The following is a 110,414-nucleotide window of genomic DNA, read 5'->3' as shown; positions in this document are numbered from 1 at the left end:
CTACTCTGATAGCCCGCTAGCTCTCACCATCTTCGAAGGTGTGTGAGGTCTTGGGTTTGAGATCGTGAGGGAATTGATGTCGTGTTTTATAAGTTTTTTTCTTAGTGCTTGAAGCTTCCATATTCATTGCACTAGCTAATATTGAAGGAACGCATGTATTGTAAAATGTCTCTCTTCATGGGAGAAACCATAATACAAAGCCTTTTGGAGGGGGACCAGCTCCATGTAAATCCGGTCCTCAACTGTTGTCAATAGATTAATTTCTCTCTCTTTTGAAGTATTGTTCATACTATCTAACTAGGTGTTATGCTTTTTGTTGCTCTCTCTCCACCCAAGCACTCTTGTTATTCTCATTAGGAATCTATTCTAATGAAATGCTCACTATGTTCATGTTATTTTCCGCTACACACAAGTTACTAGACCATTAAACGTTACATTGGTATCAGAGCACAAGGTTTCTCTTTTCTTGCTCAAGAAGGGAGATCCTCAAGCTAGCTATAAATGGTTGGTATTATTAATTGCATGTGAGTAAGTAGAATAGGGATTTTTCAGCCTTGCAATGTGCCTACCTTTGTGCAATTAACGGGGCATTACCATTGAGAGCTATGGTCTTAATAGTGGAGTCCTACGGGGCTTGCCTACGGCTTAACCACTATTGAGCTATTAGAATCTTGATAGGAGCCGGTACTATTTTGGTGTTGAACAACCCTCTCTTCTATTCCTTGCAATTAATGCTATTCGAGCCACGGGTACAGTAGCTTGAGTGCTTTTTCTAAAGGGGTAAAGAGGAGTAGAAACTAGGGCTTGAAGTGCCAAAGTACACCTAAAAAGTTTACACCTAAAAGTTGTTAGAATGGCTGACAATAGTAAAGAGAGTGAAATTAATGTTGATAACTTTGATTTTGCTAATGAGCAGGCTACTAATGATTCCCCTATGCTTGTTAACTACCTTGTTTCTAGGCTTCAACAAGCCATGGGCAAGCCATGGGCAATCCATCCTTCCAAAGTGAAGTGCAACAGCAGCTTTGTGCTCACGGGATTCTCCAAGCTCCCCACCATGACGAAAGAACACCTAGGAAGCCTCCTTGTGAGACTTCCAAAAGAGGTCTCTCTCCGATTCGGGAAGAAGAAGAGGATCCCTATGAAGAGCTCAAAATTTTCTTCTTGATGACACATCTCCTTCTCAAAGGAGAACTCAAGAGCCCCCACCGAAGGAACGAGAAAGAAGTGAGTCTCTCGCCACCTCAGTGGAGATGGCTCCACGAAGACGGTGGGCTAAGCGCTCTCCATCACCACCAAAACGGAGAAGACCATCACACTCTTCTCCACACCATACTTCAAAGACGGATGACAAAAAGCAAGAGAAGAAAAAGGTGAGAAAGAGGCATCCCCTTCCTCTTATGAAAGTAATGGTGAAGACAAAGAATATCAAGGCAAGAAAAAGGCGAGAAAGAGGCCACCCTCTTCTCCATCTTCCCCAAATTCTTCATCTTGTGAAGAAAGTGATGGTGCAACCTTTGAACCATCAAAAAGAAGAGGCCATAGGAAATCCTATGCCACGTGGAAGAGGTCGTCTAAGCTGAAGAAGTTCAAAGAGGGAGGGAAGAGCATCTCTTTCCTTACCTATGATGGCACCTTTGGTGCTACGGACAAAGTCTTGGCCTTTATCCAACAATTCGATGTGGCGTTTGGAGATAAGGGCTTCATGGAGTCCTCTAAGCTATGCCATGTAGCTATGCACTTTCAACCCCATACAATGGTGACCTAGCCTACGGGCCAACGGTGAAGCTCCACAAACATGGAAAGCTTTAAGGGCTTCCATTAATGAAGCAATTTTTGGCCACCGATGCCAAAGACAAAGTACTCACCGAATGACGAAGCTTGAAGCTCTCTCCTTACGAATCCATTCACAAATATGTAGACAAGTTTTGGGACCTACAACTCAAATCCATTGTCTTAAAAAAGTTGGATTTTGGAGAGCAAAAGCAACAATTTTGTGCGGGCTTAACTGAACAAATGGCGGAGTATGTCAACTCCCAAAGGCCACACACCACATCGTCGGTTATACACCATAGTATGGTGGCTTCTCGAATCAATTTCCAAACAGGGGCTAAGAGAAATTCTAAGCCCACGGAAAACAAGGGTTCCAACGAGCCTAAGGGGAAGGACAATGTCCAAAAGTCTCCTACAGGCAACTCCAAAACAGCTAAAGAGAAAGGAGTTTACAAAGGCAAAAATAAACTCTCTCTTGAAGAGATTGAGCATTATCGTAAGGATAACCATTGTTTCAAGTGTGGCAAGCAAGGGCATGCGTACCGCGCTTGTCCCCAAAAGAACACCCGCCATGAGCCTCCTAGAGCTACCTTGGTTGAAATCCAAGAGGAGGAAACTCACCACAAAGGATTTCCTTTATGCCATGCTTGGGGAAAGGTAAGAGAAAATGATGCTTTTATTCTCTTTGACCCTGGTTCTACTCACAATTTCATATCCACAGAGTTGGCCACCAAGCTAGGCATACAAGCTTATGAGATGGGAGATGTCCTACCCGCAGATGGTGCTTTCAAGGGGCAAGAAGCTTCAATCACTCCCTTAATCGAGAAATTGAAGCTCCATGTCCAAAGCTATGTGGACAAAGAGGACTTCTTTATCTCTCCTCTCAAGCACAAGGATGGAATCCTAGGGGCACCATGGTTTGATCGCATGGCTGCCAATGTTAAATTGCCTAAAAGAAAAATCTACTTTAGGTTCGGGGAAAAAGATATGTACATAGATGCCAAGAAAATGGGTAACACCATACCCATTGTACATACACATAAGTCAAAAAAGAGCTCTATTTCCGTGTACATGATTTTTGTTAAAGATTCTCAAAATGAACCTAATATTTTAGCAAAAGAAAATAAACACACTCATAAGGAATTAGAGTTATCCAATTTTCTCAAGGGGTTTCAAGATTTCTTTATTGACGACATCCCTTGTGAGCTACCTCCTAAACGACGCAATGATGACCATACAATTGAACTTCTTCCAAGAAGTTCACCGCCTAACAAGCCTCCTTATAGAGTTTCTCAAGCTCAACAAGAGGAGATTATGCGGCAAGTACATGAGTTAGTCGAGAAGGGCATGGTTAGGCCTAGCTCATCTCCATTTTCTTCTCCTATGCTACTAGTGCAAAAGAAAGATGGCACATATCGTATGTGTCTCAACTATAGAGCACTAAATAGGATCACTATCAAGAATAGGTTTCCCGTTCCACAGGTAGAAGACCTATTTGACAAGCTACAAGGGTCCACCTACTTCAGTAGGATTGACCTAAAAAGTGGCTATCATCAAATAAGGATAGTTGATCAAGACATTGTAAACACCGTATTTTGCACTACGTTTGGTCTTTACGAATATATTGTCATGCCTTTTGGCTTGACCAATGTACCAACCACATTCAACCACTTGATGGAGAAGCTATTCAAGCCTCACTAAACCTTTACGGGAGTGTTCTTTGATGATATCATCATCTACTCTAATTCATTAGACGAACACAAGCAACACCTCCAGGTAATATTTCAAGTTCTAAGAGAGAATAAACTTTATGTTAATCGAAAGAAAAGTGAATTTTTCTTACAAGAGATTCAGTATTTAGGTCACATTATCTCTCAAGATGGCATCCAAATGGATCCATCAAAATTAGAGGTAATAAAAGGATGTCCTAAACCAAGGAATCTTCATGAACTAAGAAGCTTTATAGGTATGTGTGCATACTATAGACGCTTCATAGAAAAGTTCTCACTAATGGAAGGATCATTACATGACCTAACAAAGAAAAACGTTAGGTATACATGGTCTACCAACGAGAACAATGATTTTGAAAAGCTTAAAGAAAAGCTTATCTCTCAACCTCTGCTTACACTACCAGATCTCTCAAAGCCATTTGAGGTCCAATGTGATGCTTGTGGTGATTGCCTTGGAGCTGTTTTGCTCCAAGAAGGGCACACTATAGGCTATGAAAGTCGAAGGCTTGACCCTGTTGAGAAAGCTCTAGGCATATATGAAAAGGAACTCTTCGTAGTTCTACATTCCTTAGACTCATGGAAACACTCTTTATTAGGGACTCCTTTCATTCTGTGAATGGATCATCAAAGTCTTAAGTACTTCATGACGTAGACCAAGCTCTCTGACAAACAAATGAGGTGGGAAAATTTCCTTTCGCAATTTCATTTTCATATTTCTCACATTGCTGGCAAGCATAATCAAGTAGCTGATGCACTCTCAAGACGGTCGAGAGTGAATGCGGTTTCCATAGCAACTCACAATGATCTATCTTCTATGATAGATGAGTATGCTATTGATCACGATTTTAGAGATGTGATTTCAGCCCTTGCACTAGGGAAGAAAGAGGAATCATTTACTTTACAAGATGGTTATCTTCTCTATGGCAATAGACTATGTGTTACTAACTCACTCCATGAGAAAGTAATGTAAGTATCTCATGCTTCTCCTTATGCGGGGCATAGAGGGATTCAGTTTACCCTAAAGGGGATTGAAACATATTTCTATTGGCCTACCATGAAATCAAACATACAAGAGTTTGTTTCTAAATGTATGGTATGCCAAAAGACAAAGTTTGATAGAGGAAAGAAACCTGGATTTCTTTAACCTTTTCCAATCCCTAATTCACCGTGGGAGAGCATATCCATGGATTTTATTGCCTAAGTCTATCCATGGGAATACGGGAATATGGACGATAGTAGACAGGTTCAGTAAACAAGCTCATTTTATACCTGTCAAAAAGACTATCAAAGCCCATCAAATGGCAACCCTCTTCATTTCACAAATCTTCAAGTACCATGGCTTGCCAATGTCCATAGTGTCGGATAGAGATCCTAGAATGACCAGTAATTTCTGGAAGGGTCTCTTTGAGAATTTAGGAACAAGGCTAAATTTCTCTACGGCCTATCACCGGTAAACAGATGGCCAAAGTGAAATAGCTAACCTAACCTTTCTCGATCTACTAAAATCCTATGTAACGGAAGTAGATCAAAGATCCCAATGGGAGAAGTACTTACCCTTAGTGGAGTATGCCTACAATAACATTGTACATACTTCCATGGGAAAAGCACCTTTCGAGGTAATTGAGGGAAGATCAAAAAGTCCCCTGCTACTTAAGGTACACGGGAAGATCTTCGCTGCAGATGAGTATAGCCGAGACCTACAAGAATCTTTCCAAAGATTAAGAATGCTATCTCTATCTCACAGCAAAGGCAAAAGGATGCTGCTGACAACAACAGAAGAGCCCAAGCCTTTATGGAAAATGATTGGGTCTTATTAAAATTTCCCAAGGCTCAATTAAGGCACACGACGGGCAAGAATCCTACGAGACACCAAAAGTACTATGCTAAGTTAGCAAAAAGGTACTATGGTCCCTTCCAGATTCATATCAATGAGATGGCCTATCAACTCAAGTTGCCCAGCCACTGGCTCATACACAATCCTTTTCATGTGAGCCTATTAAAGCCTTACAAAGGAGATCCACCTCAAGAACCTACTATTGAAGACCCACCGGAGATCGAGGACCAAGAAGAGGTGATGCAGCCGGAGTCCATTCTATGAAGACAAGGTACTAAGAGGCGGTAAGACTATCCGATGATATCTTATTAAGTTTAAAAATTATCCTTTTGAAGATGCTATATGGATGCACGGCATACAATTAAAGGATAACCTAAACCTTGTCAATGCTTACAATGCTTCCTAAGAGTAAGCAAATGTACAAATGTTAAAAATGAACAAAGTTTTTGTCTTATAAGACTCTCTATTTCTTTATTGTGCACAAAAATGAAGTAGTATGCATGCTTAGATCAAGTTTGCGGAGACAACCTCTCCCAAACACCAAGTAGAGCTTGTCACTCTACTATGGAAGAATGATAGGACTAATGTGCAGACATGCTTGCGGCAGCTTAGGCTCTCAAGCACCAAATGGACTAGCCATTCATTCTGGAATGATGTCATAGGGTAACATAGGGATCCTCTACTCGCTAGCAAAAGGACTAATGAATATGCTTTATCTTATCTACCCCATAGTCGAGGACGACTATGATTTCAAGAGAGAGGTAATGTTAAACTGATCATTTAATATGGGTAAGTGCCAGTGGAGAAAAAGCTAGAATATTGGTTAAGCTGGCAGACCCGCCACAATAGGGATCCAAAGGAGGGAAAAAAGTAATCCAAAGGGGGGGCCATCTGCAAAAGAGCTATGTGCAACAATGGGCTCCAAAGACCTTAGGGTTCAGCCCATTAAGACTTCCAAAATGCTAAGGTTCCAAAATTCAAAGGTTGTCCAAAGGTCAAAATCCTAGGGAAATTGGATGCTTTGTGTGTGACCCAAAAGTCTTCTCAAGGCCTACAAAGGAGAGGGCGAGCCCAAGAAGTAGGGGATGAGAGAGAAACTCACACACACACACACAAGCTTCCTTGGTACACAAGGGGAAAGAGGGACACATGTTAGCTCCCTAGGCCAGATGCCCACAAGGTGCACTCAAATCCTATTGGATGGCCATGGATGTGGATCAATGATAATTAGGCTAGAGAAAATCTAGTTTATTTAATTTAAAAACACTTAATAAAAGAACCAATAGGAATTAATCTCTCTAGAAGACTATTGGACAGTCTCCTAAGGGGTCCAATGAGCATTCAATAGCCCAATGGCCTGCCTGATTCCTATTGGCGTGGAGGCAAATGGGTCCAATGAGAGTTTAGTTGAATTAATTAATTACCTAAAGCTCTCACAAAAGGGAAATGGGGACACATGTCAGAAGACTATCACTTATGCTGCTTAATTTCCAATGGCTTAGCTTGGGGAGGTCAAATAGGGCTGCAGCATGAGCAATTAGCAAGGGGGGTCGACCAAGAGAGAGAGGGGGGGCTGATTTTCTCAAGGCATTATTCACTTACACACTCACACAATCTCATGTGTGGAGCAAGAATACTCTCTCTCTCTCTTCTCAAGCTTTAATGGAAAGCTTACCACCTACTCCAAGCTTGTGAGAAGGGAGGCCTACACCAACAACTCTTGGATTTATGATGCAAATCCAACCAAGAGCCAAGCTTCAATGCATGCTCATCTCCTCTATCATGCTAATTACTAAGCTAAGCTATGCTAATATGAGTGATTATGTGGGGAGATGTACATCTTTCTCATAAGACTACTCCTTCTTCCTCTCAATCTACTCTCATACCCCGCTAGCTCTCACCATAGTCGAAGGTGTGTGAGGTCTTGGGTCTGAGACCGTGAGGGAATTGATGTCGTGTTTTATAAGTGTTTTTCTTAGTTCTTGAAGCTTCCAACTTCATTGCACTAGCTAATATTGAAGGAACACAAAGAATTGTATTGTAAAATGTCTCTCTTCATGGGGGGGGGGGGGGGGACCGGCTCCATGTAAATCCAGTCCTCAACTATTGTCAATAGCTTAATTTCTCTCTCTTTTTAAGTATTGTTCATGCTATCTAACTAGGTGTTATGCTTTTTGTTTCTCTCTCTCCACCCAAGCACTCTTGTTATTCTCATTAGGAATCTATTCTAATGAAATGCGCATTATGTTCATGTTATTTTCCGCTACGCACAAGTTACTAGACCATTAAATGTTACATATCTTAACCACTAGTAAGTGGTCCAGAACCACTTTCAAAGTGCTTGCAAGTGGAATAGAAAACCTCCAGAAGGCCTTTGCAAGTGGTTCAAAACCTCTTTCAAGTGGTTCTGTACCACTTGCTTGTGGCTACCAATTTACATAATGCAAATGGTTGTCAACCACTTGCACGTGGTCCACAGTTCACAAGTGGTATAGCTTGCACTTCTTCCCACTAACTGGTCATATTTATGTTCTACAAAAGCCCTTAGAAAAACTACTAAAACAATTTAAAATCAACTTATAATAAGACATCTTACAAGGCACACAGCAAAATGGTTGATTGAATAGCAAATCATGTTTCTACATTAGAAATCGGTATTGAATTCCGCAATACAATGTCGATTTTTTCCCCATCTTACAAAACAAAAGAAGTCCTCATCGTGAGTTACACTATCAAACTCATCATGGGTATTTACATAAATGAAAATAGGTACACAACTCTTAAGATTTCTGTTGAGACCGGAGATCAGAAGGCGGCCTTTTATAAGGTGTTTTTGGAGGTGGTGGAGGTAGAACTTTGCCTTTGCCGCTTGATAATTTTTCCCTCATAGATTCAACTTTTTGAAGAGTCTACCACCCTCTTCTTGTAGCATCCAGTTTACAAGCAGTGATCAAATCCGATCGATTATCTGTTTTCTTCCACTCATAGACAAGTGGTAGAACTTCATGATGCATAAACCTCTCCCATTGGTCTTCCATCTGGTCCTCTAGAGAAGGCAAGATAGCATAGGAGTCTTCGTCGTTCAAGACACACCTAGGATATTTGTCATCTAGCAGGAGGGTGTTATCTTTGTTGAATTGTGGAAACTCATTCCAAAAAGTGCCCAAGACTAGAAAGAGCATATGTTCCCCTTGCTTGCCAAGACATGAGCTTCTACTGCATGCCTCCTTTGCAATCCACCATTCAAGCACCTGCAGGCCTGAGGCAAACACAATTCTAACCTCTTTTCTAGGTCTTGGTAAGGGCTTGTGTTCCAGACATACACTTCAACAATCTGGCTAGCCCCAAGAACAAACCATTCTGCAAAATGATGCACATAGTGGTTCAAATTGTTGTCCTACTTCACCTTTCAAAAGTGTAGCATGTCCATGTTAGGCGGGCTTGGTCCCTCTCTCATGTCGTGAGTGAAAATAAGCAGATCATTAATAGTAATGATCAAGGTAGGCCTATTATCCTCCAAAAGGTGAGGGACACAAAACTGAGTTACTAGGGGTGTCTCCCGATCAAAGTGCCCCAGGTCTTCTTGAGCACAATGCCGGTGCCCAATATTATCCAATCACTTGTATTTTTACTACAGCCCCCAAAAAACCACACCCAGTAAATTGTAGCGAAGATTGACACCATGAGACAAAAGATATATCTTACATTCAAAATAAGTAAATAGCACAAAAAGCACATGGAACTTAAAGTTTTCAATGTGCACGGGTTTTGGGGGGGTCTTGATTAGTACTTTTCTTTGGATCTGGATGATGCACTCCTTCCTCTTGTTGTCGCTTGCGTTTCTTCCTCAAGGTATTTGCAATTACTAGTAATGTCTCCACATCCTCTGCGCCCTCCACTTTATCCTCTGAGATCACAATAAGGTTAAGTGGACAAAATCCAAAATCTACTCGAACAAAAATGAAACACTACATATATGCACTTCATTACCTTCCTGGTTGTTGGTTGAGAGCTTGATGAAGTCATGTCGAATGATTTCCTTGCCATGGTTCTCTACCACAAAGGGTTCAACGTCGGGGTCCTCCACTCTATCCCCACTTTTTACAACAGCCTTGCCATGCTGAAAACCCTCAAATAGCTCTATGTTGTTCTCATCAAGTTCAAACAATTTTGTATTGTTCTCGTTAAGCTCAAGCAGACGAGAAATTTTGTCAGCATTGGTTTCTATGAAGAAAAAAATCATGTTAAGGGACTTCTCTCATGACAAGTGGATTTAAGCTGAGTATAGTGAACCCACCCTCTGGCTCTGTGAACTCAATTCCAAGTGTAGAGCACTTAGCAATTTTTGGAATCTTTACTGTGGACAATGGGTGAGTGCACTCTACCATAGTGCCGCATAGAATTGCAAAGCAAAATGGGTGATATTTGTGTTGACATTCCAGCAAGAAGAACCCTGCCATGTGGTTAGCTGAGAGGGGTTTCCCACATGCAACACAATCACCCCCAATACACACAAATGGTTTCAAAACAGAGGCTTTAGTCGGCGGTGAAGGGACGATGATGCCTCTACCCTTTTCCTGGATATATTGGATGGCTGTATCCATGAATGCTCTTCGAGACGTCAAGGCTTCTAATTCAAATTTCAAAGCCATATTCCTTTGCTGCCAACCATAGCATAAACAACAGCGGAGAGTAAGATCATTCATGCTTGAATGGACTTAAGTGCACAAGCTTGAATGCTTGGCAAATCTTATCAAAATTCTTTCTAGTCATTTCTTAGCGCTTTCTAACAACTTGTTTAGCACTATATAACCACCTATTGAGCACATTGAGCACTTTCTAACCACCTGGTCATCACTTTCTAAGCACCTAGCTACCACTTTCAAAGCACCTTCAGAGAACTTTCAAAGCATTTGGTTACCACTTTCTTGGCACCAAAAAGCATTTCAAATCACTTTCTGACCACCTGTTGATCAACAGTAAGCACTTCAAAGAACTTTCTTCAGAGCACTTTCAAAGTACCTGGTTACCACTTTCTTGGAACCAAAAAGAATTTCAAATCACTTTCTGACCACCTATTGATCAATAGTAAGCACTTCAAAGCACTTTCTTACCACCTAGACACCACTTTTACTCATTGTGAGCAGTTAAAATGCTTTAGATTGTAGATTGGTTATTTGAAAGCACTTTGAAGTACTTTTTAAGCACCATTCAGTATTGTGGAGCACTTTCTAACCACCTAGTTACCACTTTATTTGCACCATAAAGCATTTCAAATCACTTTCTGGACCACCTATTAAGCAACATTGAGCACTTCAAAGCACTTTCTTACCACCTAGTCAACACATAGTGCTCCTTGTGAGGAGTTTAAGTGGTTCAAAGTTCTGATTGCTTCCTTGAATCCCTATTCAAATGATCAACAATTTTGTGTCCGCAGACTGACTTTGCAAATTTGGCCACAATTTTCAATCCAATGATCCAAATCTTACCAAATATGATTTGTGGGCTTAATATAATATGCTAAAACTAGTGGTATGCTCGGTTTGTCAAAAAAGTTGAAAAATGGGACAAAAATAAATGATCGCGATTATTTACTTCTAGCAAGTTTTTGCATCTTTTTGGTCAACTGAGCATATACACTTGTTTATCACATCAATATAAGCGTATGAGTCAAGTTTCACTGAGTTTGAAAAAAAAAATCCAATTTACACTCAAGTTCTCAACAATCAGTATAGATTTCAGTTTTTATCACTGCTTTGGTCAATTTGGTGATCCAAATTCTATGGGCCTTTACAAAAGATGTTTGTACACATGCATAGAGTCTCTAGTATCAACCTTGGTCAATGAGCACTTTTTTCAACTTTTTCACTGGACAGTCTTTTTATGATCTATTTTAAGCCTCTGAGTCAAGTCAAAACTTAATTTGGCCTAAAATTTCAAGAAAAAGTAAATAATCTGAGTTTTTGCAAACTCTTGAAATTTTGCCTCAAATGCGTCCTTAACACTAGGTTGGTAATGGGACACTTTTATGTCCTGGGACACTTTTATGTCCTGTTAAGTGACCGTTTTCTTTGAATTATTTCAAGAGTTTCAAAATGGATTTTGAGGTGCTATCTGTCTAGAAAGTTGTCTCATGAGCTGAAAAAAACTCGACATTTTTTTGGAATATCAATTCCATCTTTAACCTTGTCCTTGCACAACATTTCACAACCTAAACTGTGTGAAAAAACGGGTCCTATTTTTGGCTTTTTTTAACTTTTTGCAACTATACCACTCTAGAATTCATGTTTGTGAGGTCTATAATGCTAGAGAACTATCTTTAGTAGTCCTCAACATGTCCTGATGCTTCTTGGGAGAAATAAATGTTAAAAGTGTAAGTTATGACCAAATTACAAAAATTGTCAAATCCTGTTTTTTAGCCAATTTTAGCTCTTCTATGATTTTTTTGGTGGCTTTCATGATATCGAAATGCAATTTTTATTTTCTATGTCGCATATTGTAACATAAAGCTAATATTCCTTGTGTTTTGAGGCACCTAATACCCTATTTTGCATAGTAATCAACGATGGTTGATTTTTTCAATTATAGAAGAAAGCGAAACATTTTAGTATATCAAGTATAGCTTTTTCAATATTGTTAGTTTCTTGTGACAACTACATGCATTTTGTAGGTAGTAACCATATCTAGGCATAAGGATCAAATTTGGCTAGATATTGAATAGTTTCTATGGGATTCTACAACTCATAATGTTGAACCCTGTTTTTTCATGTTTGTTGTATTTAGCACTTCATCTTTGTCCCCAAGATTCCCCTTGGTAAGAGCTGTATTATTCTTTTGACATGCTCCATGGCTCCTTATGAACCTAAAGGACAATAGGGAACTAAGAAAAGATGCATATATTATTTGTATTGAGCGTGGCTATAGAAACTTTGATGATAGGTTTGCAGAATGGTAAAAATTCAACTTTTTTGTACCTATTTCTTTTGGCAAAACAAAAAATAGTGAGTGAGAAGCAATCATATGTTCAGATCACCAACCCATTGAAGTTAACTAGGGAATTTATCTCAAGTCCTACAAAAATCCCTAATCTTATTTTTATGCAACAAAACGTAAGAAATGACTGTTTTGATGAAAATGTACTAGTCCATCAACTTTGGAGGCTTGGTGTGACCAAAAGATGAAAAATTTTACAAGTTTCTTATTTTTTCCATGTGTAGTAGGCCTTGAACTATAACCTGATGAAAGGATTTTACAAAATGAGTGGATCTACTATGGTTTTGGAGGTTTTTTTCAAAACCCTGAAGGGACACTTTTATGTCCTGTTAGGTTACCAACCTAGTGCTAAGCTTATCCACTGGTTCATACAACTTTTAAAGCATAATCTCCAGTCAGATTCAGTGGTGGACAGTCTTCTGGTGCTATTTCTAGCCGTAGACCAGAAATTCTGTAACTTCACATAAACAACTCAGAATTGATTCTTTTGGAGAGAGCAATGTTCTGAGATCCACCTCGGATTTTACTTACCTTACTCTTAGGTTCTACTGCAATGGGGTTGTGGAAAGTGTCCATAAACACTCGTTTTCTTGTTTTTTATGGTTTTCTGAGTCTTGATCTTGAGACTTGTCTCATCCATCAATCATTCTCAAAATCCTAATCTAATCCTACAATCCTAAAAGGTACTTAGCAAGTACAACCTACTTCTAAGCTACCTCTACACAGCAAAAGACGACAATCTTAAGCTATGCGGTTTTAAAAAGAAGGTTTTGACTCTAGGTGATCCTAGAGGAAGTTAAAGGATAACTTCACAAGACACTCATGTTTTTCCCTAGTTTAGGTCTCTTCTTTTCCCGGCAGCGGCGCCAAATGTGGGAGGGTGTCTAACCTCACTCCTATCTTATTGCAGACATAGCGAGAACCACGAATATAATTATCAATCCATGGGACGAAGCTTACTCAACTAGTGCATAGAGGCTACAAGAGATTGTCAATCTCTTAGAAAACAACAAACAACTCGCATCTAACTCAAGCTACACTCAAATGACAGAAATCACCAAAAGCTAATCGCTCATCAGCAAACAAATCATATCCATTACAGCATCAAATATCATCCAAACGTTACAAAACTTCTAGGACATGTTTATAAGACCTAAGCACACATGTTTATGGTCTCAAATCTCACTTTAGGTCAAGTGCAAAAATTGTGATTATTAACAGCAGTGAGTTTTTGACCTCGTCATTTTCGACCCAAAATGTATCTAAATGCTTAGCAATCATGCCCTAATACCCCACCTATACTTAGTTTATGATTATGAAGCTTTAATTCGTACTTATGATGAAATTAGGCCGCGGATCAGCGACGCCAAAAGCTACGGATTACCATGAAATACTTACGTCAATGTGTAGAGCTCTTACCTGCGGTTGCAACGCAACAAATTGCATTGCAATGTGACAATCGTGAAGGGAGTAGGAAGCGAGAGAAGGAGAGAAGTGAGCGCCATTAGCTCATGTTTTGTTTCTATTATCCAAAAACTTACAAAAATTGGCTTTTATACCTTAGCCAAGGTTTTTCTAGTCAAAACTAATAATCTGGGAGCTCTAACGAAAGACAGGTTGATACAATCTGGAAGCTTGTAGTCGTGGCTCATTAATTACACTGTTTATCTAGAAAAATAGGAGTTACAACATTCTTGATTCATCAAAATAATAAGTGTTTTTATAATAAGAGCTCCAAAAACTGTTATCCGAGTTATCTGAGTTAGCTTGTTGCTAACATCACTAGTCGAGTATATTATAGTATACAAACATTACTAGAACAAGTACAAATTCAGTGCCCATACACAAGAAGTACCAGTACAAGTAGCACCAGTATCAACAGTTCAGTATAAAACCTCACCAGTTACAGTACCAGTATATCACACTAGTAGTAGTTGTACCAGTTCAGTACAATCCAATTACAGTGTCGGTACAGTATATACACACGTAGCATCAGCACCAGTACATTTGTAACACCAGTATCAGTCTGTATAATATAGTACTAGTATCAGTCTAGTATAATATAGTACCAGTATTAGGAGCAATCCACAAGTGGCATCAGTACCAGAACTGGCTCCAGTATCAGTAGCCCTAGTGTCAATATGCATAAATTAACACACTATCCCTAGCAAAGTGTGTGTATGTGTGTGTGTTCAAAACCATACAATACCAGTACCAGTTTTACAAGTAGCACCAGTACCAGTCCAGTATAATATTTTACCCAAACATCACCAGTTATAGTACTAGTTATTATAAGACACCAAGGACTCCCTAGGGCAACTCGCCCCAATAAATAATGCCCAAGGACATTTACACACTATCCTTATACTATCCTAGCCGAGCAACAGGTCCACCTATTTTTTTACACCAACACTAGTATCCCATGTACCCAAGTAGCATCAGTACCAGTTCATTATAAACCAGTACCAATACCAGTATCAGTACAGCACTAGTACACAAGTGGCACTAGTACTAGTACACAAAATAGCACCGTTCTAGTCTTTTATAGTAAACAAACAGTCTAAGTACCATAACCTGTTCATTACCAGCACACAATTATCACTAGTACCAGTCTCATAAGTAGCCCCAGTATCAGTTCAGTATACTACTATACACAAACAGTCCAGTCCTAGGATCAATATATCACACAAGTGGCAGCAGTATCAATTCAGTACAATGAAGTAATAGTACCAGTACCTTTACTAGTTGTGTATATTATAGTATCACGACCAGTACGAGTTCAGCACTAGTATACTAGTGTCTACAGTACCCATACCCAAGTAGCTTCGGTCTAGTATATTATAGTACACAAACTGTATTAGTACCAGTACTAATTCAGTACCAGTACACGATCTTTGGTGACTAAGCCCAAAAACAATTTAGTCGGAGTAGCAAGTGTATAAACAAGGGATGCGCCACAATTGCCATATCCATAATGTAATTTGCAACCACATATTGCTATATGAGCAGCTTTAACCAAAATTTCTATAATTCACAACCCATTCTGACCATAACAATATTCTACCACTATCATCATCACCAACCAGTCATTTAGTGCATTTAATTAGTTTCCTATCATAACAATATAATACTAGTACCAGTTTTACAAGTAGCATCAATACTACCAGTCCAGTATAATATTGTACCCAAACAGCACCAGTTACAGTACTAGTTATTATAAGACACCAAGGACTCCCTAGGGCAACTCGCCCCAGTAAATAATGCCCAAGGACATTTACATACTATCCTTATACTATCCTAGCCGAGCAATAGGTCCACCCTTTTTTTTACACCAGTACCAGTATCCCTAATACCCAAGTAGCATCAGTACCATTTTAGTATAAACCAGTACCAATACCGGTATCAGTACAGCACTAGTACACGTAAACAAAATAGCACCAGTCTAGTCTTTTATAGTAAGCAAGCAGTCTAAGTACCATAACCTGTTCATTACCAGCACACAATTAGCACCAATACCAGTCTCATAAGTAGCCCCAGTATCAGTTCGGTATACTATTGTACACAAACAGTCCAATCCTAGGATCAGTATAACACACAAGTGGCATCATTATCAATTCAGTACAATAAAGTAATAGTACCAGTACCAGTACTAGTTGTGTATATTACAGTACCACTACCAGTACTAGTTCAGTGCTAGTATACTAGTGTCTATAGTACTCGTACCCAATTAGCTTCAGTCTTGTATATTATAGTACACAAACCATATTAGTGCCAGTACTAATTCAGTATCAGTACACAATTAGCAGAGCATCTTTAGTGACTAAGCCCAAAAACCATTTAGTCGAAATAGCAAGTGTATAAACAAGGGATGCGCCACAATTTCTATATCCATAATGTAATTCGCAAACATACTGCTATATAAGCAGCTTTTACCAAAATTTCTATAATTCACAACCCATTCTGACCATAACAATATTCTGCCACCGTCATCATAACCAATCAGTCATTCAATGCATTTAATTAGTTTCCTAGAACCAGAGTCGCAATTGTTGAGTAATAATACTATACCAATACATAGTTAGCACCAGTACCAGTCTCACAAGCATCCCTCGTACTAGTAAATACACAAAAAGTATCAGTCCCTTGAACAGTATATCACACAAGTGGCAGCAGTATCAGTTCAGTGCAATAAAATACCAGTTTCAATACAGAATAGCACCAGGATCCCAGTGAACCTAGTATCAGTACATAAGTAGCATCGGTTCATATGTAGTATCATTTTAGTGCAATAAAGTACAAGTACCCGCGTAGTTCCTTTTTGCTTCAGTAAAGTACCAATACATGTTCCGTGGAGTACCAGTACTCAAGTAACACCAGTATCAGTACATAAGTAGTATCAGTGCAAGTCTAGTATAAGAAGTACATGTACTAGTACCAGTACATAGGTAGCATCAGTACCAATACCAACTCTAGTACCAGTACACAAGTAGTATCAGTATCAGTATAGTGATTTTGACACTTTATCCTAGCTGTGTGTGTTTAAGAAAGATTACCTAACAATAGTTTGATTTCACAAACTATTGAACCATACAATGGAGACCAATCAACATGTAAATAATCAAACCTTATGTATACATTAGATAACAAGTAGATAAAGTTAAGACTACAATTGACATTTAAACTAGATACTGACATATGTTTTTATCCAAGAATCATATACAAGGGTCATCTATCACTAATCAAAAAAACCAAATAGTGGGAGATCTTCAGTTACTGTTGCAGTTTCCGTTGTAATCCCAAGGAAAGAATCTCTTACCTATTACCATCCAAGAAACACAAGCCTATCAGAACTGGCACTACTTGGGAAGACAGGTGTCAACGACTCCCTCCCCTTGTTATTGATGTCAAAAATTACAACAAAAACTAACACCATAACATAGATCAAATATTAAGTTTAAAGAATGAGCCATTAATTTATGCTAATGTTTTCATCATTTAATTCCAAAAAAAAATTGGACAGCATCTCCTTTGTATTTTGAATCAATTTTCAAAAGTCCAACCCACTGCCATCTCATCCGAGACCCTCACGTGAGGATTAAGGCTCTATTTAAAAACATTGGAGTATATTCAAAGTAAAGCACTAACACTAAATTCAACAGTTATGCATCTATTCAACAAGGAGAAAAGTGTTGAAAAAGGCCAACATCAACTGCAAGAACACATTAGTAATAAGAAGTTTGCACCAGGTAGTAACATCTTGCTCAAGATCTTTCATTAACCAAATGACTAATGTAGTTATCAACCCACAAAGATGCCAGTGCCAATGGATCCCCAAATCAGGTCTACCAAAACCATGTTGCGAGGTGGATGTTTAAGTTGGTCAGCATGCTATTTATATATAGATTGTATTTTCAAAAAATTCAATCATTCTCACTTCTTCCAAGATCCTTACCATAGGTATAAGCATATCTATATAATTAATTGCACTCAAAAGATCAATAATACCTCAATCTAGTAAGTGAAAAATCAAAATGAACCCAATCTACGTAAACCAGATCTAAGTATCGCACTGCAATCCATGGGGGTAACCCAATGGAAGTTGTATGCCTACTATGTATGTAATAAGTTAAGAGCCATACTCATGTTGTATAAGCTATGCACATCTGCATATCCTATTATTACAATATTATCAATGTGGATTTGATTTGTCGTACTAGGTGAAATGATCGCCAGATCCCAAAAGAGCTGAAAAGGTAAGACAATTAGAGAAATCTCATACATATGCAAGTATATTCTACTGGCAAACAATGGTACACATGTAAGTGTGAGTAATGTATGTTAACCCATGATGCAAGGAGTAAAATTGTAGATGGAAATCTGATGCGTTTCATCTGATGAGTAGATGTATCATTTAATGGCAATCTGATGAGTTACTTCAAGTAAAAAACCATCAAGCCAAACCTCAAGTCAACATGCTAAGGTTAACAATTATGCATAGTAATTACAATCAATCCACACGTTTTTCAAGTTTTCCAAGTTTTCGATGAGGTTCATTACTAATGCACTGTATACAAAAACCAAGAAACGATTATGCCCAGATTCGGTTTTTTTGTAAGTGTGCACGTGCCCAAAAAAAAAGTGCTAAAAAGTGAATCATATTTTGGTTATCTTTTAAGATTATTTATGCTTACTCGCCAACACTTCGTTGCATTTTGAAGATATTGTCAAAACTTCCAGTAATAATTGCCCTCTTTGGAGATCCCTACTTGAGGTATAAGGCACAGAATAACCTGTATATATGTCTAAAAATGTTTATACCATTGAGTTTATTCAAGCCATGTACTCAAGCACAGCTGCAACCAAAAAATCCTCTAAGAAAATGTTTAGGCTTATGTACAAAATTTAGAGTATGTCAAAAACCTTGAAAACAATCAAAAGACTAAGCCATTACAATATCAAAAAAGTGTACTGAGTAGGTGCAACTGCACCTACCTGGATTGTGTTACTCTCCGATGCAACATACATAGGGTTGGTGACGAAGGTCAGAAGAACCCAAGATCTCAGTTCTGCGAGATCGCCAAATAAAGCATATGTCTGTAACTAGAGCAACACCATGGCGACGGATGTATTCCTTCAATTATACATTTACAAGTGATTTCATCTTTCAATAGCCAGAGAGTTGATGGAGCCCACACTTATTGCCATCCAACAAAAAGTTGCAAAAATTTGTGTCCCCATGATAGTCAACTAAACCATACATTCCAAGATATGTAAAACATTCTGTGTGTGTGTGTGTGTGTGTGTGTGTGTGTGTGTGTGTGTGTGTGTGTGTGTGTGTGTGTGTGTGTGTGTGTGTACTCCCGTGTACAAGATAGAGAGAGAGAGAGAGAGAGAGAGAGAAAGAGAATTGGTATAGTACCTTAGGAGTCAGATCCTGTGATGTGTATTCATGATATGCAACCAGGAACAACGATATGGCAAGTGAGCAGAGGGAGTCTACATGCCACAATGCCCTTGTGTGTGTGTGTGTGTGTGTGTGTGTGTGTGTGTGTGTGTGTGTGTGTGTGTGTGTGTGTGTGTGTGTGTGTGTGTGTGTGTGTGTGTGTGTGTGTGTGTGTGTGTGTGTGTGTGTGTGTGTGTGTGTGTGTGTGTGTGTGTGTGTGTGTGTGTGTGTGTGTGTGTGTGTGCGCGCGCACGCACGCGCGGGCACGTGAGTGCACACGCGCGTGCAAGTTTTCTTGCAGGAAAGAACAAGACCTGGAAGGGCTAGTGGATACACAGAGAAATACAGCGAGTTCTTATAAAAAACCTCGATTCCAAAAGTAGAGGGGTCGTCTTGAAGCGCACACGCCCCATCTCAAGTTAAGCAAACTTCTAAGTGTAGTCTCTTTAGAGGTTCTAGGGTTTTGCAAGCACGGTTTGTGTAAGAGAGAGCTAGATCTATCTATACATGAAGTTGAAGGGAGGGAGGAGGGACGATACATATCCTGAAAAGTGTGTGTCGCGGCAAGGGCATGCCATCTTCAAGGATGTGTCGCAAATAGTTGCAGACTACAACCACAAAAAGGTTCATACGAGCGAGAGAAAGAGAGATAAGAGAGAAAAAACAGTGGAGTTTTTTATGTTGGGGGAATGGGATTTTTCTATTTTTTCAAATTTCTAACTGGCATTTAAGGGATCATAACATACCCACACATGGTTAGGTATGAAGCAAGTTATTGGGACATCATTTAAAGTATGTGTAGGTGGGGTGGATAGGTCACATACCTGGCATCAAAATATCTGGCTAGATCCAACTTAAAGATACATCACATTTTTCAGGTCACCCAGCTACCATTATGTCTCTATATGTGTGTTGATTTTTAGGTAGAAATGATCAACCCATTGGGGACATAGCTAAACTTTTAAAGCAAGCGTTATCATTGAGCAATTCTGCGAGATTAAAACAAACCATCATTGAGCTTATGATACTGAGTATGAGCAGATGCTTGAGCCTGATTGCCAATGTTTGTGACCTATAGCCAATGGAGGGTAAAAATAAACTCTTTTATCTAGAAACCAATGTGCAGTGGGTTAGAAACCAATGTGCAGTGGGTTAGAAACCTTCACAACTTTTATGTTCCCATATCTAACCAAAACACAGGGCCTATCAAAGCTATCCATGACAAAGATCAATAACCCATGCAAAAGCGACAGTATCAAGCCAATCTCCAAGCATTTTTTATGAGCAATAAGCACCAATACTATTCTCGACAGCCAAGTTAAGCGACAACAACCCTAAGAAAGCTAATGAACAGTTAACGTACAGCGACCAGAAGGCAAGTTTTTTTATAGAGTTTAAACGGAAGTAGTCAGTAGGCCATACCCCGAAACCACCTATAAGGAAACCTCAAAAAATATTTAGAACAGTAATTACACAGAGTCGACCGTAACACGAAACCCAGTAGTGGGGTCAAAGCCTTGCAAAAATACCAATGAACATTTAAACAGGTTATGTTCCACTACGTGGAATCCATACGAGGTGCCATACCATCAAACTGATAAAGCAACATAGTAACATTGTCCTAAAAAAGTAGGTGTGCAGTGAAAAAACTTAAGAACAGAGTAACCAACCTGTGTTACTTGTGTTGTTGAGCGGAAGAATCGGACTATCATGAAGATGGATCGTGCGACATGCTTCTTTGCCCCGGATTTACTGGGCAGAGGCATGCAACAGGGCAGAACCGTTCTCCTACCCATGCTTTGCAGGACATGACTCCTTATCAGGCTTACTACAGGCGCAAGCCCTCAATCTCACTCTTTCGAGTTTTTGGGTGTCCGGAATCCTATTTTATGCAAGCAAAAAAAAACCCACAAAGCTAAGTGAGGGGCAGAGATGCGCCCTCGTTACTGTGTAGTGCATAGATCGTAATGAGTGGAGAGATCCCCAGCTGAGACAGCGAGGCCACCTACGATGCGATATGAAGAAACCACCATAGCGCCTTCATGGCCAGGTTTACCCAAGGCAGTAAACCATCTTTTTACACTATCACTTATGTTTTACAAGGGCCATGTCCCATGGAGGATACCCTAAATAGTGCATCTTAGGAAGCATGTTTTAGTAGAATCCAAGGTGTCAAATATGCTAGGGATTCTTTAAGGGTAAGTAATACTCTCTGTGTGTGTGTGTGTGTGTGTGTGTGTGTGTGTGTGTGTGTGTGTGTGTGTGTGTGTGTGTGTGTGTGTGTGTGTGTGTGTGTGTGTGTGTGTGTGTACCCGCCCTGTCCCAGGCACCAAACACAATGAGCCGATAGTAGGCCCATTGTGAATGGACCTACTACCTTATTAGAGAAATGAGATTTTTATGGTTAAAATGTAACCCAGGCCAGTCATGATGAGTAAGAGATTGTAGAATTTTATTGAATATTTTGTTCGTTTCTACTAAATCCATAAGGCAATACTTTTTTATTAGTACCTTTATATCCTCCCAGGCAAGGAGATAGTTGGAGGAAGAGTAGATGATCAAATACAACATGCTGATACAAGTGCTAAGGGCTGCTTTGTGAGGCCTATTACTATTCCTTTTAATGAGCTCCAAAGGTGGTAGTTTCAAAAGATCTCTTTTCCAAACAAATTTTTGGTCATATCCTCCTACACAAGGAATCTGAAGGAATAGAAAAGTTAAGGAATTGTACCAAAGTACAAAAATCCCCATTGGGTGTTGTGAACTCGTGTAAAGAATTTGGTTCAATTTTTAGGAAGTTAGGATATATATGGCAAATATCCTCAAGGAAGGCCTTATTGTTAATGCTTAGTAAGTCATCCATATATCTGTAAGTGTGTCCAAACAGTGGAAGTTTGTTATTCCTACTTTCCATGGCTTTGAGAAACCATTTGTACTCGAAGAAGGCCAAGTAAATATTACACATTAGTGGAGAGCAGGAGAACCCCATAGGGATGCCCAGGCATTGGTTAAAACAATGGCCTCCAAAGAGGATAGTACAGTTATCAAGTAGCCATGAAATGTAGAGACAAAGCTTCTCTTTGTTGAAGTGCAAGGGATGTACGGAGTAAGTCTTTTTTATCCATCTAGGTTTTTTGGAAAGTGATATGTAGAAAAGACTCTTCTTTCTAGCATTGGAAAAAGGAATTTTAATAACCTTTGCTAAAACGCTTTTAAGGCCAAGATCACCTTCTAGGGGAATGTTTTCATAACACAAAGTGATATCTGCTAAAAAAATATGGAAGATTAGTTTAGGGAGGTTAAGAGAGACCTTCGTAGAGTTTTTTGTTATCGAGAAGGGGTTGTACTTTATTTGTAAAACGTCGTGGCAGATTTTCTGTTTAGAGACACAAATTAGCTCAAACTCAGCTAATATTAGGTCAAGGCATAGAGTGATAGCCTTGGTGATATCAGTAAAGATACCATTAAAAGCATCAGATATCCATCCAAATTTATTTTTATGTATTTTATAGGTGGGAAAAAGTATTGTTAGTTTAGTGTCCTGTAGAATATAACCTAAATTCTCCAAGTGTCTCGAGATGTTACTGGTAACTGTTTGTAAGTGTTGGGGTATAAAGCCCAATGTGGTCGCCCAGGTAAGTGGGCGGGCCGCCAGGTATGTACACATATTCTTTTATTAAAACCTAATAAGAACTCACTATGCTCTACACATTACAGTAGAGCGAGTTCACCATATCGTCATGCTCTTCTTCTCGCACTCTCTCTCGCGTCGCACTTCTGCTCGTACTCCTTCAACTGGTATCAGAGCTCAGATCGAGGCTCGGGGCAGCACTGCAGGAGGCTAGAGTCACCAGCTCATATTGGAGTGAAATTCGACAGGCAAAGACACGGCCCCAAATCTTGTGGGACTACCCGTAGGGCTTGGTGTGCTCAGAATTTTGTTCTGAGGTCATCTCGGTCACCGTTCGGCTTCGACAAAGGTCTGCGCAGGCCATTTTCGACTACGTGGTCTCGACGGGTGCAGATCCGACTCTGCAACTTTGGGGTTTTTGGCCTACGACTGCAGGTGTTGAGGATATCAACACTCCCAGAGTGTTGATTTGTGGCTGTCTACACATCGAAGGACGGCTCACAGTTCTTGGAGGCGTGTCACATACGACACGGGCGCATCTACACACAGACTATAGGCGACATCCACTAGTTCATCAGGTAGCTTGTGTTTGCTGCTTGATATTCCAGATTTCATCCTGACATTGCAGGTACTTCCACATGGGATGTATTGTCAGAGATGATGTATGTCTGTTGAGGGTTTGCTGGCTGTGAGTCACGCAGCAAACAACCGCCGCAGCGGTTACAGCATACAGTGGGAAATTTGTGGATGTATGACTTTGTGGGAAGTCTATGTACTGTCATATTTACTGCAGCCTTTGTTGAGGGTCGAGTGAGGTTTTATTGAGCTAGGGGATTCTCGAATGTTGAGATCCTTTCGGTGATACAGGTCTTGGAGCGATCCCTCGAGCACCCTTAGATAGGCAGCTAGGATGTATTGACTGTGAGTTAGACAGTTGGGATTGCATCTTTGCTTTACTGCCGTTGAGGCATTGTCGCAATCTATGTTTATAGGACAGTGACAGGACAGTGAGAGACAGTACAGGTGCAGGACAGGTTTACCCGCAGCTTACAGTGTCAGAGAGACAGTGGTTTTTTGAGCTGTTTTTTGGTCTGTTTTTAGTACACCAGAGCCATTTTACAAAGGACACTCTGCCAAAATTTCAGCAGAATCTGAAGCTTCCTTGGTTCATTTGACAAGTTGATATTGCTTCAGAGGTCAGTTTACAGGGGAAACTCTGCCGAATTTTTCCCAGGAAAGTAAACTACTGTGAAGCGTAGCTATGGCTGGATCACAGGACACTGCTCTTTACAATATCAAGAAGCTGGATGGAACCAATTTCCCATTGTGGAAGAAGCAGATTTGGCACGTGTTGGTACAAAAGAAGCAGATAAAACCTATAAAGCTCAAGGGGATAAAACCAGAAGATATGGACGAAGATGAATGGAGCGAAATGGATGAATTGGCACTTTCTACCATTATGCTGACATTGGCAGAAAGCGTTTACTTCAATGTAGCAGACGAGATGTCGGCTTATCAAGCATGGATAAAGCTGAGTGATCTTTATGAGAAGCAGAGTGCAGCTTCACAGGTATACTGGCTTAAGAAGCTTGTTGACTTGAAGATGAAAGAAGGGACACCTATGTCCAATCATCTGAATGAATTCAACACAATCTATAGTCAGTTGTCAGCTCAAGGTGTCAAGTTTGATGAACCTGTTAGAGCGATGTTCCTGTTGATCACATTGCCGGAAAGTTGGGACACTTTTCGCACAGCTTTGAGTAATTCTGCACCTCCAGATGGTTTGAACATAGCAGGTGTAGAAGGAAGTCTGCTTACTGAAGAAACCAATAGAAAGACAATGGACAAAGGCAAAGGAACAGCCTTAGTTGTCAGGGGAAGGACCAAAGAAAAGTACAAAGGTGGAAAGAGGAATCAATCTCGTAGCAAGTCCCACAGTGCTAAAGGCAAGAGTGACATAGAATGCTACCATTGTGGCAAGAAGGGTCACATGAAAAGAGACTGCAAACAATGGAAAGCAGAAAAAGGCAAAGAGAAAGCTGAAGACCATGGTGAGAAGAACAAGTCATCAGTGAAGATTCAAGAAATAAATGCGACAAACACTGTTGCAGAGGATGACAGTCTAGTGTCAGGAGACATCTACTTCTTGAAGAATACAATGAAATCAGCTCTTCTTACATCATCTGATGGAAATGCACTGAGTGATAGGATTATAGACTCAAGAGCATCACTTCATGTGTCTCCAAACAAGGAGTGGTTTACTTCTTATGTGACCACTAAAGATCATGTTCGGCTAGGCAATGTGCAGACATGTGAGATCTTAGGTGTTGGAGATGTTCAATTGAAGTTTCAGAATGGCTCTTCTTTCACGCTGAAGAATGTGAGACATGTTCCCGCAATTACAAAGAGCTTGATCAGCACAGGTTTACTTGATGATGCTGGCTACGTCACCGCTTTTGGACAGAACATGTGGAAGATATCCAAGGGTTCTATGACAGTAGCACATGGAGTAAAGTCTGGAGGACTTTACATGATTTATGTATCAAATGTCTCTAAAAATGTAATCAATGTAACCGAGCAGCCGAACGTTTCTTTGTGGCATAGCCGGTTAGGACATATGTCCAAGAAGGGAATGGAAATCTTGTCTCGTTCTAGTTATTTGCCTGGCTTTTCATTTAATGATTTTTAATTCTGTGAACATTGTCTATATGGTAAGCAAACACAGCAGCCACATAAGCATAGAAGCAGTAGAAGAGATACACAGTTGGCACTTGTTCATAGTGATTTGTGTGGACCTATGCCTAACCTATCTCTAGGGGGAGCTTCTTACTTTATGACATTTATAGATGATTACTCGAGGAAAGTATGGGTTTACTTTCTCAAGCACAAGGATGAAGCGTTTAGTGTTTTCAAAACGTTTGTGACACTTGTGGAGAATCAGAGTGGCAAGAAGCTTAAATGCTTACGCACTGCCAATGGTGGAGAGTATGTTTCAAAGGCCTTTAAGGACTTTTGTGAGTCAAAAGGTATAAAACGTGAACTTACTGCTCCTTACAATCCTCCTCAAAATGGTGTTGCTGAGAGGATGAATAGGACCATACAAGAGAAGGTCAAAAGTATGTTTTCTAATGCACAGCTACCAAATGGGTTTTGGGCTGAAGTTGTATCAATAGCTGTTCATCTTGTAAATAGATCTCCTAGCAAGGTTTTGCAGAAGGATTCAGTGCCAGAGATGGTATGGTCAGGCAAGGTGCCCTCATACAAGCATCTCAGAGTCTTTGGCTGTGAGGCATATACTCACGTTCCAAAGGAATTTAGGAACAAACTTGAGCCAAAGAGTAGAAAGTGCATCTTTCTAGGCTATGGTAATTCTGGTGAGATGGGGTACAGACTTTGGGATCCCGAATCCAGAAAGGTTGTCCGCAGCAATGATGTTCACTTTAATGAATCCAAATATCATTCTAAACCAGAGAGGGTTGAGGAGATTAGAAGAGTTGTCTTCCAAGAAGATGGACCTGCACGTGCAAGACAAAATGTCAAGGCTCAAGAGGAGCAAGGACAGGATAGAGTGGAACCACAGGTTGTGGCTGAGCCTGAGCCACCTATTGTGCGTAGATCTGGACGTGTCACGCGACCTCCTGATAGATTTGTTCCATCTATGAACTATGTCATGTTGACTGATTGCAATGAGCCTTCATGTTACAAGGAAGCAGTGCAAATGAAGGACTCCGGGAATTGGGAATTGGCCATGCAGTCAGAGATGACAGCTCTGCATAAAAACCAGACATGGAAGCTAGTTAAATTACCACGGGGCAAAAAGGCTCTACCCTGTAAATGGGTTTACAGGGATAAGATCACCGCTCATGATAGTCAGCCAAAGTACAAAGCAAGGCTTGTTGCCAAGGGCTTTAAGCAAGAACAAGGCATTGACTTTGATGAAGTCTTCTCTCCGGTGGTCAAGATGACTACATTGAGATGCTTTCTTGCATTGGTTGCCATATTAGATTTGGTGTTGCACCAAATGGATGTCAAGACAGCGTTCTTGCATGGTGATTTAGATGTGGAAATTTACATGCAGCAGCCAGAAGGGTTTGTTGAGAAAGGCAAGGAAGATTGGGTATGCCAGTTGTTAAAGAGTCTTTATGGATTAAAACAATCACCGAGGGCATGGTACCATAAATTCCACAAGTTTATGCTTTCTCAAGGCTACAAACGTAGTGAGTTCGATCACTGTCTATATACAAAGAAGGCTAAGGATGGTAGTTGGCTGATCCTTATTTTGTATGTGGATGACATGTTGATTGCTGGCAAGCACTTGGAAGAAATTTCAGCTTTGAAGTCAAAGATGGCAAAATCGTTTGACATGAAAGACATGGGTGAGGCAAGTCATATACTTGGTATGCGCATTGAGAGAGACAGATCAAAGAAGTTGATTTGGTTATCTCAAACAGAGTATATTGACAAGTTTTTGCAACGTTTCAATATGGAGAAGGGAAAGGCACTGAGTGTTCCATTGCCACCATATGTGAAACTTAGCAAACAAGATTGTCCTGTGTCTAAGGAAGAACAAGCTGAAATGGATAAGATTCCATATGCGTCTGCAGTGGGTAGTTTGATGTATGCAATGATTGCTACTCGCCCAGACATTGCATTTGCAGTGGGAGTAGTAAGTCGATACATGTCAAACCCAGGCAAGAAACATTGGGAGGCAGTGAAAGGAATATTGAGATACCTGAAAGCTACAAAGAGTATGCGTATATGCTATGGGAGTCAGGAGCTAAGTGTAAAGGGTTTTACAGACTCAGATTATGCAGGTGACTTAGACAACCGAAGGTCTACATCAGGGTATGTCTTTACATTGGCTGGTGGAGCAGTATCATGGCGTTCTAGATTACAAGATTGTGTTACTCAGTCTACTACAGAGGCTGAATATGTTGCAGCATCAGAGGCATGCAAAGAATCAATTTGGCTTAATCGACTAGTAACAGATTTGGGAATCAAAGAAGAGATGCCTGTGTTATATTGTGATAGTCAAAGTGCTATACAATTGGCTCGCAATCCAGTTTATCACTCAAAGACAAAGCATGTGGATGTGAAGTATCATTTCATCAGGGAAATGCTCGAGGATAAGCAACTTCAGCTTATCAAAGTTCACACCACAGAAAATCCTGTTGATCTACTTACAAAAGGACTTCCCTCAGAGAGCTTTGCGCATTTTCGCAAGCAGTTAGGTGTAGGGTAGTACATCACTTCTCTACATCTCTTGTATATTAGCTTGTATAGTAGCTTCTCTCACACTTAAAGTACCACATTGGACTTTAAGTGGGAGGTTGTTGGGGTATAAAGCCGAATGTGGTCGCCCAGGTAAGTGGGCGGGCCGCCAGGTATGTACACATATTCTTTTATTAAAACCTAATAAGAACTCACTATACTCTACACATTACAGTAGAGCGAGTTCACCATATCGCCGTGCTCTTCTTCTCGCACTCTCTCTCGCGTCGCACTTCCGCTCGTACTGCTTCAGTAAGGAAGTGCTAATTCTAATGGATTCCTTCCCAAAAACCCGAAATTGAGCAACTTTACAAGCTAGGTTTATGCATATAAGAGTAGGAAAATTAGAGCTTTTATCCAGCCCGACTATGAACCGATTATTAGCCATTTTGTGGTAATCAAGAGCAAGTTAAGTGTTAACCAAGAGTTATCCGTGGATAACCATTTTCTAGGAATTTGTGAGATTTTGTGAAAGAAACATTCCTCCACAATTTTTCTTATGTCTAGTAGGATTGTCTTCTTCACTTGGAGAGAACTGACAAGGTCAGTTAGACAGCTAAGTAAAGCTGATAGAGCAAGATAAGGGTTTTTGGGAAAGTTAGGTATGTGATTGAGTCCATTGGCCAAGGTTCTTCGTATTCTGACATTTTCAATGATGCTAAGATCACAAGTACAAACATGCATACTATATGTATCAAAGTTTTTGCAAAATGTGGTAAACTGATTATATGTACATTCGGGAACCGATTCATGGAAGAAACTCATTACTGTAGACCAAGTCTTTTATGGGTTGTTGATATAACTAACCAATGAGTACATTATCCAGCACTTTGTGATTGCCAAAAAGTAAGTCGAAGCACTCACAAAAAAGAGATTTAGGTTGTATCCAATCAAGAAGTACATTATGGAAGAGACAGTGCACGTAGATAGAGCCTTGGCCTAGAGCTACTTTGTTGAGAAACTTTCGTCTGCAAGGGCTCGTAGCAACCTGCAAGTTCACCAAGGATACATATCAAGAAAATTCCTGATAGGGGAGTTTCTTCCTCTTCCCCTAGTGTAGCTACGAGACTTCCCCCGGTTAGAGGAAGAGCTAGGTGTCAAAAAGGAAGTGAAAGAGTTGGGAGTAGTAAGAGAATTGGGTCTTTTCAGAGCAGGGGAATCATCCTCATCAATACATTGCTTAAGTTAGTGATGATCTTTACACCCTTGTAGTTAGCATAAGTGGTTAGGTAGATTCCGGGTTCATTAGATTTTAGTGCCTTCAAAATATCCAACATTAGTCCATGAAAGATGTTAAAGGAAATCTGAGCAATTACAATCTGTTTAGCTCGACCGCCCAACCAAGAGAAAATAAGGGAGAGGTGAAAATCCACGGGCTTTTCAGGGAAGAGTAGGTCAAGATGGTTGAGAATAAACCAAATGGCATAATCAAACCACATGATACTAGATTCGCAAGAGGCTTTAGGGTCAAGAAATCTGTAAGCACATTGAACATAGGGCCGAAAAACATTCCAAATGGATTCTGTGTAGAAATACAGGTTGCTTTTGGCAAACTCCATGTTCTCTTTTGTACGTATTAGGAGGCCAGTATTGGAAGGGCATTTAGAATGGTCAATGAGATTGAGTTTGAAGGGGGCTTTGATGAGTTCTCCTTTGTCAAGGAATTGTCCTCCTTTTAAGATATTGAGTCTGCAGTCTTCGACGGTAGAGGTGGGGAGGTTGGCAAGGTAAACCCAAGTTTCACTTAAAATAGGTGCTAAGAAAGCTTTGTTGGGTAGGACCCAAAGCTGATGGTCCACCCCAAAAGACTCGATTTCAATCTGTCTAACAGGTAAGAAAGGAAACACTTTAGAGATTTTAGGCACCATTTCCAAGAGGTTAGAGTCATTGAGGGAGCAAAGATTACTCTGAAATTCTTTGATGGCTTCTAGAGTCGCACTATCCCTACAAAAGATACCACCACTTTGAGGGGTAGTCGGGGTACTAATAAAGGATGGATTGAGGCCACATAGCTTCTTCAAAAAGTTAGATAGATTAGTCCCAGAAGAAGAGAATAGGGCAAGCTCTTGTTGGTATTGTATAGAGAGTATGGGAAGTTGGGCTAAGTACTGTGAAATCAAATTCACCCCTTCCTTGGAGTCCTTGTCTAAGGTAGCCAAAACTTTGACCCAATCATTAAAAGATAACATATGTAAGATAGACATTTTCTTGTCTGAGGTAAGAGCCGAGTCATTATTAGTTGAGATGCATCCAAGCTGTTAATACATCTGAGGACAAGAGACGTGGCCACAGAAAGGGGCTCAGAGGTCAATTCCAATCCTTGTGAGAGAGCAAGGGTCTGCGATATATCAAAAAAGTTTAGTGAGGTTCTGACTACTTTTTGTAGTAAGTAATAAAATCCTTGGTCTTCCTAGCAAGGAAAGGTCAGGTTTTAACTGCCAAGGCATTATTTGGTCTATGGTCTTTAAGGTACAACTTATTCTGCTCAAGAATCTTTGTATGATTCTCAGGGCTGTGTTTTACACTCATTCGGACTGTCATTCTAAAAGGTTTCTGGTCTTGAAATGAAATATATAAATGTAAATATGATCAAATACTGTAGATTGGGCCTACAAACCTTAAACCGGCAAAGTCAAAAGACTATAATAGCCATGAGCTGGAGACCAGAAAAATAGTCTATGAAGGACCACCTAACACCAGTCAACCAATCAAGGGATTATAGATTGTGGGTCCATCTTAGAACTAAGTTTCAGATTTAGTTTCCAAAGCCAGCATCCCTCTCTTTCCATAAAATGGAAAAACCTTATGTTTAGGATGTGTGTATAGCTGTTTTATCATAAATAATAAGACATAATTGAACTTTCTACATTCAAAAGACAGCTGGCTTTAGAATAAAGGAACTGATAATTACAAAACAACTCAGTCTTAGAATTATCTTTGTATAATGTTTGAAAGAATGAAGCCCCATTCCAATATACAAATAGAAGAACTTCCCTTGCAATAAGTGTATGTCTAATCTTGTGTTGGACAACTTGTAACAGCCAAAAAAAACTTTCCAAGATAAGATAGAGTCCTTACCTGCATCCATCCAAACAAGACAACAAATATGTTAGCCTTGGATGTGTTTTACAGGTATCAATGGACTATACCAATTGTTATCCATGTCCATCTTACAAACTTTTTTTTAGCTTACAAGCTAAGTCCATAGTACTTATGTAGAAAATGATTTTCTTTTTTATAAAAAATCCCAAAGTTTCTAGCACAAAAATATCATTTTGAATAGAAGGTCATCACCCCTTCTAATCCAAGTGTCTGAATCCCCCATTAGTTTATTAAGTTAGATTAATGAAACACCACCATATGAAGTTATAAGAGAAGTTTTTAGAAAATTCCATTTATAGTTCTAAAAAGCATCAAGCTTGTTTATGTTTGTTTTAAGTCAGATACAGTTTAAGCCATCATGTTACATGGAATCCAAATCATCCCCAAATTTGTTTATTACTTACCTTACACATCTCTTTGGCAAACCAAGTGGCAAGGAGCCCTTGCTGAAACAAGCCAGACCTCGAGTCCAACCATAAAGTTTAAAGGAATTATGTTTTACGTATCCAATTCTACTTATCATTTGTGATTGTAAAAAATTTTGGAATAGCTTAATAAGACGACCAGTAGTACACCCAGTAACTGTAAGTATTTGGGCCAAAAAAAACCACCTAATATCCGTATGCAGCTGGGTCAAGCCACGATTTACCATAAAAAGAACCGCACTCGCCTATATTGTGCCATTGAGCAATCCTTTGTGTGGGTTTATGCATTGGCATTGAGATGGCCATCTTCAAGTAAGACTCAAGCCTCATCTATAATTTCTATTGAAAATGCACTAAGATACTCAGACAACCTTTTTCACTTCAAAATTTCGTAGGCTAGAATAATTGGTTTTTGAAATTCTCTTTTTCCACATCAATTTTACAAGAATTTTTTTGGTAAACATTCTTTTAAGCCAATATTTCTTTGTTATTTACTATTCAATTCCAGTTTCAAGGATCCAACAATCATATGTTTTGTGTCTACAAAACTGTTTTTGAAACTTGATTTAAATGAATTATGACAATTGCACTTAATAAGGTATGCAACTGACAAGGGACCCAATGTAGAGAACTAGGGTTTTTCTTGAAAGAAATGTTTTAAGGAGGTTGTAAACCATGATGAAAATATGTAGAGCTCTTGGTTAGTCAACCTACGGACTATGAAGACTAATAACTTCACAATAATCCTTTGTTCAAAGCTTGAATTTGCCTTCAAAGCTCTATGGAGAGTGAGAAGTTACGTGCTAATTATGATGATTCACACACAAGCTCGACGTATGTAGAGGGATGCATGATTGTTGCAAAGTCTTTAAAGATCACATATACTTATCACTTGCCTTAGGTTGATGACACAATTCTTGCGAGACACTCGAGCCATGGTATAAAATATATTTATACATGAATGTAAAGCTCCCAAAAAAACCTAGGTTTAGTGTAATCCTATCTAAAAATTTTAAACTTTATCTTTAAATTTTAAATATAAGGGTGAGAAAACCTACAAAAGGTTTGGAAATTTAGTGCTAAAATCTTCAAATATGGTCAATTTTTCCCATATGTAGGTTTTTCAAGCTTTTGGAAAAATGTTTTTTCGAGCAATGCCTGAATGTCTTGTCCATTTACCAACCCTTGTGATTGATTATATGCTTCAAGTAAAGTAAAGAGAGGGAACTTTCAGGTTGAGGTTCAATCATCCCCTTTATATCATCATTTTTTCTTTTCAATTGAAAAATCTTAACATGACCTACCTCGCCACTGTCCTTCTCTCACAAGATGAATTTTGACCAGAGTATCTCATCTAGTTCATCATTTTTTGGAGGATGTTCTTGAATTGGCACTGTTAGAGGAGATCCCTTTGATGGTGTTAATAAACTTATATGAGCGGTAGTTTTCCATGAGATGAAAGCTTAAGTTTTTAAACCATATTATTGATCTTAGCCTAAATTTAAAATGGCTCATAATATTGACGACCTAGCTTTGTATAATACTTTCAATGGACAATTTGCTCTATTTGTGAGTTCTTGTGTTGTATAAGCAAAGCACTAAGAACTTGACCAAAATCTACTCAATTTTCTAGAAAGATAAAAGGCACAACGATGTTTATCTAGTAGCTAATTCTTGTGTTGAGATTAGTTTATGGCGTCTTTTACCTTTTGAAAGGAAGTCTATAAATCATGCACATACTCATCTAAAAAAAAACGTTTATTGGTATTTTTGCAAGGCTTTGACCCCACTACTGGGTTTCATGTTACGGTTGACTCTGCGTAATTACTGTTCTAAAGATTTTTTGAGGTTTCCTTATAGGTGGTTTTGGGGTATGGCCTAATGGCTGCTGCCATTTAAACTCTGTAAAAAAACTTGCCTTCTAGCTGTTGTACGTTAACTGTTCACTGGCTTTCTTAGGGTTGTTGTCGCTTAACTTGGCTGTCGGGAATAACCGCATATACTATTGGTGCTTACTGTTCATAAAAAATGCTTGGAGATTGGCTTGATACTTTCGCTTTTGCATGGGTTATTGATCTTTGTCATGGATAGCCTTGATAGGCCCTGTGTTTTGGTTAGATATGGGAACATAATAGTTGTGGAGGTTTCTAACCCACTGCGCACTGGTATTGAAAGTTTTTTAAGAGGAGTTGAGCCCGATTGCACTCTGTTGCTGTACTTGGTCACTTGTGTATTGTTGGGTTGGTGATTGACTTGGTACTATCACTTAAAGCATGATATATTGCCTGATAAAAGACCACCGCTTGGGTTGGTTATGTGAATATAAAGGGGTGGAACTACTGCGCACTGCTGTTGTATGTTTTTTGGAAGAGATTTTAGTAGCCTAAACCATAACATCAAAAAGCATTGGCCGCTGACCTTTTTGAAAAAATAGCATTCATTTTAAACTCAAGGGCTATATCATTTGCAAATGAGAAGAAAACAATTTCTCAGTCATCAAGAATTTTCAAGAAAAAAGTATTCCAAGCTTCTTATCTAAGCCGCTTTACAACTATCGTTATAATCCGCTGTATGTGGCATCTAAATCTACGCGTGCTCACCGTAAAAATTCGAAAAGAAAAAGACCACAAAGCCTTCTTCCAAAGAATGATAAACAAACAAAATTGCACGTGATGAATTTTGTATCTGGCAACATCAAAGTTGTATACATAGTATTGGAACAGCCCAATTAGAAAATTGAAATGTATAGAATAAAATTACATAAAATATACAAAACATTGTAAAGAAAAGAATTTCTGTCAATTCATAACTCGCACGAACTGCAATGCAATTTTGGAGAACTTTACACATCACAATTAATAGCAACAAAAAATTTAGCCGAGCTTAAAATGTATGCCTTCTTTTAGTCACAAATTTCTTCTTGTGCCTGTCATTTAATAAAGCATTCACTGTTCTCATCGCGCACATTTTAGTAACATGACCTTGAAGTTTTTAGTTAAACTCTCACGAGTTTAGCTTCTGCGTGTGCCTTCAGGAAATTTGACAACCAAGAGAAATCTAAATGCCCACCAACTAAATCCTAAGGCAGAGATCCGGAAGAGGAAGACGGCACTAAAGAAAGCAAAAAGCAGCACCCCCTCCCTCCCTCTTCTAAGTGATCAAAAGAATTGATTTGATTATTTTCATACTTGCGTTTCCCTCAAATTTCTGCCACAACACATTGGTTAAGCATCAATTCCTATCTGAGCCAACCGAAACTCACTCGGTGGTAAGCGTGCATCGTTGCAAAGAAACCAAAGATGGCATCAACATATCCAAGTATAATTAAATTGGTGCACAGAAACCTGACTTCACAATTTCTATGCATATGCATAAGAAATGTTTGACTAGAATCTGATGGCCCCCAACCAGATCTCAACTCATTGCCTAAATTGGTGCACAAACATGCAACAAAGTCCTAACGTCCTCAGAAAAAAAAAAAAAAAACCTAGAATAGCAATTACCCAACAAGGATATCTGATATTGCAAGACTAGAACCAACACCTTCCACACACAAGCATCTGTGATTTCAAGAGATAAAAAGACAAGTCTTCTCTAAGAAGAATTATACTAATGTGCACAACAAAGCTCAGTCAAGTAAAACCTTGTGGCAAATAATAGAGTACATCAAAGAATACTAAAGCATTCATCAATCAGTATACAAGGCTGATCTATTTTATCCAATAGACACCAAAAAAAACCCAACATAAGAACTGCAGGAAGAGAAGCACATGGTGTTTTACAAAAATCAAAATACAACCGAAGTAGTGAAGTTAAGGGCACCCTGAGGCATCAACAGATGTTATGAAAAGCCCAAAATTCCCCCAATATAAAACCACTACAGCGATCCAAGGAAACCATTGCCACTAGGCTGCACTTGGGTGGAAACATCTGCAAAACCAATTCTGGCAATCCAGTAGAAAAAAAGATTTTAGGTCACTTGTTACATGCAATTCAACCAGGAAGCACAATTCAACGAGGGGTTAACTTACAGAGCTTTCATGGCTTCCAGGCTGGGTTTTTGATGCATCTTGCTCTGGCCTTAGAGGAGAGTCCTGAATGCGCAGAGCTGCACCAGTCTTCTTTTCATCACGCGCCTTATCAAAAATAACTGTAAACCCTTCCCCAGCCGAAGGATTGTTCACATCCCAATCACCAAATTTGGGAAGAGGAGCAGCATACCTCTCAGGCTGCTAATATGCAAACGAGCAGTTATAAATAACAAAGAATTGGGTTAAGAACATTACAAAAGATAACAATATACCTACACGATTTCTGCTGGGAGTACCAGGTGCTCCCCCATCTGACTTTCTATCAACTGCAGGCGAAGCTGAACCAGGCTTTCTGCCAAGACGGCCTCCATAAGCTTGAGGATGCATAGGTGATACCCCTGACCCAACGCTTGCTCTATCATAATTTGCCCCATTCTCAGTTTGATAGAAGGCATCCTCGTCACCCCTGCTTGAGTTTCGACCATGCCCAGCTTGGTTGCTCAATCCAAATTCTGAATCCTCCCTGCTGGCTCTTCTTTGATGTCGAGGAGGCGGCCTTGGTATTGATTCAAGTGAGGCCCCAGAATTTACACTATTAACATCAGAGCCTTTTCCAAAAAATGCTTCATTCTCCATTGGATCATTCGGATTTATTATCTTTCCTCCCTTCCCAGCACGAGCATTGTCAAAAACAACAGTGTATGGCATATGGTCATTTGGATCCCAGTTTCCAAATTTGGGAATGTGGCTGGGCCTTTGCTGTTTTCAACCACAAACACACATCACACCTCTCTCTCTCTCTCTCTCTCTCTCTCTCTCTCTCTCTCTCTCTCTCTCTCTCTCTCTCTAATGAGGGTAAAAGTGCCCAGGGAACTAGGTGGAGAGTCGAGAGGAGGATGTATCCACAGATGCCTCTGAATGATAGGCACCTCAGAGCTGTCAAGCAAAGAGTCCTCCAAGTAAGTGGTAAGAGGGCAGCTTAAATGTTACCCAAGACCGCCAAGCAACCAGGAAGAAACTGAGCCTGCAAGGAGGAGGATGGGCGAGAAGAAACATATGTAAACACCAGAGAGAGCTGCATCAGCACCACAAGACGGAGACGAGCTGAGGAAAAGAGGAATCGGCAGGTTGCGTGGTGTCAAGCAACTGGTCGGAGGAACACATAACAATGTCGGGGAGGCCAAATTCATTAAGACTCTACCAGATGACTGAACGGGTGGAGAGAAGACAGCCTGCCAAGCAGCCGACGACAACGCCAAACGACCAACCTGGAGAAGCTCCTTGAGGGAGAAACAGGCACACTGCTAAGCCACTCAAGCACGCACAACACACAGACACCACAAGCAAACACACAGACACACTAGAACCTATACACACAGACAAACATTCCTCACGCGCACACCGAGATACACCAACATGCCAGCAAACAAGCACATACACAGACTCCAGCACAACATCGAAGCTTAAGCCAAACAAAAGGAAATACGCGCATACGGACACACGCACGCGCACGCACACAAAGAAACCGGCCCGTAGCCTTACTGAAGGGCGGTAAACTTTGGCTTTCACCTGATGTTTAACTTTACCTATACTTTACAACACAAAGTAACTTCCGGAATAAACTTGTAACTGGAATTCACCACTTCAAAACATTACACGGCTTGGTAGCTAGAGTGCTCCCAAGTAGACAGTGACACCTGTTGGCCCCAAGATTGGCACCCCTTTTGGTGTTTCTTTATTCCAATAAAACTAGGAGAAAAAGTTGTAATCTTCGACGAGCTGTCCTGCTTTTATCAGGTTAAAATTGCCTACTCTAGCCCAATTCGGAAATCTAATGACAGTAGACGGCTTCACAAACAAAATCCCCATGTAATAGATGACTTTCCACGTGCATTAGAGCACCTTTGCAAACCTGACGAGAAAATACAGCACACTGAATTCCCTGTTTTTAGCCTCTAAAATGCACAGAACACCTGTTTGACAGTTCCCTAGCTTCCCCGAAGCTTTTGGGACCTTTAGGCATCAAAAAGAGTCAGACCCAAACCTGCAAAAAATTACAAGAAGCTGTAATTCTATGTTTTGGGCTCCGTTTTGCATGCCGAACGCACTTGTAGGTAGCCCTTGAGTTCCCGCACAGGTAGAGCTACTTGCCCTTTGATTCACACTTGAAAGTGATTTAGTCTAGCTTAAATTAGTAGTTAGGTGTCTACCGGATCACGAGCCAGTTCTTGTCTTCATTGCATCTTTCGCTGCCACCTTTGCATGGGAGTGGAGAGCGAAGCAAGGTTTAGCGTGGGCAAGGCGGCAAGGCAAACCCGAAAAAGGCAGGGCACCAACGAACTGCAGGATCAACATAGGGAGAAACGCCCGAACAAGTGCCAGAGTCTGCAGTACCAAGTGGGGAAGCTGGTGTGGGAGGCAAGGGCACGAAAGCATCTTCCTTTATGCAAAGACAGTTGTCCCGACGGGCTCAGCGTTGAGGAAGGTAGGGCCGAATCTTAGGAATCGAGTAGGAGGCGGAAAAGGGGAGGGAGGAGGCCAGGAACCAAATCTGTGCAAAGGCCGGCGGCAGTGCGACAAAAGCTGGCAGGGACAGTGCTGCAGGTCAAAGATGTTGTTAAGCCAGGACAGCGTTGCAAAGGGGAGGGGAGCCAGACCACGGAAGAGGGGAGGAGAACCAGGTAACGAGAAAGCAGGCTGCGGGAGAGGCAGGGACATGTGATGGGGCAGGATCACAAGGTGTAACCGCCCATAAAAGGTTGCAAACATGTCACATAACTGGTGCTAACAAGCTTACAAGAGATCGTAAGCCTATCCCACAACTGGTACTGACAAGCTCACAAAAGAGCAAAGGAATGGCCAAATTTGCGAGGCCACACTACCACCGAGGAAGGAGAGAACATGGAGATGGGAGAAGTCCACACTCCAACAAAACCTCATCGAACTATTGTCATTGTCGGCTAAGGGTCCGGCACCACATGCTCCACCTCTAAACTTCATTCAAGGAAGTCGGATGATCAAACAAGAAGTGGTTCTTGGGATAGAAGTATTCCCCTTTGCCTGTCAAAGCCAACTCCAATACATGCACTAGAACATGCATCTGAATTGCTGCATACCAGATGAGCAAGAGACTACTGAATCCGGAACTGGAACTTCCATCCTTACATGAACAAGGGCATCCTCTCCTTCAAGAAGGAAAGAGATCCACCTTTGCCATCCATAATCCAAAATTTGGTACAAAAGTGCAACCGAATCATGAACGTGCTACCCATTGGATAGGTAGCTCCGTCAAAAGACGTGCATTTGCAAAAGGCACAGCAAATCTGCCAAGCCGTCTCCTTGAAGAAAACACAGTCATAGAAACTTGCTCCAAAAGTGATGAAGAAGATCCTACTGATGTCCGAACACTTCTCTTTGAAGGAGAAGCTAGAAATGAATAGCTCCCCCTCTAGATCCAACAGCCGCATGCTTGCTCCCCTTGCCGGAAAGCAAGACAACATGACTCCATATGGGAAAACCAAAGCAATCCAACATTGCAACGCATCCTGAAACCTCCATCGGGTTCCCCTCGGTAAAGAGAGGTCAAGGTAAACAAGGGTAAAGGCGGGGAAGTCGTAGACGAGGATTCATAGCCTCCACATACCCAAATCCATAGTTTTTTTCTCACCCGTGAGGAAAGTCAACCGGGCTTCTGGGCACGTCCGCGAGAGGATGACGTGAGAAACGTTTTTCCTCACTTGGCAGGGATTTTTACACGTCGGCATTTTTTTGCCCCAAATGTGAGCTTAGGTCATTATGAGTAAGGGCGCCTGTGAGAATCTGAACATGCACACCCAATTGTAGCCCTGTGCTCCCTCAAGCTTCACATTGAGTGCCTCACCTCCTCTCTTCACCCACGAGCCGCTTCAATCCTACCTACTAGACTAATCATTTGAGTCTAAAATCTTATGGTTTTGGAGGCTCCATACTTTGCCATCTCTTGCTTTGCTCTAGTATCTATTGACCTTTGTCCAATGTTTTAATTGCAAGTTGTCATATATATAGACTATTTTTTAGGGTGCCGTATGGTATTTTAGGTATGGAATCTCCGTGGGATCTGAATCGGGCTTATTTCGGGTTTTCATACCTAGTAACAGGGAACGGGAGGAACGGGGGGTAACCGTATTGAAATGGAATTTCAGTCGGTTCTGGGCGCCGAAACGGTTTCGGGAACGGAAAAACGTTCCGTAACCGGAACGTAATAGCGGAACGGGCGGCGGGAACGGCCGGGCAGAATAGCCAGCAAAATTCAAAAAAAAAATAGCCAATTTTCTATTTTTAATTTTCAGCAGTTGCAGAGCGCGAGAGAGAGTGAGAGAGGTGGTCGTTCGGAGGAGGTTTCAAACCTATCAAGACTCACACAAGGCGCGCACGGCGGAGGGGGGGTCCTTTTTTTTGTTTAAGCTATTAATATGGCTGAAGCGGAACGGGCAGCCATCAATATGGCTCAACCCTCAAGCGCCATCAATATGGCACAACTTCCAAGCTTCATTGGGGGGGAAGGTGGATATCCTTCCCATCCTCTCCTAGATAATCCAAACCCTCAAGTTTTCAAGAGTAGAAAACAGGCGCCCCCATGGCATAATTTAGGTTCACCGTTCCGGCCCCCATTCTCGTTCTTCCGGGGGCCCCCGTTCCGAAAACGTTTTGGAGCCCCCTGTTCCCGTTCCAAGTTCTTGTCCCGTGTAACTATGCCAGAGAAACAGGGAATGGGCGGAATGGGCCCCTCCCGTTCCCGAAACGCGTTCCCAAAGTGGTCGGGGAGCCGTAACGGATACACGGGCGGAACACCGTTCCCCAAAAAATCTGTCACCGGAACAGTTGGCGGAACGACCGGAACGGGCAGCCAGAACGGCGATTTTCAAAAAAAAAAAGCCGTTGGACAGTTTTGAAATTTATGACTGTTGGGATTTTTTGAGCACTTTTGAATGGTTTTTGGGGGGGGGGGGGGAGGGAGGGGGAGGAGAGGGGGTCTTCTCCTCTCCTATATAATCCAAGGGCCTCAAGGCAATGAGGCATATCTATTATCTCCCTCAACTTTCAAGCCTCAAGGGCCAAGGCATGGCAAGGCACTCTGTCTCCCTCCCTTGGGCCTCAAGGCTCAAGCTTGAGGCTTGCCGCTCCACCTCTCCCTCAAGCTCTCCATCTCTCCATCTCTCTCGAGTCTCGAATCATGATTCACTCATTCATCACCTCTCTCCCTCTCCCTCGGGCCTCAAGGCTCAAGCTTGAGAGTCAAGACTCCACCTCTCCCTCACTCTCCGCCGCTCCATCATCCCCTCTCTCTCTCTCTCTCTCTCTCTCTCTCTCTCTCTCTCTCTCTCTCTCTCTCTCTCTCTCTCTCTCTCTCTCTCTCTCTCTCTCTCTCTCTCAAGATTCCTTCCTCTCTCGAGTCTCATCACTTATGGTGCAAGCTTCCGCATCAAGTGAACGTGACCCCTTGGGTGCCAAGTGAAACCGGCCCGTGGGGTGGTAGGCTTTGGCTTTCACCCGAAATTCTTTACTTTAGACACACACAGAGAGAACGTGCAAAGGAAACCTACGACGGGAATTAACACTTAAGCACACACACGGCTCGGAAGCTAGAATGCTCTGAGCAAACGCCGACAAAGGTAGGCCCCAAAATTGGTGCCCCTTTCGGAATTTCTTTATACTCTGAGAGGGCAAATTACAAAGTAGAGTCCAAGGAATCCTTTACCTGTATCCCGCTAGATACCACCTGTTTTGGCCAAATTTCGGCAACATAACGGCCCCAAAACTTGCACGAAACCAATTCCCCTACTGGAACTCACTTCCATTGGCATAAACCCTCTGATTCCTGCCCAAAAAACAGTAAATTCAGCACGTTGTATTTATTGGTTTTTGCCTTGTTTTCAGCCCCAAACAGTACCCTTACTGTCCTCTGCCAGTGGGGCGCGATTCCCAATGGTTCTGACGCCCGTATGACTGAAAAACAGGCAATTTAAGCGCATACACAGCATTGAAAACGCACCTGTACGGTGAGGTTATGACCCTCACCGGTGCCTGCTTTGGAGTAGCAGTTAGCTACCCTTGTTCCTGCTCAAGGAGGTTCTTGCCTCAGCACAAAAGCATGAAACCACACAGCTGTACATCAGTCAAATGAAGAGCCCTCTTGTGGGGCATCACATAACTGCACGCAGGGGAGAGAGAGAGAGCAGTGTGTAGTGTGCAGGGCATCACTCCTAGCACCACACTGTACATGAGAGGGAAAGAAAGCACTCCGTAGCTCTTAACCTGTGACAAATGCAAAATGAGGCCTCCCTCAGCTAGAAATTCAACGCCCTTTTTTCTGAATGAAGCAAGTACACAAGAAAGTGCCACTTGGCACACTTACAAGCATTTGCCCGTTTCGGGGTTGCCGCCTAAAAATCTCCCGACTGGTTGCCCAGTTGACTTCGCAGCAGAGTTGTAAAGTGTTCCCCTGGTCATACCGAAGGTAATGATGCGAACACATTTCACGGCCCAAAATAGCAGTTCCCTAATTTTTTGGAGATGCTTCCGTTGGGCTCCCACTGGTCATTTGACCATCTATCCTCATTGGGACCGCATCCAAAAGTGATATGTGGCCCAACTGTAGGATACTTTCTGTTGGTAGTCCCACCTTGACTTTATGCCTTTATTGAGTTCACGTCCTAGTATCCACCAACTTGCTAAGTGTGACGAGGGGACCTACATGACCTTGCACTGAGCCTAGACATCCTCTTACTATACGAATTCCAATGCCGACCAACTTCCCGTCTGCGGGTGAAACTACCGTTCACATTGGCCATACAATGTCCGACCATTTGCAACTTCAAAAAGAGGGTCTCAGAAATAAAACAAAAATCATTGGAAAGAAACCAACAACTAAGGTTAGCAGTTGCCACGTCCTCATGACATAGTTAACAGCTGCCACGTCCTCGTGACACCAAGAAGAAGAAGGACGAAGCATCATGATGGGATGAAGTGCATTCTCGAGTGTTGGGGAAGTCCGGTGGTGCACGTGCATGGAAGTGCAAACTATGTTGCTTCGAACGGCAATCCGGCACAGCCAAAGTCCGTGCTCATCTCCTTAAGCTAGAGGGACAACAAGTAGCAATATGCAAGGCCGTCAACGAGCAATTGTTGAAGGTATTTGAAGCCAAGGGTGCTGCCATCAAAGCCAACAAAGAAGAGAAATAAGCAGCAAGGCCTAAGTGTCCCGCAATCGACCCAAACAACTTGGTTTTTCCCTCTTCTACACCTTCTTCATCGGTTGGTGGTGATAGTAATGCAGCAACGACAGAGACGGCGGTGACATCATTTCGATCGACATTTTCAATGCCTAATACTACTCCAATCTCCACTCCCAAATCTCACCAACGCCCTACATACCACTTGGGATCCAAAAAGGAAGGAGGATGTGGATGCAAGTGTTGCCCGCTTTTCCTATCACGATCACATCCCCTTCATAAAAGCTCGGTAAGACTTACTATCATTTTCATACAATCAATCAACTCGATTCTCATTCTCATCTAAATAGTAAATACTAATACCTCTTGTGTGCAATGTCTAGGTCGGAGTACTTCAAGACCATGTGCACGAGGATTGAAAAGTATGGGGCACGCTACGTGCCACCCTCTTTTGAGGCCCTCCATACTACTCTACTCGATAGAGAGAAGGCCGTTGTGGAGATGGCAACCCTCAACATGAAGAGGCAATGGACGAAGTATGGCGTGACGCTCATTGCGGATGGATAGAGCGACACTAGGAGGAGGTCCATCCATGACATTGTTGCCTATTCCAAAGGGGAGATGTATTTTGTCCACTCCCATGACGCCACGGAGACGGGAAAATCAGAAGATGTCCCTTGCGGGTGAGTGGGCCTCCGCCGTAGAGACCATTGGGTCGGACCTTGCGATAGGTCTAGTTACTGATGGGGAGGCATCAAACAGGGCAGCCGGAGCTATTTTGGAAGGCGCTTATCCTCACATCACAGTGTTCCTTTTGCATGGCACATTGCCTTAACAACCTCTTCAAGGATTTCGGCAAACTACCTTGGATAGAGCCTCTCATTGCATCCACGTCCAAGGTGGTTGCTTTTATCAACAACCACAACATACTTCGAGCCGAGTTCTTGAAGCGGTCGGGGGGTAAAGTGCTTCTAAAGTATTGTGAGACACGCTTTGCCTACAACTATCCAATGGTAAGCCGCTTTGTAGAGTGTCAAAGTGCAGTGCGGCAGCTCTTCATCAGTACAGCGTTTGCTGAGACTTACCATGCAAGTACAGTCACAGGGATCATTTGTCATGGAAGGTGGAGGATCCTAAGTTCTGGAAGTGTAACCGACTTGGACACTCCAAGTCGAGAATCTACCGCGCCAGCACCAAATAACCACTTCAAAACAGTTCACAGTTCACAATTTATTCGACACTGGCCCGGCGGAGTTCCGTACCTAGAGATATTGGCCCCAAAGACTAGCGCCCCTTTCGGTTTTTTTTTTTGTATTAATCTGAGTTTTTCACTTATTATTTTTAAGTGACTTTTGTTGGGAACTAGGTAGGGCAAATTTACCAAGCATGTATATAAGAAACCTAGCGCTCGCACTTTCTGGCAAAAGAGGCTGCAAGAACCAGTGTGTTCACAGGCAACTTCTCAGCAGGACCCCAAGATCCCTAGCGTTTTTGCACCACAACAAATGGGCTAGCGTTTTTGGATCAAGAACCCAGATCAGCCAGCGTTTTTGCATCAGCATCAGCCTGGCGATAGAACCACAACAGATCAGCCCCAGCGTTAACAGATTTCCACCGCAGGATGACATTCAACCCTAGCGTTTTTGCATCTACCTAAGACCATCAGCGTTTTTGCAGATCTTCGCGACAAAACCTCAGTTAGCATCAGCGTTTTCAGTTTTCAACAGTCAGTACCCGCAGTAGAACCCCGGAACCTCGCAGATCTCTCACCTTCCCGCAGTAGAAACCCTGAACCTCGCAGATCTCTCACCTTCCCGCAGTAGATCCTCGCCGCACGGTCAGATCCATCGAAGTTTGCAGTTTCAGCCTGGAAAACGCAGATTTCACCATCTGCATTTTCAGCACGTCATCGTCGTCGACGTAGAGTCAGAATTCAGCAGATAAAGATTTGCAGATTTCAGCCCTTAGCATTTTCACATTTCAGCCCGTCTCGTCGTCGTCGACATCGTCGGCAAGTCCAAGCATTGTAGAGATTTGTGCAATCAATAGTAGACCACTCTCGCCATAGAGAGTGGGGCCCTTGGAGGAGGGTTTGACAACTTTCCGGTGTCATATTCTCTTCTCTCTCTATCTCTCAGTCTCAGCACCTTCATTCACAGTGTTCACCACTTTGTTTGTGTACATTGCACTCTCTCACTAAAGGAACGGAAGGCTCTCCCTTTCGTAAGTAAAAGGAACCCTTGAGCACAGTTCAGAGCACTCATCTGGAGCAAAGTTCAACATTCACTTCCGCTGCACCTTACACTGGTATCAGAGCTCTGGCAGTGTTCTGTATCACTCAAGGAAAGACCACAAGAATTTTTTTGCTTGTTGCGGCGCACGTCACCCAAGTCCACTTGGGCGTATCGATTCCTAATCGTGTTTTTGAAGAGTGACAGGAAACCCAGAAAGAAGGGCTTGTCCAGCCTCCCCTTGTTTCTCTTTTCACTCATTGAGAGCGGACCGTGCACTTAGCGGCCGGCCAATCGACGTGAGGTGGGAAAAAGCAACCTTGGTGTGAGCGCAAGGCCACCAAGGGGTGCGCCCGTGGAAAAGAGAAGAACTCGGGTGAAGAGAAGATCCTTCTCTAACACATATTGCAAGCGAAAGAAGAGCCTCAAGAACTCGAGAACCTCAGGACCCTCAAGAACCCAAGAACCAAGAACCACAAGAACCCAAGTTCCTCGAGAACTTAAGAACCGAGGACTTCAGTGGATGGTCATCACCCGAAGCGGAATGGATACTTCGCATGGAGGTGGTGAGCATGGGAGTGGCGAAGATGAGTTTTTCCCACCAGGAGGTTTTTCCGACCCTTCCCCTTCCCCATCTACGACACAAATTGCACTAACTCCTATGGAGGCTTTCGACAAGATGATGATGGACAGGAAGTTAGAAAGCGAAGCAAGAATAGCTGCCATAGAGCGCAAATATGAAAAAAGAATGGCAACCATAGCACGTGAGCACGAGCAAGCACGCTTGGAAGCCAAAGAAAGACAAGCCAAATTGAATCGTGAGCGCGAAGAAAGACAAGCAGAATTTGATCGCGAGAACAAAGCAAGAGCAGTAGAATTTGATCGCGAGAACAAAGCAAGAAAAGAAAAGAGCGATCAACACATGAAAGAGTTCTTGGGACTCTTTTCTATTGTACAAGCGCAGTTTGAACAGAATCAGAAGCAGGAGACTCTCTCAGTCTCTTCTTCTCCAAAGCATGACACACATGAAGATTTGCATGATGATAAGCATGATGATTTGAATGATAATGATGAGCATGATGAATTGGATGACAATGATAAGCATGATGATTTGCATGATCAAGATGTGGTTTCTCACGAGCATGATGATTTGTATGATCATCGTTCACAAGGATGATGGGTTAGTTGATGCTTTTTCTAGTGAAGCTAACCTCATTGCAGATTCGATCAATCACGAAGAACCGATCTTGGCTCTCGAGTCGAGGTCTACAGAACCCCCTCAGAAAGAACCGATCTTGGCCCTCGAGCCTAGGTCTCAAGAACCCCCACAGGAAGTATTATGTGTTCGAATGATTAGTCAGCATGCATTGTTCGAGTGTTTCATTCGTGATCGTTTCTTGTATTTTAGTCAGTGTCTTTATGTGATCCCTTTTCATAGGCATGACATATTGTTCATTGAGCACAATTCACTCATGATTGAGCACTGATGTATGGGATTTCTCATGAAAAGCTGAAAAGTATGCCCCCCCATTCCATGTCTCTTCCTTGGTACGACACAGTCGTAGAAAGAGCACAAGAAAGATTGAGCATCAAGCATAGGCATTTCCATTGTGTTTTGCCATAGTTGATTGACTTAGATCAGAAAGTCACGATTCGACCCCATGTTTGCGTGTGTTTGATGAACGGTGTGGCACTCCGTCTCTATGTTCATCTTGATTGCATGCAGAGTTTTTTCGAAGGAATAGAAATTTTCCAATCACTTTACATGGAATGGGTATGTTCATGGTTTTGTTGTAAGGTGCAGCGGAATGAATGTTGAACTTTGCTCAAGATGAGTGCTCCGAACTGTGCTCAAGGTTTCCTTTTACTTACGGAAGGGAGAGCCTTCCGTTTCTTTAGTGAGAGAGTGCAATGGACACAAACAAAGTGATGAACACTGTGAATGAAGGTATATGAGACTGAGAGATAGAGAGAGAAGAATACGACACCAGAATGTTGTCAAACCCTCCTCCAAAGGCCCCTCTCTATGGCGAGAGCAGTCTACTATTGATTGCACAATCTGGTACAATGCTTGGACTTGCCAACGATGTCGACGATGATGAGGACGACGACGAGACGGGCTGAAATCTGAAAATGCAATGGCTGAAATCTGCAATTCTTTATCTACTGAATTCTGACTCTATGTCGATAACGATGTCGATGGCGACGATGCGACGACGATGAGCTGCGTTTTCCGGGCTGAAATTGTGAACGACGCTGAATCGGACCGTGCGGTGAGGATCCGCTGCGGGAAGGTGAGATCTGCGAGGTTCGGGGGTTCTACTGCGGAGTTTGACTGCTGAAACTGAAAACGCTGGTCCTTCTTGATGCCTTGTCGCGACGGAACTGCAAAAACGCTGAGGTCCAGGCTGATCCAAAAACGCTAGGCTGATTTCTGTCTACTGCAAGAAATCTGCTAACGCCAGGGCTGATCTGTTCATGCAAACTACTAACGCTAGGGTTGATCTGTCTTCTGCTGTCGCCAAGAATCTGCAATTGCAATTTGATTGCTGAAACTGAAAACGCTGGTCCTTCTTGATGCCTTGTCGCAACGGAACTGCAAAAACGCTGAGGTCCAGGCTGATCCAAAAACGCTAGGCTGATTTTTGTCTGCTGCGGGAAATCTGCTAACGCTAGGGCTGATCTGCTGATGCAAACTGCTAATGCTAGGGTTGATCTGTCTTCGGATGTCGCCAAGAATCTGCAATTGCAAAAACGCTGGCTTATCTAATGCAAAAACGCTAGGCCTTTTGGTGAGAGAAAACGCCAGAGTTGTCGCGGGGGGGAGTCTTGCTGAGAACTTGCCTGATGAACACGAGGTTCCTGCTGCCTCTTCTGCCCATAAGTGCTAGCGCTAGGTTTCTTATATACAAACTAATGAAATATGTCCTACCTACTTTCCAACAAAAGTCGCTTCACAATAATAAGTAAAAAATGTCAAAAATAGGGAAAATAGGTTTAATGCACTGGAAAATGCTCCTGATGGATTCTGATGGTAATGCTGATGATCGTGCTGTGTGCAACCAAAGGATATGTCACGTGACACATCCCAACCATATGTGTCCGTGGACAAGCTACACCACAGCACGGTTCAATCAGTTCAATCAAGTCTAGATTAGCAGTGATCTGGCACTTTTGTGAGTCTATTCGTAGACCGTGCATGCCCAGTCACTTAGCATAGATGCATATCCTCCGGTTGCACACAGCATGATCATCGGAATTCCCATCAGAATCCATTAGCATCAGTTAGGGGAATTTTCCAGTGCCTTTAGCCTATTTTCCTATTTATTGGTATTTTCACTTATTATTTTTAAGTGACTTTCCAACAAAAGTAGGTAGGGCAATTTTGCGAAGTTAATATATAAGCAAACCCAAGTTAGCACTTTTTGGCAGAAGAGGCAGCAGGAGCACCTTGCTCAACAGACAACTTCTCAACAAGACCAACCCCCGCGACTACTCTGGCGTTTTTCCCACAGAAGACCTAGCGTTTTTGCATCAGATCAGCCTTGGCGATTTGTGCACAGCAGATCAGCCCCGGCGTCATCACGACACAGCAGATCAGCCTAGCGTTTTCGCATTTGCAGAACCCCGGCGACAGAAGGACCAATTTCAGCCCCTGGCGTTTTTGGATTTCAGCAGCAAATTACGACCGGCATTATTCACCTAAAGTGTAGCAGATTCAGCCCCTAAAGACCATCAGTTTTCAGCCCTAAGAAACCTCATTTTTCAGCCAAGAAAACGCAGTCAAAACAGTCATTTTCAGCCACCGAAACAGTCCCAAAATTCAGCGATTAGAAGATCTCTTCTCTCTCCTTCTCTCAGTTTCATTCACTTGCACGCACAATCCACTCACTTTGTTCGTGACCACAGCACTCTACAAGACGGAAAGCTCTCTCTTTCCCTAAGAACTAAAAGAACCTTGAGCAATAAAGATCACTAATCTTGAGAAAATACAACATTCATTCCGCTACACCTAACATTGGTATCAGAGCTTTGGAAGTGTTCTGCCTTACTCAAGGAAAGAACCACAAGAACCACAAGAAATTTTTTTTGCTTGTTACGATCGCACGAACCCAAGTTTACTTGGGCGTGGCGATTCTTAATCGTGTTTTGTTGAAGAGTGACAGGAATCCCAAGAAAGAAGGGCTTGTCCAACCTCCCCTTGTGTCTCTTTTCACTCATTGAGAGCGGACCGTGCACTTAGCGGCCGGCCAATCGACGTGAGGTGGGAAAAAGCAACCTTGGTGTGAGCGCAAGGCTGCTAAGGGGTGCGCCCGCAGAAAAGGATAGAACTCGAGTGAAGAGAAGATCCTTCTCCAACGCGATTTGCAAGCGAAAGAAGACCTCAAGAACCTCAAGACCCCTGGATTCTTACGAATCAAGGACCTCAAGAACCTCAAGACCTGCAAGAACCCAAGTTCCTCGTGAACTTAAGAACCCAAGACCAAAAGAACCCACAAGAAACCACGACTTCAGAATGATCATCACTCGAAGCAGAATGGATACTTCGCTTGGAGGTGATGAGCATGATAGAGGCGAAGAAGAATTTTCCCCACCAGGAGGTTTTTCTGACCCTTCCCCATCTACGACACTGATTGCACTAACTCCAATGGAGGAGTTGGAGCTGTTGTTTATGGAACAGAAGTTAGAACGAGAAGCAAGATATACAGAAAGAAAAGCAGAAAGAGAGCGTGAACACGAAGAAAGAATGGCAGCCATAAAGCATGAGTACAAAGAAAGGAAAGCCGCCTTGTTGCAACTCTTTTCTCAAGTGCCGGCACCGATGCACGAAATTCGGGAAAAGGAGACTCTCTCCGTTTCTTCTTCTCCAAAGCATGACACACAGGATGTGCATGATTGTGTGAAGCATGATGATGATTTGATTGATAATGATTTGCATGATGATGATGAGAAGCATGATGAATTGAATGATAATGATTTGCATGATGATTTGAAGCAAAATGATAAGCATGATGATTTGGATGCCAATGATTTGCATAATGATTTGGATGACAATGACAAGCATGATGATTTGCATGATCAAGATGTGATTTCTCACAAGCATGATGAGTTGCGTGAAGAAGATGTGATTGTTCACAAGGATGATGTGTTAGTTGAAGCTTTTTCTAGCGAAGCTAACCTCGTTGTAGATTCGGTCAATCACCAAGAATCGATCTTGGCTTTCGAGTCAAGGTCCACAGATCCCCCACAAGAAGATTCGATAGATCCGGACGAACCGATCTTGGCTCTCGAACCTTGGTCCAAAGAGTCATTACAGGAAGTATTATGTGTTCGCATGATTGATACGCACGCATTGTTCGAGCGTTTCATTCGTGAAGGTTTCCTGTATTTTAGTCAGCATCGTTATGTGATCCCTTTTCCTAGGCATGACATATTGTATGTTGAGCACGTTTCTCTCATGGATGAGCACGAATGTATGCGGATTGTTCGTGAAAAGTTGAAAAGTTTGTATGTAAGGAAGTCGCATTCCATGTCTCTTCCTTTGCATGACACAGTTTCACATGATTGTATGAGCACCAAGCAAGGGCATTTCAATTGTGATTTGCCACAGTTGATTGATTTTGATCAAACAGAAAAGATTCGACCTCATTGTTTGCATGTGTTTGATGAACGGGTTGTCACTCCGTCTCTATGTTCATCTACATTGCATACACAGTCCTTAGAGAAGACAAGATTTTTTTCCTTCACTTTACATGGAATGGGTATGTTCATGGTTTTGTGTTGGAGATGGTTTCAGAAACTTTCAACCATGGAGATTCTTGAAGACGAAAGAAGCAGGACTCTAGACGAAGTTGAAGCAAGAAAGGAGATTCAGAAGACTTTGTGTCGCTTTCGGCGCGGCCCAAAGAAGCAAGCATTGAACACCTTTATGAAGTTCAAGTACCGCACGACCCACACATCAGAGTGGACCGGCGAAGAGTCCCTTCCAAGATTCCGGATGCTGTTGGCGATCTCCCTCGACGCCATACAGTTCGGTACCAGTACCTCACTTTGAAAAGGAGGGGATGTCACGTGACACATCCCAACCCTATGTGTCCGTGGACAAGCTACACCACAACAGGGTTCAGTCAGTTCAATCAAGTCTAGATTAGCAGTGATCTGGCACTTTGTGAGTCTATTCGTAGACCGTGCATGCCCAGTCACTTCGCATAGATGCATATCCTCCAGTTGCACACAGCATGATCATCGGAATTCCCATCAGAATCCATTAGCATCAGTTAGGGGAATTTCCAGTGCATTTAGCCTATTTTCCTATTTATTGGTATTTTCACTTATTATTTTTAAGTGACTTTCCAACAAAAGTAGGTAGGGCAATTTTGCTAAGTTAATATATAAGCAAACCCAAGTTAGCACTTTCTGGCAGAAGAGGCAACAGGAGCACCTTGCTCAACAGACAACTTCTCAACAAGACCAACCCCCGCGACTACTCTGGCGTTTTTCCCACAGAAGACCTAGCGTTTTTGCATCAGATCAGCCCCGGCGTCATCACGACACAGCAGATCAGCCTAGCGTTTTTGCATTTGCAGAACCCCGGCGACAGAAGGACCAATTTCAGCCCCTAGCGTTTTTGGATTTCAGCAGCAAATTACGACCAGCATTATCCACCTGAAGTGTAGCAGATTCAGCCCGTAAAGACCATCAGTTTTCAGCCCTAAGAAACCTCATTTTTCAGCCAAGAAAACGCAGCCAAAACAGTCATTTTCATCCACCGAAACAGTCCCGAAATTCATCGATTAGAAGATCTCAGATTTCAGCCATCGTCATCGTCATCGTCGTCGTCGTCGTCGTCGTCATCGTCATCGGCATAGACCAAGTTGCATAGTCCATTGCATACGCATTGTACACCCTTGTGCAATCAAAGAATAGACCACTCTCGCCGACGAGAGTGGGGCCTTCGGTGGAGGGTTTTACAACCTCTCGGGTGTCGTATCTCTTCTCTCTCCTTCTCTCAATCTCATTCACTTGCACGCACAATCCACTCACTTTGTTCGTGACCACAGCACTGTACAAGACGGAAAGCTCTCTCTTTCCCTAAGAACTAAAAGGAACCTTGAGCAATAAAGATCACTAATCTTGAGAAAATACAGCATTCATTCCGTTGCACCTAATAGGATATGCATCTACTCTAAGTGTCTGGTCATGCACGGTCTACGAACACTCACAAAAGTGCCAGATCACTTCCTATTCTAGACTGAATGAACCGAATTGAACCCATGTCATGAAGTAGTTTGTCCACGGACACATAGGGTTGGATGAGTCACGTGACATCCCCTCCTTTTCAAAGTGAGGTACTGATACCGAACTGTATGGCATTGAGGGAGATCACGAGTAACATTCGGAATTCTGGAAAGGACTCTTCGCCGACCCACTCTGATGTGTGGGTCGTGCGATACTTGAACTTCATAAAGGTCTGCAAAGTCTTCTTCTTTGTTCCGCGCCGAAAGCGACACAAAGTAATCTTCAATGCTTCCACTTCGTCTATAGTCATGCATCTACCTTCTTCAAGAATCTCCGAGGCTGAAAATTCTTGAAACCACTTCCAACACAAAAACATGAACATACCCATTCCATGTAAAGTGATTGGAAAAAATCTCGTCTTCTATAAAGACTGTGCATGCAATGTAGATGAACAAATAGATGGACTGCCAAACCGTTCATCAAACACACGCAAAAAATGGGGTCGAATCTTGACTTTCTGATCTAAATTAATCAACTGTGGCAAAACAAAATGGAAAAGCCTATGCTTGATGCTCAATCTTTCTTGTGCTCTTTCAGATATTGTGTCATGCCAAGGAAGAGACATAGACTGTGACTTCCTTGAATGCATACTTTTCAAGTTTTCATGAGAAATCCGCATACATCCATGCTCATTCATGAGTGAATCGTGCTCAGCGTACAATATGTCAATATGTCATGCCTATGAAAAGGGATCACATAAGGACGGTGACTAAAACACAGGAAATGTTTACCAATGAAACACTCGAACAATGCATGCTGACTAATCATTCGAACACATAATACTTCCTGTGAGGGTTCTTTGGACCTTGGCTCGAGAGCCAAGATCGGTTCTTCTTGAGAGGGTTCTTTGGACCTTGACTCGAGAGCCAAGATCGGTTCTTCGTGATTGATCAAATCTACAATGAGGTTAGCTTCACTAGAAACGGTATCAACTAAACCATCATCCTTGTGAACAATCACATCTTTTTCCTGCAAATCATCATGCAAAAAATTCTTGAGTTCTTGTGGGTCTTGGATTCTTGGGGTTCTTGGGTTCTTGAGGTTCTTCTTTCGCTTGCAATCTATGTTAGAGAAGGATCTTCTCTTCACCCGAGTTCTGCTCTTTTCCGCGGGCGCACCCCTTTGCGGCCTTGCGCTCACACCAAGGTTGCTTTTTCCCACCTTGCGTCGATTCGCCAGCCGCTAAGTGCACGATCCGCTCTCAATGAGTGAAAAGAGGCACAAGGGGAGGCTGGACAAGCCCTTCTTTCTTGGGTTTCCTGTCACTCTTCAAAAACACGATTAGGAATCAACACGCCCAAGTGGACTTGGGTTACGTGCGACCACAAGAAGCAAAAATAAATAAAAAATTCCATGGTTCTTGTGGTTCTTTCCTTGAGTGATAGAGAACACTACCAAAGCTCTGATACCAATGTAAGGTGCAGCGGAATGAATGTTGAACTTTGCTCAAGATGAGTGCTCCAAACTATGCTCAAGGTTTCCTTTTACTTACGAAAGGGAGAGCCTTCTGTTCCTTTAGTGAGAGAGTGCAATGGACACAAACAAAGTGATGAACACTGTGAATGAAGGTACATGAAACTGAGAGATAGAGAGAGAAGAATACGACACCAGAATGTTGTCAAGACTCAAAACCCTCCTCAGAAGGCCCCACTCTTTATGGCGAGAGCGGTCTGCTATTGATTGCACAATCTGGTACAATGCTTGGACTTGCCGACGATGTCGACGACGATGAGGACGACGACGAGACGGGCTGAAATCTGAAAATGCAATGGCTGAAATCTGCAAATCTTTATCTACTGAATTATGACTCTATGTCAATGACGATGTCGATGGCGGCGATGGGACGACGACGCGCTGAAAACGTAGATGCTGTCCTTCAATCGTGCGAGGTACTGAGGTGGCATAAACCGCGCCTTGAGCTTGTCTTGGAAATCAGCCCAATAGAAGGAAAGGGGCGTGAATTCGTCGGCTTCCTCTAGGTGTGCGGCTAATTGTGCCTCTTGCCATGCGTGGTACCAATTGATGGCATCACCGGCAAGGTACATAGCTGCCGTCAAAACCTTGCTATTTCCTGTCTTCTTAGTTGTCGCAAAATAAGCATTAAATTGATGCAGCCAAGAATGAATAACTGTAGCATCCATCTTACCATCATACTTACTGAACTGGACCTTCCCTGTGACTAGGTTGTTGGGAGTCCGAATCTCGGCTTGCGCCACTTGAGGAACTACCAACATCTTTGGCTGGTTCGGACTTCGAGGCAAGAACTTGTCGAACCAATTCTTGAGTGCGGAGGTTTCTTTGAACCTCACGATCGGCCTCCAAGGCCGCTTGTCTTGCTTCGGCTTCCTCCTTTCTTTGTGCTTTTCTTTCTTTTCGTGCATCGCGTTCCAAAGCAATACGAGTCACTTCTTGTTGTGCCAGCGCAACGCGGTTCGCTTCTTGTTGTGCCAGCACAACACGAGTCGCTTCTTCTTGTTGTGCCAGCGCAACTCGATTCGCTTCTTCTTGTTTTGCCATCATGTCCAACATCGACTTGACCATCGCCTCCATAGGATTTGGTACAACTCGTCGCGTAGATGGAGAAGGGGGAGGGTCGGAAGAACCTCCTGGTGGGGAAAATTCTTCGTCGCCTCTCTCATGCTCATCACCTCCAAGCGAAGTATCCATTCCGCTTCGAGTGATGACCAAACACTGTGATCTTGGGTTCTTGTGGGTTCTTGTTGCCTTGGGTTCTTAAGTTCACGAGGAACTTGGGTTCTTGCGGGTCTTGGGGGTCTTGAGTTCTTATGGTTCTTGCCGGTCTTGCGGGTCTTGAGGTTCTTGAGGTTCTTCTTTTGCTTGCAATCTGTGTTCAAGAAGGATCTTCTCTTCACCCGAGTTCTGCTCTTTTCCGCAGGCGCACCCCTTGGCGGCCTTGCGCTCACACCAAGGTTGTTTTTTCCCACCTCACGTCGATTGGCCGGCCGCTAAGTGCACGGTTCACTCTCAATGAGTGAAAAGAGGCACAAGGGGAGGCTGGACGAGCCCTTCTTTCCTTGGATTGCTGTCACTCTTCAAAAATAAGATTAGGAATCGACACGCCCAAGTGAACTTGGGTTCGTGCGACCTCAACAAGCAAAAAAAATTCTTGTGATTCTTGTGGTTCTTTCCTTGAGTGATACAGAACACTGCCAAAGCTCTGATACCAATGTAAGGTGCAACGGAATGAATTTTTGAACTTTGCTCAAGATGAGTGCTCCGAACTGTGCTCAAGGTTCATTTTTGTTCTTATGGAAGGGAGAGCCTTCCATTCTTATTGAGAGAGTGCAATGATCACAAACAAGTGAATGGACACTCTACATGAAAGTGTATGAGACTGAGAGATAGAGAGAGAAGAGAAATACGACACCAGAGACGTTGTGAAACCCTCCTCCGAAGGCCCCACTCTCTATGGCGAGAGCGGTCTACTTATGATTGCACAAATCTCTACAATGCTTGGACTTGCCGACGATGAGTACGACGACGACGGGCTGAAAACTGAAACTGCTAATGGCTATCTGCAAATCTTCTATCTGCTGAATCCCGACTCTACGTCGATGACGATTGTCGATGGCGACGATGCGACGACGACGCGCTGAAAATGCAGATGCTGAAATCTGCGTTTTGCAGGCTGAAACTGTAAACCTTGCAGAATCTGACCGTGCGGCGAAGATCTGCTGCGAGAAGATGAGATCTGCGAGGTTCGGGACTTCTACTGCGGTAACTGACTGCTGAAAACTGAAAACGCTGATGTATCTTGAGGTCTTGTCTCGTCGGAACTGCAAAAACATTGAATGTCTATGCTGCTCCAAAAACGCTAGGGCTGAAATTGGTCCTGCTGTCGCCGGTGGTTCTGCAAATGCAAAACGCTAGGCTGATCTGTTGTGTCATGATGACGCTGGGGCTGATCTACTGTGCACAAAACGCCAAGGCTGATGTAGGTGAAAACGCTAGGTCCTTGCAGATGCAAAAACGCTAGCCTTGCTGAGATGGGGTGTCCTGCTGAGGAGTTGCCTGTTGAGCAAGGTGCTCCTGCTGCCTCTTCTGCCAGAAAGTGCTAGCGCTAGATTTGCTTAGATACAAACTTAGCAAAATTGCCCTACCTACTTTCCAACAAAAGTCACTTAAAAATAATAAGTGAAAAATGTCAAAAATAGGGAAAATAGATCTATGCACTGTAAAAATGCTCTTGATGGGATCTGATGGGAATTTGATGGAAATGCTTATGATCATATTGTGTGCAACCAAAGGATATGCATCTACACTAAGTGTCTGGACATGCACGGTCTGCGAACAGACTCACAAAAGTGCCAGATCACTTCCTATTCTAGATTGACTTGACTGAACTGAACCCTGGTCATGCTATAGCTTGTCCACGAACGCATAGGGTTGGATGTGTCACGTGACATTAATGCACTGAAAAATGCTCCTGATGGATTCTGATGGTAATGTTGATGATCGTACTGTGTGCAACCAGAGGATATGCATCTACTCCAAGTGTTTGGTCATGCACGGTCTGCGAACAGACTCACAAAAGTGGCAGATCACTTCCTATTCTAGACTGACTGAACTGAACTGAACCCAACCCATGTCATGAAGTAGTTTGTCCACGGACACATAGGGTTGGATGTGTCACATGACATTTGTGTTGGAAGTAGTTTTAGGAATTTTCAGTGTAATGTGCAGCGGAATGAATGATGAACTTTGCTCAAGATGAGTGCTCCGAACTGTGCTCAAGGTTCCTATTACTTACGGAAGGGAGAGCTTTCCGTTCCTTTAGTGAGAGAGTGCGATGGACACAAACAGAGTGAATGGACACTGTGAATGAAGGTGCATGAGACTGAGAGATAGAGAGAGAAGAGAATACGACACCAAGAAGTTGTCAAATCCTCCTCCGAAGGCCCCACTCTCTATGGCGAGAGTGGTCCACTATTGATTGCACAAATCTCTACAATGCTTGGACTTGCCGACGACGATGAGGACGACGACGAGATGGGCTGAAATCTGAGAATGCTAAGGGTTGAAATCTACAAATCTTTATCTGCTGAATTCTGACTTTTTGTCGGTGACGATGTCGATGACGACCATGCGACGACCGCGGTGAAAACGCAGATGCTGAAATCTGCGTTTTCCGGGCTGAATCTGCAACTACGCGGGATCTGACCGTGCGGCAAGGATTTGTTGCGGAAAGGTGAGATCTGCGAGGTTCTGGGGTTCTACTGCGGGTACTGAATGCTGAAAACTAAAAACGCTGGTGCTACTATGGATTCCATCGCGAAGGAATTGCAAAACGCTAGTTCACCTGCTGATTCAAAAACGCTAGGGCTGAATTCTGTTGCTGGGGGAAAATCCACTAACGCTAGGGCTGATCTGCTGTCGTGAAGGGGTTCAACTGTGCCTGCTAATGCCGAGGCTACTCTGCAATGCAAAAACGCCAAGGCGTTGTGCTACTGTTCTACTACATCCAAAAACGCTAGGTCTTGCAATCTGCAAAACGCTAGGCCTTCTGATGGGGTTCTGCTGAGAAGTTGCTTGTTGAGCAAGGTGCTCTCCTGCTGCCTCTTCTACCAGTAAGTGCTAACTCTGGTTTGCTTATATATTATCTTAGCAAAATTGGCCTACCTAGTTCCCAACAAAAGTCACTTAATAAATAAGTAAAAAATGTCAAAAATAGGGAAAATAGGTTTAATGCACTGGAAGATTTCCCTGATGGATTCCTATGGGAATGCTGATGATCATGCTGTGTGCAACCGGAGGATATGCATCTACTCTAAGTGTTTGGACATGCACGGTCTGCAAACAGACTCACAAAAGTGCCAAATCACTTTCTATTCTAGATTGACTTGACTGAACTGAACCCTGGTCATGCTGTAGCTTGTCCTCGGACACATAGGGTTGGATGTGTCACGTGACATCCCCTCCTTTTCAAAGTGAGGTACTGGTACCGAACTGTATGGCATCCAGGGAGATCGCCAATCTTCGCCGGCCCACTCTGATATGTGGATCCTGCGATACTTGAACTTCATAAAGGTCTGCAAAGTCTTCTTCTTTGGGCCGCGCCGAAAGCGACACAAAGTCATTGGTAGCTCCTTCAATGCTTGCACTTCGTCTAAAGTCATGCTTCTTTCTTCTTCAAGAATCTCCGAGGCTGAAAATTCCCGAAACCACTTCCAACACAAAAACATAAACATATCTATTCCATGTAAAGTGACTGGAAAAAATCTTGTCTTCCTCAAAGACTCTGCATGCAATGTAGATGAACAAAGAGACGGAGTGCCAAACCGGTCACCACACACCCGCAAACAATGAGATCGAATCTTTCTCTTCTAATCTAAATCAATCCACTGTGGCAAAACACAATGTAAATGACCATGCTTGGTGCTCATACTTTCTTGTGCTCTCTCTACAACTGTGTCGTGCCAAGAAAGAGACATGGAATGTGACTTCCTTGAATGCATACTTTTCAGCTTTTCATGAATAATCCGCATACATTTGTGCTCATTCATGAATGAAACGTGATCAACGAACAATATGTCATGCCTAGGAAAAGCGATCACATAAAGACGCTAACTAAAATACAGGAAACGATCACGAATGAAACAGTCGAACAATGCTTGCTGACTAATCATGCGAACACATAGTACTTCCTGTGAGGGTTCTTTGGACCTAGGCTCAAGAGCCAAGATCAGCTCTTTAGGATCTATCGATGTCACGTGACACATCCCAACCCTATGTGTCCGTGGACAAGCTACACCACAACAAGGTTCCAGTCAGTCCCGTCAGTCTACATTAGCAGTGATCTGGCACTTTTGTGAGTCTAATCGTAGACCGTGCATGCCCACTCACTTAGCATAGATGAATATCCTCCGGTTGCACACAGCATGATCATCGGAATTCCCATCAGAATCTATTAGCATCAGTTAGGGAAATTTTCCAGTGCATTTAGCCTATTTTCCTATTTATTGGTATTTTCACTTATTATTTTAAGTGACTTTCCAACAAAAGTAGGTAGGGCAATTTTGCTAAGTTAATATATAAGCAAACCCAAGTTAGCACTTTCTGGCAGAAGAGGCAGCAGGAGCTTCCCGCTCAACAGGCAACTTCTCAGCAGTAGACCCTCGCCATCCACTCCTTCCCTTTGGCGTTTCCTCCCAACAAGCCATCGCCTACAAGTCCTCTTGCCTGGCGTTTTCCAACGTCAACAGATACATCCCAGCCAGCGTTTTCCAGCCTTGACAAAAACGCCAGCATCACTTGCAGATTCAGCGTTTTTTCAGCCTTGTCAAAAACGCCAGCTCAACAGTAGCAAAAACGCAGAATTCAGCAGCTGGATTCTCGCAGTTTTTAGCCTATGACACAGTAGTAGAGCAGCCCCTAGACGGTTGCAGATATTCCCCCCATTTTCAGCCATAGAAAACGCAGCCAAAACAGTCCATTTTCAGCCTTGAAACAGTCCAAGAAATTCAGCATCTAGAAGATCTCAGATTTCAGCCCAAGTCGTCGTCGTCGTCATCGTCGTCGTCATCGGCATAGTCCCATTGCATCTGTCCATTGCATTCGGAGGATATGCATCTACTCTAAGTGTTTGGACATGCACGGTCTGCAAACAGACTCACAAAAGTGCCAAATCACTTTCTATTCTAGATTGACTTGACTGAACTGAACCCTGGTCATGCTGTAGCTTGTCCTCGGACACATAGGGTTGGATGTGTCACGTGACATCCCCTCCTTTTCAAAGTGAGGTACTGGTACCGAACTGTATGGCATCCAGGGAGATCGCCAATCTTCGCCGGCCCACTCTGATATGTGGATCCTGCGATACTTGAACTTCATAAAGGTCTGCAAAGTCTTCTTCTTTGGGCCGCGCCGAAAGCGACACAAAGTCATTGGTAGCTCCTTCAATGCTTGCACTTCGTCTAAAGTCATGCTTCTTTCTTCTTCAAGAATCTCCGAGGCTGAAAATTCCCGAAACCACTTCCAACACAAAAACATAAACATATCTATTCCATGTAAAGTGACTGGAAAAAATCTTGTCTTCCTCAAAGACTCTGCATGCAATGTAGATGAACAAAGAGACGGAGTGCCAAACCGGTCACCACACACCCGCAAACAATGAGATCGAATCTTTCTCTTCTAATCTAAATCAATCCACTGTGGCAAAACACAATGTAAATGACCATGCTTGGTGCTCATACTTTCTTGTGCTCTCTCTACAACTGTGTCGTGCCAAGAAAGAGACATGGAATGTGACTTCCTTGAATGCATACTTTTCAGCTTTTCATGAATAATCCGCATACATTTGTGCTCATTCATGAATGAAACGTGATCAACGAACAATATGTCATGCCTAGGAAAAGCGATCACATAAAGACGCTAACTAAAATACAGGAAACGATCACGAATGAAACAGTCGAACAATGCTTGCTGACTAATCATGCGAACACATAGTACTTCCTGTGAGGGTTCTTTGGACCTAGGCTCAAGAGCCAAGATCAGCTCTTTAGGATCTATCGATGTCACGTGACACATCCCAACCCTATGTGTCCGTGGACAAGCTACACCACAACAAGGTTCCAGTCAGTCCCGTCAGTCTACATTAGCAGTGATCTGGCACTTTTGTGAGTCTAATCGTAGACCGTGCATGCCCACTCACTTAGCATAGATGAATATCCTCCGGTTGCACACAGCATGATCATCGGAATTCCCATCAGAATCTATTAGCATCAGTTAGGGAAATTTTCCAGTGCATTTAGCCTATTTTCCTATTTATTGGTATTTTCACTTATTATTTTAAGTGACTTTCCAACAAAAGTAGGTAGGGCAATTTTGCTAAGTTAATATATAAGCAAACCCAAGTTAGCACTTTCTGGCAGAAGAGGCAGCAGGAGCTTCCCGCTCAACAGGCAACTTCTCAGCAGTAGACCCTCGCCATCCACTCCTTCCCTTTGGCGTTTCCTCCCAACAAGCCATCGCCTACAAGTCCTCTTGCCTGGCGTTTTCCAACGTCAACAGATACATCCCAGCCAGCGTTTTCCAGCCTTGACAAAAACGCCAGCATCACTTGCAGATTCAGCGTTTTTTCAGCCTTGTCAAAAACGCCAGCTCAACAGTAGCAAAAACGCAGAATTCAGCAGCTGGATTCTCGCAGTTTTTAGCCTATGACACAGTAGTAGAGCAGCCCCTAGACGGTTGCAGATATTCCCCCCATTTTCAGCCATAGAAAACGCAGCCAAAACAGTCCATTTTCAGCCTTGAAACAGTCCAAGAAATTCAGCATCTAGAAGATCTCAGATTTCAGCCCAAGTCGTCGTCGTCGTCATCGTCGTCGTCATCGGCATAGTCCCATTGCATCTGTCCATTGCATTCGGAGGATATGCATCTACTCTAAGTGTTTGGACATGCACGGTCTGCAAACAGACTCACAAAAGTGCCAAATCACTTTCTATTCTAGATTGACTTGACTGAACTGAACCCTGGTCATGCTGTAGCTTGTCCTCGGACACATAGGGTTGGATGTGTCACGTGACATCCCCTCCTTTTCAAAGTGAGGTACTGGTACCGAACTGTATGGCATCCAGGGAGATCGCCAATCTTCGCCGGCCCACTCTGATATGTGGATCCTGCGATACTTGAACTTCATAAAGGTCTGCAAAGTCTTCTTCTTTGGGCCGCGCCGAAAGCGACACAAAGTCATTGGTAGCTCCTTCAATGCTTGCACTTCGTCTAAAGTCATGCTTCTTTCTTCTTCAAGAATCTCCGAGGCTGAAAATTCCCGAAACCACTTCCAACACAAAAACATAAACATATCTATTCCATGTAAAGTGACTGGAAAAAATCTTGTCTTCCTCAAAGACTCTGCATGCAATGTAGATGAACAAAGAGACGGAGTGCCAAACCGGTCACCACACACCCGCAAACAATGAGATCGAATCTTTCTCTTCTAATCTAAATCAATCCACTGTGGCAAAACACAATGTAAATGACCATGCTTGGTGCTCATACTTTCTTGTGCTCTCTCTACAACTGTGTCGTGCCAAGAAAGAGACATGGAATGTGACTTCCTTGAATGCATACTTTTCAGCTTTTCATGAATAATCCGCATACATTTGTGCTCATTCATGAATGAAACGTGATCAACGAACAATATGTCATGCCTAGGAAAAGCGATCACATAAAGACGCTAACTAAAATACAGGAAACGATCACGAATGAAACAGTCGAACAATGCTTGCTGACTAATCATGCGAACACATAGTACTTCCTGTGAGGGTTCTTTGGACCTAGGCTCAAGAGCCAAGATCAGCTCTTTAGGATCTATCGATGTCACGTGACACATCCCAACCCTATGTGTCCGTGGACAAGCTACACCACAACAAGGTTCCAGTCAGTCCCGTCAGTCTACATTAGCAGTGATCTGGCACTTTTGTGAGTCTAATCGTAGACCGTGCATGCCCACTCACTTAGCATAGATGAATATCCTCCGGTTGCACACAGCATGATCATCGGAATTCCCATCAGAATCTATTAGCATCAGTTAGGGAAATTTTCCAGTGCATTTAGCCTATTTTCCTATTTATTGGTATTTTCACTTATTATTTTAAGTGACTTTCCAACAAAAGTAGGTAGGGCAATTTTGCTAAGTTAATATATAAGCAAACCCAAGTTAGCACTTTCTGGCAGAAGAGGCAGCAGGAGCTTCCCGCTCAACAGGCAACTTCTCAGCAGTAGACCCTCGCCATCCACTCCTTCCCTTTGGCGTTTCCTCCCAACAAGCCATCGCCTACAAGTCCTCTTGCCTGGCGTTTTCCAACGTCAACAGATACATCCCAGCCAGCGTTTTCCAGCCTTGACAAAAACGCCAGCATCACTTGCAGATTCAGCGTTTTTTCAGCCTTGTCAAAAACGCCAGCTCAACAGTAGCAAAAACGCAGAATTCAGCAGCTGGATTCTCGCAGTTTTTAGCCTATGACACAGTAGTAGAGCAGCCCCTAGACGGTTGCAGATATTCCCCCCATTTTCAGCCATAGAAAACGCAGCCAAAACAGTCCATTTTCAGCCTTGAAACAGTCCAAGAAATTCAGCATCTAGAAGATCTCAGATTTCAGCCCAAGTCGTCGTCGTCGTCATCGTCGTCGTCATCGGCATAGTCCCATTGCATCTGTCCATTGCATTCGCATTGTACACCTTTGTGCAATCAAAGTAGACCACTCTCGCCGACGAGAGTGGGGCCTTCGGAGGAGGGTTTTACAACCTCTCGGGTGTCGTATCTCTTCTCTCTCCTTCTCTCAGTCTCATTCACTTGCACGCACAACATCCACTCACTTTGTTCGTGACCACAGCACTCTACAAGACGGAAGGCTCTCCCTTCCCTAAGAACTAAAAGGAACCTTGAGCAATAAAGATCACTAATCTTGAGAAAATACAACATTCATTCCGCTGCACCTAAGAATCGAATCTTCTTGTGGGGGTTCTGTGGACCTCGACTCGAGAGCCAAGATCGGGTCTTTGTGATTGATCGAATCTGCAATGAGGTTAGCTTCACTAGAAAAAGCATCAACTAAACCATCATCTTGGTGAACAATCACGTCTTGATCATACAAATCATCCTGCTTGTAAGAAATCACATTGTGGTCATCATGCAAATCATCATGCTTCTCAATGTCATCCAAATCATCATGCTCATCATTATCATTCAAAGCATCATGCTTATCATCATGCAAATCCTGTGTGTCATGCTTGGGAGAAGAAGAGACTAAGAGAGTCTCCTTTTACCGAATCTCTTCAATCTTTGCCTGCACATTAGAAATGAGAGAGGAAGAATGAACGTCGTCTTGCGATCCAATTCTCTTTTTCTTTCTGCGTACTTGCGATCAAATTCTTTTGCCTCCAAGCGTAATTGCTCGCGCTCACGCTCCATGGCTGCCATTCTTGCTTCATGCCACGTTGTCATCATGTCCAGCATCGTCTTGCACCAAGCTTCCATAGGATCTGGTGCAATCCTTTGCGTAGATGGTGAAGAGGGGAGGGTCGGAAAAACCTCCTGGTGAGGAAAATTCTTCTTCGCCTCTCTCATGCACATCACCTCCAAGCGAAGTATCCATTCCGCTTCGAGTGATGACCATCCACTGAAGTCGTGGGTTCTTGTGGTTGGGTTCTTAAGTTCACAAGGAACTTGGGTTCTTGGGGGTCTTGGTTCTTGGGGTTCTTGAGGGTCTTGAGGTTCTTGAGTTCTTGAGGTTCTTCTTTCGCTTGCAATATGTGTTAGAGAAGGATCTTCTCTTCACCCAAGTTCTGCTCTGTTCAGCGCGCGCACCCCTTGGCGGCCTTGCGCTCACACCAAGGTTGCTTTTTCCCACCTCACGTCGAATGGCCGGCCGCTAAGTGCACGGTCCGCTCTCCATGAGTGAAAAGAGGAACAAGGGGAGGCTGGACAAGCCCTTCTTTCTTGAGTTTCCTGTCACTCTTCAAAAACACGATTAGGAATCGACACGCCCAAGTGGACTTGGGTTACGTGCGACCGCAACAAGTAAAAAAATTCTTGCGGTTCTTGTGGTTCTTTCCTTGAGCTCTAATACCAATGTAAGGTGCAGCGGAATGAATGATGAACTTTGTTGAAGATAGTGCTCCAAACTGTGCTCAAGGTTCCTTTTACTTACGGAAGGGAGAGCCTTCCGTTCCTTTAGTGAGAGAGTGCAATGGACACAAACAGAGTGAATGGACATTGTGAATGAAGGTGCATGAGACTGAGAGATAGAGAGAGAAGAGAATACGACACTGGGAAGTTGTCAAACCTCCTCCGAAGGCCCCACTCTCTATGGCGAGAGTGGTCTACTACTGATTACACAAATCTCTACAATGCTTGGACTTGCCGACGATGTCGACGACAATGAGACGGGCTGAAATCTGAGAATGCTTGTAAGGTGCAGCGGAAGTGAATGTTGAACTTTGCTCAAGATGAGTGCCCCGAACTGTGCTCAAGGGTTCCTTTTACTTACGAAAGGGAGAGCCTTCTATTTCTTTAGTGAGAGAGTGCAATGGATACAAACAAAGTGGATGAACACTGTGAATGAAGATGCATGAGACTGAGAGATAGAAAGAGAAGAATACGACACCAGAATGCTATCAAACCCTCCTCCAAAGGCCCCACTCTCTATGGCGAGAGCGGTCTACTTATGATTGCACAAATCTCTACAATGCTTGGACTTGCCGACGATGTCGGACGATGTCGACGACGATGAGGACGCCGACAAGACGGGCTGAAATCTAAAAACGCTAAGGGCTGAAATCTGCAAATCTTTATCTGCTGAATTCTAACTCTATGTCGGTGACGATGTCGATGGCGACGATGCAACGTCGACGCGTTGAAAACGCAAATGATGATATCTGCGTTTTCCGGGCTGAATCTGTAAACTTCACGGGATCTGACCGTGGGGCGAGGATCTGCTGCGGGAAGGTGAGATCTGAAAGGTTCGGGACTTCCTCTGCGGGTTCTAACTGCTGAAAACTGAAAACGCTAATGTTCTTGATGGTCTTGTCGCGGAGATCTGCAAAAACGCTGAGGATCAAGCTGATGCAAAAACGCTGGGCTGAATCTGTATTCTGCTCCAAAAACACTAGGCTGAATTCTCTCCTGCGAGGGAATCTGCTAACGCTAGAGAATCTACTGGTCTTATTGTCGCCAAGAATCTGCAATTGCAAAAACGGTGGCTGATCTGATGCAAAAAACGCTAGGTGTTGCAGTTTGCAAACGCTAGGTCTTCTGATGGGGTTCTGCTGAGAAGTTGCCTGTTGAGCAAGGTGCTCCTGCTGCCTCTTCTGCCAAAAAGTGCTAGCTCTGGTTTGCTTATATACTATCTTAGCAAAATTGCCCTTCCTAGTTCCCAACAAAAGTCACTTAATAAATAAGTGAGAAATGTCAAAAATAGGGAAATTAGGTTTAATGCACTGGAAAATTCCCTTGATGGATTCTGATGGGAATGCTGATGATCATGTTGTGTGCAACCGGAGGATATGCATCTAATCTAAGTGTCTGGTCATGCATGGTCTGCGAAAAGACTCACAAAAGTGCCAAATCACTTCCTATTCTAGACTGACTTGACTAAACTAAACCGAACCTTGATCATGTTGTAGCTTGTCCACGGACACATAGGGTTGGATGTGTCACGTGACAATGCTAAGGGCTGAAATCTGCAAATCTTTATCTGCTAAATTCTGGCTCTATGTCGGTGACGATGTCGATGACGACGATGCGACGACGACGCACTGAAAACACAGATGCTAAAATCTGCATTTTCCGGGCTGAATCTGCAACTACACGGGATCTGACCGTGCGGCGAGTATCTGCTGCAGGAAGGTGAGATCTGCGAGGTTCTGGGGTTCTACTGCGGGTACTAAATGCTGAAAACTGAAAACGCTGGTGCTCCTGTGGATTTCGCCGTGAAGGAACTGCAAAACGCTAGTTTGCCTGCTGCTCCAAAAATGCTAGGGCTGAATTCTGTTGCTGGGGGAAAATCCACTAACGCTAGGGCTGATCTGCTGTCGTGAAGGGGTTCTGCTGTGTCTGCTAATGACGAGGCTGCTCTGCAATGCAAAAACGCCAACGCTTTGTGCTACTATTCTACTACATCCAAAAACGCTAGGTCTTGCAATCTGCAAAACGCTAGGCCTTCTGATGGGTTTCTGTTGAGAAGTTGCCTGTTGAGCAAGCTGCTCCTGTTGCCTCTTCTGACAGAAAGTGCTAACTCTGGTTTGCTTATATATTATCTTAGCAAAATTGCCCTACCTAGTTCCCAACAAAAGTCACTTAATAAATAAGTGAAAATTGTCAAAAATAGGGAAAATAGGTTTAATGCACTAGAAAATTCCCCTGATGGATTCTGATGGGAATGTTGATGATCATGTTGTGTGCAACCGGACATGCACGGTCTGCGAACAAACTCACAAAAGTGTCAGATCACTTTCTATTCGAGATTGACTTGACTGAACTGAATCCTGGTCATGATGTAGCTTGTCCACGGACACATAGGGTTGGATGTGTCACGTGACATTCAGCCTCGGAGATTCTTGAAGAAGCCAGATGCATGACTATCAACGAAGTTGAAGAATCGAAGGAGCCACAGAAGACTGTCGCTTTCGGCGCAGCCCAAAGAAGCAAGCGTTGCAAACCTTTATGAAGTTCAAGTATCGCATGACCCACGCATCAGAGTGGGCCGACGAAGAGTCCTTCCCAAGATTCCAGACCTTGTTGGCGATCTCCCTCGACGCCATACAGTTCGGTACCAGTACCTCACTTTGAAAAGGAGGGGATGTCACGTGCACATCTAACCCTATGTGTACGTGGACAAGCTACTTCAGGACATGGATTCAGTTCAGTAAGATTAGGAAGTAATTTGGCACCTTTGTGAGTCTGTTTGCAGACCGTGCATGTCCAAACACTTAGATTAGATGCATATCCTTTGGTTACACACAGCATGACCATCAAATTTCCATCAGAACTCGTCAGGAGCATTCTTACAGTGCATAGACCTATTTTCCCTATTTTTGACATTTTTCACTTATTATTTTTAATTGACTTTTGTTGGGAACTAGGTAGGGCAAATTTACCAAGCATGTATATAAGAAACCTAGCGCTAGCACTTTCTGGCAGAAGAGGCAGCAAGAACCAGTGTATTCACAGGCAATTTCTCAGCGGGACCCCAAGATCCCTAGCGCTTTTGCACCAAAGCAGATGGGCTAGCGTTTTTGGATCAAGAACCAAGATCAGCCAGCGTTTTTGCATCAGCATCAGCCTGGCGACAGAACCACAGCAAATCAGCCCCAGCGTTTAGCAGATTCCCACCGCAGAATGACATTCAGCCCTAGCGTTTTTGCATCTACATAAGACCATCATCGTTTTTGCAAATCTTCGCGACAAGACCTCAGTTAGCATCAGCGTTTTCAGCTTTCAGCAGTCAGTACCCGCAGTAGAACCCCCAAACCTCGCATATCTCACCTTCCCACAGTAGATCCTTGCCGCACGGTCAGATCCATCGAAGTTTGCAGTTTCAGCCCGGAAAACGCATATTTCAGCATCTACGTTTTCAGCGCGTCATCGTCATAGACGTCAAGTCAGAATTCAGCAGATAAAGATTTGCAAATTTCAGCCCTTAGCATTTTCAGATTTCAGCCAGTCTCGTTGCCATCAACATCCTCGGCAAGTCCAAGCATTGTAGAGATTTGTGCAATCAATAGTAGACCACTCTCGCCATAGAGAGTGGGGCCCTTGGAGGAGGGTTTGACAACTTTCCGGTGTCGTATTCTCTTCTCTCTCTATCTCTCAGTCTCAGCACCTTCATTCACAATGTTCACTTTGTTTGTGTCCATTGCACTCTCTCACTAAAGGAACAGAAGGCTCTCCCTTCTGTAAGTAAAAGGAACCCTTGAGCTCAGTTCGGAGCACTCATCTGGAGCAAAGTTCAACATTCACTTCCGCTACACCTTACAATCTCTCTTTCAAAGTCTGAAAGGCAGTCACCTCTGTGGGTCCCCACGAGAAAGGGACTCCTTTCTGTGTCAGGATATGCAAAGGGGAAGCAACCTCTGCAAACTTTCGAATGAACCGCCTGTAGTACAAACACAATCCCAAGAAGCTTCTAACTTCATGGACATTCTTCAAATCGGGCCAATCATGGATAGTCTCTATCTTGGCCGAATCCATTTGCACTCCTGCTGCTGACACAATGTGTCCCAAAAGTGTATCTGTGGTAGGAAAAATTCACTTTTCTTCGCATTAATCACTAACTTATGATCTCGTAATGCCTGAAAGACCTGAAGCAGATGATCTCTATGTTCTGCCTCATTCTTGGAGAAAACAATGATATCGTCAAAGAAAGTGCCAACAAATAGCCTGTACTCTCGAAAAATCCTATCCATCATCCGGTTAAATGTCGCAGGAGCATTGGTTAAGACAAAAGGCATCACCAAAAACTCAAATAACCCAAAAGTCATCCGAAAGGCTGTCTTGTAGACGTCTCCCGGCGCAATTCGGATATGATGATATCCACTCTTCAAATCAATCATGCTAAAACATGAGGATCCCTGTAATTTGTCGAGTATATCATCAATCCTATGAAGCGAAAACCTGTTCTTGATGGTGATTTTGTTGAGAGCTCTATAATCGATGCACATTCTCCAAGATCCGTCTTTCTTCAAAACCAACAACACTGGAGAGCAATGCGGTGAAGTACTAGGCTGGACAAGACCCTTTTCCAAGAGGTCTTTCACTTGGTTCATAATCTCTTCGTTCTGAGCTCGGCTCACACGGTAAGGTGGCTGGTTCGGTGGCGTGCTTCCAGGTATCAAATTAATGGTATGATCTTCAAGACGAGCGGGTGGTAACTCGCCTGCCGGGCCTTCTAAGAAGCAATCGGCATGAGAGTGGAGAAAATCTTGGCGTTCTTTATCAAGTTCAGACATATTTGTCCTATCCTCATCGCTCAATTCTTTCATAAAGATCGAGTAAACAAACAGACTGGATTTCATTTAACTTTGAAATGGCCGAAGCCGATTACGATAGGAACAGACTCGCCCTTAAGTTTAATGTCAAGTACAATGGTTCTGCCCTTCTCTGTAGTCAATGTCGCTTTTCTCGCCCGATAGTCCATGTCACCAGCGTGTGACTACTATCTATCCTTTTTGTTGATTTCTTTCTTATTATCTATTTACTTTCACTTTTTGGAAACACCCCTCGGAAAATCTAACTGCCCTGCATTGCATAGCTAGTGTGGAACTGTCCAGAGGGAGTCCATGCCTGAGGGCAAGAGAGCACTAAGGTTGGACAAGGGCTATGGTTAGCCAAGTGGGGTCATTGACTAGCCAAAGTGGAATCCTTTGCTACAGAGGCTACATTTCAGTTCTGGATGTGGCCGCAGTGTACAAAGAGGGTCGGATGACCTAGAAAGATACAATGGCAGCATCTCCTAAAATTTAGGAAACTGCTATTTTGAGACCTGAAAATGTGTTGACGTCATTACCTCCGGAATGACAAGGGGAACATTTTCTTACTGTGCCGTGAAGTCAACTGGGCAACCGGTTGGGATATTTTTAGACGGCAACCCCGAAACGGGAAAATGCTTATAAATGTGCCAAGTGGCACCTTCTGGTGCACTTGCCTCATGCAACAAGAAGTGGCGCTGAATTTTAAGCTGGGAGAATTCATTTGCAGTTTTTGTCACAGGTTAAGAGCTATGGAGTGCTTGCTTTCCCTCTTATGCACAGTGCGGTGCCAGGAGTGATGCCCTGCACGCTACGCACTGCCCTCTCTCTCCCCTTTGGCAGTATGTTATGCCCCTCTAGTGGGCTCTTCATTTGACCAATGTACAGTTGTGTGGGTTCATGCGCGATTGCCGAGGCAAGAGCCTCTTGCACAGGTACTGGATTAGCTAGCGGCTAATCCCCCCGCAGGTACAGGTGAATTCGGAGAGGTTTCACGCCAAAAATCTCGTCGGATTCAAAGGGCAAGTAGCCCTACAGGTGCGGGAGCTCGAGGACTTGCTAAGGATGCGACCGGCACGCGAAACGGAGCCTGAAACAGTAAATTACAGCCTGCTGTGTATTTTTGCAGGTTTAGGGTTTTGGCCCTAAACGGACCCTAATACCCCCAGGAGGTTCGGGGACGCAAGGGGACCGCTGTACAGGTGCTCTGGCGCATTTTCAGGGCTAAAAACAGAGAATTCAGCGTGCTGCAGATTCTCGCCAGGTTTTGCAAAGTGCCCGTATGCGTCGGGAAAGTCAGTCAATGCGTGGGAATACTGACCGTGAAGGGTTCTAGTACAGTTATGCTGCCGAAATCGGGCTGGAACAGTGGAAATTCAGCCGAGTTTGTGCGGGGCAGCTTGTAGGGAGCCACAGCGTTTATTCCCTCTTTTGAACAATAAAGAAATACCGAAAGGGGCGCCTAAGTCAGGGGCCAATCTGGTGTCCGTCTACTCATACAGGTGCAATCTAGCAGCCTGTATCCCTCTCCCCTTTGTTGTGTCTTGAAAGTACAGGTAAAATAGACGACTAATAATGGGTGAAAGCTAAATCAAGGTTTGAAGTAAAGTCTACCACCCTTTTTGGATTGAACAGGCCGGTTTCATGGTTCCATCGACGGGATTAAATCACTTTTTCCCATAGAAGTGAGCCTTGGTCAGTTTTGGGCTTGAAGACACAAGGGATCATAGACCAGACACAGGGAATTGCAATTATGGCTGACACACCAGATGATGTGACTGAAGAGGTTTCCTCTTCACAGGGTCAACAGACACATGAAGTGGGTGAGTCGTCAAGACCACCACAGACAGATGACGATATATTCAGGACCCAGTTGGCTACTGCTGTGGCTATGTTCACACAAGTAATGCAGAACCCGAGGTTTTTAGCCTTTCTGTAACCTCCTGTTCCATCTCAGCAAGTTGGGTCACTGGATCATATTCAAAAGCCTGTTAAGGCTCGAGCACAGGTGATTCATACTGCACAGTCAATGGAAACACCTGTACACTTGACGGAGAACATGCAGTCTCCACAACCTATGCCTAAGGTGCAAGAACAGGTGGCTGAGATGCCAGTTTTTCAAGCTGTACCAATTCAGCCCGCCACCTTTCAGCAGCCTATAGCTGGTTCTAATGGGCAGGGAAGCAACCTACAGGCTATGCAACAGGTCTTCCCACCACCTTCAGTACACCCTGGCTATTTTGGAGGTGGATCCGTATTCCAGAGCATGGCTTGTCATACACCAGGAAATCAGTTTTACACGCCAGGAATAGTGTTTGGGGGTGCTCAAACGATGATGCCTAACCCCATGTACAGTGTCATGGGTATGCAACCAGGGTTTCAGAGCACTCAGGGCCAATTTGGGATGCCACAGGCAAATTTTGGTATGGCTGGAATTACAAATCAGCAGCCAAATATGGCATTTCCAGGTCAAGTTAATAGCGGCCAAGGAACACAGATGAACCCTAATAGTGTTCCCATGTTTCAGTCACTTCCATATGACAATTTAACGCCGCTGGAGAGGCCAACTCCATACAAAGAAGGTGGCAAAGGTGTGTCATTCACGACCTTTACAGGGTTTGATGACAGGAAGAAGGCTCTCTCATTCCTCCAGTAGTTTGACAAGGCCTATGCAGGGGGAAACTTTACAGAGGCTTCAAAGGTCCGCAAGGCAGCCACTTTCTTGACAGGGAATGCGGGACAATGGTGGACAACTTTATTGCTTCAAGGGCAAGCTCCGTCCACATAGATTTACTTTAAGCAGATTTTTGCAGCAGCATGGTTATCTGATGACTTTGAAGCAGATGTCATGACAGAATGGCACCAGCTAAATGCTGCCACTTGCAGAAATCTGGATGATTACAATCGGAAGTTTTGGAAAGCTCTACTTCCAGTAACTTCCTATAGGTTTGTGCCATTGACAGAACAGATTGAAAAATACTGTTGTGGCCTACCTAAAGGATTAAGAAAGTATTGTACAAAGACCAAAGTCACTACTTTGACGCAGCTCATCGAGGTAGCAAACACTGGCAATGGTTTGCTCAAGGGAGAAGATTGTGAATTTAACACTGGCGTCAAGGCAGGATCAGGCAAGAAAAATTCAGCCAAGAAGCACGTTCCCAATGAGGCTCCTAAAGGGACTCAGGAGTCGGCCAACGCAGGGAAAGACAAAGCTACGGCTGAATCAGAAAAAGGACCAGCAAAGAAATGGAAAAGACGTTTTCCTCGCAAGTCAGAAGAGCAAAAGAAGGTCCTGAGGACAGAGAACAAATGCTTTATATGTGAGCAGCCTGGCCACATTGCTTACAACTGTCCTACAAAGAAAAGGCCAGCTGATTCTGATGACAAGGAAGACAAGAAAGGAAAGAAGCCCATGGCTGGTCTAGTGCCAGATATGGTGGGCGACAAGCCAAATTCAGATGCAAGTGAGCTTTGCAGAGCATGGGGAAAGGTCAGGGATCAAACAATGCTTATCTTCTTTGATCCAGGTGCCAAAGCCAACTTTATTTCCCCAGAATTGGCTTCAAAGTTGGGAATCAGACCTGAAGAGATGGGGTATACAGCAGAGGCAGGTTTGGCATGTCCTGGCCATACAGAGGCTGTGACACCCATCATTGGAAAGTTGCGTCTACATATCCAGTCCTATGTAGATGCTGAAGAATTTTACATCATGCCACTGGACGGATGTGATGTGTTGCTAGGTATTCCTTGGTTGTTTCGTGTACAAGGAATCATGGATGCCTACAACAAAAAGATCACTATACAGAGCAGGGGAAAGAATCACATGCTGGATGTAAAGCTTAAAGGGGAGTCTATTCCTACTGTATTAGCTTCTGCTATTACTTCTGTAATGAAAAAGCATCTTTCTGCGTACTTGGTTTTTGCACGTGAAGTGTCAGATTGTGATGAATCAAATTTATCTGTGCTAGATAAAGAAAGGTCAATGTTTTTACAACAGTATAGTGACTACTTTTCCGATTCATTACTGTCTCAATTAGCGCCAGAGAGACCCGAGGACCATGCGATAGATTTGGTGCCAGGCTGTAGCCCACCAAATAAGCCTCCGTACAGGGTTAGTGCGGCTCAACAGAAAGAGATAATGGGCCAAGTACAGGAGCTGTTAGAAAAGGGGTTGATTCAGCCCAGTTCATCTCCATTCTGTTCTCCAGTGTTGTGGGTGCAGAAAAAGGATGGCTCATGGCGTATGTGCATCGACTGCCGTGCACTGAACAAGAATACCATCAAGAATAGGTTCCCTATACCTAGAATTGATGATATTATGGACAAATTAGAAGGAGCAGCTATGTTTAGTAGGATAGATCTAAAGAGTGGGTACCATCAAATCCGCATTAGATCAGAGGATGTGCACAAGACTGCTTTTAGAACGACGTTTGGCCTTTACGAATTTTTAGTGATGCCCTTTGGTCTCACAAATGCTCCTGCTACGTTCAATAGGATGATGGACAGAATTTTCCGTCCACACCAGCAGTTTGTTGGTACGTTCTTTGATGACATGATAGTCTATTCAAAGAATGAAGAGGAGCATAGGCATCCCTTGGCCATTGTGTTCAAAGAGCTACGCAGTCATAGGTTGCTCATCAATGCAAAGAAAAGTGAGTTTTTTCTGGAAGAGATTCACTTTTTGGGACACATTGTCTCAAAGGATGGTGTCAGAATGGATCCTGCAAAAGTTGAAGCGATCAATTCATGGCCAAATTTGAAGACGGTGCATGATGTCCGAAGCTTTTTGGGACTATGCTCCTATTACAGAAGGTTTATCCGAAATTTCGCTGAGATTGCTTCACCTTTACATGCTCTTCAAAAGAAGGCAGTCACCTTTAGATGGACACAAAAAGAGATTTCAGCTTTTAATCTCTTAAAGGAAAAGATGACTTCAGATCCAGTCATTGTGTTGCCAGATCTTAGGAAGTCATTTGTGGTCCAGTGTGACGCCTGCGGTAGTAGCATTGGTGCAGTGCTAATGCAAGATGGCAGGGTAGTAGCCTATGAGAGCAGAATTTTGCAAGGGCCAAAGATGACCATGCAGGTCTATAAGAAAGAGTTACTGGCTGTGATTCATGCGCTCTTAAGTTGGAAACACTACCTGCTAGGTGCAGATTTCGTTGTCCAAACGGATCATCAGACCTTGCAATACTTCTTGACACAAACAAAGTTATCTGAGAAGCATATGCGATGGGCAAATATCTTGTCCATGTTCCATTTTCAGATTGTGCATGTGGAAGGCAAGAAGAATGTTGTGGCTGATGCCTTGTCAAGGAAGCCACAAATTTCAGATGTGTCGATTCCTTATCATCATGAACTTGATGATATGAGAGAACAGTATGCAAATGATGAAGATTTTGCAAGGGTCTTCGAGCAACTAATGGATGGACAACGTCATGAACACTATCTTCTTAAAGACGGGTTCATGATGATGCATGGCAGATTGTGTGTCACAAAGCCATTGCGACGCAAAGTTATGGAAGAGAGTCATGTCCCACCGTATGCACGGCATCGTGGTATCGATGCTACAGTTAAAGCGGTTGAGACATTCTTCTATTGGCCTACATTGAGAAGGGATGTGGATACCTTTGTGCGAGAATGCCTAATATGCCAAAAGGTCAAGTTTGACAGGCAAAAGGCACCAGGGTTATTGCAACCACTACCTATTCCAGATAAACCATGGGAAAGTATTGCTATGGATTTTATCTTTGATCTTCCGAGAATGCAGACAGGAAACGATGGTATTTGGACCATTATTTGCAGATTCAGCAAACAGGCTCATTTTATTCCTGTCAGGAAGAAGATAAAGCCAGATCAGATGGCACGCTTGTTTATGAGCAATATTTTCAAGTATCATGGCATGCCACAGTCAATTGTAGCGACCGTGATCCACGCATGACAAGTTTGTTCTGGAGAGGTTTGTTTGAGAATATGGGCACAACGCTCAAATTCTCTTCATCATTTCATCCTCAAACAGATGGGCAGTCAGAAGAGGCAAATTCTACTGTCCTAGATCTGCTGAAGTGTTATGTGTCGGAGCATAAAGGAAAGTGGGAGCAATATTTGCCATTGGTGGAGTATGCATACAATAATACAGTGCATTCATCAACTGGCAAGGCACCTTTTGAGATAGTTGAAGGTGGCAAGAAAGTTCCTCCCATACTGAATACAAAGGACAAGATATTTGAAGCAGATAAGTATGTTCAGGACATGGATGAAATGTACAAGAAGGTCAAAGTGGCCTTAGAAAGGACTCAGGCAAAACAAAAGAAAGTAGCTGATTGTCACCGTCGTGAAGTGGTATATTCACTTGGTGATTGGGTGCTTTTACGCTTTGAAAAGGCAAGGTTAAAGAAGATGAAGGGCAAGGAAAGACTCTTTCCAAAGCTCAGCATGCGTTACTATGGGCCTTTTCAAGTATGCGACATAATCAGTGATGTTGCATATAGGCTGAAATTGCCTGACAGTTGGAAGATTCACAATGCGTTTCATGTGAGTCTTCTCAGACCCTATGTGGGTGATGTGCCAGAAGATATGCCAGCTGAAGATCAGCCGGAAGTCGAGGAACTTGACGAGATCTTGGTCCCTGAACAGATTTTGGCACACAAAGAAAGGAAAGTGAAAGGCAAGGTTGCTAGGCGTTACTTGGTAAAGTTCAGAAACTATCCACCAATGGATGCTAAGTGGATGGAAGAAGGTGAACTTGCAGAGTCACCAACTGTGTTATCACTTTACCTCGAAGCCTTCGATTTGCAACCTACCTTGACCCCTTGAGTTTCAAAGCTACATGGATTGTCAGTGTGACAATGGCTTTTGAAACAAATGATGTACATGGTATTTAAAGTGAGCTCAAATGAAATACCTGTTACATGAATGTTAGAGCTGTACAGATTGTCAGTTTGGCAATTGCTCTTATGGAATGTCCAAAAGTTGGTTAGTGCTATAGAAGTGAGTATTTCTTGTCAGTTTGTCAAGGATACAGTGATTGCTTCTATTAAAGAGTACATGTGTAACTGCATTCTTAAACTGTCGGTTTGGGTATGCTCGAAAGTGTTACGGGATCCAACGTGTACTATAAGACAGTGGCAAAATGTGCAGCTACCATTTTGTCATTGGAAAGTTAGTGACTCAAAGCAATGGCAGAGTGCGAAGCTACCACTATGTCATTGGGACAGGGTTCACACGCAGGCAATACATGAGTCGACAAGGTGTTGAATACACCAGGGTTGACAATGAGCATGTATGTGTCGTACATATGTCGACAGGTGTTGAATACATCAGTGTTGACTAGGAGCATGAACGACATAGATGCAAACGAGGACATTTGAGATTTCAAGAGGGGGGTATGTCACCAGCGTGTGACTACTATCTATCCTTTTTGTTGATTTCTTTCTTATTATCTATTTACTTTCACTTTTTGGAAACACCCCTCGGGAAATCTAACTGCCCTGCATTGCATAGCTAGTGTGGAACTGTCCAGAGGGAGTCCATGCCTGAGGGCAAGAGAGCACTAAGGTTGGACAAGGGCTATGGTTAGCCAAGTGGGGTCATTGACTAGCCAAAGTGGAATCCTTTGCTACAGAGGCTACATTTCAGTTCTGGATGTGGCCGCAGTGTACAAAGAGGGTCGGATGACCTAGAAAGATACAATGGCAGCATCTCCTAAAATTTAGGAAACTGCTATTTTGAGACCTGAAAATGTGTTGACGTCATTACCTCCGGAATGACAAGGGGAACATTTTCTTACTGTGTCGTGAAGTCAACTGGGCAACCGGTTGGGATATTTTTAGACGGCAACCCCGAAACGGGAAAATGCTTATAAATGTGCCAAGTGGCACCTTCTGGTGCACTTGCCTCATGCAACAAGAAGTGGCGCTGAATTTTAAGCTGGGAGAGGCTCATTTGCAGTTGTTGTCACAGGTTAAGAGCTATGGAGTGCTTGCTTTCCCTCTTATGCACAGTGCGGTGCCAGGAGTGATGCCCTGCACGCTACGCACTGCCCTCTCTCTCCCCTTTGGCAGTATGTTATGCCTCTCTAGTGGGCTCTTCATTTGACCAATGTACAGTTGTGTGGGTTCATGCGTGATTGCCGAGGCAAGAGCCTCTTGCACAGGTACTGGATTAGCTAGCGGCTAATCCCCCCGCAGGTACAGGTGAATTCGGAGAGGTTTCACGCCAGAAATCTCGTCCGATTCAAAGGGCAAGTAGCCCTACAGGTGCGGGAGCTCGAGGACTTGCTAAGGATGCGACCGGCACGCGAAACGGAGCCTGAAACAGTAAATTACAGCCTGCTGTGTATTTTTGCAGGTTTAGGGTTTTGGCCCTAAACGGACCCTAATACCCCCAGGAGGTTCGGGGACGCAAGGGGACCGCTATACAGGTGATCTGGCGCATTTTCAGGGCTAAAAACAGAGAATTCAGCGTGCTGCAGATTCTCGCCAGGTTTTGCAAAGTGCCCGTATGCGTCGGGAAAGTCAGTCAATGCGTGGGAATACTGACCGTGAAGGGTTCTAGTACAGTTATGCTGCCGAAATCGGGCTGGAACAGTGGAAATTCAGCCGAGTTTGTGCGGGGCAGCTTGTAGGGAACCACAGCGTTTATTCCCTCTTTTGAACAATAAAGAAATACCGAAAGGGGCGCCTAAGTTAGGGGCCAATCTGGTGTCCGTCTACTCATACAGGTGCAATCTAGCAGCCTGTATCCCTCTCCCCTTTGTTGTGTCTTGAAAGTACAGGTAAAATAGACGACTAATAATGGGTGAAAGCTAAATCAAGGTTTGAAGTAAAGTCTACCGCCCTTTTTGGATTGAACAGGCCGGTTTCAGTCGACCACGGGATTGTTCTTGTGGTACCAGGGAATTCCCAAGAGAACATCACAACCTTCCAAAGGCATTATGTAAAAGTCCTCGTGCCCCAAATACCCCTGACAATGCAACCGACGTTTGCCAATGACAGGTGTAATGGCTACCTCCCTGCCGCGTGCCGCTAGAACTGCCTCCGCAAGTGGTCCCATTCGATCGGGAGTGATCTCGAGCCGCGCCGCCAATTCCGATGAAATGAAGTTGGCCTTGGCTCCTCCATCAAAGAAGATCAGGGCTTCTTGGTCTTTCACGTTGCCCCAAGCTCGGCAAAGTTTTGTACTCTCGTCCAACGTGCTGGGATCGGTACCCACGCAATCTGGAACCAGTCTTGTTTTCATCTTGCCTTTTCTTCCACGTTCCTCAGCTGCTCTCGAACTCTCAAGCCTTTCGTCGTCCTTGTCGTTCTGTTCTTTCTGTGCCTTTTTAGAGCACTTCGCGGAGTTATGTCCAGTTTCTCAACATCCAAAGCACTTCCCTTCCCTGATGAAGCGAGCTCTCTCCTGAGGAGTAAGCTTGGGTCGTGCATCTTTCTTTTCTGGGTTGCTCTTTCTCTTTCTACTTTCATTTGTTGAAGTCTGTTCGGCTCTGTGTCATGATCTCATCGGTGGGGTAGGTCAAACTGCCAGAGTGAATGGCAAAACCCCGTTTCGCATGACTTATCAACTCCTGAATAGAAGAGCTGACTTCTGCTCCAAGCAGTGGTCTCGAATCTCTATAGGTAGACCCAAGGTAAACCACTCAATTTGTTCCTTGAACGAGATCTTCTTAAATAAAAAGGTGGGTAGAAAAGAGCTCTAGAATCTCTCGCAATAAGCGTCCATTGTATCCTTCTTGGTCATCCGAAGATGGTTCCAAGCAATTCGTATATCACGTTCATACTCTCGAGTCAGCCAAGAAGAAATAAAAAGCCTCTTGAATTTCAGTCATTTAACTGGCGCTTAATAGAAGCGTGGACCACCAAGTTCGAGCATTTCCCTTAGAGTAAGAGGCAGCTCTCCGAATCTTAAGAGTGCTCTGAGTAACGCCCTCCTACGAAAGCGATGTCAAACTGTTGTACAAAAGACAAAGCCTTCGAAGCCTCTCTATAACCAGAAAACGTGTCAAATTTAATTGACTTTCCACCTTCCTTAAACTCTCGGATTTCTTGCTTTTGTCTTCCAGAAAGTCATACTGGTTGGCTTTGTAAAAATTCTTCTTCTTTGCATAAAAGTTGCTGTCATCCGAGTCTGAACTAGACGAGTCCTCTGTAGAACTGTCAACCATGGGGCGAGATTTAGACTTCTTTGCCTTTTTCTTGCCCTTTCCAAAGCATTGCTTTTTGCTTCGCTTTTTGCCTTTTCTGTCTTCTTTGATCGAGTCAGATGAGCTAGAAGACCTGGAAGAAGAAGAAGAAGAAGAAGAACTGGGTACTCCTTCAAATCGAACACGCTTCTTCTGTTTCTTTGCCTTTTCAAAAGTCGACTGACGACCCAAATAACCCGGGAAGTCAGTGCCTTTCTTCTGCTTTTTGCCGTGCTTTTCAGCTTTGTTTTGCACGTCAAAAAGGTGAGCAATTCGTGCATCAACCATCTCTTCTAATTCCTTCTCTGTATACTTCTTGGGAGCAGGAGGTTTCTTGAGAGCGGGTTTTGTGTGGGGGGGTGAAACCGGCCCATAGGGCGGTAGGCGTTGGCTTTCACCCGAAATTCTTTACTTTAGACACACACACAGAGCACTTTGCAAAGAGAACCTGCGACAGGAATTAACACTTGAACACACACAGCTCGGAAGCTAGAATGCTCCGAGCAGACACCGACAACCTGTAGGCCCCAAAATTGGCGCCCCTTTCGGTATTTCTTTATTCTTTAGGAGGGTAAACTACAAGGTAAGGTCCTGGGAATCCTTCACGTGTATCCACCTAGATACCATTTGATTTGGCCAAATTTCGGCAACATAACAGTCCCAAAACTTGCGTGAAACCAATTCCCCTGCTGGAACTCGCTTGCACTGACGTATACCCTCTGATTCCTGCCCAAAAACAGTAAATTCAGCACGCTGTATTTACTGGTTTTTGCCCTGTTTTCAGCCCCAAACAATCCCCTAACTGTCCTCTGCCAGTGCGGCACGATTCCCAAAGGTTCTGGCGTCCGTATGGCTGAAAAACAGTAAAATTACAGCGCATACACAGCGCTGATTTTGCACCTGTACGGTGAGGTTATGACCCTCACCAGTGCCTGCTTTGGAGCAGCAACTAGCTACCCATGTTCCTGCTCAAGGAGGCTCTTGCCTCAGCACAAAAGCATGAACCCACACAACTGTACATCAGTCAAATGAGTAGCCCTCTTGTGGGGCATCACATAACTGCACGTAGGGGAGAGAGAGAGCAGTGTGTAGTGTGCAGGGCATCACTCCTAGCACCACACTGTACAAGAGAGGGAAAGGAAGCACTCCATAGCTCTTAACCTATGACAAATGCAAAAGGAGGCTCATCCCAGCTTAAAAATTCAGTGCCCATTTTTCTGGAAGAGGCAAGTGCATGAGAATTTGCCACTTGGCGCATTTTCAAGCATTTTCCCATTTCGGGTTCGCCGCTTAAAAATATCCCAACGGACGCGTCAGTTGACTTCGCGGCAGAGTTGTAAAATGTTCCCCTAGTCATACCGGAGGTAATGACGCAAACACATTTCACGACCCAAAATAGCAGTTCCCTAAATTTGAGGAGATGCTTCCGTTGGGCTCCCACTGGTCTTCTAACGATCTATCCTCATTGGGACCGCATCCAAAAGTGCAATGTGGCCCAACTGTCGGATACTTTTTGTTGGTAGTCCCACCTTGACTTTACGCCTTAATTGAGTTCACTTCCTAGTATCCACCAACTTGCTAAGTGCGACGGGGGGACCTATATGATCTTGCTATGAGCCTAGACATCCTCTTACCATACGAATTCCAGTGCCGACCACTTTCCGTTTGCGGGTGAATCTACCGTTCACATTGGCCATACAATGTCCGACCGTTTGCTACTTCAAAAAGAGGGTCTCAAAACAAATAAAATAAACCCCATTGGAAAAAAGCCAACAACCAAGGTTAGCAGTTGCCATATCTCTGTGACATGGTTAATAACTGCCACGTCCTCGTGACAAGGGGGGGGGGGGGGGGGGGGGGGGGGGGGGGGTGTGGTTTTCTGCCACTACGTGTGCACCTCCTCCAAAGAGGTCTTGCTCATATGTTTTGCCATTTTCGGGTCCTTGGCAAAATTAAGCATCATCTTTGTTGCATCGCTGATCAATTGACGACGCTCCATCTCTCGACGCTCCGCCTGAGTAGGCCGAGGCGGGCCATACTCCTTGCCTGAATCTTCGTTGTGATCCCTTCCCACATCTCCGGATGCAGAGGGAGTCGATTGATCCTTGCCTGAAGCCATAGGTGCCACGGAAAAGAAAAAAATTGGGATCGGATTTCCCGTAGAAGAGAAATTGATCGTGCTATGATACCACTGTAACAGACTTGGACACTCCAAGTCGAGAATCTACTGCGACAGCACCAAATAACCACTTCAAAACAGTTCACAGTTCACAATTTATTCGACATTGGCCCGACGGAGTTCCGTACCTAGAGATATTGGCCCCTAAGACTGGCGCCCCTTTCGGTACTTCTTTTTGTATTAATCTGAGTTCAAAGTACAAGAGTGCGGGCAGGCGCTCACACTCAGACTCTGCGTCCAGATGCTTTGAGTTGTGAGAGGCCTGCTCACGTATTTAAAGGGTACAAGGGATGCTAAAAGCAGAGCCCCAAAAGCTGTGAATCAAAAGCTCTCTCTCACAAGAGCTCTCTTGAGCCCCCCAAAATAAAGCAAAGGAGTTCTTTCTCTTTCTTGGGCTTTAATAAAATAAAGCAATTCCAACTTGAACAAAATAAAGCAATCCTAAAAACTGCCAGCGTAGCCAAAATCTGAGATTTACGTAGCGTAAAAAGCAACCAGCGCTTGTGTAGCAAAAAGCAACAAAGTTGTCCGCACTTTCCGCCGCTTTTTACGAGCTGCCACGTCAGCCTCAGTCTGCCCTGTCAACATCAGTCCTGCTGCAGCGGGTGTGTGTGACGTGTCCCATCACCCTCTCTGTGGGTAATGTGTGTGTGTGCAGGGCCGCCACGTCAAACTGTGGGCAGCCACCCACGTCACCAGTTTGTGACAGGGAGTCCTAAAGAGTATTGACAAAATGGTGAAACCAGTGATCCACTTGCTTAGAGTGATAGATGGTATGCAACCTTGCATTGGCAAGGTCTATGAAGCAATGAATCGCATGGTCGAGGCCCTTGAAGAGCATAAGAAGGACCCAGATAGGCTCGAAGAAATCAAAGACCTTTGCAGTAGCAAGTGGAATGTCTATAGTTCACCTCTTCATGGTGCAGCTTTTGTGTTGGACCCAAAGTTCCAGGGTGCAGGGCAGGAGCATGATTCGGAGGTAAACACACATTGGAACACCATCGTGAAGAAGCTTCATCCTGATCGTGACATGCAACGCAAAATCAAGGATCAGCTTGCATTTTACAGAGGTATGCGAGGATCATTTGGGACAGCCGATGCCCAAATTGATCGCTCCAAGATTTCCTCCGTCTTGTGGTGGCAAGAAAATGGAGTCAAATGGTCCCGATTTTCAGCTACTTGCCGTCCACATTCTCAGCCAAGCGATTAGCTCCTCTTGCTTGGAGCAATTGTGGAGTGTATATAGCCACATTGCATCAAGAAAGAGGAACCGACTTGAAGTGGACAAAGCAAATGACCTTGTTTCTGTCAGTGCAAACTTAAGAATGCTTTGCAAGTCAGCATCCAAAGTGACAGATCCTTTTCTACAGTGGGAGATCGAGGCAGAGGCAGAGGTGCTTGGAGAGACAGGAGGATCTACGAATGAGGATGCAGGAGGATTGGAATGATATCCACGACATCCAAGACTCCACTACAGATTGGGAGGTGGGATGCTCTTCTGCCCCTACTGTCACGTGACACATCCAACCCTATGTGTCCGTGGACAAGCTACAACATGATCAGGGTTCAGTCAGTCCAGTCAAGTCTAGATTAGCAGTGATCTGGCACTTTTTGTAAGTCTATTCGTAGACCGTGCATGCCCAGTCACTTAGGGTAGATGCATATCCTCTGGTTGCACACAGCATGATCATCAGTATTCCCTTCAGAATCCATCAGATTCAGTCAGGGGAATTTTCCAGTGCATTTAGCCTATTTTCCCTATTTTAGGTATTTTCACTTATTATTTTTAAGTGACTTTCCAACAAAAGTAGGTAGGGCAATTTTGCTAAGTTAATATATAAGCAAACCCAAGTTAGCAGTAATTGGCAGAAGAGGCAGCAGGAGCTTCCCGCTCAACAGGCAACTTCTCAGCAGTACCCCCTCAGCACCCCTAGCGTTTTTGGATCCCCATCTTCGCCGGGCATTTCCAGATCTCTGGCGTTTCCATCCATTGCAGGATCGCCATCATCACCAGCATTACCTAGCGACCGCAGATCCCCCTCATCGCAAGCAATCCCAGTTTGCTAGCGTTTTACAATCTCAGCCCCATCAGTGTTTTTGGATTTCAGGCCCAGATCAGCCTAGCGTTTTTGGCTAGCAGCAGGAAGGCATCAGCGATTTCATTTTCAGCCTTTACCGCAGTAGAACAACAGCGTTTTCAGCCTATGGTACAGCAGTAGAAACAGCCCCAATTGGTTGCAGAAGTTCCCCCACTTTCAGCCCATGAAAACGCAGCCAAAACAGTCATTTTCAGCCACCGAAACAGTCCCGAAATTCAGCAGTTAGAAGATCTCAAATTTCAGCCATCAAGTCGTCGTCGTCATCGGCATAGTCCAAGTTGCATCAGTCCATTGCATACGCATTGTACCACTTTGTGCAATCAATAAGTAGACCACTCTCGCCGAAGAGAGTGGGGCCTTCGGAGGAGGGTTTTACGTCTCTGGTGTCGTATCTCTCTTCTCTCTCTATCTCTCAGTCTCATACACTTGCACGCACAGTGTCCATTCACTTTGTTCGTGATCATAGCACTTTCCATTAAGAACGGAAGGCTCTCCCTTCCATAAGAACTAAAAGGAACCTTGAGCACAATTCGGAGCACTCATCTTGAGCAAAGCACAAACAATCATTCCGCTGCACCTGACATTGGTATCAGAGCTTTGGCAGTGTTCTGTATCACTCAAGGAAAGAACCATAAGAACCACAGAATTTTTTTTGCTTGTTGCAGTGGCACGAACCCAAGTTTGCTTGGGCGTGTCGATTCCTAATCGTGTATTGGTTGAAGAGTGACAGGAATCCCAAGAAAGAAGGGCTTGTCCAGCCTCCCCTTGTGTCTCTTTTCACTCATTGAGAGCGGACTGTGCACTTAGCGGCCGGCCAATCGACGTGAGGTGGGAAAAAGCAACCTTGGTGTGAGCGCAAGGCCGCCAAGGGGTGCGCCCGCAGAAAAGAGTAGAACTCGGGTGAAGAGAAGATCCTTCTCAAACGCGATTGGCAAGCGAAAGAAAACCTCAAGAAAACCCTCAAGAACCTCAAGAACCCAAGTTCCTCGTGAACTTAAGAACTCAAGACCCTCAAGAACCCAAGTTCCTCGTGAACTTAAGAACCCAAGACCCCAAGAACCCACAAGAACCCACGATTGCAGAATGGTCATCACTCGAAGCGGAATGGATACTTCGCTTGGAGGTGATGAGCATGAGAGAGGTGAAGAAGAATTTTCCCCACCAAGAGGTTTTTCAGACCCTCCCCCTTTTCCATCTACGACAAAGATTGCACTAACTCCTATGGAGGAGTTGGATCAAGAAAGAGAAGCAGAAAGAAAAGACTACGAAGAAGACATGGCAGCCATACAGCGTCGGTACCAAGAAAGAATGGCAGCCATAGCGCGTGAGAGCGAGCGAGCACGTTTGGAAGCCAAAGCAAGACAAGCAGAATTTGATCGTGAGAACAAAGCAATACAAGAGCAAAGCGACCGACAAAACAAAGAGTTATGGCGACTCTATTCTCAAGTTCAAGCACAGATGCAAGAGATTTGGAGAAAGGAGACTCTCTCGGTCTCTTCTTCTCCAAAGCATGATACACAGGATTTGCATGATTGTGTGAAGCATGATGATGCTTTGATTGACAATGACTTGCATGATGCTTTGAATGACAATGATAAGCATGATGATTTGGATGACAATGACAAGCATGATGATTTGCATGATCAAGATGTGATTTCTCAGAAGCATGATGATTTGCACGATCAAGATGTGATTTCTCACAAGCATGATGAGTTGCATGAAGATGATGTGATTGTTCACAAGGATGAGGTATTAGTGGATGCTTTTACTAGCGAAGCTAACCTCGTTGCAGATTCGATCAATCACGAAGGATCGATCTTGGCTCTCGAGCCTAGGTCCACAGAACCCTCACAGGAAGTATTATGTGTTCGCATGATTGATACGCACGCATTGTTCGAGTGTTTCATTCGTGACGGTTTCCTGTATTTTAGTCAGCATCGTTATGTAATCCCTTTTCCTAGGCATGACATATTGTATGTTGAGCACGTTTCTCTCATGAATGAGCACGGATGTATGCGGATTTTTCATGAAAAGCTGAAAAGTATGTATGTAAGAAAGTCACATTCCATGTCTCTTCCTTGGCATGACACAGTTTCCGAACGAGCACATGAAAGTATGAGCACCAAGCATGGGCATTTCCATTGTGAATTGCCACAGTTGATTGCTATAGATCATAAGCGAAAGATTCGATCTCATTGTTTGCATGTGTTTGACGAACGGGTTGTCACTCCATCTCTATGTTCATCTACATTGCATACACAGTCTTTAGAAAAGACAAGATTTTTTTCCTTCACTTTACATGGAATAGGTATGTTCATGGTTTTGTGTTGGAAATGGTTTCAGGAATTTTCAGCCATGGAGATTCTTGAAGAAGAAAGAAGCATGACTCTCAACGAAGTTGAAGCATCAAAGGAGCCACATAAGACTTTTGAGTCGCTTTCGGCACGGCCCAAAGAAGCAAGCGTTGCAGACTTTTATGAAGTTCAAGTACCGCACGACCCACACAGCAGGGTGGGCCGGCGAAGAGTCCCTTCCAGGATTCCGGATGCTATTGGCGATCTCCCTCGACACCATACAGTTCGGTACCAGTACCTCACTTTGAAAAGGAGGGGATGTCACGTGACATCCAACCCTATGTGTCCGTGGACAAGCTACAGCATGACCAGGGTTCAGTCAGTCCAGTCAAGTCTAGATTAGCAGTGATCTGGCACTTTTTGTAAGTCTATTCGTAGACCGTGCATACCCAGTCACTTAGTGTAGATGCATATCCTCTGGTTCCACACAGCATGATCATCAGTATTCCCTTCAGAATCCATCAGATTCCGTCAGGGGAATTTTCCAATGCATTTAGCCTATTTTCCCTATTTTTGGTATTTTCACTTATTATTTTTAAGTGTTTCCAAAAAAAGTAGGTAGGGCAATTTTGCTACGTTAATATATAAGCAAACCCAAGTTAGCAGTAATTGGCAGAAGAGGCAGCAGGAGCTTCCGGCTCAACAAGCAACTTCTCAGCAGTACCCCCTCAGCACCCCTAGCGTTTTTGGATCCCCATCTTCGCCGGGCATTTCCAGATCTCTGGCGTTTCCATCCATTGCAGGATCGCCATCATCACCAGCATTACCTAGCGACTGCAGATCCCCCTCATCGCAAGCAATCCCAGTTTGCTAGCGTTTTACAATCTCAGCCCCATCAGCGTTTTTGGATTTCAGGCCCAGATCAGCCTAGCGTTTTTGGCTAGCAGCAAGAAGGCATCAGCGATTTCATTTTCAGCCTTTACCGCAGTAGAACAACAGCGTTTTCAGCCTATGGTACAGCAGTAGAAACAGCCCCAATTGGTTGCAGAAGTCCCCCCCCTTTCAGCCCATGAAAACGCAGCCAAAACAGTCATTTTCAGCCACCGAAACAGTCCCGAAAATTCAGCAGTTAGAAGATCTCAGATTTCAGCCATCAAGTCGTCGTCGTCATCACCGTCGTCATCGTCGGTATAGCCCAAGTTGCATTGGTCCATTGCATACGCATTGTACCACTTTGTGCAATCAATAAGTAGACCACTCTCGCCGACGAGAGTGGGGCCTTCGGAGGAGGGTTTTACGTCTCTGGTGTCGTATCTCTCTTCTCTCTCTCTCTCTCTCTCTCTCTCTCTCTCTCTCTCTCAGTCTCATACACTTGCACGCACAGTGTCCATTCACTTTGTTCGTGATCATAGCACTTTCCATTAAGAACGGAAGGCTCTCTCTTCCATAAGAACTAAAAGGAACCTTGAGCACAGTTCGGAGCACTCATCTTGAGCAAAGCGCAAGCAATCATTGTGTTGCACCTAACACCTACCCAGAGGTGAACATCAGGCATGAGTCATGACTCATTGCTCATTGGTTTTTGATATTTGTTTCCTTTGTGGACGCCGGCTTTGCCTCCTTTTTGTATTGCACTACCATATGAGTGATTGAGTCTTGACATGTCACCTAGTGACACTTACAATTGTTATTTAGCACTCTAGCCTCTACATGTCTTTCTGTAGCGCCTTGGCTGGCCTTGTAAGCCATCTTTATAATCTATGATCTATCATCTTTTTGCTCCAAGCTTTTGTGTGGAGTCTAGACTCTATTCTTCAACTTTGAGTTAATGTTCTTTCTATGAAGAATCAAGATGCTTTTGTAAAGGATGATCCCAATTCATGTATTGTGTATTGCGCAATCGCGTGTGAGCCTTAAGACTGAAGAATCATTGCAAAGCATGCCTAAATAGGATTCTGCTTGGACTAATGGGTGTGTATGGCTCTCTACTAACATATAGGTTAAATCCAACCTAATTTAAGCATATTCTAAACTTACTGTTCCAACCCCCGTTCCCGTTCCGCTTTTTTTTGGAGGTTTGGGGGGGGGGGGGGGCGTTCCGGAGGCCCCCATTCCCGTTCCGGGTAACTTTGATTCTGCCACAATAGTAAGACTGGTCGGAATTTACGTTGCAGCAGTATCTATATCTACATTTTCGTAAGTTTGAAGGAGTATTCATCGACTTATGCATCCACAACCATCAGAATCATTAAGCTTCAGAAGTACAAAAAGCATCTCCATAGAGAGACGTTCACTAGTTATGCCTCACCTTTGACAAGGGGGATGGCACGTGCGCATTGCATTTGAGCCACGTGGACAAGCTGCTCCTACACGTCAACATCCGTCTTAGCTAGTATAGCTTAGGATCTAGCCTAGCACTTTGTGAGCCTCTAGAAGGACGTGCATGATCAAGTAGATCATAGTTGCATACCCTCACCTGCACAGTCCAATCACTTTACCATATAGACATATGAACAATCACTTACGCCATTTATTAATAAGTGTCTTCGACGTGACATTTATAAAAAGTAGGTAGGGCAAATGGCGAGAATCTATGAAAGTGTCACTTGGCCTTCAATTTTTTAGGATATAGAAACCCAATCTCGCAAGGACATCCAACGCCCCCTCAACACCTAGCGTTTCCATCGCCGGCACATATCACAAACAGGAGCACATAACAATATCAAATATACTCAGATACATAGAATTTATCGTAAAGCCCATTAATAGAGAGAGAAAGAAGATTGACACAATACTTTGGACTAGAACTGGTGGGATTTCTTTGCTATGGTTCTGGACTAGATGTTCATGGATATTCTAAAAGAGGATTGAGGTGGAACTATGGATGATACAAGAAGTTTTTTTCAAACTTTGATGAATGGAAACAAAAGAATTCGGCTAACTTCTAGGTTCTGAAGGATCTCGAGCATTCCACTTCTTGGATTCTCTAGGTTCTTGAGCATCGTGCTCTCATCGCCTTCTCAGAGAATTTCATGTCTTGTCGACTTCTTGCACAGAGAAATTTTTTCTGAACTCTGCAAGCTTTTCTTGCAAATCCTGAAGTTCCGTCCGCTTGCTCCTCTCTTGGCTCGTCATGGCTTCTTCCCGTATCTTCCTAGAGTCATCCTCCTTTACAGAGAAAGAGAGGAGACTATACTCTAATATCAAACGAGAGTGCATAACAATATCAAATTTATACTCGAATAAATAGAATTTATCGCTTAATACTCAAGCCAATTGATACTAAAACGGGAGCGTGGGGTTTAAGTGAGAGGCATGAGGATCATGCGATAGATTTGGTGCCAGGTTGTAGCCCACCAAATAGACCTCCCTACAGGGTACCTAATGCGGCTCAGCAAAAAGAAATTACGAGTCAAGTAGAGGAACTATTAAAAAAGGGTTGATTCAACCTAGTTCTTTACCCTTTTGCTCTCCAGTGCTCTTAGTGCAGAAGAAAGATGGTTCTTGTCACATGTATTGATCACCGCGCGTTAAATAAGAATACCATCAAGAAGAGGTTTCCTATTCCAAGGATTAATGATACTCTTGATCCCTTGAGGGTGTGGCAATTTTCAACAGGATAATCTTAGGAGTGGATACTGTCAGATCCATGTCAGGCCAGAGGATGTGCACAAGATTGCGTTTAGAACGACATTTGGTCTATATGAATTTCTAGTGATGCCATTTGATCTTACAAATGCTCTTGCTACGTACAATAGAATGATGGATAGGATTTTCCGTCCACATCAAAAGTTTGTTGACACATTCTTTGATGACATGATAGTCTACTCAAAGAATAAAGAGGAGTATAGGCATCATTTGACGATTGTGTTTGAACAGTTACGTGGTAACAGGTTGCTCATCAACGCTAAAAAAAGTGATTCTTATTGGAAGAGATCAACTCTCTAGGTAGTGTCAAAGGATGGTGTCCAAATGGATCCTTGTAAGTTTGAAGCAATCAAGACATGGCCAGCTTTGAAGAATGTGCACGATATCCGTAGCTTTTTGGGATTGTGTTCCTATTACAGAAAATTCATCCGAAATTTTGCCAAGATTGCTTCACCCCTACATGCTTTGCAAAAAGAAAGAGGTCACTTTCAAATGGACTCAAAAAGAGATTTCACTTTTTAATCTCTTGAAGGAAAAGATGACTTCGGATCCAGTAATCGCTTTACCAAATCTCAAGAAATCATTTGTGGTTCAGTGTGATGTATGTGGCATGTAGAGAATGCATGCAATCGAGGACGTTTTCAATTTCAAGAGGGAGGTATGTCATGAGACTGTGACAAACACTAACTTTATTTGTTGTTTTCCTTCCCTTGATTTTTATTTAATTTTTGGGACCCTCTTTTTGAAATCGCAAATGCCCACTGTCGGCAGCACCAATGCTCGAAAAGACCATTTCACTGAAAGCTTGGTTAACCTATTTGCTCAAAAATTTTAAGATGATTTGAATAATTTGAAGGTTTTTTCTGGTAAATATTCCATCCCTCAAACAGAGAGCTATTCTCTCTAAACTTTTCTCTCTTCAGTTAAGAAAAAGAGCAACTCTCTCTCTCTCTCTCTCTCTCTCTCTCTCTCTCTCTCTCTCTCTCTCTCTCTCTCTCTCTCTCTCTCCCCTCGTCAGATAGATCTTTAAGGTCTCTTGGGATAGTTTCCTACAATGTTAAAACAATCTTCTTCTTCTTCTTCTTCTTCTTCTTCTTCTTCTTCTTGTCTCTCTCTCTCTCTCTCTCTCTCTCTCTCTCTCTCTCTCTCTCTCTCTCTCTCTCTCTCTCTCTCTCTCTCTCTCTCTGAGTCAGTTTCTGGGAGGATGTCGCCGTGTGTGTGTGTGTGCACCCATCCTCTTGATGCACAAAGACTGAAGACACTACTACAAGAAGAAAACTTGCAGTTTGGCTCGTTCAGTTGTACTAAACAACAAACAGACAGATTTGAGCCTCCATTGCATGAGGAAAACTAGCTACAGTGTGAGAAAACTAGAAAACTAGCTGACACTGATGGCACAAAAAATGCCCTTATTGCAAGGAGAAACAAGAACTGATTGTTCCTGCATCGCACATATAACTACTGCACAAACAAATTTAAGCCTCCACTGCATGAAGAAAACTAGCTACAGTGTGAGAAAACTAAAAAACTACTGCAACCAGAGTCCAAATTGTACGCAATCATAAAAATCTGTGTGCCTGTGATTCTTTAAAGCTAAACGTTCTAAGCAAAGCCTGCAAAGAGTTGCAAACAAGTAAAGTAACCGCCAGATTTGCACACACCCATGTCAAAACGTGTGCACAAAACAGGGTATCTCTCTCAAGAGTATGAGTTATGGGCATATGTGTGATGCCGGAACAATCAGTTCTTGTTTCTTCTTTCAATAAGCGCATTTTTTGTGTCATCAGTGTCAGCTGGTTCATATCAAGTGACAAGTACAAGTCCATTGAAAAGCCAGAAAAGGGCATGGGCATACTAACCGCCATGAGAAGAAAATTTAGCTGAGAGGATGCTGCCGATTATTACAAGGCCTTAATGGCAGCACCTGAAATTGTTGCAGAAATCGCCTGCGAGAAACCAGTCGTTTACAGAAATAAAATGTGTATTTCAATGCAATCAAGTATGACACGGGTGGCTTACCCCTACAGGTAGCACCTTGTTCGGAAAACAGCAGACAAAGAAACCCTGAACAAAAGTAAAGCAAGTTGAAGCACCTGTGAAGCGTCTACGTTGACACAGAAGAAGATCGGAAGCTCTCGACGAGGACGGCTATGGCGGAACCTGCAGAGAGTAAGAGAAAGAGACGGAGAGAGAGAGAGAGAGAGATGTTTGTTGTTGTTAGTGACTGAAAGGTGCTTGAGAAGAGACATCCACCGGCTGCTACCCGTTCACCCCGCCGTCTCTGCCGGTCACTGCCAGTACACACACTGGCCAGCTCACTTGCTACTTGCCTCTGTTTTTCTCTCCCCATTTGAATATTGTCCAAAACATATGCACGTGTATAGCATAGGTCAAATTCGACGAAACTTTCAAAGGCCTATTTGGATTAGCTAATAAGGCTAACGCCCCAAAAGTGTGATCTTGTGTCACGGAGAGAGGAGGGTTGGCAAGATGCTCGTCACTATATGGCACGGCTCTGGTTGAGAGGGGATCTAGGGCCCAAATTTGGGGGGGCGAGGCAGCTTTAATCTCAGCCGTCAGATCATGCAGTGAACTGGGGGTGAACTAGGGTGTGATCATGTGTCATGCCAACATGGGCAACGACGCATGCTAGCGTTGTGGTAGGGCATTCGTGTGGCAATCGAGACGTCCCGGGTTCGACCCACACCCCGCAAGGCGGGTGAACTAGGAGTGAACTCGGATCGCCATTTTTGCCCCGAGTTCACCCCCTAGTTCACCGAGTCGACGGACGGTTGAGATTGCATTGCGATTTCCGCTTCTCTTTCCCACCATAGATCCCCCCTGGCTAGAGTCGTGCCATATAGTGACGAGGGTTGGCTATGCCTCATCACTATATGGTGCGGAGTCCCTCACCACGAGGGATCCAAGGCCCAAATTAGGTGGCGTAGAGCAACCTTGATTTGTATCGTTCGATCGCCATGGTGAACTAAGAGTGAACTAGGGTGTAAGGAAGGTAGAAAGTATGTCACGTCCACATAGTCATTAATATACGATACAATAGTGGTAGGGCTTTCATCTGGGCACCATAAGGTTCTGATTTCAACCCCGCACCATGCAAGGACGGTAAACTAGGGGTGCCATTTTTGGCCACTAAGGTAGTATGCATCTCGTGCCCACATAGTCACCAACGCACGATAGCATGGTGATAGGGCTTTCACGTTGGAACCATGAGGTCCCAGGGTCCCCAGCCACGCAAGGACAGTGAACTAGGGGTGCCATTTTTGGCCCTTAGTTCACCCTATTTCACTCCTAGGTCACCCTGGCGATTAGACAACGGAAATCAAAACGCACGTCATATCGAATAGACAAAGTCTAAACACAAATGCCTAGGGTCTCAAATCCACAATTTAGCCACTTGCCAAAAAACAATGCTTATTATCTACAGGGATGATTTGACCTAACCTATTTGGCGCAGAATGTACTCAATGGCTTAGCATTGATGCCCCAATACCCCTCTCATAGGTAAAATGCAGTTTCTATACTTATTTTGTGAGTTATGACTAAATTAGCAACAAAAATTTCAAAGAAACATTGTGAGAAACTTGCGTCATGAGCTTTTACATGTGAAAGACGAGAAGCAGACAGTAATTCAAATGGACAATCCATGAGGGAGATACGAGCATTGGAAGAAAGAGGGAGAGTACACAATGCTCGGAACAGAACTTACGATTCATTATCCAGAAGACAACAAGTTTTTTACAAAAGTTGGCTTTTATACATTAATCAAGATTTTTAAATGTCAAACAAGTGTTACCATATACATGTGGTAGTGATGTGTGTGAACACACTAGGACCGTCGGGGCATTTTTTCCCTCTTTAGGAGGTTTTTTCCCCCGTGCATTGTATATACGCCCATCACTCTAGGGCTATCCATCTTTCCATTGCACACTAAGTAATACACTCTCTATTGTGTGCCTTGAGCTTCCTTTGTCTTCTCTAAGCTGTGTACGTTTCTCTGCAACCCTAATTCCAACAATTGGTATCAGAGCAGGTTGCGACCTCCCGGGCTTAGTCGCCAGCAGCTCCAGCACACGCCTGCTCATTTTCTCCGATTTCAGTGAGCTTTGGCGAGCGTTCATAGGTTGACAAAAATTTCTACTACAGGCAGTATTGCATAGGCTATTTCGTCATTTTGTGCAGCATTTCTATCAGTGTCGTTTTCTGTATAACAGATGCCTTACAGTCTTCTACGGTTTGTGTTATATAGCACGTGTTGTTCCCGCTTTGTTTCTCCTCTTTTCAGGCAGTTTTCACATTAAGTGCAGCATTTACCATGGCTGACAACAACACAGATGTGTTCAAGATGTTTGCTGTTGAGGACAGATTGGATGTGGACAATTACCGTATGTGGGTTTACATGATGCAACATGTTCTTGTGTCAAAGGGCGTCTGGAATATTGTGCAAGGCATTGATGTACGTCCTGGTTCTGAGGATGTAGGCGATGTTGAGGATGCGGTAGGTCTTGCTGCAAGGATTGTTGCTATTAGAGTTGTTTTGCCTACGGCATAAAAATCTCGTTGGGATGTAAAGGATGCGCAAGCTCATGCATTGATTGCGTTGTCTGTGAAGTGCGCCATTGTTCCTCACATTCGTTCAACAAAATCTTTCAAAACAGGCTTGGGATATTTTGGCTGGTCTTTATGCAAGTCGCAACAATGAGGCTAAAATTGCTTTACTCCGTAAAGAGCTGGAATCGAAGATTATGCATGAGGAAGATGATATGGACACTTTCCTTGCTGGTGTCAAGGATATCAATGAGTAACTTATTTCTACAGGTGAAGTCATTTCAGACAGTTCCCTTGTGCAGACTGTTCTTGATGCCTTACCAGATTCTTACCAGACTTTTGCTAGTACTTGGAGACTTATGACCCAAGGAAATCTTGAAGTTGTCAAGTTTGATACATTATGCACATTGCTGTTGCAAGAGTCACTTTCCAGAAAAAACAGGACTAGACAGCGTACAGTTGAACAGGCTTTTATTGCTTTTCAAAGAAAGGGTACTTCTTATGGTTCTACTGCGAGTTGCAAAACTTCTGTTCCCAATGCTTCTGCTGGCAGCACTTCGTCTGGCAATTCTGGTGATAAGGGCAAAAAGAAGATGCGTTGCCATTATTGTAAAGCTAATGATCACTTGATCAAGTAGTGTCCTAAGTTGAAGGCCAAAGAGGCTAAGAAGAAAGAGGGTGGTTCCACTACCAATGCAGCCATTGTTGAGTCTTCTGTGAAAGGAGACTGTGATGCTGATGTTGATGCAGAATGGGCTTTTAGTGCAGAGTGCACTTACAATCCTGCTGTCCATGATGCATGCACATGTGTGGTATTTCGACAGTGGTGCTACAAAGCACATTACCTCACATCGTGAATTGTTCACCTCTCTCAAGTTTGTCCCTCTTGGGAATTCAGTCACTTGTGCCAACTATACCTCTTATCCGGTTCAAGGAATTGGAAAGATTGTGCTTATTGCTGCAAATGGCAGCTCTTTCACACTTGTTGATGCACTTTATGTACCTGGGATTAAGAAGAATCTCTTGTTTGTATCTGCACTTGCTAGACTTGGACTTGTAGTCAAATTTGTGGATGACAGATGTACAGTTCATGATCTCAGTATTGGTAATGAAATTGTTGCATCTGGCCTTTTGTGCCGTGGGCTATATAAGCTCACTTTGTATGACAAGTGTGGAAAAAACTTTGCAAATGCAGTTGCAGATTCAAGGGCTATTTCAGATGCAAAACTTTGGCATGCACGTTTTGGTCATCTGAATTTTGCCAATTTGCTGCGTTTGCAGAAATTTGATATGGTTGCTTCTTTGCCGCCTCTTGAAGCACCTGTCAAACATGTTTGTGAAGGCTATATTCTGGGTAAAATGCAGCATTCTAAGTTTCCAAAGGATGGTTCAGTTAGGGCCACATGCAGGTTGTAGCTTGTGCATAGTGATGTTTGTGGGCCCATGCAAACTACGTCCTTGGGCAATTACCTTTACTTTGTGACTTTCATTGATGATTACTCCAGGCATGCATGGGTATTTCCGCTTAAAGCGAAGTCCGAAGTTTTTATGTGCTTCAAACAATTTCTGGCTATGGCTGAAAATGTCTCAAAATGTACTATGGGCACTCTCCGTTCCGATCGAGGGGGGGAGTATATATCTCATGAATTTAATGCATTTCTGGCTAGTCGTGGGATAAAAAACCAACGTACAGTGCCTTATACACCTTAGCAAAATGGTGTTGCTGAGAGGAAAAACAGGTCACTTATGAAAATGGCACGATGTATGGTCAAAAGTCAAGCTTTGCCGCATTCTTTTTGGCTTGAGGCCATCATGTGTACCACTTATGTACTAAACAAGTGTCCTACGAAAGCTTTGCAGTCTATTACTCCAGATGAAGCATGACATGATAGAAAGCCTTCTATTGAGCACATGCATGTTTTTGGATGTTTGGCATATGCTTTGGTGCCACAAACACAGCGCATAAAATTGGATGATAAGGCTGTCATATGTATTTTTGTTGGTTATAGTGCTGAAAGCAAAGGTTACAGGTTGTATCATCCGCAAACAAAGCGTATTTTGGTTTCACGGGATGTAGTGTTTGTGGGAGATTCTGTTCAGCCCTTGCTGTCATGTACTAGAGACAATAATGTAAGCTCACAGGACATTTATGACACTTTGTTGCCTCTTTTCAGTGGTGGAAATACGAATGTAAATTCCAACGAGGCAAATGTACAGCCTACGGGGGTTTCAGAAAATGTTATAGATCAGCCTATTATTAATGCAGATGTACATGATGTACTTGATGAGGAAAGGGCTGAAAATGAGCAGGCTAGAGGTATGCCAAAATGGCTAGTGTATACATTGTGTGATAGTAAATTGGATGCACCTTTGTCTAGTCGTACTCGTTCAGGCTCTCGCCATGTATCTTATGCATTAGATTGTTATGCTTTGGTTGTGTCTAGCTTACATGACGTTGAGGAACCTCTGTCTTTGATGAAGCACATAATTCAGAAAATTGGATGGCTGCCATGCAGTCAGAATATGATGCACTTATAGAAAAGAGACACATGGACTTTATGTGATTTTCCTCCTGGCAAAAAGGCCATTGCTACAAAGTGGGTTTACAAGTTGAAGTGCAAGCTGGATGTTGAGATCGATCGCCATAAGGCTCGACTTGTTGCAAAGGGTTATGCACAACAAAAAGGCATAGATTATGAAGAGACTTTTGCTCCCACTTGTCGTATGACTACTGAGGTTTTTCTATGTGCATTGGCAGCTCATTTTGGTTGGGATGTACATCAATCAAACATTCTTGAATGGTGACATATTTGAGGAAGTTTATGTAACGCAACCTCGCGGTTTTGTCAAGAAATGACAAGAGGACAAAGTGTGCAGATGTAAGAAGGCTTTGTATGGGTTGAAGCAATCTCCTTGTGCTTGTTATGAGAAGGCTATCACTCATTTGGTCAAACAAGGCTTTCGTAACAATCCAACACAAAGCACATTGTATGTAAAGCGCGAGGGTGATGTACTTCTCATTGTTGCTCTTTATGTGGATGATTTGTTGATCACTGGTTCCAATGCGGCACACATTGCTGAATTTAAGGCTGATTTGAATGCTACTTTCAAGATGAAAGATTTGGGGTTGTTGTATCATTACTTGGGTATACAGTTTAAGCAGTGTGATGGTGGTATTGCCTTGTGTCAAAAAAGTTACATAGAGACATTACTCTGTAAGTTTGGACTCGAGGATTGCAAACCTATTGCCACTCCCATGGAAACAGGTTTCAAGTTGACTCTACATGATGTTGGTGATCCTGCTAATGTCACTCTTTACCAAAGTGTTGTTGGCTGCCTCATTTATGTATGCAACACGAGGCCGAATATTCACTTTGTAGTCTCACAGGTCAGCAGATTTATGCATAGCCCAGGGTTTAAGCATTGGCAGGCTGTCAAGAGGATTTTTCGCTACCTTAGTGGCACTTTACATCTTGGCTTGTTTTATCCCAAGGGGGGATCATTGCCGCTAGACTTACTTGCTTTTTCGGACTCAAATTGGGCTAGTTGTTTTGACACGTGAGTGTCCACAAGTGGTTTTTGTTTCATGCTTGGCAATTCATGTATATCATGGTTGAGCAAGAAGCAACCTACTGTGGCCACTTTGAACTATGAGGCTAAGTACAGGGCAGTCTTCATAGCTACGGTTGAGTGTGTATGGCTCGGATGCCTTATGGCTGATTTGGGTGTTGGACAGGACATTGCCAACACTATCTACACTGACAGTCAAAGCGCATTGGCAGTTGCAAGGAACCCAGTTTTTCATGCTCACACAAGGCATACTGAGGTGCATTACCACTATGTCAGGGAAAGGCTCTCAACAAGAGAGATCAGCTTGGCTTATGTGCCAACACAAGACAACCTTGCAGATCTTTTCACAAAGGCATTGTCTTGTGAGAAGCTCAAAGCTTTTCGTAAAGCTTTGGGCTTACTCCCCTTTGTGGACTGATCATGTCCTCAGGGCATGGCACTTCCCTTTACTCATGTGCCAGCTCTCGTTCACCGCATCACTCCAGGAGGGATTTGTTACCATATACATGTGGTAGTGATGTGTGTGAACACACTAGGACTGCCGGGACATTTTTCCCCTCTTTAGGAGGTTTTTTCCCCCATGCATTGTATATACACCCATCACTCTACGGCTATCCATCTTTCCATTGCACACTAAGTAATACACTCTCTATTGTGTGCCTTGAGCTTCCTTCATCTTCTCCAAGCTGAGTACGTTTTTCTACAACCCTAATTCCAACAACAAGCTCAAATATGGGGTAGGAAGAAGGTACTTGAGATCATATATAAGTGATGCTTCATTACAAACTAAAAGCTAGTAGCCTCAACTACTGACTTTACAACTCCGTAAAAATAATCAAAAGTACAAAATGTGGACATGACGGGTTTTACATTCCAAAATGAGATGAAATTACAACATTTGGCTCGATAGAAAGTAACTTTGTTAACCTAGTGCTAGCATTCCCCCCCTCCTAGACTGAGTCGTCTACAACAACTATCTTATGGTGAGGTAGTGTTTGGGCTTTCTTGCTTTATGCTAATTTTGTAGAGCTTCTAGTGCTTTGTAATACTTTATCTTCACCTTCTTGTTGCCTTCAATGAGGAACTAGAGATCTATTGAGCTCTTTCTCCATGGAAAAATAGCCAACAAATCTTGCATAGAGATTTTATATCATAGGGCCAAAAAATTTGGTTCTAAAAGTAAACAATTCGATATAAAATGCCCCTTCAAAAGCTCGCATGTAATAAGAGGGCAAGAACATCAATTGGGCATAGAAGTCGTAGAGGAGTTCGTCATGAAATTGATCCAATAGATCATAGCATATCCCTTGGTTGCCTTCAAGGAATGATATCCAAGGCACATTTATCTGTTCTGCTTGATGGAAACTCTAGGTGCAAGTTAGTATCATTTCCGCTATCTTTATGAACATAATACACGCCAGATCCGAAATCCTTTTAAACACTTCATTGACATATATCAGTGTCTTGAGCATGTAATCTTCGAGGTTTACCTATTGGTGGAGATAGCTTGGGGTAGTTGATCCATGTTGGATGTTTCTTGAGAACTATTTGGTGGCTATCCCAGTTTCTAACTCTCGGCATTAGGCTGACTGTATGGTCTTTCTAGATTTTTGAAGGGGCTTGTGTATAAGAATGAGATATTTTGAGGGCCTCCCCCAAACAGATCTTTCTCCAACTGGACGTGACTCTGCTCCATGGTCCTTTAGTAGCCTCTCTTTGACTTTAAGCACTTCATACTTGATTAGAGGGTCTGGTAGAGATTGTTGGTGCTAGGTTTATATGATCTGCTTGTTGGTGAGTGTCTGCACTCTTCCCACACCATGACCTCTTTGCATTTTTCTTTTGTCTCTTGCTTGATGTTGACCTATAGAGCTCTTTCCGCTTCCACTGTGAAGCTATCAAGATTGGCCCATCTCTTCTTCATGTTCAAGGGGTGTTGTTTTTGGAATGGAAGTGGTTTCCTCTTTCTCTTCCATATATTTTAGGAATTGCAAGTCCTCAGTGTCTTTGGTGGCCTGCTCTGAGATGTCCTCTTCTGCCATTGTTTGCTTGCCTTTGAGTTGTACTTGGGCTACTTGTAATTGCTATTGGAGTTTGCTATTTGTTTCTAATATTCTTCTTCCTTATACAACTTAATAATAGCTCCTTTGTTGCATCTGCTCTAATTTGAGATCGGTCTCTAGATCTTTGCTTCTCTTTTCTAATGCTTGATAAGCTAAATCAAACCCTTGAATTGTAAGAACTATAGGGTTTGCCCAGAAGTTCCTTTTGATCTGCTTGAGCTATTTGAATGTTGGCTACATCCAACTGCATTTGTAGCTATTGAGAATGCACACTTGTATCCAAGACAATGGTGTTAAGATCTTTTCTCTTCTTTTCTTGGTCTTCACTTGCAAAGGACAACTTCTCCATGATTACTATCATTTTGTCCGTCTGTTTGCGATTGGCCTCTTATAGGCTTCGGATTTTTGCATGGGATTTTTCATGCAAGCCTCTATATTCCTCCAAGAAAGCATTAGCTATCTCTAGCTGTTTGGGATTGGCCTCTTGTAGGCTTTGGATTTTTGCCTAGGATTTTTCATGCAAGCCTCTATATTCCTCCAAGAAAGCATCAAATATCTCTAGCGGTTTGGTCAAATGTTGGTGAGAACTTTCAATCTCCTAAATCTTGCTTTGACAATTATACACCTTATTTTTCATCTTTTGTATCATGTGGTGAGCAAACTGTGCGTATTCTTCTATGTCTTTCATTTGGGCTATGTGGGAGGGGGTTGGCTTCTTCTTGCTCTACCTTCTCCTCCTCTTTTGACTCCACCTTTGACTCTTCTTTCTCTCTTTTGGAGCCATGTTGCGGTTGTGTGATCTTTCGCATCCTCTTTTACCTTTTTTGAGAGTGTTCTTTTGTTTGGGTATCCTCTAGCACTTCTTTTCAGTAGTTTGAGTTTTTGGTGAGGCGGTCTTCGAAAGGTCTTCTTCTTGGGGTTATTCTTGTATTGGGGGGGTGCTTTTGGCACTGTCAAGTCTTGGATAGTAGGTGTGGTTCCCTCAGCCTCCTTGCCATATTGTGATGTCTCTTCTTTAGGTTCACTCTCTTGTGTTCTTTCCCTCTCTTGTTGTCCATATAAGAACTCTAAATCCACTAGACGGTCATCTCCTTGTTTGTACAGGGGGTTTTTGGTATGAAGCTTGCAAGGCTGCCACTACTCTTCAAATTCACCATGAAGGCCTCTTTCTCTCTCAAAAACCTCCTTTTTGTTGGGGTAAAGGCGTTGCGCCTTTGCCCGGGGTCGGACGTCCGGTGTCCAACCACCCGCCCATCGTGTGTACATACCCTTATTCTTTGTATATGAAGAATAAGGAGCTCCTCACTCACACTTCTTGAGTTTTCTCCACCCACACTATCGTGCTCCTCCTCTTCCTTGCACGCACCGCGTCATGCATGCACGCATCCGTGCACACGTGCACTCACAAGTGGTATTAGAGCTACGACTTGGCGGGGGTGGCGATCCCTTGGTGGCAATGGAGCTCCCATGGAGCTCGGCACTTTGCGAAACCAGATCGGAGTGGTTCAGGATGGATCCGGCACGGATCGAGCGAGATCGCGGATCTCGACACCCCTTTTGGGGATCTTCAGGATTCTTAGAGAATCTTGGCAGGAGGGGAAGCTCTGAAGATCGGCTCACTCAGAGGCAAGAGATTCAAGAGATCAAAGTAATCAAAGGCTTGGGAGAATCTGCAGGGATTCACTTTGCAAGAGGAGAATTGAGATCTGCAGAGCACAGTGAGCAGAGAAGAGCACATCTTGGAAGAGTGTAACAGAGTCGAAGGCAGAGGAGCTCACGAGCTATTGGAGGAGAATCAAGCACTTGAAGCATTTCTTGACAAGTTTGCAGAAATGTAATCGGCCTGGAGCTCATGGGATCAATGCTGGCAGCAAACCGGAAAGCAAGCACGGAATCAAGCAATTGCAGGAGCAATGAAATGGGAGCCCTCTGGCAACCAACACAAAGCAACACAAGCTTTGTTAAGTAAGAAAATAGAGCCGAGAAAAATTGGGCCAATAAAGCAAATCCAAGTCATTTTGGGGGAGTTTGAGCAGCATGGCAAAGTCGTTCAGCAATGTTGAGTAGCAGAGGTAAAGGACAATCAAAGGCAAGGCATGAGAGCGACCAGGTCCAAGAATCAGGCAATAGAAGTGAGTTGTGGGTGGTGGTGCACACACATAGTTCTGTGAAACAGAGAATTGGAATTTTTTTTCTTTCAACTCTAAGAGTGTGTGCACACACACACAACGAGAGAGAGAAAGTGCATTTGGCATCAACTACTGCGCTTTCGATTTTCGGTGACTTCTTCTCATCAATTTGCATTAGCTCGACATCGGTGACTCGACATACGCGGCTATGATTTTGGCGCACTTCCGTCCGGCGGTGGAAGACGGCATTGATAACATTCTCCTCGGCTTTGACATAGTGAGAGCGACAGGTCTCTCCTCCGGCGTAGCTTCGCCATCGGCTTCCCTCCCACGCCCATTCCGGAATGGATTTGGCTCCGACGGACATCCTCAATTTCCCGACCTCGACATAGTAAGAGACGATCGAGCGAGAGAGGCATCGATGAAGTGCGCATGCAAGAGCGTGTGTGTGTGTGCAGCAATGGAGAAGATAGAAGAAGAGAGGAGACACGGGTTTGGGTGGACTCCAAACAAACTAGTGTTAGGGTTATGAGTCCTTATTCTTTTATGTAGAAAGAATGGTCAGTGTTAGTTCCCGGTTAGTCTCCGGCTTCCTAACACTTAGGCGCAGCACATTGGGCTTTACCACCAGAGAGTTTCACATATGGAGGCAATGGAGTACTCAATGCCTTCCTCTTCTCCATATTGAAACGCTTGAGCACTTTAGCAATGTACTCAGATTGAGACAAATAGACCAATTTCTTGCATCTGTCTCGCTTGATGCGCATGCCAAGGATATGGCTTGCTTCACCCATGTCTTTCATTTCAAAGTTTTCATGTAACTCTGACTTCAAGGTTGAAATCCTATCCCTGCATTTCCCAAAAATTAACATATCATCCACATAAAGGACCAAAATCAGCAAACTACCATCTTTAGCTCGCTTAGTGTAGAGGCAATGGTCCATATCGCTACGTTTGTAGCCTTGAGAGAGCATGAACGAGTAGAATTTACGATACCACTCCCTTGATGATTGTTTTAGACCGTAAAGAGTCTTTTCTAACTGACACACCAAGTCTTCATTGCCCTTCTCAACAAAACCTTCTGGCTGCTGCATATAAGCTTCTTCTTGAAGATCACCATGCAAGAACGCCGTCTTGACATCCATTTGGTCAAGTTCCATGTCGTCTTTAGCAACCAACGCAAGTACACACCGCAGAGTAGTCATCTTGACAATCGAAGAAAATATCTCATCCAAGTCAATACCCTGCTCTGCTGCTTAAATCCTTTAGCAACAAGTCGTGCCTTGTACTTGGGGTTTACTATCATGAGGTGTAATTTTCTGCTTGTACACCCATTTGCATGGTAATGCCCTTTTACCTTTAGGCAATCGAACCAACTTCCAAGTTTGATTATTATGCAACGAGTCCATTTCTTATTACATAGATTTCTCCCACTTTGCCTTGTCATCCATTGACATGGCTTCCTTGTAGCATGAAGGCTCTCTGCAATCTGTCAACATAATGTATTCCAATGAGGGAGTAAATCTATCAGGATGCGTTGAAACTCTTGTGGACCTTCTAATAACTGCTTGAGCCGGTTGTCCCTCAGCAACATCTTGTACTACATGATGAGGATTATGTACTTGTTGTCTGACATTAGCACTTCAACCCTATTGTGGATAATTCCATCTTCTTGGAAGATAACTCCCCTGACCTCCATTGTATGCACAAGCTTCTTATTCATCTTTTCTTCATTGAATTATACGTCATTAATGCGAACTATCTTTTTAGCTTCAGGATCCCATAACCGAAATCCCATCTTGCCAGGATTGCCATAACCAAGAAATATGCATTTCTTTGACTTAGGAGCCAACTTGCTTCGAAACTCCTTTGGAACATGGCAATACGCTTCACAGCCAAAGATTCTGAGATGCTTGTAAGAAGGTGGCTTTCCAGACCAAAGCTCTTCAGGTACCTTCTCATCTAAAACCTTGTAAGGAGATCTATTAATAAGATGGACAACAGTTGCTAATGCTTCCACCCAAAATCCATTAGGCAACTTTGCATTAGACAACATGCTATGTAACTTCTCTTGTATGGTACGGTTCATCCTCTCAGCAACACCATTTTGTGGAGGGTTATATGGAGCAGTCAACTCTCTTTTGATGCCTTTGGAATCACAAAAATTTTGAAAGGCTTTAGTGACATACTCACCACCATTGTCTAACCTTAAGCACTTGACTTTCTTGCCAGACTCATTCTCCACTAATGCCATAAAATTCTGAAATTTTGAAAGAACTTCATCCTTCTTCCTGAGAGGATATACCCACACTTTCCTTGAGAAGTCATCAATGAATGTAGCAAAGTACAATGAACCTCCCATGGATATGTTAGGCATAGGTCCACAGACATCACTATGCACTAACTTTAATGGCTCACTTTTCCGAGTGCTTCCCCTTTTGTGTGGTGACTGTGTTTGTTTACCATAAAGACAATGCTCACAAAATGAAAAATCTGAGAAATTGAATCTAGGAAATAACCAAAACGAGACAAGATTTTCATTCCCTTTTGAGACATATGTCCTAACCAACAATGCCACAAAGAAACACTTGGCTGCTCGGTTACACAAATTTACATGGTTTTGAACATTGGATACATGTAGCATGTACAAAGTCCCAGACTTTGAACCATGTGCTACCACTAAAGAACCTTTGGTAATCTTCCACGAACTATCACCAAATGTCTTGCGTCATCCAATTGTCCCGTACTAATCAAGCTTTTGGTAAGCTTCGGCACATGTCTCACATTCTTGAGCATGAATGAAGAACCACTCTGAAATTTCAGTTGCACATCACCGACACCAACTATGGCGCAAGCAAAATCATTGCCAAGATGAACACGACCTTTACGGGATGCATCATATGTACAGAACCACTCTCTGTGAGGAGTCACCTGAAACAATGCACCTGAGTCAAGAACCCAATCCTGTAAAGCATAGTCATCAGTGGCAACCAAAAATGTTAAATCCATGGCAGATGTGAGATATATGTCTCCATTAGAATCTTCAACAAAAACATTGTTGATCTCTTCAATCTTTATACTGCTTTCCTTAGTCTTGTCTTTACCTTTCTCTTGTTTCCACTTTTGACAGTCTTTCTTCATATGACTCTTTTTGTCAAAATGATAGCACTCAATGTCTTTTCCGCCACGTGATTTGCTACGAGATTTTCCTGTCAGATTCGCCCTTTTCTTGTGATTGAACACGAACAACAAGAGCATTGCTAGTACCACGAGAAGCATCAAGATTCTTCCTGCTAACCTCTTCAGTAAGAAAACTGCCCTCAACATCACCACGTGTTAAACCATCAGGAGGTGATGAGCTACTTATGACTGTGTGAAAAGTATTCCAACTTTCTGGCAACGTAACTAGCAAGAACATTGCTTTGACCGAATTGTCAAAATTGACTTCATGCGCAGAAAGCTGACTGAAAATTGTGTTGAACTCATTGAGATGGTTGCACATGGGTGTGCCCTCATTCATCTTTAAATCAACTAACTTTTTTAGCCAACAAATCTGTGATGTTGCACTTTGCTTCTCATACAGGTCACATAACTTCTTCCACAACTCATAGCTAGTCTATTCCATGTTCACATTGAAGTACATATTCTTTGACAAAGTCAGCATGATGGTGGACCTCGCAAGCTCATCCAACTCCTGCCAATCATACTCATCCATATCCTCAGGCTTTATCCCCTTCATCTTTATCGATCGGATTTGCTTCTTCTGTACTAAGACATTGTAAATTTGTTCCTTCCAAAATGGGAAGTTAGTGCCATCTAACTTCTCAATGTTGAACAAAGAGTTCTCCGAATATGAAGCCATCACTCGAGAAGAACAAAAGTAATAGATCCGCTGCACTAAAGAAGATGATAGAAAACCTGAAAATTTTTGGCAGAGTCTCCCCTGCAAAACTGACTTCTGAACCCAAAACAAATGTGTACAATGACTGAAACGCTGATCAAAGCGGCTAAACTGACAAGATAGAATCTCAAAGAACTATCACTATCAGTGTCTCCAACTCTAGAAGAGTGTCTCTGACCACTGAACACTGTCAAACCCATACACATAAAGATGACAACAATGCCAACAGATGCACACCAATACTGCACTAACCGTATAAACATACATCCTATGTCGATGCCGAAACTATGAGGATGTTGGGGGCTCGCTCCAAAACCTGTATCACCGAAAGAATCTCCACATTTGAGAATCCCCCAGCTCAATAAAACCTTACCACGACCCTCAACAATAGGCTTTGCATATTTCCATCACAATACATAAACCGCATAAGATCTTACATCAACCACAAAAACCCTTTTCTGTAACCGCTACGGCGACTTGTCTGATTTAACAGACCCTCAAGATCATAAATCAAATATGCATGTGACAGAGATTGCAGAAAGAGTGCCAACGAAAACATGTACCTAGAAGAACCGACGAAGGTAGACCACCCTACTGTTTGAACTGAATATCTCTCAAACCGTGCAAACTTGTAGAAACTTCCTTCTGCAAAGTTGTAGACCACGCATAAACGATTGGAAATTGTGGGAATAGACATGAAATAAATCTGTAGCTTGTACTTCACGACCTACATGTAGTCTAAGTGACGTATCTCAAAATTGGTGAAGATTTTGAGAAAACTTTCTTCTGCAAAGTTGAAGAGGACAAAAACCCGGTTAGGAATAGAGAGAATCGGCTTGAATAAGGACGTTCTGACAGGACAAAATAGATATGCAAAAACGTGCTGCAGTTTTTGCTGCTTCTCCGCCTGCTTCCCGTTGAGCTCCAATGGTGCTCCCTATCCCTAAGCTCTGATACCAGTTGAAGTGCACGTGCGAGAGCGTGTGTGTGTGTGTGCAATAATGGAGAAGATAGAAGAAGAGAGGAGGCATAGGTTTGGGTGGACTCCAAACACACTAGTGTTAGGGTTATGAGTCCTTATTCTTTTATGTAGAAAGAATGGGCAGTGTTAGTTCTCGGTTAGTCTCCGACCGCCCAACACTTAGGCGCAGCATATTGGGTTTTACCACCAAAGTGGATGTGAAGTATCACTTCATTCCTGAGGTGCTTGAGGACAAGCAATTGCAGCTTGCGAAGATTCACACCACTAAAAATCCTACTGATCTTCTAACAAAGGGCTTACCTTCAGAGCGGTTTGCACATTGTTGGGCACTCATGGGCATTGGGTAGATGATATGGTCATTGTCTACCTGTATTGTATGTATATATACATTGTCACCCCAACATAAAGGCACATTGTCCTATATGTGGGAGGTTGCTGGGGTGGTAAAGCCCAATGTGCTGCGCCTAAGTGTTGGGCGGCCGGAGACTAACCGGGAACTAACACTGACCATTATTTCTACATAAACTTCAGCATCCCACTAGTGTGGCTCCTTTTGAACTATTTTTGTCAGAATATTATTAATGGTTTTATTACTGCTCTCTGCTTGACCATTGCATTGGGGATAATATGGAGTGGATTTTCTATGTTTGACTGAAAGCATGTCCATCAATATTTCCACAGTATCATTAATGAAATGTGTACCCTGGTCAGATACAATTTCGAGAGGGCAACCATACCGACATATGATATTTTCAAAAATGAACACAACAATAGATTTAGCAGTATTATCTAGAAGAGCTTTGCCCTCCACCCATTTGCTAACATAACAGGTAGCCATTGAAATGTATCGGTTCTTTCTAGGAGTGACTTTCTTAAATGACCTATTAAAATCTAGACCCCATTTCATAAATACCCCCAAAGGTTGTACTGGAGTGAGAGGAGTCATATCTGCTACAGTAGGTATGCCCATCCTCTAGCATGCATCACAAGTTTTGAAAAATGCCTTGACATCAGCTATCATAGTTTGCCACCATAGTCCTGCTTGCAATATCTTCTTATTAGTGATGTCAGTAGAAAAATGACCTCCTGAATCACCACTATGGGCTTCAGTATGAACTGCATTCTGCCATGCATCGGTACACATCTTTGGAGAACACCATCCACATCCAACCTATACAATTAACCCCCAATAAGAGTAAACTTCAAGCTTCTGACAATCAATGCCTTCTTCTGATTCTGCGACCAGGTGTCTGGGAATTCCCCTTTCTGAAGAAAATCATATACTTCTTGCCATTATGAATCTTGATTTTCTTCAGCTAATGCTTGGAATAACTTAGCATCCACTGGCTCATCTCTCAAGGATATCTCAGAATAACCTTCAGTACTTCTAGACAGAAAGTCAGCACCATAACGTGCCTTACCGGGTTTGTGGAAAATGCAAAATTCGAATTCCATCAGGAACATCATCCAGCGAATCAGTCTTCCCTGAATAATGACTTTGTTGATGAAAAAATTTAATGCCTGATGATCCACATAAAAATGAAATAGTTTTCCCAGTAGATAGTGACTAAACTTAGTTGCACTTAACACCATTCTCAGTGCTTCTCTTTCCGTGGTGGTGTATCCTTGTTCATCAATACTGAACCTACGACTGGCAAAGTAAACTGGGTAGTCGGTCTTTCCATCAGGTTGGGCTAGTATAACTCCCATTTCCTGTCCTGAAGCATCCACATGGACATGAAAAATAACATCCCAGTTTGGGTGTCGAAGGACTGGTTGCTGATAATCGCATTTTTCAGACACTGGAAACTTTCCTCACACTCAGTGGTCCAGATAAATGTATTGCTTTTCTTAGTGACCTCATATAAAGGTAGGGCTTTGGTTGCAAACATATGAATGAACTTTCTATAGAAGTTGATATAGCCCAAGAATGAACTTAATTCAGATAAAGTGTTGGGTACCTTAGCTCATTAGACACATTTCACCTTATCATTGGCCATCTCAATACCATTCCGGGACACAATATGTCCTAGAAGCTGACCTTTCCAGACCATGAAGACTGACTTGAATGGATTCAGGCATATTATTTTTTCCATGCACCTTTCAAAGACCATTTCTAGGAATAATAAATGCATCTCTTCCTTAGAAAAGATTGGAAAATCATCCATGAAGATGGCTAGAAACTTGTGTAGGAATTCACTGAATATTTCCATCATACAGCGTTGAAATGCTGTTGGACCATTGCACATACCAAATGGCATTACTAGATACATGAATGCTCCCCATTTAGTGTTAAATGTAGTCTTGTCTCTATTTTCAGGTGCTATCTTCAACTGGTTATAACCACTATGTCCCTCCATAAAGTTGTACATTTCTTGACCTACAATTTCATCCAAAAGCATATATGTGAATGGCAATGGGAATGGATCTTTAATAGTATGGGCATTTAGTTTTTTGGTAGTCCACACAAACCCCTTAACTTCTCATTTTTCTTCGGAACCACCATTATCGGAAATAACCAGTCACTATTGTCCACTTCAGTAATGAATCTAGCTTCAAGAAAATTGTCTATCTCCTCCTTGTCTTTCTTGGCATAATTAGGATTCATTCTATACAACTGCAGCCGTACTAGTCGGGCATCTGGTTTCAGTGGTATTCGATGCTGACAAGTCTCTGGATCTACACCTTTTTGGTCAGTATGTTCCCAAGCGAACACATCTTTATACTTCTAGAAAAGAGCCTTTTCTTTCTCCTTCACCTCTAAGTTCAGGTGTTTGTTGATTTTGATCATTCGAGGTTTGTCTTTTGAACCAAGGTTCCATCATGGTCATCTGGA

The 110,414-nt window shown here is 43.2% G+C and overlaps 1 protein-coding gene across 3 annotated transcripts; it reads right to left on the bottom strand.

Moving 5' to 3' along the window:
• Positions 1 to 35,330: 35,330 nt before the first annotated feature.
• On the bottom strand, positions 35,331 to 92,623 carry LOC147451527 (RPM1-interacting protein 4-like). Of its 3 annotated transcripts, none has more exons than XM_086520412.1 (5): positions 92,461 to 92,623; positions 92,227 to 92,313; positions 36,010 to 36,492; positions 35,734 to 35,934; positions 35,331 to 35,646 (listed from the first exon to the last, which is right to left on the bottom strand). In XM_086520412.1, exons 2-5 carry the CDS (start codon positions 92,230 to 92,232, stop codon positions 35,608 to 35,610), a joined length of 729 nt encoding a protein of 242 aa, XP_086376538.1. In that variant the 5' UTR covers positions 92,233 to 92,313; positions 92,461 to 92,623; the 3' UTR covers positions 35,331 to 35,607. The 3 variants fall into 3 exon arrangements, with proteins under 3 accessions (XP_086376538.1, XP_086376540.1, XP_086376539.1); XM_086520414.1 differs by having other exon boundaries at positions 35,734 to 35,931; XM_086520413.1 differs by having other exon boundaries at positions 92,387 to 92,618.
• Positions 92,624 to 110,414: the final 17,791 nt, after the last annotated feature.

This window comes from Adiantum capillus-veneris, chromosome 9 (genome assembly GCF_014529385.1).
Source record: "Adiantum capillus-veneris isolate H3 chromosome 9, ASM1452938v2, whole genome shotgun sequence".
NCBI lineage: Eukaryota > Viridiplantae > Streptophyta > Polypodiopsida > Polypodiales > Pteridaceae > Adiantum > Adiantum capillus-veneris.
Note: the sequence above shows the minus strand (reverse complement) of the source record. Positions and strands in the feature narration are given on the sequence as shown.

Coding starts and splice junctions, on each gene's coding strand:
- LOC147451527 (XM_086520412.1), bottom strand. Junction 35,935..36,009: donor GTACTCCCAGCAGAAATCGT/GTAGGTATATTG, acceptor TTTGCATATTAG/CAGCCTGAGAGGTATGCTGC. Junction 35,647..35,733: donor CTGGAAGCCATGAAAGCTCT/GTAAGTTAACCC, acceptor CTGGATTGCCAG/AATTGGTTTTGCAGATGTTT.